Genomic DNA, 144,179 nt, shown 5'->3' with positions numbered 1-144,179 from the left:
TGGCACTGTGCATTATGGCCAAACATTTCCACTTTAAAAATAAATTGTTCTTATGCACAACACTTTAGTTTGATGGTCGCTTTTGAACTTTGTTGAAAATGAGTAATGTATGAGTAATGTTGCACCTTGATGTCTGTCATTAGAATAGATCTGCTAACTCTTTTTTAAGATGGTCTCCAAAAAGACACCCTAGTAACTTTGCATGTACTTGTCAACTTATTCTAACCCTAACTCTAGTCTACTTCTACTCTAACAACACTCTGTTGAGAGCTAGTAGATGTGTTGGTGCAACATTACTTATAGTCAATCGAATGCATTAAAGGGACCATCAAAATAAAGTGCAACTGTCTAATTCTGCAAACCTAAGCTATCCCATCATGTTCTTTTCGGAGAGAAGAGGCTTTCTTCTGGCAACCCTTCCAAACATACTTGGCTGGTCCTTTTCTTGTTGTTCTGTCCTGGACTTTATCATTTAACATGTTAACTGAGGCCTGGAGAGTCTGCCATTTCTCTGAGCATTGCACGGTCTGATCATGGGGTGAATTTAATGGGACGTCCTCTCCTGGGAAGACTGAAGGTGTCTGTTTTGAATGTCTTCCACTTGTGAATAAACTTCCTCACAGTAGAATGACTCACTCTTGTCTTTCACAGCGAAACTTCTGCTTTTATAGAGGTGCTCACTCAAGCTATCATGCCACAACAAGACGTCAGTCACCTTCGGTTCGACTCCTTATTTTTCTTATAGCACAAGAGCATTTTGAGTTCGCTAAAGCATTTATGTGGGGCTTATTCAGGCCACTATAAAAAAGCATCCACGCACACACTTACTGAAATAGTGCTGCTAAAGTGAATGCTAATTTGGCGGCATAAAGACACAGCTGGTACTGCGAGACGTGAACATTGTGTCACATTTCAGCAGCGAGCGCGCACAGAAAGAGCTCTCAGCCTGAGCCCTGTTTAAATATGAGTAAGCGCTATTGAAAAGGCTATTGATCTGCCAATGATTAGCAGTCCATTCATGGCCTTTGCTGTGGCTGTTGGCCCTCGCTTCCTTATTGACTCACTGTGATGGACTGACTCCGGCCCATTCAAGAGAAGCCTGTTCACAATTGCAGACTGAGATAAGATTGAAACTTCACTGCTGTTTGAGGGCTTTCGGTTAGTTTGGAGGTTTCTATTGAAAGCAAGAGTCAATCATCAATCGAAAGCAAAACTTGGACACAGTAGATTGAGGATATACTTTAAGACAAAGCACTGAGCATTTTGTGTTGAGTTCAGAGCATGCATCAGGTCTTGTGCACTAAATGAATGCACTGATTCATTTCTACATGTATTATATCTAGATGGCTCAGTTCTGTGCAATTAGGGAACATGATTATTAAAATTAATATGTTTCAGCTTTAGTTAATGCACTTTTGCAACATTTTTACATTATTTATTAAACTAGGCTAAAGGGAATTTAAAAATGCATTATTAAATGTTAATTCATGTTTGTTCATAATAAATTATCTGATGTTATTTTAGTGCATTAAGTGAGATTTGTTTGAACAAACTTTTACTTCATTGAAATTGCTAGACCAATTTAGATACAACAGTGTTTTCTTGTTTCTTTTCAGTTGTCAACTGATTTTTTAAGAAATATTTGTTCATTGTTATTTGATGTTAGCTGCTGAATTAATTAATGTTAACATGTAGAATCTTACTGTAAACCATTATCATAATAACTGTTTAGACTTAGATATTTTAAGCTAAATATAATGCAGCATTGAATGCATCTTTAACAGTGAATGCAAACATAGAATGCATTAAATGATTATATATTTCAATATTATATATTTCAATTAATTAAAATAGACTATATTACTTCATATTTCTGTGTACAGTTTTTAGTGTTGCATCATTATCTTCATAACTACATATCAAATTATCATAAGTCTATTGGAATCAATTGTGCATCCAGTTTCCCGTTTGCTTCATTTGAGACACTATTTGTGTGACACACATTGCGCTCCAAATCTGTCACTTATGAGCCTTCATTTCAGGCAGGACGCATGTAGATGGTAGACAGCAATTCAGTGCACTAGAAAAACTGTAGCATTACTCTTCTCATTCACAGAGAATAATCACATGAGGATACTCAGCTTTTGTCAGTGAATTTACAAAAAAATAAAAAAAAATAAAAAGGAAGGAAGGAATAAGAAATGTGGATTAGACAATGTGAAAAAAGTTTGTAGACTGCACATGCACTTCCAAAATGCCATAATTAAAACATTATTACAAAAAATGGGGCATAAGCCGAAGAATTAAGCAACAATCCTCATATGCAGTGCAGTATAAAATGCTCTGAGAAATGCATCAAAAGCCAAGATGTCTAGGTCTACTGTGAGTTGCTAAAACAGTGCATGTTCACGTGTGCCCAGAGACGAATCGAGCATTTGCCAAGCCATCAGCCTGTTATAGAGAGCATCACAGATGACACTCACTGCGCTAGATAAAAACTCAACAAATGAGAGCCAACACAAAAATCTGAGCAAATCTGTTGTATTTTTAAAGATGTTTAAAAGGACAGACATTTGTTACGCAAAACATATAGTCAAAAGTTAACTTTCAAGTCATGCATAGACAAGAAAACCGTTTGCAGAAAGTTTTAAAAATAAAAGCTGAGGGTAAGTTAGAGGGGCTTTCAACAGAGCGGACAGATACCAGAGACAAGAACGACGGAGCTGGATGCACAAACAAAACCAGAGCTGAGCTGAATTCTAAAATCCATTCTATTCAGCCTTTATCTTAGAGGAGCCTGTATGACAAGACAAAAAATGCATGAGCTTATGAAACTAAATCTCCAGCTGCAAAGAGTTTTTCAAACAGCTCAATCCACATATAATGATACCATACATCAGATCGCACAGAACAGCCAGACAACTAAAGAGGCAAATTCAGTTTTCACAAAAAAGCAGATATTTGCAAGAAGTGAATTCGGCTGCATGCTGAAACAGCCCAAATGCTTATATTGACCTCATGATATGGTCAAACAGCATATCTGACAGTATCAAGGAAACATTATTCCAGTGTGTAAAACTGCATATATTTCTGCATGTTTTTGTCAATGCAAACATTTTATTTTGCCCTTTCCTGAAACTATTCTTAACCTCCTTTGGGAAATGTTTTATGTAGAGGTCAGGAGAGCATGCATCTGAACCCACCCTTCAGCTTTAAACCATATCAATAACCATGATGCTCCAGCAGATTCATAACAGGAATTAATGTGGCTAGCAGTTCTATTAGTCATTTAATTAAGTTCAAGTCAACTGCTCACTAGCAAGTCATTCAACACTAGCTATCACTGTTTAAATGCATATACGAGATAAGACTGACAGACAGTCTTTAGGAACATTTACCCTTCATCAAGTGCTTCATCAAGCCCAAATGCATCCACTACACGACTACTAGCCTCATAGCTGTGTCTCAAACAATAATGAAGCATACTGTATAGTATTTGCATACCAATTTTTGTACACAAGCGTTTTGACTCAAAACGAGCCTATGATGCCCGCAAAAATGCACTCTATATAGTCAGCTCACTAGGTTGAGACACAGCCCAAGCCCTCACACTGTGACAGAAACACACGCATCTCGACCCAAACAGCACAAATAGCGTGAGACAAGAAGATTCAGCTGATCGAGGAGTTTTACCTCAGATGTTCGGATGACTGTTTCCGTCGCTCTTGAGGAACATTAAACTTCCCAGTGTCGCTCCTCGTCTCAATGTGAGCTCAGGTCTGGCGGTGTGTGAGATCAGCAGCACTGGAAACACGCCGCATTTCTCCTTAAAATCACTTTATCTCCGGCGAGCGCGAAAACGAGCCACTCCGAGCTCCATCGCTGCGAGATTCAGCCGCGAGGAGAGCGACACAAACACCGAGAGAGAGAGAGAGAGAGAGAGAGAGAGAGAGAGAGATCCGTGTGTCTGTTTAAGAGAGAGAGAGAGAGAGAGAGAGAGAGAGAGAGAAAGAGAGAGATCCGTGTGTCTGTTTAAGAGAGAGAGAGAGAGAGAGAGAGAGAGAGAGAGAGAGAGAGAGAGAGAGACAGAGAGAGATCAGCACCACGGACAGCGACCCTCATTCATTCGGTTTAGACGTTGAGCAAGTAAATAAATAAAACTTTAATCTTTTATTTGTATTATTTTCTTTATTCTTATTTTCTTTATTTTGTCTTCATTCTTTTTTAATCTTCAAAAGTTTGCTAACAATATACTTAAAAAAAAAAATTGAATCAAAAATTTAAATGTGCATTAAAATCCATGTTTTTATTCTTCAGTGTAAAGCAAAAGATGTTTTGAAAAATGTTCACACTGATTTTTCCCCCTTTAAAACTAATTTGAATAGTAATTTATGCCACCAAAAGGCTTATACATTATATATATATATATATATAACCCTCAAAAAAAATCTACATTATAACAGGAGTTTTGACCTTAGTTTATAAAAAGACTTCCTCGTTGCCTTTTTCTCTATCACATTTTAGAAATCATCAGAGCTTATATATGGACTGAAAACTTAAAATCTCAAAATTCATCCTTTAAAACCCATTTTAAAATCAGACATTTCATTACCATGTAAATGGTACATCAATATCATGTTACAAAATATTTTCAGTCATGAATTATAAAAATGTAGGTTTGTATCATGCACATTCAAGTCTATCTTCAAAAACGTGAGTGACAGTTTAGGGGTTTAATAATAGTAGTATCATCTGCTGTTGTTGTTCAGGTTTAGTACTGTGATATAATCTATTTCACATTAACTAAATGACAAGTAAATACAAAAACTATAGTTAAAGTTAAAAAGTCAAATAGTATATTTCTTTAAAATGTAAAAAAAAAAAAAAAAAAAAAAAGGCTCTGACTATCACATACCTGTGACAGAAAGAACAGGACAGAAACTGGAGCATTTCAATGTTTGTACATGTCAAGCCTGAATTAAACTGATAACTAGAGAAGCCTGGAACCTGAAAACACTCAGTTTTGTCTTTATTTACCTGCAGAAGCATGTGACACATGTGCTGAAGTCTTCTGGGAGGAGATGTTGGGAATAATATGTCAGCCGTGATCTGAGGAGGTGACTGAAGCCTTTTGACTCGTGTGAAGTGATTTGACGAACTGGTGCTTGATGCATGGATGCAGTTATTATATACAGAGTGAACTGGGTCAAGGCGTCTAAATTAAGTGCAGAAACAAATCTGAACAACTCTACGAGTTTATTTTCAGAGATCCTGGAATAATGCCACTTACATGATCTTTCCATCATTAAGTTTCCATCGTGTCAGCTTCCTATAGTGCAACACCTTTACTCTGTAATTAAAATAAAAAGTGTAAGTTAATGTTGTCATTTTATGAAAACATACTGCAGCAATACTCATGCTCTGGTCAACCTCAGTGATTTTAGCTTATTATTACTTTCATTAATTAGAAGAAAATGAAGACATTCATAAAAGGCTAAAATAATTTTTTGTATTTTTAAGCATCTTTTGAAATATCATCTTATAACATGTTTGTCTAATTGAACAAGAAACAAAAACAAACCACAAAATATCCCAGTCTTTATTAAATCCATTGATAATACTTCTTGTCTACACAGTTTGTCCTCTAAAATGATGCCACTTCCTCTTAGATAATGTCTTTATGGTATAAAAGTTGCGACAGAAAGTGATAAAGGACACTGACTAACAAACTATTAAAATCATTGTGATATAGAAAAAATGTCCATCATCAGAAAAGTACATTTAGTAATACTTTCTAAAAATGTACTGCTTTCAAATGATCCAATTAGGAACATTTGCTGTTTGCCGAGAGGTTAAAGATTTGTGAGACTGAACACGCATGCTGTCTGCTCCTCTTCTATCATCATTAAAGCCTCCGGAGAAGCGTTTAGCCCCGAGCTGCCAATAGGAAACTGTCTTTGGATTAAAAGTCTGACAAGCAGTACATTTTTGCATACTTATCCTTCAGACTCCCTTCTCTGCAGGAGCTAATGGGAGAAAGTGAGATTCAATCCAAACCTTTGAACTGTTTGCTCCCACCTCAAACACATTCAATCCAAACGCCAGCTCTGTCATGAACCACACTCTTACCCAAACGGTCTTTGAATTCCACCCTATAGTCTGGATTATCCTGAAGTGACCTGAAACTTCTCATATGTGAACGTATTTACGTAATAGCATAAACTATGCATCTCTTCTTTGGAGACTGGTGATGAAGGAGATTATTAGAGTGATGGACTTTGAGTTTTTGGACTGTTCAGATTATATAAACTAGCGTTAATGATAAAGAGATACAGTGCAAACAATGCTTTCATTCAGTGAGGATGCATTAAACAGAACAAAAGTGACAGTCAATTAATTTTTTTTTTTACTGTTTTATTCCCTAAAGGATCTTAAAAAATGGGTCGACAAAAATATTGTGCACCACAACTGTTTTCAACAATGATAATAATCAGAAATGTTTCTTGAGTAAGAATGATTTCTGAAGATCATGTGACACTGAAGACTGGAGGAATGATGCTGAAAATACAGATTTGATCACAGTAATACATTGCATTTTAAAATATATACAGCGGTTTTATATTCTCAATTTTACTGTATGAACTGTATTTTCATCAAATAAATGCAGCATTGGTGAGCAGAAGAGCTCAAACTATGAAAATAATAGCATGAGCTGAGTAAACAGTAATAAAGTTCATACTGACTGAACTATTCCTTTAAAGTTTAATGCCAATACCTTTTGTCTTGCATCCAATAATCTTTCTTTTGCTTGCACTTCAACACACACACACACCAAACATGTTGAACTCAATATTGAGTGTTTTCCTGGGTAATCACTGCAGTCAGTCAGAGTAAACTGTGCTGTAGCCGCAGGCAGAGAGTTGAGCTGCATCTCTCTCTGTGTGAGGAAAAGAGTTAGTAATCAATACAAACACTACCAGCCAATCAATGCATTCAGAGAAGACGAATAAACAAAAACAAATCATTCAGTCCCACATCACTAGCTCTGAAACAAATACTGGCATATCAAACCACATTTATTTTGTGTGCTTTGGTTTCTGTTTATTATGCAGACTCCTGTTTGTTAAAAAAACAATAGTCATCTCTTATGACAGATTGCGTATGATGTTCTTTATAAGGCGCTTTGGATAAAAGCATCTGGTAAATAAATAAATGCAAATGTCACTTAAAGGGATAGTTCATACAAAAATAAATTTTCTCACCCTCATGCCATCCCAGATGACTTCAGATTAATACAAATGAAGATTTTTAGAAAGAAAAAGAAGAACAATTAGAAAATAATCAATCCAGATAATGGAAGTGAAATGAAGCGAGTTTCTTCTTTAACTGTGGTAAAATCTTGTGTATACACAGCGTATTGATTTAATAAAATACAGCAACCAAAAAGGATAAAAGACACCAGTCTTCAATAAAACAAATGCATTATTATTATTATTTGAATAAACATTTCTGCATAATACTTCATTAGCCAAACTGAAGACTCTGAACAACTTTTGAGACTTTAACGGGTGACTCAGGTCATGGCAGAGCAGCTGGAGCCTTACAACCTCTTCAGACACTCTTCTCCTAACCCCTAGTTTCCTCTTCTGGATCAGGGGGAAAAGGCGTGGTCTGGGCCAACATTGGAGCAAACTCTTGGGCCAGGGTCGACTTTTGGATCAAGCTCTGAAGGAGCGGTCACTGGAGGGAGCTTTGGGGCTGGCAAGCTTGCCGCATTTACACTGGACAAAATTATAAACGCAACACTCCCATTGTTTTTGCTCCCATTTTTCACGAGCTGAACTCAAAGATCTAAGACTTTTTCTATGTACACAAAAAGGCTATTTCTCTCAAATATTGTTCACAAATCTGTCTAAAACTGTGTTAGTGAGCACTTCTACTTTGCTGAGATAAGCCATCCACCTCACAGGTGTGGTCTATCAAGATGTTGATTAGACAGTGTGATTAGTGCACAGATGTGCCTTAGGCTGGTCACAATAAAAGTGTTGATTGTGGCCTGTGGGATGTTGGTCCACTACTCTTCAATGGTTGTGTGTAGTTGCTGGATAATGGCAGGAACTGGAACACACCGTCGTATAAACTGATCCAGAGCATCCCAAACATGCTCAATGGGTGACATGTCCAGTGAGTAGGCTGGCCATGCAAGAACTGGGATGTTTTCAGCTTCCAGGAATTGTGTACAGATCCTTGCAACATGGGGCCGTGCATTATCATGCTGCAACATGAGGTGGATGAATGACACAACAATGGGCCTCAGGATCTCGTCACGGTCTCTCTGTGCATTCAAAATGCCATCTATTAAATGCACCTGTGTTTGTTGCCCATAACATACACCTGCCCATACCATAACCCCACCACCACCATTGCCCACTCAATCCACAACGTTGACATCAGGAAACTGCTCACCCACACGATGTGATACACGCTGTCTGCCATCTGCCCTGTACAGTGAAAACTGGGATTCATCTGGGAAGAGAACACCTCTCCAAAGAGCCAGACGCCATCGAATGTGAGCATTTTGCCCACTTAAGTGGTTACGACAACAAACTGCAGTCAGTTCGAGACCCTGATGAGGACAACGAGCATGCAGATGAGCTCCCCTAAGATTGTTACATTGTAGCTGTCCGGGTGGCTGGTCTCAGACGATCTTGGAGGTAATGGATCTGGCTGGTGTGGTTACACGTGGTCTGCGGTTGTGAGGCCTGAGCCATGCGATAAACATCACTTATTCATCCATAGGGGCACGATGCGAAAAGGAAAACAAAAGACTTTAAACAATGGAGATAAAAAGAGAGGAAAGGCCCAACTTACTGTTGCTGTCACATTACCTGTGGAAGAGGAGCAAGGGGACACTGGAGATTTCTTCAACATTGAATTTTAATTCAAAGACATGGAAAACACAGGAACTCACAGAAGACGTATAACTGCAGAGAGAGAACTAGAAACTGAGAAAACTTTAAATAGACAGACAATGATGGGACACACCTGGAACCAAACTAACGGGGAACACCTGGAGCTGATAGAACTGAAGACAGGAACAGGAAAACCAAATAAGGGCATGGAAATAAACATGGAGCACGTGGGGGGGAAGAAAACACAGACAGACACGGAACAGAACACATTTGTCTTCAGTTCTAAGCATGGATCATCTAATTAAGTACTGCAATTAGTGAATTTCTCAAAACTATGGATGTATATTCACATTCGAATGTGCTTTGAAGGATATCTCCTTCATATCCAACACACTGCCGAAAGTATTTTTAGCTCATCAAATAAAGAGAGATAAACAGAGATGTCAAAACCACATGAAGAGCTTACGTGACGTGGCATCTGATCGGCAGATGGTTGTGAGACACATGAGAACATCCATAGATGGGAACAGCTGCAGTCCACCAAATCTGTTTAGCAAAAACAGCTAAAATTATCTCCAACAAACTACTTTAGATGAATGTTTTGAGTATAAAGAGCAAGATAGCATGGCCAATAACTCCATATAGATTACACTCAGATTGCTCAGAGGAGAGACAGAGAGATCAGGCAATGAACACATGTGCATTTTAAATGTTGTATTAAAACTATATTTGTGGAGCACCACTTTAAAAATGCAACCATAATTGCAGCCATGGGAATATAAACACAAAAGACGACTGAATAAAACGACAGTACAGTTATATTCCAGATCCTAAAGCAAAAAAAGAGAGAAAACATATAATTTATCCTTAAGATTGATGAAAATGTTCATAGTGTATCACTTTTCTTGTACACAAGACAAGAAACAACTCCTTTATACTCCTTTCTAATTATATTTCTCTCTCAGGATATCTTATCCAAACCGGATGAGAAGAATAACAAAACACAAACAGTGTTGTTTCTCCATGGACCGCAGCTGTCAGATCATTCGAGGTAAGCCAGCTCTAAGCATTGTTTAATATTTCACAGATTTGAGTGAAACTGGGAAACATTCAAGTCTAGTGCTGTCAATAAGGTGCATTAGACAAAAACCTCACCCTAGCTGTCTAAATCATGACATGCACCACTTTGAAAATAAAGCACAAACTTCTATTGTCAGCTTCAGCCTAGAACCAGAATCTAATAGGATTTTACAATATTTTAATACATCTTAGGCACATTCTGGAAAAAAAGAAATGTGACAAGTCCACCCCCCGACACCATTTCTGAACTGTCACCATTGAAATAAGTGCTTCTATAGTCAATATATTTTTCTAATAGAGCTACAGCTATTTATGTAAAAATAATATTATGATGCTGCCATCTTTCTAAAGTCACTTTACCCCCGTTATTAGGCTCCAAATCACAGGTGAAAATTGTCATCTTGACCCCTCTCTACAAAATAGTGGATCACTCAGTAAATATCCATCCACAACCTTTAATATACTCTGTTCAGAAAAAATAAATAACAATAAAAAAATTCTGAAATGTTAATGATTTGACACAAGAAATGCCCTAGTGCTAAGAACACAGAAAAGCAATGACATCAAATTAATATCTTCACATTTTTATGAGTCCAACCAAACGATCTTTGATGTGTAAACTGTTCCCCGGCTGTTTTCAGGAGATTCACATCTGGTTGAACAATATTAGTGCTTTATTATATTGCTGATGCAGCTGTTTTATGAAAGCAGTTAGTCATGTGAAGGCTTGGTTTTACTGCGGTTACATTCTCTCACAGATTATTGTTTTTTCTAAGGTATATTTTTGCATTCTTTTACTTTTAAGGATGTAATAAAAGCTAGGTTTTGGCAGATTTAACACCTGTTCTCACACAAATAAAAGAACACTACACAGCTTCACTGTTCAATATTGCTCAGTGACATCACAATCATTTCTTTACATTGCTTATTATTTCTTGCCAGCTGCGACCAAATCCTTCATCTCGTCTCGTTTCACAGTCTGACTGTAGACTGCACTCTCCACACCTCTTCAGGAGCTCTCAGAGGTCTGTGCTGTCCTCATTAATTATCACCTCCAAGCATGCACTTTTACAACTTCAAAACATCGATTCTAAAAGCCGCGATTCACACACTTGCCAGCCAAAGAAAGACTCGCAAACGAAACTCAGCAAAAAGGTTTTTAGAATGAGCTTCTAGTCATTACAAGATGATTTCAGGAACATAAGATGTGGTTTTAGTTTTCTTGAGTGATTGCTGAATTACATTCTGTCTTTAGATTAATAGAGTCACAGAGACATTAAACTACTGAACATCTGTCAGCAGATGCACGTGACCTCAAGGTGAGACGATAATTAAACATGAGTGAAATGGCTTGTTACTTACAGTTTATGGGAAGCGTGGATTTGATTTGGTGAGAAAGGTAGGTGTGTGTGTGTGTGTGTGTGTGTGTGTGTGTGTGTGTGCTGACTCTAATTACAGCGATACAGTTGGAAGTAAAGACGAAGGAAACTGTCTTAACTCTATTCATTCGTTTCAACAAACAGATCAGGGAAATGTGAGCCACTTCAGTTCTTTCTTTTCAAGCTCTTGATGTGTATGTATGTATCTGCATTATGTAACCTTTGGCCCGCTACATTATTGTAGCATATTTTAGTTTAGATAAAGAAGTTATTCAAGTTTCTGAATCACTTCTGAGGCACTGAATGGAACTGCAAAAACGATGAGTTCTTCTGCTCACCAAGGCTGCATTTATTTAATTATAAATACAGTAAAAACAGTTATATTGTGAAATATTATTACAATTTAAAATAACCTTTTTGTATGTGAATATATTTAAAAATATGATTGTTCTTTGCATCCACATTGGCTGAATGCATCATTCCTCCAGTCTTCAGGGTCACATGATCTTCAGAAATCATGAAAATATGATGATTTGCTGCTCAAGAAGCATTTCTGATTATTATCAATGTTGAAAACAGTTGTGCTGCACAATATTTTTTGTTTAAACTGTGATACATTTTAATTTCAAGATTCTTTGATGAATAGACATTTCAAAAGAACATATATATATATATATAAATTATTGGCACTTTTGATAAATTTAATCCATCCTTGTTGAATAAAAAAAAGGGTTGCACTTTATTTTACAGTGCGTGTACTAACATGTACTTATAGTGTACTTACAGTGTATTTATCTAAGAAAGTTCTGGTAATACAAGGTAACTACATGGGGTAGGGTTAGGTTTAGGGGTAGGTTCAGGGTTAGTACCTAGTTATTACATAGTTATTGTAATTACTATAATAAGTACATAGTATGTACATGAGGAACAGGACTGTAAAATAAAGTGCTACCAAAAAAAGTACTGTTCCATAACATTTTAACAGTAGTGTATCAATTAAATGTATTGCAAATATATAATTTACAACATACTTTGTAGTAGTACCCATCATTTTTAGGACTTACAGAGTCTTTAAACATTAGATGTAGATGGAAGAAATGTACAACTCAGGTACAACGTTCTTTTGAATCAATATAATGACTAGATCATAGACTTTGTCAGGTGCTCGGTGCAGTTTATGTTTCTGTGCTGGATTCTGTGATGTTGGTGTGAACCTCCAGAACTGCTATTTAAAACCCACATCAGCTACACAGAGAGAGAGTTTGCTCAGCCCAAGGCAAACACACACACTCGACACACGCTTTACACACACATACGCCTTCACACACACAGAAATCACACTTTGGCATTCATCCTAAAAGGCCACATGTCATTTTTCCATTCCACTCATCTAACTTTAGTCGCTCTCAGTCTGTCCGTCTCTCTAACAAACACACATGAGGTACGGCAACACAAGCGCTGGAGCCTCCTGTCTGGTTACAGTAAATCCTGTAAATGGCACGACCGTCTGTTTCCTCTCTGACTCTACACATTTAATTGAATCAGAGGGTCAGCCGGCGCTGTTGTCCACCGCCAAACCGCTGTGGGATTAACTGGGGTATTTTAAAAAGCAGATTATGGGAGGATTTTAGAGCAGATGAGACCTGTTCGAGTCTCTTCATGTTCCATTAACTAATTGTTACGTCTTGCCTCGCATGCTCCTCTGATCACACCGACACGTGGTGCATGCTGGGAAACAGGAGGGACAGAGAGAGAGAGAGAGAGAGAGCACTGCATCAAACAAAAAAAAAAACAGCACAAGAAAGTATAAAGATGTGCATTTTCAGAAGAAAATAATATTTAGTGCTTTGAAGCAGAAGAAAGTAAGAGCGTTATAGTCTTAGGTTGAAATGCTGCATTACAGAAACCTCACATGTAGTCGTAACGCTAACATGCATCATAAAGGTCAAAACAGAAGACGCCTGTGTAAATGTTAAAAAGAACCTGTGACGAATTGTGATTCATTGTGCAAATGTTACAGCTCAGTCAGTGAAAGAAATAATAGAGGAAGCTCATAAAGAAAAAGAATAAATTCTTTACAAAAAAAGACTATTTTGGTGTTATGCTTTGCATGACATGTCATAGAAAAGTAAATGAGATTTGAGAGCAACAGCAGAGGGAAAACAGTTAAAATGTTGCTGCTCCTCACAGAAAGCATCACAGATGCTTCAGAAGACTGGGAATATAAAGCACAAACTGAAAGGACTATGATCATTAGGAAGATTTTCTGAGGCTTCCAGGATATCCTTTTTGGTGTCTAGAGTGTTGCTAGGATGGACAGACAGACAGACAGACAGACAGAGAGATATACAGACAGACAGACAGAGAGACAGACAGAGAGATAGATGGATAAATCGGCAGACAGACAGAGAGACAGACAGAATGACAGACGAAAATACTAGTGTCCTGAGGCTATAGGGCATCCCAGCTTATTTTTAACTCTGCACTACTACTAAAACCTTCAACCATGAAAACCAGGCCATTAAATCAGAAGAGAAGAGCTCAGACCAGCATGAACCAGCTCTCAATCACAGTGCGGTTCTGCTCACACCTTTTATTACGGTGTCCTTCATGCACACATTACAACTAATCAGTGAAACTAGAACCACAACAACATGCAATTGCGAGCAGCTTTACAATAATTAAGAGCATGTAGTTCATTAGTTTCAATCAGTATTTAATGAAAATACTAAATAACATGAACACTAAAGGCAAATTTGTCAGCAGTTTTATAACAGGATAATTCTTCGTTTGGCTCTGAAAAACATTATCCAAATGGTTCCGTGTTTAACCAGCTATATTTGTATCCACAAGGTGTGAAAACAGTTTACCCTTTTCCAAAAATATTCTCCTGATCTTTTCATCATGGAACGGGAATGCATATTTTGCCAGGGTTTAAACTCTGAAAGAACAGATTTCAGAAAATTGCAACTATGTTACTATGATGTAGAATCTGTATATGAACAAGTACGGCATATGATTACAGGAACTTGAAGGTTAAAGTCATGCAAGTATATTTTCAACCATAGTCGCACCGTCAGAATGAGTTTAACTAACTGAACGATCAGTTACCAGGACAGACTCCTGCTTGCCATCTGGGATATATGTGTCATCTGTTCTGCACCATGTACTCCACATACTGTCTCTTCTGGGGGTGCATGAAGAAGAGTTTCCATTGGTGGCTTTCCATCAATGCAAGTGTGGCCACCCAGAAAGTAATTGAGCTGAGGGAAGGCAGCCAATCACAGCACTTGACATATACATGCATTTTGAACTGATGCACAGCCTGTTACCCAAAGCATGTGGGAAATACTGTATAAGGCACCATGCATACGGTACATGATCTGAAACTCAGCAAACGGTCAATAAAAGAAGGTGCATTTAGAAAATGTGGATTGTCAACCTCAGAAGGTCGAGATAAAATTTTATGAGCTTATTTAGGAGGTTTGCAATCTTGCAACCCTTTCCCAATTTTTGGTTTATAGTTATTTATAAAATTATATTTCTTAGTAATCAAAGAAAAAACAAATACTTGTTTAATAATTTATTTCTTAAAACAACTAATAGGACAGAATGAAGGACACATGATGCAATAAATAAATAAATAAATAAAATACATATATCGATGTATATATGTCTAACAATGCAGGGAAAAAACCTATTATTTTTCCAGTGCAAATCTCTCAAACACTCACTATCTTCAGAGTAATTCCTAACATTATTTCATGTGATTTCCGCACTTCTGAAGAGAGTATTTTCTGCACAGACAGCAGGTCTTTAGAGGACAACACTAGCACGCTTGTGTCCTGATTGTAGTCTAAACATGACCCGTGTAAACACAAGCAAATGTATTCAGATTATTTATGAAGTTCGCTGCAATCTGAGGATAATAATTAAAGCCTGTCTGCACAGTTTACACTAAAATCAAATTAGTTCAAATATCCCTTCATTCCTTATTCTTACCAGGTTCAGCTGAAGACATCAAGTTATATAAATATTTAAATTAGGCCAATTATCACATGCACAGGATTTGCATAAGCCAAATAAGTTCACTATTCACACAGAGCAAAAAATCCATCCAGTGAACAAGAGAGAAACCACAGGGAACACTGAAGTGTACAGTAGGTAAACGAAACACTGCTGCAGTGAGCTGATTACTGAATAAAACAATCATTTTTTTAAAAACAATCAGTAAATATATATATATGCATATATGCATGTATGTGTAAATATATGATTTTGTAAATATTTTATCATTTTATAGCATGAGCAATACCAAAAGTGATGCTTGTGTTAGCAAACAAGTAAAAACAACAAAATAAATAATCTGCCTTTCTTCTCCAAAAATCCAAGGTGTCATAGCAACAGCGTAGCAGAAGATTTGCAGTGTTTGAAAGATTTGAACATCTCTAAAAGCACACAACACTACATCCGTTACAGGACGACCGTCTTTACAGCAAGAGCAAGCCGAAGACAGCAGAGGAGGAAACTTCAACCTCAGCTGTTTTTTTTTTTTTTTTACAAGACAACAAAAGATCAGAGAGTTCCCAATACAGCAGTGAGCAGCGCTGGTACACACACAAATGATGACCTACTTAGAGTTTGGGTTTAGAGTAATTCCTCATGCTCGACCTGAACTGAAAATATATGCTGGAAAACATGATAATGCAAACAGTCCAAGAACTCTTGACTGTGTGTTAAACATTAGCAGTACTCACTAGGATAATAACAGGTTAGTTACATCGAACAAACTACAGCCCTGAATATTTAAACATTGTGAGAACACATAAGAAGGCATAAAACATCAGATGAATGCATCAGAATGTATTTTATTTCAACCGCGGAAAGATATCAATACACACAATTTTTCAAAGGATTTTTAAAGTCCGCAGAAGTTAATATACTCTGCTGTCTTGATTTGTGTGACGGGCAAGGTGGCAGATTTGCCGTTATAATTGGTCAGATCACCTGTCAATCAAGCTCTAAGTGAAGTTCAATTATAAAACCCTCAGAACACCTAAAGTGAACAGCAATGCCTTGTCAGCTACCCTCAACCCTCTAAAAAACCCACAAAAATCCCTCAGAACACAATAACAATCACAACACCCTGCAAACAGCTCGCAGTACACCACTAACTGCAAACTGATGTGCTATGCAGTTAAAGGTACTGTATGTACGTTTCTGAGCATAAAAATACCATAATATGTTTGCAGATATTTAAGAAACATGCTAAGTTAACACGCATGTTTATCTGAAAAACAATGCTACAGTCAGTGATTCTCCTTTGAAAATGTGCATCCTGGGCTGGAATGGCGATTTTTGTTTTGGTTTGTAAATTGGTTTACCTGAGTGCATTTCATTTCATTCATGGTCAAGTGTGCTTGTTCCTGTTGGCGTAGTCAATCCGGCAGCTTGCGTGTGTCAAGTCTGAGGAGGAGGGACCAGGTGAAAAAACCCTCGCCAATATTTTGAATCTGTACTGAAATACCTAGTTCAACCTCTCTGTGTCAACCCTACACACAGCATCTTTAAATATGTAGCAGTTCATTCTGGACCCGACTGGTGTAAATGTCTGCTTGATAATATGATGAATACTGCATCGCAAAATCGTCAATCATTTCCATTATCAGGCTCGCTGACTTAAGAATGACCCGTCTGGTTCTCTGATGACTGTATCTTTCATCATGACAAGCATCACTATGCACGCTGAAGGATGCAAACAGGTCACCTCTCTTTCTGTCTATCTGCAGTACGGCTTGTGTGTGTATGTGTGTGTGTTTGAGCTCTCCGACGGATCTCTGACCCAAATTCAGCTCCTCTCCACCCAGCAGACAGGTGGAGATTGGCTACGCTAGGACTGTGCCGCAGTGTTCTGCATGCCGTCTTAAAGCAGCTATATTTATTCTATGGAGGACATGTGCTGCTTTTCCTCCCGGATCTTATGATAAGTTGACGCCGGGCTAAACGGGCCACAGAAACCATCAGGGAGTCTGAATTAGGCTGAGTCACACACACAACACGCTCGCCTGAAAACACTGACAAAAACACAATGTTCTAATTTCCTACTCTTTCCATCCCCACACCCCACTCAATATATGATCACATGTTTTCTTCAAAGCTCTTCTGCTACAGAACAAGGTTTCACACACGTTATTCTGTATTCACACACTGCACATTCATTCCACACACTTCTGTCTGACTGAAGCTTTACTTATATAAATGAATAGGAGTTTTGGGTCATGCTACATGATAATGAGAGCTGGTGACTGTACTGTACTGTAGTGTAATAGGCTATATGGCTCCATCCAGTGTACAACACTGGAACTACAATTGCAGATAGATGGATAATAAAAAATAAAATTAAATAAAGAGACAAAAAAAGTACACTTCTCTACTGGCTGCTTTAAAGGCATAAAAGGGACAAATTGTGACACTTATTAGATGTTCTTGATCAATTATTATCTAACATCAGATTAACATGGCATAAAAACTACAGCTAATTTTAAACATGTAACAAAATCTTAAATTGGTAATTTTGGCAAACAGCATCCTACAATTAGAATCATACGACATTATAATTTTGACAATAATTTGAAATGATTTTCTGTTATGGAAGCCTGTTTCTAAAAAAAAAAAAAAAAAAAAAAAAAAAAAAAAAATCAATCAATCAATGTAATTTATTGAAAAAGAATTGTGAGTGGAAATTAACTTTTTAAAAAAATAAAAAAAATCTGAACTGTGAGATGTAAATAACAACAACAACAAAAGTCAGAACTGCAAGAAAAAACTGTGAGAAAAATGTCAGATTTGTGAGATGAAAGTTGCAATTACATTTTCAAATTTTCAGTTCCTTGTCATGTTACTGCAGGATTTTTCACATTCCTAAACTTCTAAAAACTAACACATTCCATAATATGATTTTAGAATAGTAATAATAATTGGTACTACAGTCGTTGGGTAGAAACATTGCTATTGAATTGCTATAGTAGTTATGTGTAACATGAACCACTCTTTCCTTTTCTTTTTCCTAAAGTAACCCTTTGAACTCTCTCTCTCTCTCTCTCTCTCTCTCTCTCTCACACACACACACACACACACCTGTTGGCTGTAGCAGCACCTGCCGTTGTTCTGTCACCTGTCTGTCACGTTCACACACATGGACACACACACGTTCAACACTACAGTTCACAGTGCATGTGGAGCTACAGAGAACAACAGTGGAGTCCAGAAAACTACTCAGGGTGAGTGAGAGCGCTTTTATCTTTTACTTTCTCTATCAGTGAAAACTTACATCAGAACTGAAGCGTGCTTATATAAGAACAGCAGGAATCTGTGGTATCTGCATTCAAATGAAAGCGTGTGTGTTTCTGAGTTTTGTCTGGTGAGAAGGGTCAGAGCTGAAGAGTGATGATTAAGAATCTGAGTCTGATCTTTAAATCACTCAAATGTGTCCATAATATTTACCAACCTGCAAATACATTCAATTCTAAACCAGTAATAAAATAAACAACCGTGTGTGCTTCAAACCTACTTATAAGGTGTAAGTGCTGGCCTTATACTGATGTCAGTTTTGGTCAGGTTTGCTTTGACACTGAATTATAAGAAAACATCTTATTGTGTTTATACAGAATATTTCTTAAATTAATGTAACGCACAGCAGGGGGCGCTGCACAGAATCTAATAAATCTTTCTATTAAATGTAATTTATTTGTACAGTTTACTGGTGTGTAGATGTATTTAATACATTTGTAATGAGTGGCACACATTAGATGTTTAGTGTCTGTCAGCCCCAAAAAAGCACAAAACAAATACAAAAGGATCACTTTTAGAGTGATTTTTACTCGTTTTGACACTTGACAGACCCTGCTCACCATCTGCTGCTGTTAATCTTAACACGCAAATATACCTGAAGATACAGTTTTTGGTTCAGTAAAACAGGATATCAGCATCATTGCTTCTAAAAAGGTAAACAAATATAATTTTTGCATTCTTTTGCTAAGAGAAAAGTCAAGTTATTTCTTGCCGAGAGCATAATGAGAGCTCAATAGTCTTTTGAAAGGGAAAGCGCAGGTTTATGTTACGCAGCTGCAGCTTCACAATAAACCATGTGATATCGATTCATTTCATGGGGAGACTGTTGATTTTGGATCTGGTCCATTCAGTTCATGTCAGTGATTTTGTTCCAGATCAGTAGCTTGATTGAGGTCTTTTCTTCCTTGACATTAAGAGAAGACACATAATACACAACCGGGTGGAACAGAGAGACAAATAACCTTTAGAGAAAGAGCTATTCAAATGATTCATATGGATGGGTGTATTTATTGTGCCAGAGAATATTACATCAGTTATGAACAGAGCAGACACCAGTTACAAAATTTAACCAATCCCAGAATGCAGTGCGACAAAATAATGGATGTGAGAGAAATGAGCTGCATTTGTTGAGTATTTTTATGGAAACGTCATATGTTTTATTTTATTTTGATGAATAGGAAGAACAGCATCTATTTGAAATAGAAATCTGTTGTAACATTAAATGTCACTTTTGGTCAATTTAATGCGTTTTTGATGAATAAAAGTATAATTTCTTTCTTAATGAAAACCTTTTTCAGCAGAAGTGTAATAACTGCATTATTTACTAATGTTTACTAATGTATTGCATAGAAATCAGAAGTTGCATATGTTAACATTCGTTATAGTCTGTGAACAATGATTATTGCTTAACTTACATTATTATTAATTAATAACAGAATAACACATGTTGTAAAATAATAATACATTGACAAATGCTAACAAGTGAGGCTTTACTGTAAAGTGTTACAGAAAAAAAATGAATGCTACTGAAAAGTAGTATTAAAGAACAGTACAGACCAAAGTGTTGAGTGCTATTTATAGCAGTTGCTGCCTATGTAGAGCACTAGAAACTGCTCACTCACTGAGTTTCTATTTCAGTCGGGATGCGCCCTTAGAAGGCAGCTGCCTGTATAAAGCAGCTCACTAGGTTTTGGAACAGATCCTTAGTGTTGGAAACCACCAGCATGTGTAACACACTGTATATCCCTGCTGAGCAGACTATGACCTGCTGTCTGTGATTGCTAGAATGACCCAAGCCATGCGGCAGTAACACAATGAATATGGGTGAAATTTCAGCTCGTTTCAGGAAGGCGAGGTCAAGTCTAATCTCTCTTGTCTGCTGATAAACGTCTCTTTCGGTCAGAGAGCCAGACGTGAAGTCACTGTTATCAGCGTGTGTTTGTACAGGATGTTTTGTCTGACTGGATGAAGTCTTCAGACAACAGAGCAATAATGAGTGTGATCCTGCCTCTGTGGCTGTTACGATGAATCCTAGACAACATACAGACATTTTCAGTGTAGAATTCATGTCTAGAGGGAGAAGAAGCTCCTGGAGTGCAGTGTGATGTTGCTCTGAATCCTTCAGGAGTCATTTGTCAAAGGGCTGCAGTTCAGGACCCAGACTTAACACCAGCACACTGAAGAATATCAATGTCAAATGCTTCTCAAAACCCACTTCACTTCCACATTCTGACATATTTCATAGAGAAACACAATAATCAATGAGGATAACTTGATTTTGTCAATTAGGAATGGTGGAATGTTTGACTGGGAATTGAAAATTAGTATGAATTAATGAGGTTAAATGAAAAGGAATTGTTAGAATACAACATGTACTGATTAATTATACCCATTTCATTCAAGTAAATATGCAGCTACATTGTCAGAACGTTCTGACAAGGTTTTCTCAAAGTTATAAATAAAGCTAAGAGTCGTGAACATTCCAATAGCGTTGATAGAATGTTCATTTAATAATGTTCTCAGAATATTAGCACAAACTCGTTTATAAATCATTCGTGGAACTTTTGTTTTAGTAGAACATTCAAAAGTATCGTTGGCATAATTTTGCAAGATGGAATGTTCCCTTAATATTCAGATAACCAAGTAAAATACTTTTTTTATTACTCTTTTTATTATTATTTATTTTATTAATAAAATAAAAATAGGTTAATGATTCACATCTATATATATATATATATATATATATATATATATATTTTTTTTTTTTTTTTTTTACTTGAAAAATAAATAACTTGCACTTATGGCTCAAGTTAAGAAATATTGCTGTGAATCGTTACCCTAATTCTTTTTAATTGGATGAATGAGACATTTTTTTTACAGTGTACAGAAGAGATGAGAATTTGTTTAGAATTTATTTTTTTGGATAATACATTTTTCCTCTATTGAATCACTTTTAATCTCTTTACACGGAGGTCCAAACGATATAAGAGAGATTGATGACATCAGATTAATAGGAAAGTTGTTTTGGAAGCAGAGCAGGTCATTATATTTTGATTAGAGATGAATAATATTACAATTCTGGCTGATGCAATGATTGCCTTAATTTTATGGCTGCTATTAAAATCATTTCCTATTTTATTTAAATACAGTTCAAATAAAACACTAAGGACTACAATACATCATTTTAAAATTGGGCATAACAACATTCAAATTATGAAAGAGAAATATTCATAAGACAGTTTTATTAAATTATTCGAGTTTTTAAAGTTTAACTTTGAGCATGTTGATGGAAAAGATAATCAGGAGCAATTAAAAATCAGCCAATATATCCAATATCAACCAATTTAAGAAAACTCTCTAATACGAGCTGATAACCAGTATAGTACCAATACTGAATCATGCACAGTTGATAAACATAAACAGCCTGTTTTAATCTCACGTGCAATGCTGTAAACACTGATAAAGAAGCTTAATATCAGCTGTTTTCTAAACCTCTCAACAACTGTTTGTCAGATGAGCTTGACAAGCTGATAATGTGTATATGAAAGGTTTATTCTGCACTCAGGTTTTCCATGTGATGGCTCAGCATTAGAACAAATGGATTTAAACAGAGGTGTGTGTGTGTGTGTGTGTGTGGCTCTCAGACTAATGATAACACACTCCGTGTAAACACAGCTAATCTCCTCACACATATGGAGACTCAGCAGAATAAGTGTGTTTGCCTGAAATGTCCAGACATACACACACTCGAACACAAACACGTATCTGCTGCGCTTAAAGCAAACACTCAGAAAAGATATTACAAGAGTGACTGACCTCCTGAGTCTCACAAACACATCCACCACACACACACACTCCTGTTCCTTTCATGGTCAGTAAAGCGGTAGTTGGAGTTCACTCAAAAAAAGAAAAAGCATGAGAGTGAAATGTTCATCTTTGGGAGAATTATTATCGTGGAAACAATCAGCCAGTAGAGGGTGCTGTTTCACACGATCCTTCTGTAAAATCACAGCACTCATTCAGGCATGCATGCATTTTCATATTTCAATATAAAATACATTGTTGTTGATAACACTGTGAAAGTGCATGTAAGCTCTCTCATCATGTGTCTGCATGTGGACCAGATGTTCTTCCTTTATGTCTCACGACTATAAGCTCCTCGTCTCTGATCCAGTTTCTCGAATCTTAGTACAGTCATAATGAGTTTCAGCCGCTCTGCTCTGCATCTGAGAAGGAAAAACATAAATGATATTCTGTACAAAGAAAATGAAGCCTATTAGATGACCATTAATGCATTAATTGTTCTATTTTTTATAAATAATTACAATGTTATAATAATAATTTTATAAGTTGATAAACACAATTAAAAAGAAAGTATGTTTTTTATTACTGTAAAAATATTTTGGAGTCCAATTTTTGCATTAACAGTAATGAGAAAAAAAAATCTTTAAAATATTCCCAAAATGCAAAGAAATTTAAATCAATAAATATTTTTTTCTTTCTTTTTGATTTTGGTGAGAAACATGACCCAGATGCTTCATAAACTTACTGTAGGTATATCAAATTATAACCTAAAATAAGGATGTTGAAAAACAGACCATGTGCATTTGTCATCTATGTCATCTTTCATATTAACAGTCAACACTCTTCTTTAGAGCCAGCCATGCTAGGCTTCCTCATAAATATACATGCAATGATTGTGATAGCTACATTTGATCATATACAGAGGCTGAATGTTCACTAAGAAAAACCCATCAGTAAAATGCATTAAAGTTAATTATGAATGAAATGTGGTTCTTTCAGCAAACAGTAAAGCATTTATATTCAAGATTTCAAACATTCAAAGGGTAAAAAGCTAGTGTAGAGTGTCTAAAGTAAGTTCATTGGAGCCTCAGTACATCTGTGCTTTATAAGCGTTCCTTTCGGCTGATAGTGTATGACTGTCCAGTTTCTATACAAGCATTCCCACACACACACACACACACACACACCCCATCTGAACAGTCTGAGCCACATCTGCAACGATTTAAAATGTCAAATTGAATTAGAGCTGCTCTCCATGCTGTGTGTGTGTGTGTGTGTGTGTGTGTGTGTGTGTGTGTGTGTGTGTGTGTGTGTGTGTGTGTGTGTGTGTGTGTGGACTGTCCAGCCTTTTATATTTGTCCTGAATAGTGAATGCATGCATACCTTCACCATTACTCAAGGGAATTCTGTTTCTCCTAAATTCACTAAAGAAAAGAGAAACATAAAAGCTATTTTAATAGTCCATTTTATTTCTGCCCACATTACCGTCAGCAGCGCTGCAGAAATACTCAGTGCGTTTAGGTGTGTTTGCCATGATTAGGCCGTCTGGCTCATACTATATTTAAATGGGGTGTGTCTCCCACACACACACACACACACACACACACACAGACATTATTCAGGAGCTCTGTTTGACTTCTCCACCCATGTCCAGTGCACACAAACCCCTGCAAACACCAGCTAAGAGAGACAGACCAATCTAGAGTGAGTATCATGTGTCTGAATTTTAGCAGATTAGCAAACAAACAAACAAAAAAGCAGAGAAACATAAAAAAAAAAAAAAAAAAAAATTCACTATAACTACCAATTTTGGACATTATGATATAACACCATTGCATTCTCTAAAGAATACAGCACTATGTGATAAAAAAAAAGTTTTGAAAGTTTTAAATACACTTCTGAATATGTTTACAATTAAAATAAATAATAATTGCAGTAAATAGTGTTCACCGTCTGGCTGACTACGTCTTGTAATTTTTTTTATGCACATAAACTGACAGTCACCACTGATAAAGTGACTACTAGATATTGCAGAAACTTAATTTTTAATCTTTTTCAAAGTGATGTTCAGTGCATGTACAGTAAATACTACAGTATGTAAATATAAACATGGCCATGGTATACACATTGCCATATTGGCATAACTTCTGAAAGGGATTCAGGATTGCAGCTATAGGACAGATAAAAAGAAATGCAAACTTACAGCAATCAAAATGAAATATAATTCAGACTTAAATGACTTTCATTCCCAGTTTTTAGTACAGTGTTTTTGCAAACGCACACAGAATACATCCTTCTAATGGATTTGACAGATGAAGTGAATCATTGTCTTGCTACTGAAAGAGATCCGATGAAAAAACTCGTTTCACACATTCATTCATGCACTTCTATTGTCTCATTATTGAAATTGAGAAGAGATCTCCATTCACCTACAGCCGACCCCACCCTAACACACACACACACACACACACACACACACATCATGATGGGGACTTTCCATCGACTACTGTCTCTTTTACCTAAAACGAACCCTCACACAAACCTTTTCACTAAAACATAATCTGTTTTAACAGACATTTGGCTTATAAACTATGAGCGACTGAGCAAAATAAGTGTTAGGTGTAAAAGAGCATGCAGTTATTGTGTTGGGGCCCCATCCCTAAACAACCAACCCTGAAACAACATACAGAACCACCAAATTTAGCCAACTTAACTAGACTGTGTTTCCGCTAGATCGGTTTTCATTCCGGAAGACGTGACCATTAATGTGTCCTTCAGAGTAATTAAATGTACATCAGAACTAAAGAAGAGGGATGGTTGGAAACCATGGTGTACATGTGAAACAGTGCTCATTCATTCTTACTGACAAATGCTGATGGATCTCCAGACAAATGAAGCAGTTCCTGTTGTTGCAGCGTTTGGTTAATTTTCATGCAAGTTCATTCCCCTAATGGCAATGACACGATTGGTCAATAGAAAGGTCATTGTTTCCTTGGAAAGTATTTTAATGAGCCCTGAAGTCATTTGATCTCCATTCACAGCCACTTGTGCCAAAGACAGCAACACCGACAGCCCTGTTTTTCAGTCTTGCAGCCCATTTAGTTGTAGTTGCACAAACTGCACATCCGTCTACAAGCTTTAAAAGAATAGGCGATGATTCCTGTACAATCAAACGGAAACATTCTCTTTCCATTTCATCTTTCATAAGAAAGTGAATTCTGATCCATAGGCTGTGATTGTGATGCTCTTTGCACATCACAGGTGAAAAACATAATTCCTAGAGTCACTCTGATAACGTATCCGCATGAAATACTGCAGGATAAAGCAGAAACAAAGTGTTCAACTCTGCAGTTTAAAAGAAAATTAAAAAAAAGTGAATCTATGCATTTATCCAAAGCGACTTACAGTGCATTCGGGCTAACATAACAGTTTTTACCTAACATGTGTTTCCTGGGAATTGATCCCACAACCTTGCGCACAAAGCTCTACCACTTGAGCCAAATGTGTTTGAGACAATGAACTCAATACAGAAAATTGGCGTGTAAACCAGCTAACACTCATTAACATTTCAGGTTGATCTAACACACACACACACACACACACACACACACACACACACACACACACACACACACACACACACATGCACTAAAATAATCAACATCTGATTCTACTCCAGATGTGTTCTTCAGGCTAAAAGTGATATCTAACACTCTTTTTCTTACATTTTTCCATCTGTAAAAAATCTATTTCACATTCCTCTAAATAAGGTCTGATGAGCACTAAAGGAGATATCTGGCTTCATGCACAAGCTGTTCTTCTCCACACAGTGGAAGTGAAGGGTGTCCAGGGGTTGTCAAGCATCAAAACTGACAAACAAATTCCACAAAGTGTCATATGGGATATTATGACATGAATTTAGCATTTTCCAAGTTATCTAAAGACATTTGAGAGTGAGAACAGACTGGAATTTAAACTATGAACATTTTCTACACTAGCATAGCTTTCAAATCTCACTTACAGTATGTTCACAAACACACACACACACACACTGAAAACTCACTCAGAAATTGCTAGTGAATTAATGAGCACAAAGAAGCAGCAGATAACACACTGATTTACATGTGAAGAAGAAAGATGAATAAGATTATTATTAACACTTTAGTTTAGGTCCCAATCTCACCATGAAATAGTTTCTTATTAACATGCATGTTACTAGCATACTGGCTGTTTATTAATACTTATAACATATGATATTCATAAATATAATTTTTTTATTTTGCATGATCATATTTTCAATCCCATTGATTCAATACTTCCCCATACATAAACTTTACAACTACCTTATTAATAAGCAGAAATTAGGAGGTTGAGGAAAATGCATACTGTACTTAACAGTTAGTTGATAGTAAGTATTGATTCCCAAACTAAAGAGTGACTGTATCTTCTTGTAAGTGTACTCTAATAACCTTTTATTTACAACCTAGAAAAATACAGCTAAACAAATGTGAGGTAACTCGGACAAATCTGCATGACTTCAGAAGACTTGCAAGTCATCACACTCTCATTCAATTCCAAATTATTTCTAAAGCACTTTAAAAACTATATAGGCCTAGTACACCATAGCTCTGTATAATTAAAAGAGAAAAGAAAAAAGGGAGCATGAGTAAATGATGAGTAGCACATACATTCAAAATAGCACCTATCATCTTTGGATTAGAGCTGATCTCCCAGGGATTCACTCAGATTATACTGAGACTGTAACACACAATTAACTATGTGCATGCATGCTTTGGATGGTGAAGAGCAGACATGAGACAAGATGCTTTGGAGAGTGAATGTGTGTGCGTGTGTGTGTGTGTGTGGGTGGGGGGTAATGAATGACTCTTTAATGGAGGGTCAGACCCTCGGGGTGTTTGCTGGATTGAGGGACTTGTGTTCAGTGCAACAGTCCAGATGAATATGCAGCCCACAGAAACCACAGGTGTCTCTCGCTCGCTCAGATTTAACAAGAACAATAAATCCATACTCTCCGAGTTCTTCCTGTTTCCTTCAGCATCATTATGCTCTGCCTGATGGCCTGGGAACAATGTGGAAGACAATCAGGCCAGTGCTGCGTTGGTTTAACGAAAGTCTTGCCAATTTAAACATTCAAGCAATTTTAGACTGTTTGTGCCCGTATAGGAAATAATGGATTGAGTTTTCTTTTGCCTGAAGGGACACATAGACAAAAAAATTGTCAAGATGCCCAAGAATCCTCGTAAACACAGATGTTACGTCTTAAACGAACTTAAACAGTTGAAAAAGAAATTGCATGTTTATTATTATATTGGTTTTCATGCATTAGGTCTTAAAGTGACAGCAGCCTAATAATATACCATCAGCTTTCTTCCATTAAATGTTAATCATACAACATTAGACAAACAGAAAACCACTCCTTTTTTTAATTTTAATGATGTTTAATCTGTGTTTTGTTCACACAGTTAAGAATAAGTGATTTGATTATTCAGTTTTTGTACCTGACCTACTGAGTTATACCTACCTTTAAAAAAGTATTCATTTGAATAATTGTTTCTTGTCATTTGTTTATTTATTCTTATTTTAATACGGTTTACTTATCTTTGAAAGATGATCTTACTGTGTTATTCTACCTGGAATGGAGAAATGTAAAATTTCATTAATATTTTGGTGTCATAAAATCCATATTTATTGGGATACAAGGTTACATGGTTCAAAAACAATGAAAACAATACCTACTTTATTTATTTTTAACTAAAAATCCTTAGCATTGAGCTGAGTTATGCTGTTTTTCTCTCTTCTAAACATGATTTTTCAATAATAACTCTTTTGAGGTGTTTGCGTAGTCATGCATTACGACTACTGCTCACACACACATGGTTAGTGATTTAAACAAACCTCCCAGTACTAACTTATTCTGTATCTGCATATTTTCTGCAGAATTTTCTGTGTAAAAAAGTGTCTCTTTCTATCGCCAGACATCTCTGCTTTAGTGTTTTAGACAGGCTTTAATTAGATCCTTTCATTTGAGCATCAGATAAATGTTAAAACAAGACAGATCTTTCTATCCGCCTTTTTCCCACCAAATCTCCCTCTCTTTCTTCTTGACTCATCGCTCCATTATCTTTTTTCAGTTATCGCTGAGAGACACAAGGAGTCTTTTATCCACATTCATATTCCCTGTGTCCTTGATTTATCATTGTAACGCTCCGGACTAACTGGTAAAACCATACTTCTTTCATCATTGTGTTTAATGTCTGGCCAGATTCATCTCTCATGTTCAGTTAGGTGACGACTTGTTAAAGTCAACATGAAATCAGACTGTTAAACACTCTTAATACATGTTCTTATTATGCATGATTTAAAGACCTGTTTTTATAGTACTTTATCAAAATGTTTCATCACAAACTTGTTCTGCCTCCGAAACAGTCACTCTTAGTTTTTAACCACTTGACACACTTTTCCACCGAACATCATTCAATCAAATTTCCATGAAAAAGAGGTCCTGCACTACATTGTCTTATTAATATAAATTCATTTAGGCACTGTTATTGTACCAAAACAATTAAAAATAGTTTTGCTAATTGAAATATAGCTGAATATTTTCTTTTTATGAAAACCTAAAAGGAAACTTGAAATGTTGCATTGACAACTAACTGAAATAGGTACGAGAAAAACTAAAATTAAGCATTAAAATTATAAGTACTATTTTAGATAGATAGATAGATAGATAGATAGATAGATAGAACAAAATCTAAATAAAGACTTATAAAAATGACAAACGCACATTATGATTTGAACATAAAATATAAAACTGAATATATAAAAATAAAAGCTACTTCAAAATATTAATAGATAACATAAAAGTATAAAATAATACTAAAATAAAACTTTTTTTACTGAAGTAAAATTACTGGAATTGAAAAAAAAACGAACTTTATTTTCGGAGGAAAAATAAGAAGGAAAGAAAGAAAGTCGTAAAGAGACAAAGAAACCCACTTTAACAGCACATAAAAACAAACTGTGGTTGGTCACTGTACCTGTCAATCAGATCTCTCTTCCTGTCTAAGTGGGCGGGTCTTGGCCAGAATAAGCTGCAAAGTTGACCAAACTTTCAAGCCGATGGTTAAAAGTCTAGCTTTGTGAGACTGTGTGTGTATGTGTGTGTGTGTGTGTTTAAGTAATGGACATTCCTTCTAAGAAACCATCAGTGTTTTTCATCCTTCAGTCTCCTCCTGAGAGTATCTGTGAGTAATATTCAGGTGTTTGTGTAACTACACATTCCAAGAGTCTCTCGCTCTCTCTGAAGTGTTTAAACAAGAAGAAACTGAACTGTACAAAGGAAATGAAAGAATTTAGGGAGGCTTTAGGGGTCTCTTTGTTTGACCGAGTGTGTGTGTGTGTGTGTGTGTGTGAGAAGGGAGGTCCTGATTTGCCACTGAGAAAAGTATGAAAAGCCTTCAGGGCGATTTCCTCTGAAAGAAAGATCTCCTCCTCCTCTCCGACCCTTTACTTGCTCTCTCTCTCTCTCTCTCTCTCAAGCACTTTACAGTCGAGACAAAACGGTGCAGTGAGCCGACGACAGACCGCTTGACACTTTACATTTCTCAGCAGACGTCGTACTCTTGCACAAACTTGCAGTAACTTGCTAAACAATGGATCTGATCTGCTATAGTCCAGATCTACCAGCCGTCTCAAACCGGACAGCATGGAAGCAGCTCTGGATGTGAGACTATCATGGGAAGTCTGCCATTACCAGTGAAGAGCTAAACTGGGAATATTTCTCTGCTGGAGGCACAGATTTTAGGATGACAACTCAGTAGCTGTGATTCAGTCGTCAATATGGTAAAACGTTTATTTCACACACTTGTTTTTACACACACGGTCGGTGTTGTTGTGCCACTGACCTACTGAACCAATGACGGGGACCAGGTGTTGTAGGTGACCATGATTCAGTCCTAAACATACATTAATGTTCTCTTAACATGGCTATAGTTAAAAAAAGGTTTTTGCAAAAGTTTGTTAAGTTTGCATCAGCTTCTTGAAGTCTATCTAAGCTTATGTTACTTGTAAAAGTGAACATTCACAAGTTTCAACAATCAGTGTTTAGGGTTAAAACACTTTATTATAGACTTGCATGTAGTGAGGAAAACGACTTAAGATCAGCTTTAGTTATTTGACTCTGTGTCGCGATCTTGTAGTGTGAACAAAAAGGATTAATCTTTCACAGTTGTTTTGAAATGAAAAACCTCCTAGATATTCAGTCTGGACCCTCAGCCTCACTTTCCAGCACACACTGAGCTTTGTCTCTACGGTATATTGATGGTTTGTTATGCCTCTCTGAATGACTGATGGTGTTTGGTTGAGAGCTGAAGCTTTATGTTGGGTTTTATTTGAGTTAGGCAGGTGTGTTTCGTCTCTGATAACACACTGACAGGTACAGGAGAGCAGATCGAGGTGTGTTTAATGCATGTTTCAGACCTTTGGAGTTCATGGCGACTGCAATGTGAACCTGCAGAGCAGAAACCAGTCTACACTCCCTTTAGATGATGAGATCGCTTATACTGTCATTTCACCAATATGTTCTGACATTTTGAATTTCTGGTTTTGAACCAACAGCTGGAGCTGCCAGCGATCTGTGCATTCAAACACAAAGCATCAGATCCCATTTATTGTCTTCATTCTAGATAACATAAAACGCTTTACAATAGACTTACAACGAGCTCTGAGATTAAGTGATGACATGCTTCCAAATCGAAGGTTTGGGGCCACTTTTATTTACTTTTATTCAGCAATGATGCATTAAATTGTTGAAAAATGACAGTAACGACATTTCTAAACTTACAAAAGATTTCCATTTCAAAAATAAATGCTGTTCATTTGAACTTTTTACGCAAAGTATAAAATGTCTCACGGTTTCCACAAAAGTATGAAGCAGCACAACTGTGTTCAACATTGATAATAATCAGAAATGTTTCTTGAGCAGCTGATTTCTGATTTCTGAAGGATCGTTTGACACTTGCTAGTTTCCATCCACCTATGTTTATGTGCATTTTTGGATATCGCATAAAACAATGCTTGATGGAAAAGCCAAGATGCGCATAAATTCTAAAAATGTGCATAAAAAATGGATAGTAAGAAAATATAAGCATAAACTACGATGGAAACACTTTTACAGAATACATTCCTTAATGCACATGTGATTTTGCGATGGGTCAGTATAAAACTGGACCAACCAATGGACCGATCTCATTGGACAGCATCTGAAATTCTAGTTTTGTCATTTCTAATATGCTTGAGCAAAGAGCTTTGTTATAATTCACTCGAAGAACTGCGTTCCCTAACAGCAGACTCAGAAAATAAGAGTCTCTGATGCTCGTAATTTATTGTATACACACATTATTATATACAGCGCCTTCTCCTACTTCAGCAAATGTATTTTTTCTTTGTGATATATAGCACAAGTAAATTAGGAAGTGATCATTTTGTTCACCTGGATGGAAATGGTGCTTTATTCGCACATTTTTCGTGCAATATTAATTCAAAATATTTAAATGTTGCGCATAAATTTAATTTGCAACTTTGGATTGAAACATTCAGCTTTGATCACAGAAATGAATTAATATGACAATATATTCTGATAGAAAATAGTTATTTTTATTTGTAATATTTCACAATATTACTTTTTTCTTGTATTTTTGATCAAATAATTGCAGCCTTGGTGAGCAGAAGAGACTTTTTCATAAACATGAAATAATATTTTCAGTGCTCCCCAAACTTTTAAAACACTAATTAAATAAATCTTGTACCTTTTTGCTGATATTTTGTTGATTTTGTAGCTGTAATTTAAGTGTGAAAGTGCTAAAATAAAACATCCTTAAATGTAATTTCTCATCTACATACCTTTCTGTGTGTGACAGATTGCTAAATCGACCGTATTTTGAAACGTTACAGTAACACATGGGTTTGAATACAAACATAGATTTGATCATGGGACGTTGGACTTGAACAGAAGTGTTGGGACGTCGTGCAGAAGGGCCGCTCACCTGCACACTTGTTTTCTTGTGCAGTGACCGTTCTACAGCTGTGCTCACTGGAGAAACACACCATTAGAGTGAACTCTCTCATTCATACACAGAAACAACAGTCACACTGTGTTCGGGCCTGTTTGCAGCTCTCACAAACCCTGACAACACCAAACACACACTCTCCCACAGAAACACACTCTACCTGTCACAGCATTAGTGTTCAACACAGACAGCGATGTTTGTCTCTGACACAGAGTCGGTAAAAAAAAGCTAAATTAGTCAACTGCCTTGCTCTCTACAGAGGCAGCTGCCCTCTAGCTGCCCTCGAAAGACTGAAAAAGTGCTTCCATTATGTCTCAATGCACAACTGATATTAATAGGGTTTAGACTACGGCTAAGCGATTGATAAATATAGATATTTATCAAAACTAATAAACTTGAGTATTTTGAAATATTTATCCTACATATTGACGATCAGGTTAGTGTCACTAAAGTCTGCTTGATCTGCTTGTGTGAATGACTGGTGCAGTTTCATCTACTACAAATATTCAGGTTAATAAACTGCCAAAAAGAAATAAATACATAAAATTTATTTAAAATAAATAAAACTTAAAGAAATATGCCTTAGATATATATATATTTTTAAAATCAATAAAAAATGACTGGTGTGCATCTTGAGACAAAACAATGCATCTCTCATATTTTAAGATCAGTCAGTGCAAGTTTCTTTAAACTTAAAGACAGCCCAGGCATGCATTTTAGTCTGGGACCGGGCTTAAGCCTCGTCTATGAAACCGGAGGTAAATAAGTTAGTTGGTTACAGCTGTTGAAACAGTAACGGCATGATGCCTTAAGGATAGGAAATAAAACAAATAGGAAATGGAGAATGATTTTCTAGTAAGTCCACAAAGTTAACACAGCATTTTACTGAGAGTAACCACCCCGTGTCTGACATGTTGTAAAATATATTGGGGCTTTTTATAATCATCAGCAAACTGGACTATAATGCTTTGTGCATTTTCCCCTTAAAAAAATGTGATCTTTTGACCTTTTGCAGAGTTCCTGTCAAGCGCACAAAGAGAAATCTGATGATTTACATCTGTTTTCTATTAGCGTGTTGTTCATCATCCAGATGTTCCCAGTCACATGGTGTCCCAGTGCCCTACAAAACATCCTGGAAATAAAGGGATTTTCTAAAGAACCCATGCACTGCATTGCCAGACCCTAGACTAGTGATTTTAAATCCAGATTTTTTTGGGTGCATCTGCCAAAACTGTGGTAATGTTCTCAGTTCTTCCTTTCACTTTTCCACCTGACGCAATGCTTCACTCATTCTGAAGTTCAGGGAACCGTAAGCAATCCCAGAATGCATGCTTATAGAGCCGTGATACCTTCATGGTTTTTCGTGTGTTTTGGGTTGCCAATATTTATTTTGGAAACAAGTCCCAGGACCCTCAATCAAAATCCAATGAAACATGATATCCGGGATCATTTGGAGTCAGTCGTGCGGTCTTGGATCTCAGCGAGAAACCACAGAGCATTGCTTCATCAGCAGGGCATACTGGGGAGAAAGTCAATAAAATATACGAGCTGTAAAAATAAGTTGGCAGCGTGCAGAGACAGACGTGTTCGCGAGACCTGCAGATGTCAGAGGTGATATATGGCTGTTTAGGGTTTAATATGTTCTGGAAATAAATGCTCAAGTGCTGCTAGAGGATCTGTGAGAGATTCGTTCATGGATAAATGGATATAGAAGAGATATTGGAATGGGGAGGAAAACAGAGAAGACAAAAGAACCAAAGACAAAGCACATAGACAGAGAATCTAAACACCGAATTTGAATGCTGTGTCACATCTTACCAAAACTAAACCACTCGTATTATAATAAGTGAAGCTACCTACACTGGAACGTCCACTGCATCCTTATGCATTTGTATTAATTTCATTATTATTACTACATAATTTTAGACTGATCTCTGCATTCATGCAGTGCATGGATTGCAAAAGATGTAAAGAAGGCAAGAAATGTACGAAATAAATATGCAAAATGTGCAAATATGAGCTATGATAAAATGTGCACCTTGAATGCAATGCAAGTTGCTTTGGATAAAAGCATCCACCAAAATTTGTAAATGCAAATGTATTTACATTTTGTCTCTGGCCCTGTCATTTTCATTTAAATCTTTAGTTTCTCATTATATGCATGAACAGATGTAGCAATTCTAATGTCCAGTATTATTTCTATGTTTAAAAAAATGCATGCAAAGTACTTTTTTTATTGTTGTTTTACAGTGGACTTCATTTTAAAATAGAGTATTATTTTCTGTTATCATGCAGCTTTGATGCTTTCAGTGTAGACTGACTTGTTTAAATTTTTTGCTTGAAGACATTGTTAGTGTCTTTTAAACTTGATTACTGATTCCTTCGTGTCTCTTTTTATTAAGTACTTCCATTGGTGAAAGAGGTTTTTAATTGTAGCTAGATAAATGATACAGGAGAAGAAACACAGTTTCTCTGTGTTTTTGAAGTGTTTGTCCCTTCAAATGCACCCTTACATGGAGACAACAGGACTTTTGTTTGTCTGTAGCACATGGTTTGCAAAAGACGCAAAAAATGCAAGAAATGCATGAAAGAAATGTATTCTGATCCAATGAGAAATGCATTATGGTCTAAGAAATGCACTAAATAACCAAGTAGGACCAAGAAAACACATACACTAAGTATACATTGAAACAAAAGTGTTACTGTGAAAAATGGTACAAAAAAAAAAATATGAGAACCTCATTAAGTTCCATAAAAATCATGCTAAGCATGCAGAGGAAAATGACAGACTTCAGCTATATAAAGATTAGTTTTTATTTTTTAATAAAAAGAGCTAAAGCAAAGAACCACCTTTACGCATTCAGACAAGTGAGTTAATGGAGGAGTAGCTTGTCAGATGTTGTAGATGTCTGTCTGATGAGAGTGGCCAGTGGTGTGAGAAAGCTCCATTGTGCCAAATCTGTAAGGAGCTAAAGCACAGTGGCACAAAGACAACACTGTCCTGAAGAGGGAGGAGAGGCTGAAGACAGAGAAGAGCTGCTGGTAGAGACCGATCACCATTACTGGAATCTGACAGCTGAAATTAGAGACTTTCCAAAGCTTACAGATGACGAAGAATCACTTTCAGGTTAGATTAGAGTTCATCTCAAGAGTGCACATGGACTTTATAACTTCAAGCACTTGTACTTTACAAAAAAAAAATTGTGTTCTTTGTGCAATCCAGAACTGAATACAGAGCCAGAGGGTTTAAAAGGCTCTGAGTGCCTCTTTTGTCCCATGCCAAATGCACAAGTCAAGACTTAATCTTTGAGCACATGCAGGACTAATGTTTTCAAACGCATTACTGGTAATATTCTGCAACTGCATTTTGTTTAGGCATGCCTTTATTTAACTGTGCCGATTTTGGCCCACACAGCTTCCTTAAGACACCGTTTTAACACTCTTTCTAGATTAATTTGGCAACTTATAGTAATTTTTCTGCAAAATTTCACCAAAGGCCCTATTTCCACACCTGTGTTAGATACGCCCATGCACAAACAGAAATACAACTGTCGTGAAAGCATTAAATCAAAATACAATTTCTCTGCCATTGCAACTGGGCGTCTTTGTATGGAGGAAGCCAACATAAATACCACTTCTAATTTCTAAATAAAGTTTAAACTCGTCTGTGCATTTGCAGTAGCATTACATGTCTAAATTTGACATCTTCGTCGATCAATATGATTAATGGCCAATTGCGATCAAAATCAGCCTTTGGATTTTGCCTACCCAAACCATGTATGCCTGAAACCTATTTGACATGTACGGTACTGGTATAAAAATGGGAAACAAGTGATTTTTTTAGGAATAAAATTGTTAAAATAGTCTTGCCTGAAATAAATTTCATAGCTTGCATTTCTGTATCCTAAAAATCTTTACTGACACTGTTGTGACTTTAGTAAGTGGGTAACCTATTAGTAATGCTCGCTTTAGCAAACCCCGCAAAATACAAGGCTGTTCAAAAACTGGTTGTTTACTGTGCATTTATGAAATCATCTGCAAAAAGCTTCTGAATTAATGATAGTTGAGTTTTGGTGTGTTTCAAACATTAGACCGAAGCGTACAATTACCTGTTGAGATCATGTAATTATAGAGAGACTTGTGCACTGCCAAAGGAAAAGATGTTTTTGCAACAGATATTTGTGTAGATTTAATTGAGAGTTGTAACACCAAACCTGTACTGCTAAAATTAAGGCTCTTGCAGGTTAGAAGACAGACAGACATTATTTCTTTAAGTGCTTTAAAGTATGAAAAAACACCCTCATCTCCAGATTTTCAAATTAACTTTCCAAAGTTCAGCCAAGGGCGTCGTCTAAGTGTGAAATTTACAAAAACCACCGAGAAATGAAATTGACAGTCTACTGAATGCAAATACCAGACTACAGGAACAACGCTAGGCTCCAGATATCCTTCATTTGGGATCCTGAGGATTTGTTAAATTAAGTTTGACTTGGAACGTGTTTGGAAAACCGAGGTGTGGACGTGTAACAGGAGACATAAAGGGGGGGTTAAACAGAATGATGGGCTCAGAACCATAGCGAGATGTTTTCACTGAAGAAGAAGAAGAAAGGGAGAGGATGGGAAAGTCAGCCAGAGGACGAGGAGAAGAGGTTACACATGCACCCGGGATGGACCACCCGGAATGAGACACAAGCAAGGGCCAGACAAACTACCTTGGTTAACGATTAGACAAAAAGGCTATTGTGTCTGTCCACAATCGTTCAAAATTATTAAACATTAAACCTATTGTGGATGGTCCAGTTCTAATTCGGTTCAGGATCATAAAACATACAGACTGAGGATTATCTTACAATTCAAAATGCTTCACTTGGAATATCAAGCAGGAAACAGCGAGAACGTGAGAAAGTCTAGCGCAGATTAACATCAATTTGCGCATACTTCATGAGCACATGACACAGCAGACATCTGATGTCTGTATCATTCAATGACTCAAACTGGGGATTCTCCGGTGATCCAGTAAACTGCAGACTTGAAGGAATCATTCATGTCTGTAGCACAAATTATAAATAAGATACAACTTAGGTTATAAGATATAATTTCTTATAGGTATATATATATATATATATATTTTTTTTATCAAAACACTAAGGTTAAGTTTGTGCAATAGTAACAGTTATGTTGTCTTAGCAAACACTACATACTGTCAGGCCACGTCATCGTAATCATTGTAAATGAAAACAATAATAAACCAAATGAAAACTTTTTAATTTAAACTAACATTAAAAACCAAACTGATATAATTTTGCACGATTCTAAACCTAAAAACAGGACTATCCTACTGAAAATACAAACAATTGTAAATGATACTAGTATGTGCATTAACTATGGAAAAAATAAAAAAAAGTGACTGAAAATCATAATTTAAAATAATAAAAAACTAAAAACTAACAATGAGAATAAAAACAACTGAAACTAGACAAAACTAAACTGAAAATAAATAATAATAATAATAATAATAATAAAACTTAAATTAGAACTATACGAATCCTGGTCAGTGTACTCTGTTATATATAATGGTCTTATCGTGAAGACTTTTTTTTTTTCTAAAAAGAAAAGCTGTTGTTTGTTTTTTCATTCTAAGCAGACATAAACTTCCTGTACGAGATCACACTCAGGTCCTGTAATCATGTTCACCAGGAAGCCACTTAGGCTGTTTAAATAAGAGATTAATAGACTAAACACACAGCTATCTTAACACAGCTAAAGCATGCATTTCTTTCTATGGTTAATCATTGCACTAGGCTTCATAAAAATAGTTTTAAACATGCGGTTTAAGAGTTTCAACCTGTAAGTAGATGGTTATCCATTCTATAACAGGTTTTGTCTGTTTAAGGTTTAAACCAAGGTCATCCAGACTGGAAGAGAACAGATTTAATTAGTTTTCCAGACAGCATTCCCCGTGCTCTTCCCACATCTGCTTTGAACATAATTCCAAGTCGGACACATGAAATGTGAACCCAACATCCTTATTACAGAATACTGGCTGAGAAACATGTATGATAAATATTTGGGAGAGCAAATATGAGACACCCTGTAATCCTTCAGATGTGCATGAATGTGGATGTTTCTATAACACACACACACACGTTTGGTACATAAACACTCTCAGCAATGTTTAAAGCATGCGTTTTCTTTGTTCTGCCTTGTTTTACTTGTATGCTAGTGACACAAATCTCCTCGGCATGAGGTAAACCATCTCAAATGAGGTGTATCTTGGACAAACTCACTTTTTCAAGTCCCAGAGACATTCAAAGCAGAAGGAGATGGTCACTAAAGGTAAAATGAATAGGAGACATTGTAACTCTCAATACGGCTTCTGTAAAGACGCCTTTCTATTGAAATCACCTTTGTTCAACACACAATAACAAGGTAAACAAATATGCCTTTTTAGCTGCGAGGTACTGTAATTTCTTCCATGAATATTTGATAGCATTGCCCGTCTCTTACACTTAAAATGGCTTATAGGCAAGAAAGAGACACACTGTTTTCACATGGTGGACAACAGAATGGAAAATGTGCATTTATTTGGGCCAAAATGGTGAAACCTTGACATGACAAGCTTCATTGTCTCTTTGCTTGGCCCTGTTACAAGTGAGATTTAGGAGGGGTTGAGATTCTGAAAAGGTTTTGCCACAGCCATTTGACAACAACCTCATTTTACATCTGTAAACAAAGCATTTAGGGATAATGCACAATAACTGCAGTATCATATATCATGTTATGCAACCCTGGATATTTTCAGACAAAAAGTACAGTTATTTAAACCTCTCAAATAAACCTCTCTATTTCTCCACCTCAGAACCCTTCCTCTCTGGACTGGTCCATTCAGAGCGCCCTGTCGTCTCTTTTCCCTCCGTTTGAGGCTACCGCTCCTACTGTTCTCAGCCAACTCTTTCGCACCATTGAGGAACGTTACCATGGAGATGCACTGCAGTGCCTGCTGAACTTCCTTATCCCAGCCAAACATATCCTAGAGAGTGTGCAACAAGCAGCCTGTGTGAGTACAACAAAAAGAGACCATCGGATTTCCAATTTGACATTGCCGCAGTAAAAGTCAACCATCTAAAACGGCCAATAGCCTAACTTCCAAGTGACTTGTTTTCATTTAATAACTGGAAAAAACGTTTTTTTTTTTTTTTTTTCACTCACCCTCATGTCATCCTTAAACCCGTATGACAGAAGGTTGTCCATAGTCCAAAGGCTTGCATGCTATTCCAAGTCTTCTGAAGCTATACAAAGAGATTTGAAAACTGAAGCTAGGGTGACAGTGTTTTAATGAATAATGCCTTTAAAATGAAGTAGGGAATTTAACAATTGCAAAACTACCATTTCATCTTATATAGTTTGAGCAAACAGCTATTCAAGCTAAAAATAAGCATATTCCACTCTTCAACTTTAGCATAAAGGTTCATTAGATTTAGAAAATGGTAGACTTGGTTTGCAAGGACTTATTTTATGATGCATGACAGGCCATGTTCAGTGTATGGAAAGGGACAGTGAGAATGACATAATAGGGAGTCAATTATGTATTTTTATGTTTGGGTAAACTAAGCCTTAACGGGTAAAGTATGTTAGCATACAGGGCAAAATGAAAGCAGTTTCCTGTGCATATATTGTTTCCATGTGGATTTTTATGGCACAGATCCCACAAGCTACTTATCCTTGTCCACTCAGCACAAGATTGTTTTGTTTTATCTTCAGAAAGAACAAAGGGCTTCCAAGGCAGCTTCTTTTGAAGGAGATTCAAGAATGTTTGCGTGCAAGCCAATAAACTGCATCAAGACCCACGCCATTAGGAATCTTGTGGTCATAAAATCTGTCAATCCAAAATTATCTGCAAGTCAACAAACTAGCTTTGCCCTTTCTTTCTCCCACTAGGCTGCATACTGCGATGTGCTGTTCCAGTGTGAGGGTTGGCCATTGTGCCTGAGAGATCGTGTGGTGATCCAACTCGCCCCAATCAACCCTTTACTTCTTCGACCTGGAGATTTCTACTTGCAGGTGGAACCTTTTGGTGAACAGTCAGCCCGAATCGTCATCAAAAGTCTTCTTGTGCAGGAAGACCTACTGGGGCAAGAGAATCTGGTGTTGCAAGCTGGTTCCAGGTTGCTGGAGGGTACTGCAATTGAGGGGACTCCCATTCCTGAGACATCTTATCCATGCATATTCACAGAGTCTTGGCTAAGGGAAATAAATGAGGGACGTCATGGAAATCCTCTATGTCAGTGTGTGCTATCCTCTGATCAGGGGGTTGTGAAAGTACCCTGGACTGAAGTTGCCAACCCAGAATTCCTTGACAGGCCCAAATCTAACATCTGGCCTGAAACAACGCCATGCTCAACTCCAACTCTCCGTGTGAAAGATCTTGAATCTGAGATTTCGAACGAGTCACAGGTACCTATAGGCCTTTTACCACTTGAGATGGAAACTAGGATCCTTCCAACTAATGATGGGATGGTGGTTTCCGTTCAACTAGTGGATGGTGGCAACAGATTGGTGAAGGTTGACCAAGGACATCCAATTAGCAGTTTTGCTGGAAAACCTGTAGGCTGGGTATCTCCTAATACCTGGGACAGCAGAAACAACCGAGAGCTGGAAGGAGAATATGTGGATCTTTTAGAGTTCAACAAGGAGAAAGATACTTTGGTCCTCAACAATATAGCAATGCCCACAAAACCACTGAGTTTCAAGTTAGTCAGGACAACTCAACCTGCCCCAAAAAGTATTGTTAACTTGTGTGGAGAGGACTGCAATCCCTGTATGCAAAACAAACCACATGAGAGCATGCAAAACGATCCAGAATCCAAATGCAGGTATCGGCAGTCTTATATGGCAGCTCTCCGAAACCCTGTGAATTTTGAGAGAGCAAGTATGCTGCCTTCCTTGGATGAAACAAGGACAGATGTAAAGGAGGTTGAGCCAAGCTGTGAGGGATACGGAGTTGGCCTTAGACTTAAACCTTCGAGTTGTACATTTGGCCAGACACCAAACCAAGCAGACAGAAACCCAATGCAATCCTTTGATAACTCAATCCAACAAAAGCAAACCCCAAAGAACTCAAGTCAGAGCATACCTCATGACTGTAGTTCAAGAGAGAATGCGGAGTCTTCTGACCAACATATGACCGAACAGATCCTTAGCATGGTCCAAGCAAGACAACAACACAAGACATTCCTCACAGAGCAAAAGAATCTCCATCAGACTTCACTAGGAACTAAGGCACTACCCGACAAAAGGCAGCACTCTTTTAGACAAGATTCGTTTCAAATGAGGATTAGCGGCCAGAAACACGGCAAAACCCAACACTTACCCAAAATGGGACTTAGGGCTTTCCCCGACCACAGTGGTCACAGACAAGATGCTAATCTATCTTTGCAGGGTTTCAATCCAATTCAGCTAACACAGGCGTCCAAACAAACACCTCCTCTATTTCAGCCCCAGTTCAGTCAGATCCTGTTCCAAAATGAGAACAGACCTTTGGATTACAAAGTCTTCTGTGATGACAAACACAGTGGAAGAGGCCCAGGTTCACCTGCACAGGTGATCAAAGGTAAAAGCAGGTCTAAATCCCGATCATCCTCTTCAGTCTCCGAAACAACTAAAGAGTGTCTGCAATCGCACAAGCCAACCAACAGAAGCCGCAGTGATGTCTATCCAGAGATCATTCCCATGTTGCCTTCTATCCAGGGAATAAAACACACAGCTAATTTGGTGTCCCCAAAATTAAACAGACGACAAGAAGCAAGAAAGGGTAAGTTGAGTTTGACCTCTGCATGTAAAAGAGACTTGTGCTTTTGATTTGATACAGACATTTAGAAGAAGCTTGCTGTGTGTGTCGACTAATTGCATACAGATTTTACCCCGCATCTCACTTTGAACATCTGAAGCAACATGTCATCTGGCCAACATTGTGTTTTTTAGATCTTTATCCTTAAATGAAAAGCATGTTCAAACATGACTGATATGAACAGTTGCTTGTACAAGAATGAAACTACTATGAGGCCAAGCCTAGTTGCCGCCCGCAGTTACATATCAACTGATTTACAGACAACCTTGACCCTGGTCAACTGCGGATGAGAAAATATACCCTTCTGAAAGGTCATTTTAAAAGAGTTCAATATGACACTGGCCAATGGTCAGGACCTTGCACAACGATCCACAGGGGAATTTCTGCAGTCCTTCATCTGATTTATTTAGCAGAACAGAATGAAAGCATTCATGAAGACCAAAAAGAGCAAAAAGCAGGGAACAGAAATAACTACATCCCCCTGTTTTATGGAGAAGCTGTTAGATGTCTGTATATTGGAAGAGAATGATGATGGATTCAGTTTACAATTCATTTTTTCCAAGAACAAAAAAATTTAAAGGAGAGATCAACAGCTCTATCTAGCTGTGGCACATATATTTTCAGTCAAGCAATAAGTTCAGAAAAAGTAGAATTCATTTTTAATCACCAACTTTTGTGTTGACATATTTACCAATGTTGAAAATAAATGTAATTTCTCATTTTTGAAGAAGTCTACTCATCTGTAAAGGCTGCAACTCCATCTGTTAATGGAGTAGAGCTCCACAAATCAGACACTGATCAGCTCTTGACTGGCCGGCCTGAGAATGGAGTTCAGACAACTTTATTTTCCCAGGACCCCACAATCAAGAGTCTTCTCCAGCTAGGCATCATCTGTCTACCGGGTATGCTTCATAACCAATTTGTATGAATATTCAAGTATGAATATATGTGTTGTTATGTGTTTAATGTTCATCCATGCAAAGCCTTAAAAACACAACTGTTTCCTTGAGCAAGACTTGTTCACTCAAAAAAAATCTAATTGTCACATTTACCCTGTTTCATCATCAAAAATAATTCTGATGACACAAGATACAGTACATTTGTTTGAAAAACAGAAACAAGAAAACCAACGTAGTAGAACCATTGGTTAATTCAATACAAGGAGAATCATCAGGGACCAATAACTGAATTTACTGTAGCTGTTACTGTTACTGTCAGCTCCCATATAAGAAAAATATTTTATGACTTGTAATATACAGTAACATACAATTGTAAATTTAATTTAAACTTTGACCAGGGAAATGGTGAGTACATTTCAGTTTCTTATTTTATTAACTTTTTTTTTTTTCATAAAACATAAAAATAAAATGAGAAAAGCAACTAATGTTATGTTAATGTGTCAAGATAATCATGATCACAAATAAAGACAAAAATAATAACATTTCATTATGATTAGAGTAACACCCAGATTGCTCCTGGGGGTGTGAACCTATATCCAAATTACTTTAGCCAAAATTACCTTCTAAATGACTACTTGCTTCTAACTTTGCACATGCACATTCCACTAACCAGCCTCTATAATGTAGCGGTTAGCATGCAGCCACGTGCAATCCAAATATGGAAGATAAACAACTTCAGACAATGGTGATTTATTTGCTTTTGCTCCCAAATGTTGTCATGTTTGTCGCTAAAATGACAAAGGTATTGCACACTCGAACACAGAAAATATGCTCATTCTGTTAAATCGTGTTGTTTTAAGCTTAATACTGTATGTTCTCTTACCAATACCAGGCAGTCGTGACAGAGCTGGCCGGGCTGTGGTTGAGGTCTACGGGGGCAGAAAAGGCTGGGCGTCCACTCAACTTTCTCCTCATGAGTTCTGCAGACTGTTGCTCTATCTGCACTCCATTCCCAGGTACTGTACCAAACCGAGACCAATCTGCTCACTTACCACTAGAGGGCAGTAAAAGACATGGCTTAGCAATCCAAAAACAAAGCGATTTGAAACGGCCTCATTTAGCCTATCATTTGTGCCTAAAATCTATTTCTTAATAAAAAATCGGAGTAGAATTAATCGGAATTTATATATACATACATATATGTGTGTGTGTGTGTGTGTGTGTGTGTGTGTGTGTGTGTGTGTGTGTGTATATATATATATATATATATATATATATATATATATATATATATATATATATATATATATATATATATATATATATATATATATATATATATGTATATATATATATGTGTGTAAGTAATGTTTAAGTAGTTTCGCGGACGTCCATAACAACGTTGTATATTAGTCCGCTTATCCAGGTAAAAGAAGGCACTACTTTCTCTCGCGCTCTCGTTTCACACAAACGCAACAAGTGCAAGATAATTATTTTTTACAGTGGTGATGCCAGTTTATTTCTATAATGTATGAGAAACAAAAGTGCTGCACACTTTGAATTTACTTTCTGTCAATAATTAGAATTTCTGGTTTGATGGCAGTTTGATTTTGACAATACTGATTTTTTTATTTTTTTATTCTCCTGGAAGCTGCACAAATTTAATATGCTATACCAAATATGGCTTTACTTACTGATGTAAAAGAAGATGCATGTTTTTACAGGATGGAGGTCAGAGAGCTGGGGCTGACTGTAGTGATTGACAGCAGGAAGTGCCCTCTGCCCTCTGTCTTCTACAAATCCCTGCTCATGGTTCAGGTGAGGATCTGCCTAGAAAACAATCAATCTGAACTAATCCTTTATGCACACAATCTAGAAATGAAGTTGTCCAGTAGGAGGCAGTCAAGAGTGCAGCTGCAGTTACTCTTTCTGCATGTTTCACACACCAGCCTGTGTGTCTGATGAATGTGTGTGTTGTACAGGAGCAGGCCCTTCATGCAGTGCACACTATCTTGATGCTTGTTGATAAAGAAACAAATCCTCGACTGGAAAAACATCCTGGTCTACAGGTAATTAACACCCCTAAACACACTCGTTGTGCCCTGCAATTACGCCTTCATGGAAACCTGCAACCTTTTAATTAAGACCTACAGTAGAATATATACATGCCTTCAGCTCTGGGTGTTGATCTGGGCTTTGTAGGCTGATACACAGTACCTGTTACTATTACACAGATGTTGAACTCCTTTGGCATCATTTATTTTTATTTTAAAGCAATTTTATTTGTATTTTTTAATTCAGCGAGGATGCATTAAATTGATCAAAATTAACCATAAAAACATTTAAAATGTAACAAACCGTTTCTGTTTCAAATAAATGCTGTTCTTTTGTTCTTTCTATTCATTAAAGAATCCTAAAACATATAAAATGTATCATATGTCAAAAATATTAATTAGCATGATAGAATGATTTCTGAAGATTCATGTGACATTGACGACTGCAGTAATGATGCTGAAAATACAGCAGAGAATACATTAGATATTAAAGTATATTAAGAAATAGAATTCTAATATTTTAAATTCTAATATTATTTCACAATATTTCAGTGTTTTTTTTTTTCATATTAATGCAGCCTTGGTGAGCAAGAGGAGACTTTTCTCAAAAACATGAAAACGGTTTTACTCATGCCTGAGTGCAGTATGTTAAAGTACATGATCTTTTCTTTCAGATAGATGTTGTGACGTCACTAAAAGCTCTCCATAAGACAGTGGATGGACAGCAGTTGACCTCTGACCTTGGTGGATCCTTCCCTTACAGTCATGAAGACTGGCTACAATTTTACCAGGTTAGGACGAGCAATCACAAAAACACCCAGTAATGCTGCCGTCTGACTGATGTCTTTACCTTTTCAGTGAATATCGACAGTCTCAATGTTACATTTTTATAAAATATCAAATGCAGAATTTCGGCCATCAGAATTTGCAATTCTTGCAACTTCGAGGTGCTCCGGTGGATCACAACATTTCGATCATGCAAATTGTAAAATGTATAATATATGAGGCCTAAGAGCCCAACGGCTCTTTAACTTACATATGTACTGTAACAACTTTTCCTAATCTTATGTGAGTTGATTATAAACACAATTTCATCTTGATGACTAGCAGTTACCTTCAGCTGTCTGTCTGCTGGTCACATGCTTTAAGTTTGTGCTTGTAAATGTTTTGTTGAGCAAATAGTTGAAGAATCAACAGACGCCCTTCTTTCACAGTATGTGAATGATTATCTAACGTGTGTTTCGCATATGTGTCTTTCAGAAACTTTCTCTCTTTCAACTGGACCTACAAGCAGCATCTTCATTACTGCAGACAGCAATCAGGAGACTTGATGTTAAAAAGACGGACACTGCAAAAGTAACTTTAGATTCTGCATGATCATTTCTGAAAATAGAGATGCACTGATATTGAAATTTGAACCGATACAATAAGCCAGTAATTATTTGCATATTATGTCAGAAAACGGAGAAATTCCGTGCAATTTTGTCTAAATCAAACACCGCAATCCCTCATTCTGATCTCTACAAATGAATATAAGAATCAAATGTAATAATGCATTCATTTTAAGATTATGTTTAACATGTAAAGTTATTAGTGAGTTTTTAGTTTTTTTTTTTTTTTTTTTTATAAATTACCTTTGAGTGGTGACTGTAAATGTGGAAAATAGGTGAAATTAACATGTAAAATGAAATATCAATAAATGAAATATTAATAAATATCAATACCAATATCAGTAAAATAAAAATTTTATAGTACAGTTATATTTTATGCCTATTGAAAGGCACATTGATGTTGTTTTTGTAATGTGAAGCCACCAGATATGTTCAATAAATGATTACTAGATTACATAACATAAGATGCATGAACATAAATGCAGGAAGATTTCTCACATTTTCACTAAATTTCTGCTAATAATAATAATAAAAAAAAAATATTTATTTATTCAGAAATTGCACAAATTGAAAACTTAATTTTAAACAAATGCAAATAAATAAAGTAAAAATTATTTAATTTGACCTGCTGAGGAATTCTGCTCCCGAACGAACTAAATCAATGGTCAATTGTTCAGGATGTCCAGACCTGCATCCAGCAGCAGAGGAGCTCCATGAAGATGGTGCTTGAAGACACACGATTGGTCGCCCTCCAAAGAGAAGGCGGGTCTATTCTGGCCAGGATCAGGAAGGAGGAGTCTCGATTTGCTCAGTCTGAAGACTTCAGGTATTTCTCTCAGCAGGCTGGGTTTAGTCACATTTGATCATGATTAGAGCTCAGCTGCGCCCATGATGTTTGGACAGCTGTTTTCCCAACACCAAGAGCCTTTAGACACACAGTGAGCTCCACTGGAGAACACATATTTAATAAGAAACACAAACTGGAAAAGTATGGCCAGTATGTAGAGGGCACACAACACTTCTCTGTGTCTTTTCTGTCTCCTGCAGGGACTCTCTGGAGTCTGTGACGTGTCTGTATAACCAGGTGGAAGAGGCCGTTCACACGCTAGTGATGAAATCCAACCAGTCACTGCAACACCTGGAACATGTTCTTGTTCTGAGAGAAGCAGAAGACTCGCTCGGCACAGTATGCATTATATCCCATCATGACATCCCACAGAACGTGCTTCAGAGCTGAAAATAACACAAGATAAACATTGTGCCTCGGGGAATAATCATCCAGCGTTAGAAGGGCAGACGGTCTCAACCTTCATAGTGAAACATAACATCACTGTGCTAAATAAAGTGATCAGCATTTCTCAGCTGTCGGAGGAGAATGTTTTGAGAAGAGTTGGACTAACACTAAAGATTCAGGCTGGTAGATAGACATGCTGTTGTAAGGAGATTATGAAGAAATGTTGTGGTGCAAACGCATTTGTAGCACCAATTACCACACAGTGGCTCTAAGTTACAAAACATAGTCGTAAGCCACATATAATGAAAAAAGGTACTAAATGTTAAAATGCACCATTTAAACATATATCAGTAGAACTGAAAATGACGTTGCATATCCAACCTTGACTATGCAAAGATGGGAAATATGGAAACTGTGACGTGATCGACTATGCTTAACTAGAAGAGTGCATTAACTAGATCCAAAAATAACAAATTTGTGCTTTGCTTTTAAAAATTGCATAATCACATTCAGTAATCATGCATTTGTCATTTATGTGTGATATTTTATAATAGGGTCTCATTTGTTAGCATTAGTTCATACATTAAAGGAATATTTGACCCAAAAATTTAAATTGGCAAAAAAAAAAACAAAAAAAAAAAAGTGCACCCCTCAGGCCATTTAAGATGTAGATGGGTTTGTTTCTACATCAGAACTGGACAAGTTATATCACTTGCTCACCAATGGATGCTCTGCAGTGAATGGGTGCCGTCAAAATGAGAGTCTAAACAACTGATAAAAAGTCCATCAGTTAATGTCTTGAGAAGCCAAATCCATTTGAACTCCAAACCATTGCTTCTGTCTAAAAAAATAGTCCATAATTCATAATAATTGCTTGGATATTGCCTTATTCAGTGGAAAGGTCATCTGGTCTGAATCAGGAGAGAAATAAGCACAGTTCAAGCACATTTTACAAGCCACAACACTGGAGGAATCGCTGCATTATTGAACCGTGAACTGTCGATAATGTTAACAGATGGAGCTTTACTGTAAAGTGTTATAATTTTATGTAAACTAAGGGATGAGTGAAAATGGATTTCAGTGTTTATCATCACTGTAGCACAGCTGTCTTTATTAAAGAGGTCTGGTGGAGTCAGCACTAGATTCTTCTGGGAACATAAATACTGTACACCATAAATTGAGCTCTTTTAATGCTTGTGTATTATTAACTGTTGTTTATGTTGTTCACAGATCCAGAAATGGTGTGATGCAGAAGAGCAGTCATGGCAGAAAGACAAAGATGACACGGAGAAAACTCTGCTGAAGATAGAGCAGAGACTTCAAGACGTTCAGTCTGTTCTTATACAAGCGAAGGTAACATTTCCTCTGAATGGGCCATAATATCAATGCCTGAATCTTATCAGACTAGTTAGATTGTGGATTATAGATTTATGTGAACAGCCGAGTTTTATTTAATTAAAAATTAATCATAAACCAGAGATGATGAAAATGGTATGAGAATGTGCCGTCTTAAATAATGATGAGTAATGAAGATTCATGACATTTCGGACATCTTTGAGGTATTGCATAATGTGTGCATGTCATTTTTCTTTCTAGGAGAAAAAAGAAAAAGCGATGTTGTTGATAAAAGAAGTGGAGAGGAGAACCAAAGGAACGCACTTTCCTGAAACTGAGGCTTTTGCTAGTAACGTCACCACTTTCAAAACCAACATGACCGGGTTTCTCTTAAAAGCTGAGGAGCGTAAATCTGAGCTGGAGACTTCTGTCCATCTCTATCGTTTCTGTGAAGAGGTTCGTCAACAAACAGACAATTAACTGCCCTGATCAAGTCAACATGAAACAGTTGCAAGCCGTTTAACTTTTTTGGTTTTTTACAAGCCATTTTATCCAAAAATGTCTTATTTATTATATATTTACCAAGTTTAAATCAAATAATCATTACCACATAATTATTGAAATGAACTATTGCAAAAAGTTTGGAATACTAACAATACATTTCTTACACATTCTTTCTATTTTACAACAACTACTTCCTGTGATGCAAAACGGAATTAATGGCTGCTGAAAATTCAGCTTTGATCACAGGAATAAATTTAATTTTATCAAATATGCAAATAGAACATTTTTATTTTAAATTGTAATAATCTTTCACAATTTTACTGATTTTATCGTATTTTTAATCAAATGAATGCAGCTGTAATGAACAAAATATTACAAATCATTAGAAACTAATGAAATAATATTATTTTCAATGTACTGTACAACACACAAACATTATTTAATAGCCTGAAATGACTTTCATCTTCTCTGTTTTCCAGGCCTCATCTCTTGTCAAAGAGTGCATGGAGTATCTAGAACACACCCAGAGCACAAACTCTTCCGAGTGTGTCTCCTTGAGCACACTGAAGGCTTTTGAGGAGCGTTTCAAAGACTTCTCGCCCCAGCACTTTCAGGACAAGAGCTCGGCGCTGCTGGAGAGGCACCCGGATGGGATATTCATGTGGAATGCGGTCTGGGCTCAATGCCGAGACATCAGACAGCGGCTCACCGAGATACTGCAAGCCTCATATAGAAATCAAACGCCTCTGGGATCGCCACAAAAGGACAGCGCGGCCCGCTTGAAAGGACCGACCCTGAGCGCAATCACAACAAGCCTTAGAGAAAATGAAGGCGACCCCCAAATAAACCCTACTGGCGGTCGTACAGAGACTCGAAATAGTCTTGTTAAAGAGACAGTGACGCATTTCCACCTCCTCTGTGAGCCTGTGATGGGAGAAACATCACCGTCTTCAAACTCTGACCCAATAATGACCCAAAGCACGCACAGAGAACTGCATCTTCACCAGTCTTTCAAACCGAAAGAGGAAGGAAGAGGCCAACATTTCCACCAAAGCAGAAGCAAAGTTTCCACATCACACAATGAACCGACGATGCAATTAAAGAAGCGTCTTCGCATATACTCTCACAGCGACAGTGATCTGAGAAAGTCAGGCCGGGTCACAGAGGTCAACCACTCGATGCATTATACAGCCCTGGTCCGCTCTCGAAGCGAAGACTCTTGTCTGCCAGTCACCAGCTATCATGTTTCTGTTCGTAAGACTGCAGTCAAGCACAAAGACCAGAGATGTGCAGCTTCCGGTCAAGAGAGTGACTCAAGCAGAGCATCATGGGATGGACAGAGCTCTAAACTGTCTCACCAGGACAGCTTCTGTTCTAGCGCTTCTGGACTGAGCCAGAGCGACGTCAGTGAGACGAAATCTGACGAGCTGAGCTTGATTTCACCAGATCTTCCAGTCTTCAGGCCTGACCTCATGCTGGATCACAGCAGCTCTGTACTGTGAGTCAAAGTGATGAAGAATCGTGAAGATACAGAGCTGGACACATCTGTTTGCACACATCACATTCCAAATGAAAGGAAATCAGATGAAGCACCTTTCATTTTTATCCAAAATGTCGTTTCCATTTCAAAATATACCAATAATAGCATAACATAAATATTTTATGTAGCATTACTATTCATATTCTTAAAATAAAACGATTTATTATTATTATATTGTTTAATAAAATAGTTTTTGTAAATTGAAAATAAGATAATCATTACCACAGGATTATTTAATGTAGTTTAAAATGTGTTAAAATAAAATAGTTTCAATATTATGATAAAACAATATTTAATTAAATATTTTGTATTAAACATTATCCCAATTTTTTTATATATGTATTTTAATCTTAATTTAATTTGTATACAAAATGTAGTTTTAATTTCAAAATCTAGCAATAATAGCAAAAAAGTATTAATGTTTTATATATATATATATATATATATATATATATATATATATATATATATGTGTGTGTGTGTGTGTGTGTGTGTGTGTGTGTGTGTGTTTTATATTATATTATAATTTGTTATAATAAAATATTATTATAATTTGTTATAATAAAATATTATTTAATAAATCATTTTAAATATCCAATATTTCTGTTTAAATAAAATAATCATTACTTCATGATTATTTAATTAAGTTTAAAATTTGTAACAATAAAATTGTTTTAATGTTACAATACAACAATAGCTTTCATATTCTATTATCCAGTGACATAATTCCATTGCAAATTCAAAATAAAATTAACCCATGATATTTAATAAAATGAAATAATTGTATTGTTCCATTATAATTGTAATAATACGATAAATATATATTTAATACAATTTTAATATGATATTTTCCAAAATATAGTTTCAATTATCAATTCAGTTTAAATATTACAATAAAAAATATTAAAATAATTTTATTATAATATTATCTCCATCACAAAACTATATATGTGATGTACCATTACCATAATGACATACATCATTGCATCACAACATGTACACACTTTATTACATAAGTTCTGTTTTTCACTAGAAACCATATTTTAGATATGCTTCTGGGTAATTGTGATGATTCCTTCATGTTAATTCATATTTCAGGGCAGGAACGTAACATGTCTTAAACTGAATTATACAGATGTGCCCTGCCTGTAAAATATTTTCAGATAATTGAAATAGTAGGTTTGAGTAATTGTTTATAATGTCAGTTGTGTAGAGGAGCACATGGATCCTGTCAGAAGGCAGCAATGTTTCTGTCGCTCTCTTGACAGTAAGCTCCAGCGCATCATGAAGGAGCTGCTCCAGACGGAGAGAGAGTATGTGAGAGCGCTGGGGTATGTGGTGGAGAACTACATGCCGGAGCTGGAGCGTCCCGACGTGCCTCAGGACCTGCGCGGACAGAGAGGAAGCATCTTTGGGAACCTGGAGAAGCTGCGAGACTTTCACCAGCATCACTTCCTTCAGGAGCTGGAGCTGTGTCTGAAGGAGCCCTTCTCCGTCGGACGCTGCTTCCTGAAACACGTGAGCGCTCCGAGCAGGACACAGTTTTACAGCCTGATACCAGAGAAGCTCTTCTTAAAGCACCACAAAGAACCCATTAATGTAGCGTTACAGGGCTTAGAAAATAAATACACTTATAATGAAAGAGCCATGCAACTCAAAAGCAAAAGCAGGTCACATTTCACCCCACAATTATAAGACATGGATAACATGATTATATTTTGCATAAAGAAAATTAAGCCTAGATATTTGTCATTTTTAGGAGATCATAATTTTAGGAACATTACTATTTGCATTGCATTAGTTCCATGACATTTAAGAACATTTTTTTCTAAATTGATGCCAAAAATCTAATTTTCATAACTGTAAAAAAAAAAAAAAAGACAGTAAATGATGTTATGCAAAAAATATATATTAATTATTGTATATATTTAAATTGCAAGGTACTTATATGAGATTGTAGTGTGCTTTTTATACTTAAGCTGCTATAAATAAAAAAAACAACAGTATCTAATATAATGTGTATTAGAGAAAAATAAAATATTTAAATTGCTATGTTTACACATAATTATAGATGTTTTTTTTATATTTGTAATACTTAAAAAAACTGGATCCAGTATTTGGAATAATGAATATTGCTTACAAACAAACAAAGAAACATATAAATGTAAAGATATGAGGAGAATATATATATATATATATATATATATATATATATATATATATATATAAACTGTTTTGATGACTGTGTCACACTCATAAAGAAACAAATGCACATGCAAATAAAAAATTAAATAGCCCACTTGTTTGCACCATGATTCTAACATTGTGTCTCTTAAATTCAGAAAGAAAACTTTGGTCTGTACGCATTATACAGCAAGAACAAGCCTCGCTCTGAAAGACTGCTCATCGATCACGGGAGAGACTTCTTTAAGGTCAGATTTTCATCCAAATGTCATATTTTAAGCTAATTTCATCAGTATTCAGTAGAATTTGAATGTGGGTCCGAGACAAAAGGGGTTTACCATAAAAAAAACAATAAGTGTAATACTGCTTTAAATTGTTTTTGTTTTTCCCCAAAAAATGTAAAAAGTTTTCTGTTTAATGTAATTGCAATTTTGTTTTTGTTTTTCAGAGCAAAATATAAATATGATACATTTTTCCTTGATTTACAAAAGACACCACTAAAATATCATTCAGTGTAACAATCTTGTCAGGCATATTTACAACAGACTAAAAGACTAATTACTTTCATACCAAATACTAATTAGCTGTAATTAGACTTGAGTATTAAATTTGACACTATCCTTGGTTTTGCACATTTGTCAGTAAGAGATTTTTTACTCATTTAAAACACAATAAAATGTAACATGCTTCTTTATTCTTTTATATATTTCCATATGTACAAGTCAGAGTAAGCATGTTTGAATTATTACATAAATATTATGTTACACTGAATGACAATGTAACATTATTTCAACCAAATATTGACATTTTATTCTCCATAAACGTGTTTGCACCTTAAAAGTAGACACTTTACTTGCATTTAATGTGCTTTCAATGGACGTAAAATCACATTTATAAATGTATTTTGATGCAGACACCTTAACATCTTTGACCCATGTATAAACAGATGTGGCACAACTTTAGATAAATAAAAACAACATACAAATAATATATACAACATATACAAATACAAATATGATCAACTTAAACAAATATGAATGTTACCTAAAAGGACTAAAATTACTAAAGCTTAAATTAATTTAGCTTTATAAATTAAAGCCAAACTGAAATAGTGAAGTACTAAAACACATAAAAAATGACAAAAGTTCTGTAGCAACTTTCATTTAATAGTAAATCAAACTTAGCCAGAAAAAGCCATTTTTAATGACAAATGAAATCCCATTCATAGCATCTCATTTATTACATATACAGCGAAATCAATCTATGAATTCGATGTTATTTGATGCTCAACAAAAGTATGTGTAAATTTCTATGCAAAGTATTACACACATAAATGATGCCTATCCAGCTCTTTTCTGTTGAAGCTTGTGAAATAACAGGGAAAAATTTCTTCAGAAAATAAGATTATGAAATAGTTTATCTGGTGATGCGATATATCAGACAAAAAGGAAAGTACTGTGCAAACATTGGGAAACGTTGAGGTCATTCTGTTGGAAATCCGTGGCCTCGGGATAAAGCTTTCATTCGGCAGAAGTTTGACTCTTCTTGAAATGAGTGGCGTGATGATTTCCATCTAAATACCTGTCAGAATAAACCAGCTCGTGGGGGACACACATAACACAAATATTCAGTGTTGACCTTGCAGAAAAGTCATAACGGCATTGATTTCTACAAAATTCTCGTTGACCTCATGCTATTAATAAACAAACAAGATGAGACGTAAAATGTCCTGTTTAGACAATCATTGATGAGTTTAATCTCAAACATTCTCAGTTCTGTCGCCGTGCTTGTGTATTAATTGTAGTGATCTGATGTGAATTGCAGCGGAAGCAGCAGCTGCTGGGTGATAAGATGGATCTGTCCTCGTATCTGCTGAAGCCCGTGCAGCGCATCAGTAAATACAGTCTGCTGCTGCAGGACATGCTGTGTGAGTGTGAGAGCGGCGCACACGCAGGACACGAGCGGCTCCAGATACAGACCGCGCTGAACATCATCCAGCTCCAGCTGCGATACGGAAACGACCTGCTCGCCATGGACGACATCCAGGACTGTGACGTGAGTCAGCGCTAAATCACACTGTTACAGGTTTGGGTGCTTTAAACTAGAGCTGAAATTAAGTCAAATATTAATATTAGATCTTAAACATTTTTTTTTAAAGAAATGTTTCTTTGGCAACTAAGCAATACAAGTTTAGAAGTTCTAAAATTGCTCATTTTAAAATTCTAAACTAAATCAAAAATCATTTTAACGAATTAATGTTTTTTAATTTTTAATTTTTATTCATGCATTTAAGAAACCAACAAGATGGCACATAAAATAATACCCCTTTGGACTATTATTCATGGGACTTTTATTCTTTATATTCCTGAGTGTGATACTTCTGATGCTTTTCCTCTGAATTAGTTATAGTAATAATTCTAGTTCTATAATCTAAATGAGTATTTTTAGTACGTATATCCAAACTATTGTTTATGGTAATTCTAGTAATATAAACTATGAACTACGTAATTGTCTAAATAATAAAAATGAAATAAATTAAAATATAAATATTAGATAACTAAAGTGCTAAAATAAAAAAATAAAAATTTACTCATTTTAAGTTACTTGTTTTAAAATATGAATTAACTAATTTATTAATAAAATAAATTGAGCTTTATAAATGATAGTTGAATGAAGATTATTAAAAATAAAAGGATAAAATTACTAAAACAAACAAAAATTGAAATAAAATATATTGAAATGTATAAAAAATTTACAATATGAATAAATAGTATAATAGTATATTCATAATATTAAATTGAAACTGGAGTGCCAGAAAGATGAGATTACAACATCTCAGAATACCTCAGTTCCTTTTTTCTTTTTTTTTCTTTTTAACAGAACTAGGCAAATTTCTTCTGAAACCCTGTCATTTAGAAAAGCATGTCATTGCAAGTGTCATTATTGCACACACGGAGGGGCAGAGATTTGAGAGGATGCATTAATCTTATGTGTGTAAAATACTTACATTGAATGAACCTGAGTCATATCTAGAGAACGGAAAGTTACACAGACTTAAAGACAAAAAAAACAACAACCTAGCACTAACACTAAAATCCACTAAGAACCCTTAGAAATACCATAGCAGCACCCATCAACTTGCACAGGTTCAAAGTCTGTACTGTTTATCTGCTTACTCATAAATCTATGATATGTGTTGTTTTGCATAATGAGGCAAAACATATTTGTCTGCAAACTGAATGCAGACTGAAATAGAGATATTTTCATAGAGCAGGATGGTCGGGCGTGAGATGTAGGTGAGTTTTGCCCACTTCACACAGTGTCTATAATTAAAAAAGATAAATACCATCATATTTCATGCGTTTATTTTCAGACAGCAAGCTTTTATAAGAACAGTGAACTAACTGGTTCACTCCCTCCACCTGTGTGCTGAGACAGTTGTGTATATATAGTAAAAGCAGTTTTGTTGTAAAATATCATTACAATAATTAAAAACAACTGGTTTTTTATGTTAAAATTTATTCATTCCTCCAGTCTTCAGTGTCACATGATATTCAGAAATCAGAATAATATGCAGCTTAAGAAACATTTCTGATTATTATCAATGTTTTGCTGCACAATATTTTTTGTAGAAACTGAGATACGTTTCATTTTTCAGGATTCTTTGATGAATAGAACGTTTTGAAATAAAATAAAATCTTCATTATAAATGTCTTTACTATCACTTTTTATCAATTTAATGTGTCAGTCATTAATATTATATTATTAAATTAATATAAAAAAAAAATTCGACAACACACCTGTGTTCAACAATGATAATAATCAGAAATGTTTCTTGAGCAGTAAATCAGTATATTAAAATGATTTCTGAAGATCATGTGACACTGAAGACTGGAGGAATGATGCTGAAAATACAGATTTCCATCACAGTTATAAATTACATGTTAGTATTTATTCACATAGAAAATAGTTATTTTAAACTGTTCACAATATTACTGTTTTTATTATACGTTTGATCAAATATATGCAGGCTTTTCCTTTATAAACTTTTAAAAAGTAATTATTCCAAACTGACCAGTAGTATAAATACATAAGGTTCTGAAGGAGAATGCAAGTCAACTTTTTTGATGTTTTAATTGTTTTTAAAAAACAATCTGAATGCAAAAGCAGTTAATATGTAATATGAAAGCATCTGCCAAATGCGTTCATGTTATTGTGTTGATGTGTGTGCAGGTGAATCTGAAGGAACAGGGTCAGCTGATCCGTCAGGACGAGTTCATGTTGACCTTCAGGAAGAAGAAATGCTACCGTCACATCTTTCTCTTCCAAGATCTCATCCTCTTCAGTAAGACACGCAGAACCGACGTCGGGAATGACACGTACATCTACAAACAATCCTTCAAGGTAAACCTCTACATCACTGGACAGCTCCAAACAGAGACGGCTTTCCCTTTAGCTTTCTGTGCTCTCGCAGACGTCAGACATCGGTATGACCCATAACTCTGGTGACAGCGGGCTGTGTTTTGAGATCTGGTTTCGAAGGAGGAAGTCTCAGGACACGTACATCCTTCAGGCACCGAGTCGAGAAGTGAAGGAGAACTGGACCAGAGACCTGGAGAGGATCCTGTGGGAACAAGCCGTCCTCAACAGAAGTAATCAGTTCGCTTTGGTCTCGATAAACATGAATTATGATTATTTATTATGAGCTAATCTAGTTTCTTGCTCTAGGTTTTATTTCGATTCAGGTTATTGTATTGCTTAAAGAAAATGAAAGTCTGTCATCATTTACTCTCCCTCAATTTCTTCCAAAACCTCTGGGAACACTTTAGAATATGGAAACACTATTAACTATTAACTACTTGCTTATTAGCATGCATATTAATAATTATAAATCACATATTAATGCTTTATTCTGCATAACCATAATCTAGATCCCTGACCTCTACCCTGTGCCTACAACTACTTAACAACAACTATTTTTATTATTATTATATTGTTTTTAACATCTTCCTTAGTGTCAGTAAGCAGTAATTTGGAGTTTATTGAGGGAAAACTCTTAGATAATAGTGGAAGTGTTGTTTTGTTTGTTGAAACCCAAAAGAAGATATTTTGAGGAATGTTGGTAACCAAACCATTTCTGGTCTCCATTGACTTCCATGTTATTATTATTATTATATTATGGAAGCCACTGTTTGGTTGCCAATATACTTCAAAATATGTAAAAAAAAAACACATTTTTGAAAACAAATTAGAGATTTGCAATAACCTGTGATTAGATTTGATCTCTTATTCTCTGGCAATCCATTGGGGAATTCAATCCTCTTCAGGTGCAAATTCAAATGAAAAATCGTAAAAAAAGGTTTGAAGTTAATCTACTGTAGGTTTACTGTAAAGCCGTGATTTAATGCAGTTATTGCTGCAATCCACTCTTTATCTTTAGTTCTTTGTTTGATTATAAAATGAAAACCTTGCAACCTCAGCACCTCATGAGAATCAGAAATGTGAAAGTTAATAAAGACGTTATCTTGTGTGTTGAGGAATGTGATAAGGATTGAAAGATGAACGACAGAAGCTCACCTCCCATATGCAGCTGCATGCATTTATTCATCACTTTCACTTTCATCACATTTTCCCGAAAATAGTCCACCCATTCGATGCGTCCCATAGATGTTTAACAGCCGTGCTTTTCATCAGAATTGGTTGCACTGTTGAAGATGTGAGCATCAAGCATTGCTGGTGTCCATTCGCTTTTAACTCACATGCACTATGCACTTTTTGCACGATGCAATTTATAAAAGAAAAAAAATATTTAAGTAGATTTTCTTAGTCATTATTGGATTCAGTGTGCGGCTAGCCGCCTTCTTGTTCATTTTTAAGACCCTGGAGCAAAAAAAGCCGTCATAAGTAGCACAGGTATATTTGTAACAGTAGCTAACAATACATTGTATGGGACAAAATAATTTTCTTTTATGGCAAAAATGATTAGGATATTAAGTAAAGATCATGTTCCAATGAAGATATTTTGTAAATCTCCTACCGTAAATGTATAAAAATGTAATTTTTGATTACTAATATGCATTGCTAAGAACTTAATTCAGACATCTTTAAAGGCGATTTTCTCATTATTTATATATACATATATACATATATATATATATATATATATATATATATATTATATAATATATATATAATATATATATATATATATATATATATATATATATATATATATATATATATATATATATATATATATATAATTTTTTTTTTTTTTTTTTTTTTTTTTTTTTTTTTTTTGCACCCTCAGATTCCAGATTTTTAAATAGTTGTATCTTAGCCAAATGTTTTTCTATTTTTACTAACTTATTCATTCAGCTTTCACGATGCATAAATCTCAGTTTCAAAAATATTTTTTGTGCTCCAGGGTCACAGATGTTATTAATAGACCCGGCTTGTTTGTTTGCTGGTCTCCTCGCAGAGATCCGTATGCAGGAGAGGGTGTTCATGGGAATCGGTCATAAACCCTTCATGGATATCCAGCCCAGTGAGATGGCCATCAATGACCGAGCCATCAACTGCTCTCCCACAGGACGAGGTGAAGCCCTGTCACAGTTAAACGTTGGGTAGCCTGAGAGATTGATCTTATTTAACTCTATATGATATTATATCGTAGGTGGGATTCCTGTCCTCCGGTTGAACTCCGTTGGCTCGGCCAGCTGTACGTCATCCTCTGGAAGCCAATCATCCTCGTCCTCTGGATGGGGCTCCACATCTCCTGTGGGTCATGTGAGTGGAGGAGATGTTGTCCGGTACGTCCATGGGACATCAGGGATTCTGGAGGAAGATGATTTAGACCAGGAGAGCGGAAACCAGAGTACACTGGGTACGTCCTTCTTAACAATGACATCCATGCAATGTTTCATCTGGTCATGCTTTTTCTAAATCAAATAAATAGTTCTGATAAAAAAAAAATATATATTTTGTTATTTAGATACATTCACTGCAGTTCAACACCCAGGTGCATATATTGAGGTATATATACACAATATATGCAATATGCTGTCTGTTGCTAATAGGATGTGTTGTGTTTCAGTGGAGAGTTCGGTGTCCTCAGGAGAAAGTGTTAGCTGCTTCAGCAGTTCTGGTCACAGCTGCTCGTCTGTGATTGGTGGAGACTGTGACCACGCCCAGTCTGAGACACCTGTCGTTGGGGTGAAAAAAGCGTGTGCCCACAACCACGAATGCAGCGTGAAACCCACTAACACAGCAGGCCAACCCAGGGACCATTCGTGCACTACAGTATGGCATACAGATTTAACTGTTTTCATAGTACTTAGGAAATTTCTACATTGTGCATTAACATTTTCGAGACTTTTAAGCTGTTTAATTTTAAGCTAACTGGTTTAAGCTATTTTTATAGTTAATTTTCAGGTGTGTTGAGATTTGGAATAGTCTGTATATTTATATTTTCATTTACTCTCTTTTTTCTTTACAGGTTCAAGGGACGAGCGTCATAGGAAAGTCAACTGAAGTATAGCCCATCGTGTATGTTTATACTGTAATAGCGTCGTGCTTTTATGTTGTCAGGCCCATTCTTTTCACCTTTTCACCTTTTATACCTATCAATCCTGTGAAACTCTAAAATAAAGTTTATTTTATTTATTTATTTCTGTGTGAGTGTGTGTGGACTAACCTTTAAATGTTAAAAACTTACATTTTTTTATTTTTTATTTCTGTTTCTGTTAGCCTTTATTGCACAGATGATTAAAACACAAACAGTGGTGTAATCGTTTAATAAAACTGCTTTGATAAAAAAAAAAAGTCATGAAGTCATTTAATTCTCATTGGAATTATTTTAAATGAATTGATTTATAAAAATAATTAACTTATTTTGTAAACTTTGAATGAATGTGGAAATGATATTTATATTTACTCACACACACTCTCTCTCTCTCACACACACACACTCACACATTAAGCCCCTGTATAGTTCTATAAATGTTCTCTAACTCTTTCTTAGTCTCTTAGTTTAGTTGAGGAAAGGATTTTAAAATGTATTTAAAATACAGTGTATTTCCTAAAGATAACGTGGTTCTCAACCTTTTTGCCCCCAAGGCAAAAAGGAAATATATAAGGAAATATTCCAGGGCTCCCACACAAGACTTTTTGACATATATGAGATATGAGAGTGGAAGAACATAATAAAAATCTAAGGAGGAGAATGAGCTTCCTCTTATGGTTCTACATGGCACCTTTTTAAAAGGATATAGGTGCCATAGCACTTTAAGTGTTTTTCTCTTTGAGTATGAGCAAATGAACCACCTTTAGTGCTATTTAGCATCATTTTTAGAGTGTAGATCAAAATGTATGTCATTTTTGGAAAATGAATGCGAGTTAAGTTGGGGCTACACATTGCAAAACAGAGTAACTCCATTGCAAAACATCCTGTAAAAACCTCAACAGAAATACTTTAGGACTGACCTGCAGTAGTTCACGTCTGTCTACAGCGGATTCATCACAAGATTTCATAATTCTTAATATTTACTGATGTCTGTGGTGGTGTTTGATTTACCAGAATGATGTAACTTCCTGCAGAATTATTTCATTGCAGGACTGGATTTTGTTAGTTAAAGGGGTTTTAATTAGCTAAAAACAACACATGACAAGATGGAAAGTGAGGACATATGATATAAAGGCCTATAACAATAATTACCAATGAATATCATTCTGTAGAAAACATTCCGATTACCGACAGGAATAACAGAAGAAACACCCTCTGGTCACTTGGTTATTTATTTATGTATTTATTTATTGTAGCAGCACCCAGAGACCAAAACACATCCACTCAAATTAGCTTAAATAAAGTTCACGGGATTGTGATTTTGTGATTAAATATGCAAAATAACATTATAAAAAACGTGAGGTCATCTTCAGTGTAATAAGACAATATTATACTATCAAGCACAGGCAAAGGTGGAGTGAGTAATATGTACTGTATGTCTGAGAGCTCTTCACGCGCTCGTGGGCGTGACGCTCTGACGCGCCGCTCCGGACAATAAAGGCGCGCGTGCGTGTGAGAGATCGCGCACACTTTGGCTGACACTGACTGGACACACACGACACACCACAGCAGTAACATGGGTATGTGCATTTCACTCTGTGTTTGACATTGTTTTCAACTTGAAGATGCTATGAGTTATGATTGTTATAATATTTATCCACTTGCATCTGTTTTGCATCACGGTATAAGTTTAATGGTGTAGTAGTTTCTCTCTCTCTCTCTCTCGCTCGCTCTCTCTCTCTCTCTCTCTCTCTGTTTGTTCTGACGTTTTAAAAACTTTTGAATGTGTAACATAACGTAATGCATGATAAATCCATCAAATTAATGATACATTTGAATAAAGACAGGTGCCCATTTGATTTTACTACATTAAGCATATTTTAGGTTACCTGATTTTTACACTGTTTACACCTAGATTATTGATAGATTTAAATGCATTTATTATGCTTGACTTTTTTCATTCATTTATTGTGTGTGCATTGGTTTTGTCCATGATGGGTCAAAGTCAAACACATCATTTAGGATGAAATGCACTTTCTTTTAATTTGTTTAATTATTACAGCCTTTATTAGGCACACTTGTTAAATTCAGCAGTTTTATTGACTGCAGGTCTTCATCTCCACTTCTAATGAATGTGAGACACTCTCTGTTGGATTGTTGGTCAGTTATACAGTACGGTGTTATTGTATGGCATGTAATGTGTGCCGGGTGTGTGTCAGCTTTATGTAGTGTGTCATTATGTACTGTACTTTCCACGGCTGCTTGTGAATGTTTTTTGAAGAGTGAGTGAGTTCATGGCATGCAAACATTATGTCTATAGAGCTACAGAGAGCTGTTTACCATGAAAATATTTGCTAACGGTCATAATGATTAAAATAGTATGCCGAAAATAGTGACTGGACCATAAATGGAAAAATACAGCAAAGAATTTCATGAGGGAGGAGAATCAAAGAATCCTTATTTCTCTCACCTCCTGGCTCCTTATAAAAGCTGCTTTCACTTGTTTGTTACTGTTTTATTAATGCAGTCGCTTCACACACTTGTTTGTGGCACTGTATGGCTGTGGAATACCTGAGCTGATTTATCCTGTCTGCTCTACATGAACACATTCACATCAACAGCATCAGTCTGTCTGAAAGCTAAACAGAGGTGTGTAAGCCAGCGATGAGACACACACACACACACACACACACTTGGCTTCTCTTAAGACCAGGACTAAAGCTGGTAAAGATTACGACAGCGGGTTTACTGATAGAAAACAGAGAAACCCCCACTGGGCACATTCCTCATTAAACACACACACACACACACTTTCTCTCTTTCTGTCTGGTCTGAAACTAATTTTGTGACCGCAGGGTTGTTAGTTTACGACACACTACAGAGAGAAACTCAATCTGCATTCCCATGAGTCTCTAGTAATTTGAAAGTCCATCCATTTCTCTACCTTTCCACTGTTCAAGATAAATGAATACACACAGACTCCCCGAACTCTCCATTAATATCACATAGCCCAGATGTTTGACAAAGACCGTCACATTATTGTATGAAATGATGTCATTTCAGAATTCTTGCCAATATATTCCATCTCATTACAACATTTAGAAATCTAAATTGTTAAGTTTATTTAATCAAGACCCACATTTGGGGGGGGGGGTATTATCAAGAGATTATTGAAATCTAGAGAAGGGAAGACAATGAGATGCTCTGAGTTTTTTATGTGAGTCTCACACAATAATAAAATATTATTACATTTTTATTTTTTACAGTGTTAATAATTTCATAAATATATATTTTATTAGGAATAAAGTACAATACCATTTAAAACAACTGAGAAAGCATATGGAAAGGGTTAAAGAAGAGAAACTCTATATGTTGAGAGGATTAAGATGATTTAGTGTCAGCGGTCAATCAGTGACAGACATGTCTCAGTGAAGTGTCCTTGAAGAAGGCATCTGTTAAACATAAACCACACGCTTCACATGTGCAATGCATTCTTTACATTGCATCTCCTTTCCAGACTCTCCTAGAAACATTCAAGCGTCTCAATATCACCTGACCTGAAACACACTTTATGTCATAGTTATACAATAGTGTGCTCCTTGATTGGTGTTTTGTAGACTTATGAATGCTTTAAGATCACAGGTTTCTTAGCTTTCCAAGTTTGCTGAATCATGACTATTTGTTTTTTTTTTGTTTTTTTTTATTGTGTACTTATAAACCCACTGTAACCAAACACTTTATTTAAAACACAGCAGGGAATACAAGTGAAATTCCTTTCTTTTAGGGCGATGTCCACTTAAAGCATTAAGCGTGAACGCACTCAAACCTCACCTCAAGAAAATATCCTGAAAGTCAACAGAGCACATGGGGAATGCTCTTATGCTATGAAAGGCATGCTCATAAATGACGGTCAACAGGAGGTCACACTTTGTCCACATTTTAGAAAATTTTTGAACTGAAGTGCCATGCATAATTGCAGTGCTATATGCATGTAGGACGAGTCTTCCTTTAATTTATTGATTGGATGGTGATGTGTGTCATTATGTAGTCACAAAACCTAAACATTTGGTTGAAAAAAAACAAACACCCCGAAACATTAGCATACTAACAAAATTGCATTAAATGAACTAATTTCTAATGTCATAACCTGAATGAATCAGTGTTTAAATGAATAATTCAATGACTCTCTTATTAAGACAGTCACTTGTCGCCAACCAAAGTATCTTGCAGAAAGAATCACTTTAAAATCCTCACCACACACAGTTTGTAAGACAAGTGGAAAGATCCAAACAGCAGTTTGACCAATCAGACCTATTAGAATAATTAGCCCCATAGTCACGGTTTTTGTTAATGTTGCAGTGATGTTAATGCAGGCAGAGCAGTAAAGATCATTTATCCCGTGCTCACTCAGCTCTGGACATCAGCACCTGGGATCTGGCGTGTCAGTTCAATAACACGGATCACCACACGGAGCTGAACGGCACTGACCGGCTGATCGTACGGAGAGGACAGGCCTTCACCATCAACCTGTACCTGAACTCCGGCTCGTACCAGCCCGGATACAGCCAGCTGCACATCACTGCAGAGACAGGTAATGCACACAGATATGAACCTAATATTTTAATACCTCAGCTAACTGTCAGACTCTGGTCTGTGTTTTCTGCCTTCCTTGCCCTTATTTGGTCCTTCCTGTTCCTGTCCATATGTTCATTTAGTCCAGGTGTTCCCCATTTAGCTCGGTTTGTTCCCAGGTGTGTCCCATTTGTTCTGTGTTTTTAAAGTATGTTCTGCCTCATGTTTTCTGTCTGCTGTTAAATGTCGTTTTATTAGCCTGATGTCTCCCGTGTTCTGTGTTATCCCCAGCATGCCTTTATTGACAACCTTTTTGATTACTTTATTCCTCGTTCGTACCTGTGCTCCCAGCGCGCGTGTGTGTGTGTGTGTGTGGTGACACTATCAGGGAATATTTAGAAATTGTTGAATAATGTTCTAACAGGTTTCTTTCAAAATTATGATCAGATGTTCTTCCAGTAACATTAATAGAACCTTCATTCAAAGTTATGATGAAATGTTCTATCCTGGAATGTTTTAGTTGGGCGTTCACCTGGTAATGTGTGTGGGTTTTTTTACTATTTGTTTCAGATTGTTTAGAGAACATTCAAATGCAGCAGTCCCATAATGTGTGCAAAAAAAAAAAAAAAAAAAAAAAAAAATGTTCCATGAACACTCATATATCCAAGGAAATTGTTTTAGAAATAAAGATTTTTTTTTTTCTTACCAGGGATTAAATGAAATGACCTGGGACCACTAAACCAGTCATAAGGGTCCATTTTTAAACTGAAATATATATACATCTCATGGGCTTTCCATTGATGTATGGTTTGTTAGAATCTGACAATATTTGGCTGAGATACAACTATATGAATATCTGGAATATGAAGGTGCAAAAAAAATCAAAATATTGAGAAAATCGTCTTTAAAATTGTAAGAATTAAGTTCTTAGCAATGCATATTACAAATAAAAATAAAATATGTTTTGATATGTTTACGGTAGGAAAATTATAAAATATATTTCTTCTATTAAATATCTTTAATGTCCTAAAAGTCCTTTTGTGCTCCAGGGCCACAAATGTGATTATTGTACTATTTTTTGGAATTGTTATGTACATAATAAGAGTTGACTGACATTCCTTCTGAATGAAAACGTTTCAAAAATGTTTACAAGTCCTCTGACATTAAATTAATTAAACGTGTAAACATTTTTAAAACTCAATTATTCAGAAGAAAACTCTTAAGTCTTAAGTCTCTTAAGTCTAAAAATATAAAATATTAAAATGTTTGTTAATAATCAGAAAAATCAGCTCTCTATTGTTCATGTTTTCCAAAAGGGGATCAAGTTCATTCTTTATCAGAAATGTAAAGAAATGAAACCTAATACTCAACACGCTCAGTTGAGGATGAAAGTTAACACCACAGAGGGAATGTCAGGGCTCGTGTTGGGCTGTCTGTGTTACAGATTCTGTCATGTTCTGGAGCTGGAGCAAGAGATAACACGAAGACATCAGTGAGAACAAAGGAAGGCAGCAGTGTGTAAACGCTGGCGTTCAGACAGGAAAGACTGCTCAGACTCAGATAACCCTAATGTCAAGAAAACAAGACCATCTGGCGTGTTTAACGGAATCTGTGAAGAGATGTGACACATGTTAACTCCTCAGAAGTTATCAAAGAGTCATGTACAAAACTATTGGTTTTGGTGGACGTTTAAAAAATACTTCAGTGTCTATCTTTGTCTTTCTTAGTGGCATGAGCCAAGCACCACACAACTTTAGAAGGAGAATAATAGACAGCTAGAAATAAGATCTCTAGGAAATACTAAGTTTAACTTTAATAATAAGCAGACAGTCAGACCTCCAAACCATGAACGTCAGTGACAAGCAATTTATCTCACTGAAATAGAAACTGATGCACTTTTTTCCATTCACATTTTTGGATATTGCATAAAAAGAAACGTTAGATGCAAACATTAAAAGTGCCATCTGTAATGTTTGGCAAAAAAAAATCAAGTCATACTCCACATTCCATACCAGATGGGGGCAGTATGCCTCAATAAAGTGAATTGGTCTACTCTAGAGTAACAAACAAGAAACAGCATAGTCTCTATGCTCCGCCCCTACCTTCACAACAACCCTACAGCCATAGCCGAAGCCTAACTGTGCGTTCACACCGCCGGCGTCTAGAGCGTCAAAAATCGCTCTTGCCGCTCTGCTCACGACGCTGCAGAAAGATTTGTGAGCGCTCAGACGCTCTGACGTAGATCGAATGCTTATTTTGTATTTTAAGCGGTCGCAAAGCAAACAAGCTTGTTGATCTCGTGCAGACTAACCACAAGGAGTTATAACCTCATTAAATATTGTTGTGGACGAAATATTAGGATCCTTTACTTAAAATGAACAATCTCAGACACCTTGGTCCACGTATCACTTTTAATTTATTTTTTATGTCCCTGTACGCAAACAGGGACACATCATAGATTAATTCAAACGCTATAATCAACCTGTCCTTTATTCTGCTTGGGAAATAATGTGCCAACTCTCAAGCATTCACCGTGAGACACACGCAATTGACTCTTTTCACACGCTTTCATGCCACACATCAATTTTTTCACGCACAGAAAAACCACGAAGCAAAGAGGACACGGAGACCAACAGACTAGACAGAGCAGGCTAGTTATGATATAGTAAAATGGGTAACGTTAAGTTATAGCTAGCTAATTATCAAACGCAGCTACGGTTATCCATCGCTAACATTAGCACGTTTATGGAACAGCCTTCGATACATTTCTATGTTATAACTTCCCGAAAACAAATACACAAACATATAAAACAAACTTCTAGCGAAATACTAACAGCATCTAACTTACCAATCCAAAAGAAATGTTTCAAGTTCGGAGTCGAACCTCATTTCTTTCAGGTCCATCAGTTGTCTCCAGCGATTAAAAGCAGTTTACTCTGGTTCGGCTCCTTTTCTTATAGGATTTGATTTGTGATTCCGAGCACGGTTGTTTCCCTGTAGCTGAAATGAAGTAGTGGGCTGTACTTTCCACATGATTGACATCAGGTTCAGGCACGCCCACAAGCCGTGCGAGTTATTCGTGTATTGCAGGTTGGCTGGTGGTTATCTTGCCCGCATACCGCCTCCCATGGCCGAAACTGGTATTACGACACCTGTCGGGCCGGGGCTAGTAATGCTAATGCTAATTAAGGTTGATATCTCTGCAGCACTATAACTTGACATTTTTTAATGACATCATCGCCCTTATTTCTTCTCATTCTTTTGATGCGTGTAGGTCATGTTATGGATATTTTTACCTCAATTTTTGCATATGGCACCTTTAAAATGAGCATAAAATGTAAAAATGCACATAAAAACTTCATCAATCAAAATATTTTTGATGTTTAAGTGGATCAGCAAAAAATGAAAAAACTTGTTTACTCACTTCATGCTGTTCCAAAACTGTACGAGTTTGTGTTTTCTGCTGAACACAGAAGAAGATATACTGTATGTATTAGTTTTGGTTCTCGTTGTCCTCCATTGAATAGACAAGAAAAAGAAATGGAAGTCAGTGACATCTATGGTTCTTCAAACATATAGCAGAATATGGTAGAAGGAAGATTTGGAAAGACACAATTATGAGTAAATGATGACAGAGTTGTATTTGTTTTTTTGGGTGGACTGTGCTTTTTATTTATAATGGGTGATTTTTTATTGGGCGTAGCTACTCATCATGTCACTTCAGAAACAAGTGTCATGGTTAGGGGAAAAAAAATCTAAACCTCTCCCGTGAACCAGAAGTTTTGTTGATTTGAACAGTATTGGTGTCACACTCGAGTGCTCTGGAGCGAGTTCACAGGAGTGCTGTTCTGGAGAACGTCCAAGTCTGAGCACATGGAACAGCAGCATGTGTGTTTGTCTGGTGGCCTTTAAACCCGGGGTCAGTGAGAGCTCAGATTTCCAGAGACGCAGCTGCCGACACATTCCTGACTGCTGTTTAGGATTGAAGGAGAGGGGGAATATGGAAAAAGATTCTCATTCAAACTGCTGATCGTATCTGTGTCTTTAAATCCAGAACAATGTGAACTTTGTGACACCCTGATGAGCCTAATTACATGAGCTCAGACGAAACAATCTGAAGATCTGTCCTGCAACAAAGCAGCATTTTTATTTGATGTAGCTGCATTTCAGAAGTTGATTGATTGATTTATTTTTATTCACTTGAGCTTGTTGTCAGTGCATTCTGAGGCTGCAGTATTCATGAAGATTACATGCAATGCTGACTAAATTAATATGTGTGAAAAACATTTCTTTTAGAGCAAATGTAGTTATTACTGATGTTCTTTGTGAATCAAAAAAGAGAGCTTCTTATTTATTTGATCAAAAATATATTTTTACAATTTAAAATAAGGGTATTCTATGTAAACATATACAGTAGTAACGTGTAATATATTCCTGTGATGCAAAGCAAAATGTTCGTAATAATTCCTCCAGTCTTCAGTGTCACAGTGTTATTTTCCTAGATTCTATGTTAAATATAAATTTCAAATATGTATATCTTTCCTGATTGCTTTCTATGTGATCCATACACAACATTGAATCATATTTTGGTTAATTTCCATAAAATTGAAACTGTCCAAACACACATCTTCCATAAACTAACATTTGTAAAGGGCATGGACTGCTCTTGCTCTGTAACGAAGCCCAGTTTGGTTTTGACTGTTTTTGCTGATGTGGTTCTGATGGTTTGACAGGTCCTCAGCCGGAGGAGCAGTACGGCACCAGAGCTGTGTTTGGTCTCAGTAATGAGATCGATGAGACGTGCTGGAGCGCAGCGGTCAGCAGTCCGTCCGGAGACACCGTTGGTCTTTCTGTGTGCGCCGCTCCTGACGCTCCCATCGGCCGGTACGTCCTGACTCTGGATGGGCACATCCAGTTCGACTTCATACTGCTCTTCAATCCCTGGTGCCCAAGTGAGTGAGAACAGATGTGTTTGGGTGTTCCTCTCGCACACGCCTTAAGCTTATAGACCTTAGGATATCCTGTTGTTTATAAGACGGATGAGTAAGATCTCGGTCTGATTTACAGGAGATGTTGTCTACTTGGACAGCGAGGAGAAACTGGCCGAGTACGTCCTGGCCCAGGATGGGATCATCTTCAGGGGCGATGCCGAATACCCAGTCCCTTTGGCTTGGTATTTTGGACAGGTACCAACAAACACGATTACACATGTTCACGATCTACGCTGCTGAGCTCATCTCCTATAAAACATAAACGAGTAAGACAGCAGAGACACGAATGAAGGTAAATAAGTTGGGCAGGAACATTTCACACTGTGTGAATCCCTCAAAAAACTAATGAGAACACCTCTTTATTTTAGTATTATTACTCTACTATCATAGTATTTAATAATATTTAGCATCTGTTTTTATTTTTATATTTTCTGTTTAGCTTCTAATTTGTTGTTTTTTTCCTTTTCTTTTAAAGTGTCTGTTTAGATTGCATTACTATTAATTTAAGTAATTACATTAGTAACTGAAATAAGTTTAGAAAATAAAGAAATGTATAAAACTATTAATTTTTAATGTTTTATTTTTTCATTTAAATTTGAGATTAAGTTTTAAAAATTCTGTTTTACACACACACACACATATATATATATATATTTTTTTTCTATATTTTATTTTGTTTCTCTTGATATTTATTTAATTTCACTGAACATAAATGCATTTTTTTGTTTTGATTGTACATTTTTAGTAAACAGTGACCACACTGAATCAAATCACCCCCAAAATGAATACCTTGAAGAAAGTCTGTTTTTGTGTCATTAAGACATTGTTGAGATCTCTTCTGAAACTTTAGTGAAGAAACGTGAGATTACTGAACATAATTGCTTGCTGGATCTCAGATCTTCCGTTCCTAAATGCATTTTTGAAAATGGTTTTACAGATTGTAAATGTGCATTATTGGCATGTCGACTGTATCTCTGTCGTGTTTGTAGTTCGAGGAGGGCATACTGGACGTTTGCTTGAGAATCCTGGACATGAATCCTAAACACAGAAGGAACCCTGCGAAGGACTGTTCTGGACGCAGAAACGTCATTTATGTCACAAGAGTGCTGAGTGCTATGGTTTGTAATCTAATACACACACAAAAATGAAAAATAGTCCATTCTGAAAGAAATGAGTAACCGCTTGATTAACAACAACGACTTCATTAACAGATCAACAGCAATGACCGGGACTACGGCGTGGTGGAGGGCTGCTGGAAGGACACGTTTGACGGCGGCGTGAGCCCCATGTCCTGGAGAGGAAGTGTTCAGATCCTGAGGACGTGGAGCAGCACTTCCTGTCTGCCGGTGCGCTACGGACAGTGCTGGGTCTTTGCAGCCGTCGCATGCTCAGGTACTCAAAAAACACACAACATGCTTTAAAAGAAGCTAAAACCATGAAAAATTGTATGAACTGCAAACTATAAGTCATGAGAATTTCTGTAATAAGCATGATTTTTTTCTATTTATGTCAAGCTCTAAAATATTTAATCGAAGAAATTAAAATTAAAAATATTACTTTTTTTTTTTAAAGAAGTCTCTTCTGTTCAGCAAGGCTACATTTAATTGATAAAAACCAGTTATATTATGAAATACTATTACAATTCAAAGTTACTGTTTTCTATTGTAAAATGTGGCCCTGGAGCACAAAACCTTAAGTGTAAACTTTTCGAAAACTGAGATCTATGCATCATATGAAAGTTGAATAAATATGTTTTCCATTCATGTATGGTTTATTAGGATCGGACAATATTTGTCTGACACACAATATCTGGAATCTGAGTGTGCAAAAAAATCTCAACATTGAGAAAAGCATCTTTAAAGTTGTTCAAATGAAGTTCTTAGCAATGCATTTTACTAATCAAAAATACAATTTTGTTATTTTTACAGTTGAAATTTTACAAAATATCTTCATGGAACATGATCTTTACTTAATATCCTGAATGATTTTTGGCATAAAAGAAAAATCGATCATTTTGACCCATATATTGTTTATTTGGCTATTGCTACAAACATACCCAGAGACTCAAGACTGCTTTTGTGCTCCAGGGACACAAATGTAATGAATTCCTGAGATCAAAGCTGAGTGTTCAGCATCATTACTCCAGTCTTCAGTCTCACAGTGTTGGTTCTGTTTCGTGTCTAGATGAAGCAGTTTCTTGTGTTTGTCCTCAGTGTCTCGCGCTCTGGGAATCCCATGCAGGGTGATAACAAACTACTATTCTGCCCATGACACCAACAGCAACCTTGTTATCGAGCGCTATCTCAACGAGAAAGGAGAAGTAGACAGGAGCACCAGAGATATGATATGGTATAAAGAACTTCTATAAAACATCATACAATAAATAGAAATAAAACTACAGGGAAAAAAGCACATATTTGTACACGTACAGTATGGAGATGTCGTTATACTGGACGTTCAACAGTTTCTCTGCTGTAGGAACTACCACTGCTGGGTGGAGAGCTGGATGACGCGACCCGATCTCCCTCCAGGGTTTGACGGCTGGCAGGCGAGTGACCCGACGCCGCAGGAGAAAAGTGAAGGTGTGCAGACAGCTCTTTTCTTTCTGTCATAGCTACAGCAAATCAAACATCCTGAGCTTAAAGGGATAGTTCACCTAAAAATGAAAATTCTGCAGTGCAAAAAGAGATTTTCTTACCACTGATATTATAGTATATATTTTAACTTTTAGAAGTTGTGTTGTTTTTTTTTTAGTATTTTTTTATTTTATTTTAAATGTCTATATGGTTTTATAAATTGTTATTTTATTTTTAGGTTTAGTTGTTGTTTTAATTAAAATGTTAAATAATGCTTTGGCAGCTAGCTGATTTTGTTACCTTTTATTTTATTTCAAGTCACAAAAATGTTTTTTTTTTTTTTAGTTTCAGTTTTAATTCACTTTTTTATTACTATTTTTGTATAAATATCATTTTTTTAATCATTACTTGAAACTCACTTACTGAAACTATCAAAATTAAGTGAGTTTATGCTTAAGACAAGAAAAAAAAATTGCCAATACACTAACTTCAAAAGGAAAACAAATTTCTCTCTTAAACTATTGCCAGTTTTTTTTCCAGATATCTTGTTCTAAGCAAAAACTAAGCAAGAAAGAAAGAAAAAGGAAAGTTAATTGCTGTAATTTTGCTTGTCAAGTTAATGTATCTTGATCTAAGAATGTTTAGATATTTTCCTGGAAAATGAGACAAAAAAACTAACTCACAATATTTTTTAGAAGTGTGTCTCATTTAATCATCTTCATGACCACCACAAAAAAATTGGTGAATCTTTTTTTAACGAATCCTTGAAGGTTTCTGTCCCTCCATTGAAAGTACAGGTTACCAAGACTTACAAGATCTAAAATCATCAGAAATGAAGCCAAATAATTTGAATAACTTATCGACAATCAATAACTTACCAAATGAAGGTACAATTTCTTTATATGAACAGATATTCTCTTGGCTGAGGTGTGTGTTTCTGTCTCTCAGGTGTGTTCTGCTGCGGGCCGGTTCCTGTGCGGGCGATAAAAGAGGGCGAGCTCACCTTTAAATACGACGCTCCCTTTGTGTTCGCGGAGGTGAACGCAGACTTAGTGTACATGCTGAAATATAACGATGGGAGCACAAGGAAGATTGTCAATGACCAAAAAGTAGGGCAGAAGATCAGCACCAAGAGCGTAGGCCGAGATGATAGAGAAGACATCACACACCTGTACAAATATCCCGAAGGTAGGAACACTCAAACAAGTGCACTTCCTTCCTACATCCACGCACTTGAAGACGAGGTTGATTTTGCGATGACCTCTTGCAGGTTCTGCGGAGGAGAGGCAGGTTTTCGAGAAAGCAAACCACCAGAACAAGCTGCTTCAGGAGAAAGGCAACCCTGGGCTGCAAATCACCATCAAGCTGTCGACGGGCATCAGGAAGGGCTGTGACTTTGACGTCTTTGCAATAGTGAGCAATAACACAGAGGAGAATAAGAAGTGTCGTCTGGTGTTTGCATCTCGTGCCGTGTCGTATAACGGCGTGATCGGACGCGAGTGCGGCTTTAAAGACCTGCTCAATGTGGAGCTGGCGCCTGGAGGAGGTGAGCGGTCAGAACTACATTTTGTGCACAGATATTTGAAAAAAGTATTTCGGCATCCTTAAGTACAGTGCTTTGGTTGCTTCAACCTGAGTATGTAAAACAAGACGGCACACTAGCAATGCATTGGCCAAGCATGCACAAACATATTTGCACATGCATGGAGTATGTTTTTAGCTAAAGTAAATTCATTGTGCCTAGAGTGGCAATGCCTATTTTTAATAAAGGTTATTTTAAAAGGAAAATAATCAAATTAGATTTATTAATAGCAGTAGTAATAATATATTTCTAATAATGATGTTAGTTAAATCTGAGATTTTTTTAAGTGCTCATTTGTACTGTTTATTTATATTTATACTGAAAAAAATATATATAGCTTAAATTAACTGTAAGTCACTTTAAATAAAAGTGTCGGCTACATGCATAAATGTAAATATAATGTAATACATTTACAAGAAAAGATCTCAGATGGACTGGAGGTTTTTGCATCTGAAGTCTTCATATATAAATTGTTTACGTGCTTTAATTAATATTATTTTTTTGCAATAACTTATACATTTTTCTTACATTTATTCTTCTTGTTATTATTTAAGAGCCAAACTTATATATATCACACACAAGGCATTTAATATTATTTATTAATAATTGGTAGTATTAATAATACTGTTATTCCTAATTCTCATTTATTTAATTATTATTATTAATTAACCTGTATATTTATACATTTAATAATAAGACAGAACATAATCGATACTCAATTGACATTTAATATTATTTAATATACTATAAATTGTGTAGATGCCTTGTGTTCTGCAGATGCTGTAGTGTGTATCTTCACTGTGTTGTGTGTTTGTTTCAGAGAGGAAGGTTCCTCTGAGGCTGAACTACAGTAAATACTGTAATAATCTAACGGAGGACAATCTCATCCGTCTGGGCGCTCTGCTGATCGACCACAGCACAAAGGAAGCCGTCATGGCCATGCGTGACGTAGTGCTGGACGAACCCGAGATCAAAATCAGGGTACGACCATATTAACCACTATCACAGTGATCAGAAGTGGACATCACAACCCTCTCATGTACTCACTGTCAGAGGCATGCTGATGAATGTGTGTCGTTCCAGATTCTGGGAGAACCCAAAGAGAAGCGTAAGCTGGCGGCGGAGCTCACTCTACAGAACCCGCTGCCAGAACCCTTACAAGGGTGCTGCTTCACCATCGAGGGCGCAAACCTCACCGGCGGCAGCAGCATCACCGAGAAGTAAGAACAGACAGTGCAAACATGCTTTGAATGCACTTTGTGAGATATCACATAAAAAAACTGCATTATCGAAACACAAAATGCACTGTAACTGGTTGCACTTGATTCTTTAGTGCACTTACAGTGTACTAACCCAAGGAAATACTGAGTAATATGTGACCCTGGAGCACAAAATAAGTCACTGGGGTCTATTAGTAGCAATACATTGTATGGGTCAACATTATTGATTAGTCTTTTATGCCAAAAATCATTAGGATATTAAGTTAAGATCATGTTCCATGAAGATATTTAGCAAATTTGTATCAAAATGTATCAAAAAGGTATTATCATTAGTAATATGCATTGCTAAGAACTTCATTTGAACAACTTTAAAGATGCTTTTCTCAATGTTGAGATTTTTTTGCACACTCAGATTCCAGATTTTCAAATAATTGTACATGTATCTCAACCAAATTTTGTCTTATGCTAACAAACCTTACATCAATGGAAAGCTAATTTATCCAGCTTTCAGATTTTCCTTTTATTGTGGCCAGCCAGAGGCACACCTGTGTAATAATCATGCTGTCTAATCAGATCCTGATATACCACACCTGTGACGTGGATGGATTATCTCAGCAGAGTAGAAGTGCTCACGAACATAGATTTAGACAGATCTATGAACAATATTATAGAGAAATAGGCTTTTTATGTACATAGAAAAAGTCTTAGATATTTTGGGTTCAGCTCATGAAAAATGGGGGCAAGAACAAAAGTGTTGTGTTAACAATTTTGTTCAGTGTACTTATGTGAACTAATTTTAAAAAGCTGATACAGACTGATATTGATAACAGTAATAAATATTAACTACATATAAGATTAAGGTTAGGTTAATATTACTAATTATCTAGTTATTGCAATAATAGTCATATGAACACTAAAAAAGGTTTAGAAACCAAGTAACACATTGAATTAAATGTGAATTTACTTTTTGTAAAATACCAATTTTTTTCGAAAAATATTATTGTACAGCGTATGTACGTGTAGACCAGCAATGTAAAATGAAGCATTTATTTAACTATATTACTCTATTATCATCACACTGTTTCTGTTTAACATTATTCCCAGATTATTGTGTGTGGGGTCTCTAATACTGACTGCACATTAAACAGTGAGGATACTGTTCTTTTCTAGTGTCTCTTAGTTTATATTCGAATGAACACGATTCAGACAAGGAATATGAAAAGAATGAAATCTGTGTGGTGTCTAATGTGTAAATATTTATCCGTCTCAGACTGGATTCACCCATCGAACCCGGGCAGGAGGCCAAAGTCAAAATCTACTTCACTCCCACTCAGTCCGGCCTGCGCAAACTCGTGGTGGATTTTGACAGCGACAAGCTGGGCCACGTTAGAGGATACAAGAACGTTATCATCGGGAAATGAGCGAACGGAATGTGAATCGTCTGTTTTTCCATATACTACAGAGTAATACGTTATCTTTTATAAACTAAGAATGTGAAAGTCAAGCTTCTGCAGCTGTACGTATGTGTTTAAGCACAACACAGTATGCAATATTAAATCTTTTCAATTTTAAGTGTCCTTGATGTGTTTGGAGCCACATTGCACTGTGGGAAATATCATGCTGTAAAAACACAAGAATGACAAGGATGCATGGAAGAGACGGCGATTTAACTAGATTTTTTGAAGAGAGAGTAAACATTTATATGCAATTTTTATGTTTTTGCTTTATATATCTTTATATTCAGCTGTGACTTTTTCATTAAAAATCATTTATGCTATAATCTTGAATGGAGTGTTTTTAGCCCATTTCATTTTAAAGGGCTCACATCATGAGTAATCGAATTTGAATTAGTTATATTTGAAGTGAAAATTGCCAAAAGCAACATCAATTTGTTCACATTAATCAAGAAAATTTAATGATATTATTAAGTGGGTGCCCTATTACTTTTTTTTTTAGGATCAAGACCCCATGAGTAACCTCCACACTATTTTTTGTCCTATCATTTAATTCCCTGCACTTATTTGATTTACTTCGAATGGCGTCCAGAATGCTGTTTTCAACACAAACCTTTTCAGATCAAGCACATTGACTATTCATTTGCCAGTACAGGAAGTGCAGAGGCAGTGTACAGGAAACTGAACACATGCTCCTTTCCCAAACATGGTTGCTATAGGACATAAACATTTACAGTATTAAAGTCAAATCAGACATTTGGCGTCATTACGTTTATTGTTGTTTCACAGCGGGTAATAAATGAACTCCTTTCTGTATTTTCTAATGTAAATACAACAGAAGTACTGCAGATAGAGGAGTCATATGTGTATTTATTTTACAATTAAATATGAAAGCGAATGAACTTCAGGGTTTTGGACAGGTGAAAACACAGACGGTGATGTCTCGCCTCAGGCCTGTGTTTCTCAACAGAATTCCTCTCTAGATGTTCAACACCTGTGATTGTCTTTCCTTCTGGCTGCTCTCTCATCTCCTCAATCACAGATGAAATGACATTGTTCCTCTCAGAAGCATCCTTCAACATTTCCATCCCACAAAATGCTTCTTATAAGGGAAAAAGTTTCTTTAGAATCCTATTGGAATTATTTTATTTCTAAAATTCACCAAGCAATGGTAAAGTTACCAAACCTCGAGGAAAAAGTTATTTTGTGTAATTTTATGTACGCTGGTTTGTATTTCAATGCATAAACATTCCAAAGAGGTTCTTTCATTCTACAAGATGTCAGTTAATTAGCATTTATCTTATACCTAAATGCATTAAAAAGCTTTCAACATAAATCAGTCTTTAGTAAACAAATCCATTGTAATTGATGTAGGCTTGTGTATCTGGGCTTAAAACACGTGATTGAGAGAAATTACTAACAGAATTTCAGTGTTATAGTGAACGATCCTACAAATAAACTTTATTTGGCGTGAACAGTGAACACTGACCTCTGTCGGTCAAAGGAAGAAGTTATCTTAATCCAAAATGAGAAATTACAGAATATTAAATCACCTGCTCAACCCCTGCTCCTGAGCATGTTAGTCTTAGTGCTGTCATACGATTAATCACATCCAAAATAAAGTTTTGTTTACATAATAATATATGTTTGTGTATATCAGTAGCAAACTTTAAGTACACAACTAGTTTACCTAGTTATACTAAAAGTGAATTTATAGGTATACTGATGATATTTACGAATTAAACGAATTAAATACGTTGTACACTTTGAAGTATAGTGTCAGTAAACAGTTTAGTAGTTTTATACTGCAAGTGTACTCATATTTTTCTTTAAGTGAACTTTTCATCATACTTTAAGTATGACCCCATTATGTTTCATTTGTATATATTTTGTTACATGAATATTTGAACATACAAAACATCCAAAGAAAGAACAGGGTATCTGCTTGTAAACAGAAACCTTTCATTCTAGCTTCATGCATTCTTTTTTTAAACACTTTACACTGGGCAAGTTTAAAGAAAATTAAAGTGATAACATTTTGAACAAAAAGCTGAAAAAAAAAAGACTATGAGAATGATAATCAAAACGTAGATGGAGTCGATTAACACCCCAAAGCTTGACTAATTATAACATCTTCATTTTATTCCACAACGTTACAGTTTTGATGCTGCTTCATGTCAGATGATTATGTTACATTTGTTAGTTTCTGTTGTTGTTTTTTTTTTGTCCTTCACTTGTGTTTATTTTTTGTCAATTCTGTGCAGAAGATGTGTACTAGCGCCCTCTACCGTATACTAATGAAAACACAGATTCTAGGAGTATAGCTCAAATATATTTAGACTTTTTTTGTAAGTATAAGTCAAGTATACTTAAATGTAATGTAAAACTTAAAGCATACTTTACTATTTTAGTTTAAAAGAAGTATACTAATAGCACACTTGAATAAACTTCTTTTCTGTAATGGTCCATTAATTCCCTCAAACACAACAATAATATTCATGGCACAACCAAATTAATTCCACAGCCATACAACACAGAAAAAACCTAGTTGCACTAAAACAAAGCCATGCAATAAGGCGTTAATTCAAAAAGTGATAAATATTAATGTTTTTTTTTTTCTTGGTCAGTCTGCAAAATTACCGCACCAGTTTGAACATGTTACAAACTGGGACATTGATATTGCTCATTAACTATCTCTATTTGAAATGAACGATGATTTGTAGGAAAGGGATCATCTAAATATGAATCTGAAGATTATAGATCTATCCTGAGGGTGGCGGTGTTGCATCATGCACATGTTCAAAGAAGCCTGATGTGACAGACTTGACATAAAACACACGAGATGCATGCATCAAAAGCAGACATGCATCATATTTTTTAACACAGATTAACACAGTCAATCAAGATTTGAGAACCTTGATCATTCCACACATATAGAAAGTTTGCAATTATTTTTAATAGGTTTATATAACTTTTTTATTTGAAACATGGACAATATCTTCAGAAATTCAATAAAGTTACATAAATGAAACATCTGCGTCCATACAGAACATTAAAGCAGAATAAAGCACATATACAGAAGATGCATCATTAAAATCACTTTAACATCAGAAAACTGCACAACATCTGTTCAACAATGGAAACGCCCATTTAGAAATGTAGCTCTATTGCAAAGTCTTATAAAACACACTCTCTCACTCTCTCTCTCGCAGACACACACACACACCAGCCATTTAACATCTTATGCACAACATATTTTTGTCATGATACAAGCTAAACAAATTAAAATCACACAAATAAAATGTGTAGGAGTATAGATCAGTAAAGGTAAACATCACCATCATAAATAATAACCTATATTACATTCAGTCCTCGACTGTCCTTTCTTTCCAATGAATAAATTAACATTCACTCTCTGCCCACAGCTAAATTCCCCCTCTTCGTTTCTTCTCAGTCATTAATAATCACCTCTCCTTTCTCTCGTTTTATGCATTCAATACTTCTCCTCTGCTTACGATGACCACATGACCAGAAAAACCAAAAGAGGTGTAGCCGGAGTAAAACACAAATCAGAACAATTTGAGTTTGCTATAAAAGTAATGTTGAGACTAATTATGTGGACAACTTCTGTCAGGATACGGTTCGTAACATTAGGACTGTTTATAGTTTTATCGAGACGCCTCTCTTCTCGTGTGTAGTTTTTAACAGGACAGTCACTCTGTCTTTAAATCTCTGCTCTCTGATTAGTGTTTCTTTCCCGGTTTTGTCTTGTTCCCCTCATGGAGCTGATCGCTGCGGTCTCTGCTCTTCTTCTCTCTTATGGTGGCTCTTCTGATGATCTTCAGGAGCTGCGTTCAGTTCTGATGTCTTCTTCTCCTCTTCGTTCTTCTGGTCTCTGTTGTGGAGGTCTGGCTGTACCTGCAGATACGCCTGAACTCGGTGCCGCTGGACTCGGCTTTCACTGAAGTCAGTGACTCGACACTCGTACGTTCCCTCGTCTGATGGTCTGACGCTAGACAGACGAAGCTTATGGGAGATGTTGCTGCCAACCACTTTTACCACCTTGAAACAAACACAAAATATGGTTACTGAACAAGAACATTCGACCAACAAAGCAAGTCCTTGGAAGCTAATTACAATCATGTTTATATGCACCAATTAAAATGAGTACATGTACTGAAGAAGCATGTTTAGAGCGACATTCTCTTACAATTAAGTAAAATTAATGAATATAATGAAAATACAGAAACATGAAATACCCTTACGGTCTATATTTTGTAATTAGTTGCACTTTTGTTTGTTGTTGTCATAAACATGAATAAGAATTAATGAGATGATTAAATTGCTGCAGGGTTAGTAAAAAATGAATATTAAAAGAATAAGCTAAAGTGACTAATGTGAACATGAAAATAGCACAAACAAGTCTTTGTTAGATCAGAACATGCTGATGTGAATTATTAAGCACTTACATTTAGTCAAATTAAGAGACATTTAAAAATGCAAAACTCACACTTATTTTAGTCGCTCCCTTTGGTGTGTTTTCCTGTGAAACCACCTGTAGAAACACATCATAAATTATTAGTTTTTTTCTTTAACTGTATATATTTATGCATAAACAGACAGTTATCTCCATATATATTTGTATACTAACACATTTTCATTATTTTTGAATTCATAAATTCTATATGTCACCAGAATAGAATAAAAATTAAACAAACAAGGTTAAATTGAAGTGCAGACTTTAAGCTTTAAAGAGCAGTAATTCCTTAACCTTTCCTCCAAATGTTCCTCAAATTGAAGTTCAGAGTGTGCACTTTAAGCCCATATTCATTATATAACACTAACTTTAATATGTTTTTGTCAACAGCTAAAATAATACAATTTGTGACTGTGTCCAAATATATCAAACTGTTCGTGTATATATAAAATAAGGTCAAAGAAAAAATTTCAGAACAAATAAAAAGAGGCTTCCCTGATTGGTTGACCATGCTGGTTGCTCCGCCCCCTCTCTGCTGTGTCTGGTGTACCACCACTGGATCTCCAAAGAGACGGAGGAGGAACTAGTGCCTCTGAAGGAGCAGGCCATCTCCACATCATCTCCAGCCTGAGAGACCACGTCCTGAGGAACCTCGGTGAAAAGAGCTGAAGAGAAACACAGATTTTAAAAACTACACTTGACACGCATTTTACTGACCATTAGTCATCCTGCTCTTAACAGCAGCTACTTCCATTAAAGGGATACTCCACCCCAAAATTGTATTTTTGTCATTAATCACATACCCCCATGTCGTTCCAAACCTGTAAAAGCTTTGTTCATCTTCCAAAAACCATTTAAGATAGTTTGGATGAAAACCAGGAGGTTTGTTACTGTCCAATAGATTGCCAAGTAAAATACACTGTCACTGTCCAGAAAAGTAAGAAAACCATCGTTAGAGCAGTCCATCTGCCAACAGTGGTTCAATCATAATTTTATGAAGTGAGAGAATACTTTTTGTACACATAGAAAACAAAAATAATGACTTTATTCAACAATTCCTTTGTCAACAGTATGCTTTTCTGTGTCAGCCATGCCACATGGATGCGCTTCTCTGTATATTTCTGCTTCGATTTGAAAGAAAACAGCGCACCCTTGTGGCTCGGCTGATACAGAAGAGCATAAGCAGCATACGGCGATAAGGAGAGACACAGAGACTACTGACAAAGGAATTGTTGAATAAAGTCATTATTTTTGTTTTATTAGTGTACAAAAAGTATTCTCCTCCTTTCATAACATTATGGTTGAATCACTGATGGCAGGTGGACTTTTCCGATGATGCTTTTCTGGACCTTGACAGTGTAAGTTACTTAGCAGTCTATGAGACAGTCACAAGCCTCCCGGTTTTTATCCAAAATATCTTAAATTGTGTTTCAAAGACGAACAAAGCTTTTACAGGTTTGGAACGACATGGAGGAATGTGATTCAATCCCTTCACACAGATACTTTCAGTATTGTGTGCATGTGTATTTAAAATGTCTGACAGTGCAATGCTCAGGAAAACAAATTAATCATAAAAGGACTGGAGATAATTAAGCACACACATCTGAGGACAAACAATATAATTATTTCACTGCTATAAAATACACACAGAGTCTGTGTGTCTGCCGATTGCCTGAAGGGACTAAAATTTTCTCCTAAGAAACTGCTTCTACAAACTAACGCTCTCCATGTCTTCATTCATTTCTGATATTTATTTATCACTGAACTTTTGAGCTAGAAACCACATGAAAACAAGTCGTTATAAATTGACAATGTACTCTTGTAATCGTACTTCAGGTGAAGAGGAATATAAGTTGTTGGTGTTTTACTAGTTTGCGTGTTAAGTTTTTGGAGTTTTACACACACACACACACACACACACACACAAACAAAACATCTAGGTAGATACAAAAAATTATATTAAAATAATAATAAAGGAATAACTGACAACATATGATTCTATTTTTAAAAACTTAAAAATAGCCTACTCTGTAAAAATTTTACGTTTCAGTGGGCTTTCGCAGTGATGCCATAGAAGAACCATTTTTGGTTCCTCAAAGAAACTTTCAGGGACGAGGTTTAAAGGTGCAGTATGTAATATTGACAGCTAGCGGTTGAAATAAAAAAAAAACGTGGTTTCTTCCACCTTCCTAAGACTTAACGCTCACGTTGGTTGACAGATTGAAGACGCACAACAGGAATGAGCACAACTGAAAGGTGACAAGCCTTTTTTTGTTGAGTTGATTTATTTTTTCATTCCTCTAGTCACAGAACTTTTTAGATGGATGCTGAGGCTGTTTAGGTTGTGTAGAATCTGTGATCTCTGACACAGTTTGTTTGCGGCTTCCATGACTGCAATATGTTGTGTTTCCACAATCTGGCAACCCGGGTTGTTTAAGTACTATTGGGTAATTATTTATTTATTTTTTTACATGTAAACAGCATGTAATATCTGCAAACACAGTGTTTTTTATGCTTTAGTACAGTTAACTTTAAAAATCTAAAGAAACTCTTTTTTTTTCTTTTTTGGGGGATGAACCATCAATGCAAGTTAAGAACAATTCAGCTCAAACTTTTAAATTCAATTCAAACTTAATTTTTGATTTATTTCAATACATTTTTCACACATTCAATTCTTGTGAGTAGAATCACTCTGAAATTATGGTTTGGGCTTCTAGTTTGAAAATGCTGTGCTATAAATATTACAAATATCTAATGGGAAAAAATGAAACTAGGTCTATTACATTTGCTTAGGCATCAAAGAACTTTGAAGAGCTTTGAAGATGTTCTGATAATTTATCGAAAGGATATAAAACTGCATTGCAGTCAACAAACCTTAAAATAGCACATCTATGATTCAAGCATGGGCAGTATTTTGAAGCCATGCAGCACTAGTACACAAACAAACACAAATCACAACCAGTAAACAAAAGTCATACTTAATCTGCATAAGCACAACAACTGCTCTCATCCACCACCTCATCTTCTCCAGCTTTTCTCATTCATCATCATATCAAGTCAAATATATCTTTATGAAAGCAAAAACATTTGCTTTCATATCTATTTAATCTGTCAGTAATGTGTCAGTTTATGTACTGCAGTACAAACTGTATATTGCATTGTATTTAGTATTGCATTGTACATTATATGTGCATCGAAGTAGACAGAATCATACATTATAAAACTGATCTGAATCTAAATTTTGACTACACTAAGCTATGAATAAAATATAGCCCGGTGAACAAAATGCATTGAATAAAATTAATAATTGTGCAATATATGCAGAAATGTTGATTATATGGCATTATATTAAAATAAAATGCTTTATTTTTCAAAATTAATTAATTAGTTTTTATATTATCAACAATAATGATTACAGGAAATATTTTGATTAAATGATCAATCAAATGACTCACATTTTATGAAAATGTACATAATGGTGGTGAATTTAGTAAAGTGTCAAAAGAAACAGCAGTTAACATCAAATTAAAGGTACAGTTTTTTAATAAGAAAGACTAAAATTATAATTTTTGCCATTTATACTCTTATAATCATCGTTTTGTAGTGCAACTGAGCCATTTTGGTCTGTACTCTGTACAGTATGTTTCATATTAACATTATATCCAATCATCTCCACACACACAGACACACACCGTATAGACATCTTTTCCCTTTGCATCCTGGTAATTACTCCCTGATTTCTGCTCTTTGTTTCTGTAATGAGAATGTACACCATGACCATCTGTTTTCTTTGTTGGAGAGAGAAAGTCTGTGCATCCTTCAGTTCCTCTGGTCATTAATATGCACAGTCTCCATTCAGTTGGTATAAAGGTAATTATCCAGAGTTTTAGATGTTGCAGTGTTGTTGTCTGCCCAGCAGCAACACAGACTCCATCATCTCGCTCTTGTTGGGTTGCTGTCTGTTGGTAGATGAGTTTTCTTCCAGGACTGCAGAGTGTTTTTCTTTCTTTTCATTCTTTGTACTCTGCTCCCAGTTTTTCTGTTTTTATGAGGTTTCCAGCAGAGCAGCATAACCGCAGCAAGAAACGACCGCCACATGCTACAGTAGCTGGAGGTGTTGCCAATGCTGTTCAAATCATCCTGTACACTTCCCCTGACGGATTTCCCAGGAAACTTGTTCTTGGAATGTTTGTTCTTCATGAAGATGTGTTTCCATGGAAATGCACTAAAATAATTACATCTGCATAACCGCATGCTGGTGAAGTCAAATTAAGTTAATTGTGAATTCGATAACTGTACTGTTTTTGATTAATTCAGTGAAATTAATTACCTTTTAACCTTTAATTAAAGGCTACACTATTCTACACATAATTGCTATTTGCAACCCAAAGGGTAAATGCATGCAATGCTTCATTTCTTACTATTCTTAACATATTAAGCAAAATTGTGAGCATAATCACGGTAAAACACTGCAGCTGAGTGCCTGTCTGTACAGTGGATGGCTAGTATAATTTGTATTTTATAATTACTTGAATATTGTATTGACTAATCGGTCCTGCTGCTTGCTGTCTAAATGAGCATGCAATGCAAAATTGGCTATCAACTGCTTTACAAAATGATTCACTGCTTGATGCATTAATCACCTTTTACAAACCAGCAATGTTTTATTGAAAGTGCAATCTAACAAATGCAATTAACCAATCATCTGTTACCATGCACTGTTTTGATATGCATGTACACATTTACTTTTTTTTGTACAGGGAGACACATTTTTTGTTGTACACCTATGACAATAAAGACATTCAAATTCGAATGTAAATATAATGCATCTGTATATTATGCATTTTATGATTTTGTAGGTCATTTTGTTTGTTTTATTGTAATAACCACAAATCTTCATTTTTTATTATATAAATGCTTTAATAAGATGTCTATAAATGTGAAAGTAAAAACCATATAAACACTAGTTCATGCACAGATCTCTCTAGCTGCAGAGATGCAAGCATGACCTACTACAGCGATTCTCGACATGTTTACCCCTGAATGTGTGTAAGAAATAATGAAGGAGAAATAAGGAAGTTGTTGACACCAGCATGATATTTGTTCTTTCTCACCTCAACAAAGGGTTGATTGGTTTAATCTCAGCTGGAGGAAAACCTCCATATACAGACCAAAACAGACAGCAGAGGTCAAACCCAGCTGGACCCCCATCTGAACAAAACCCCTGTAGATATTATTAACCCAGCTCACGCTGACCTGAGACAGAGGAGCGAGGAGATGACAAATCATGTACAGAAAATCTCCCATCACACGTTTCAATCTACTGGATATACTAAACACACAATCACATTCACTTACTTTTATATCCCAATTAATAAAGGCTAAATAATTTTCTAACTTTAGTTTGAACAGATTTTTGTCTTCAACTTTTTTCCCTCATAATTCTGAGAAAAGAAGTGAGAATGTCATAATTGCATGATATTCACTCAGAATTGTGGGTTTATATCTCATTATTCTGACTGTATAACACAATTGTCTGCTATACAGCTTCTACACTTCCTTATGCAGAACATGAATCTCTTCAGTCCGCCTGTACACTTCACAAAACACAAGATGTCAGGATTAATTTTTAATTGACTCCCAGTGGAGATGACGCTGGTACTAATCTGAGAGTTTGAAGGTAACCAATCAATACTCAGCTCGTTCACAGTGCACTCGTTTGTCTTGATCAATGACAGAAGAGCATCTCAATAATCCACAGAGCATTAAAGGCAGGGTAAGCGATCTTTCAAAAACGCTTCGGAAAACTCAATCAGGCCGAGTAGCAAAACAAACTTGTAACCAATCAGCAGAAAGGGGCGTGTCTACTCATGATGCGGAGGATAGAGCGTTCCGGCCGCTCACGTCTGGTGTAGACATAATGTAACATCGGTTTTGCTTTGTTTCACAGAACTAATCTTTGCCTGGTTTGTGTATGTGTAAGGCAGAGCTATCAAAATAGAGGCCTTTGGTGATTTCAAATATCATTCGATGGGTGATCACACGATGCAGAAGAACAAAGCAGAGGAAAAGTTCATGGTTGCACAAAAATATATACAGCCAAACAGGTAAACCTGAGAGCAGCCGCTCTGCTCAAGAAAATAACTTGAAAATGACTGTGAAAGGATATTGAGGAAACAAATGACACCTCGAGAAGTTTTTCAGGAAAAGGTTCAAGAAGTGCTCTTATGCAATTACTCCACAAATAAATTCCATGTTTTTACACAAGTCAAAAATGACAACAAAATTAACAATTTCATTAACTAGCTTAAATCCTTAGGTTTTGTTTATCCAGTCCCTGGGGATTCCTTTACTTTCATTTAGCAATAGATGTAATCTGATCTGTTTGTTTGAAGAAAGGAATCCATATGCAATATATCTGCACTGGTTCCCATGACTGAAGCATCAGCATAATGTCAAGAAACTATATGAGCAGCGCAAAATTCACTGTTTTCTTTTTTCTACACTGACAGCTATGATTTTAGATTAAAAAACTGAATTCACAAAGATGATTTTAAGCTACTTAAAGCTGTTTTAATTTGGTGTTAAGTAGGCCACATGCATATGTAAATGGCATTTTAACTCAATACACTCTGATAACTTATGTGATGTATAATGTGACAACTTTCCCCCAGTCTGTCTTGTATTCGGTTGTAGGCTATTTACAACAGTAGCTATTTGTTACTGTGGCTTGTCTTTAAAATGCTATTTCTGTTATTAGCATTTTAATCATACAAATCTGAACCTTTTCTCCCCTAAAAAACTTAATTAATTTCCAAGAAGCCCACTTTAAAAAACATTACTTAAGCTAATGGTTTCAAACTCAAATGTTTATTAATGTTAAATTAAACACTTCATTAAAAATAAAGAAAAGAAAAGAAAAGAAAAGAGAGGGGGAGATCGAAACTTAGTTTTCTACCCAGACAGGATTGTGCTCGTTCTGAATCAGTTCATGCTGCTTCATGATTTCAGAAATGTTCGCTCGAGACACATCCCACCACACTCAACTTATGCCATTCGGTTTGTTTCCGTTCCTCACACACCTACCGTTTCCAGATACGTGATTATCCACTGCCAAATTCCCGCTGATTTGGGCATAAAGTCCCACCGAGTGTATAATCCACAGCATCTCTCCAAAAGAGCGCATTTGTGCTCTATCGCTCATCAGAACCTGGCGGTAAAGCGGCACCTGACTGAGCGTCGGTTGGTGTCGGTGTTCGTCACGCTCCGGAGCGCACTAATTGCCGCGCGGCTGCGGCGGAGGAACACACACGGAGGAGGGGCGCGTGTGACGCGGGCTGCTGAACGATCCTCCAACGATCATTTAGGCGGAGCGATATGGAATTAAATTTGTTTCAATAATAATGAACGAAACTTTATAAAACTGAACATAACTTTTTCAGAAACTATCAAAAATATGCCATTACAAAAGAAGAAAAAACAATGAAAACGAAAAAAAATGAACTCAGTCGCACAAATTTAACAGGCTCTTCAAATATACTTCATTCTTTGTTAATGTTTTTCAAATATTCGTTTTTGCTAATTGTGGATTCTGAATTCATTGCCACAGATTTCGCTTACATTGCAGTTTTCGTTCGGTGTTTTGACACAAACCTCTTGTGGGGGCAGGCTTAACAGTGATCTACTCTGATTGGATAGTGAGTTTTTGATATATGCACAAAATATTTGAAGAGCCTGTTAAATTTGTGCAACTGAGTTCAGATAGAGTTTTTCTTCTTTTGTAATGGCATATTTTTGATAGTTTCTGAAAAAGTTACGGTCAGTTTTATAAACTTTCGTTCATTATTATTGAAACAAATGTAATTCCATAGAGCGATATATAAAAGGTAATCCATGAACCGTTCCTGCCTTCTATCCAGTGAAACTTAATATTATTATTGACAGGAAATTTGTTTAAATTATTATTATTATTAATACTGTACCATGATTCGTGTAAAACACTGTAATGCAAACCTCTAGTGTTCCTTCGAGCAGCATCTGCATTGCTTTACTGGTCTTTGCTTCTATTTCAGTGAGCCAGACTGCGGTATTTTATCATTTTACAGACAGTCCAAGCATATCTTGCAGATTCATAAATATTAAACATAGCTGTAAGGCTGAAAGAAATGGAATAACTTGTGCTAAAATAGTTGAACCGGCCTCACAAATGTGAATGTGTCCAGTTCTCAAACCACTCACAGACTGAGCCCAAGGGAGTCTCGTCAATAAGTGAATGTGTATGCTTTGTCTTTTCTCACATAGAGATGATGTTTAACATGTAAATGAAGTGTAAGATCACTGCTTGCTGGTGTATTTTACCTGTTTGTATGGTCCCTCGGGGAGATACTGCATTAAAAAGATGGCTGCAATCATGTATAGTTTCAGTCTCGAAATAAAATAAAACAAAAACAGAAGAAATTAAAGGAAAAATTCATTTACATTGAATGCATTCCTGTTCGCTCATTACTGTCCTATCATACGGAGCCCCACACATGACATGCAGGAAATAATAGTGGGCTAAACTGTGCACACGATTTACTAATTCAATAGTAATCATGCGCACGTTTTAGTACAATGAGGGAACAAATTAGTAAATCGTGCGCAAAATTTATTAATTTTTTCTTGCATGCTCCATACTATCCAATGAAAGGCATTATATATATAGTGCACTCTCAATACTAAAATGAAATCATTCACACAGTAGTTTTCTGTGTGGCTAAAAGGTTTCCACAAGTTCCTATTTGGCTTAAAGGTCACTAGAAAATTGCATGCTGTTTCTCTGAACTTTTCAATCAGTGCTGTTTGCTTCTAAAAGCAGCGTTTTATTGCAGTTATAGTCTGGCGGATTTAAATGTCTCTCTTGCGGTGAAGGGCAAGGCCAACACTTTAGCAGCTGCTAACCTTGAAGGTGCCACTGAATGCCTTTAAACTGACTTTCACACAGTATAATCTGAACATGACTCAAAGCTCAAGTAGAGAATATAGATTTTCTTAAAGCTTGCCTTTAGGCTGGATCCTGAATGGTCCTGGATTTCAGGCTTCAACTGCGGCTCGCAGCATTGGCTTTGGTTTCGAGATTTTATTTTGGCTTGATCAATAGGATAACTGAATGGCATTTTAATGAGTAATGAAAAGGTCCAGGCACACACTCTTGGTCGATATGTAAATGAGATATTGCGTCTGTGTTCTTTAATTTGCACGTTGTTGATAAATAATACGCTAGAAATTTCCACGCCCATCGCACTCTTTTGTAATTGCGTTCTCTTGCTAATTTGCCCTGTTTAGTAAAAGCTGGCCCTATGTAAGAAAATATTTTTTTGCAGCATGTAATGAATGTGTTATGCATATGAAAATTGAAAAGATGTTATACGTACATTCAAAATGATAAATACAGTGCACACCAAGCAACTTTGGAGTTTGTGTGTCCAGATGAGGTCAGTCTCTCAAGCCCAAAACTTTGCTTTTGCTTATTGTCTCAGAGGTTGATCTTGCTGGTGTTAAAGTGCACAAACACACACTAAACACGTGTATTATCTCTGGCTTTGTTTGAACGCTGCAGCAGATGGGATTTCATTACACTGTTTCATGTTGAGGGATGGTTTCCTCTTGTCTCCGCTCCTGAAAGCGGTGAGTGTCTGTGCCAGCTGTGAGATGCCAAGACCCAGAACACTCACCGCTCACAAACGGGCATTAACAACAGATGCACATATGACAGACAGAAAGAGAGAGTGAGGAGAAACCATGCTTGTAATGAACAACCCTGAGACGCTTGCTCCTGTTCTGCACTTACAGCTGGACTCAGTGAATATGATTCGATGCAAGTTAAATAAGTATGTTATACATTTATGCATTTTGCAGGCGCTTTTATCTTGACTTAGAAAAGAGAAGCTCAAATGCGTTTTTTATTATTATATATTTATTCATATAAAAAGTGTCAGGGTTAGGCAAGGGAGGAACTCAAGTGCAGACAGGAAGTACAAAACAAAGAGTTTATTAAATACAAAAAAGGGAAAACAAAAACCCACGAGGGGGAAAACAAGGGCTAGGGTAGACACTAAATAATTCTACAAAACTCAATAAACAAGGCAAACAAAGACTCAAGACAGGAGAACACTAACTACAAAGAACACTCACGGTTATACAGGGACTTCAGAGGTACAATCACAAGTGTAGAACACATAAGTAGTACACAAGTAACACAATGAACCGACGCAAGACAGAGCACACTAGGAGATCTAAATAGGGGGAACAATTAAGACACGACAGGTGACACAGATAGGGCAATCACGACACGACTAGGATAACAAGGGGGGGCGGGGCAAGGGAACGAGACAACACAAGCACATGGCCCAAAGACAAGGCCATGCGCTTGTACACAAAACAAGGGTCTGTCATGATCCTGCCTCAAGACTAGGAAAAATCAAGGACACTAGGGCAGGATCATGACAGAACCCCTCCCTTAAGGAGCGGCTTCCAGACGCTCCTCAAGGGAACATCAAACACGGGACATGACAGACTGGGACACAGACACAAACCAACAAGACATGACTAATAATAACAAAGGCAAACATGAAAACACAATGGCAGGGTTAGGGTGACATAACAAAAAAAACAAACAGGGAAGGGGAGGGGGCGGGACCACAAAGTTCATGGGGGACAGACCAGGACGGGGGGGTGGGGTAGGAATCTTAGGAGGACAGGACGAAGGCTGACGACGGGGGGTACGGGCAGGTCTGGGTGGTGAGGGGCGGGGAGGGGTCTCAGGACAACTGACAGGGGACATGACAGGAGCAGACAAGGGACGCGGGGCAAGACTTACGGGACGCGGGGCAAGACTTACAGGACGCGGGGAGACGACAGCTGGACACGGGGGGACAACATCTACTGGACACGGGGGGACAACATCTACTGGACACGGGGGGACAACATCTACTGGACACGGGGGGACAACATCTACTGGACACGGGGGGACAACATCTACTGGACACGGGGCCACATCAACAGGACACGGGGCCACATCAACAGGACACGGGGAGACAACGGCTGGACATTTGGGACTTCTGGGGACAAGACAGGACTGACGGGGATTTCTAAAATTTGGACAAGACGGGACAAATAATCAGAAAATGCTTTAGCAGCTAGGACAATTGGCATCTCCTTATGAGATGAAACCGACTGTACAAGAGTCTTTGCTGCAGAGTCGGCCGCGGCTCTCTCCTCCGCTCTCACGACTGCCGACTTGCATACAGCTTTCTTTCCCGGCTCGGGCACGCTAGCGCTCACCGCTGCTGACTCGGACACGCTCACTGCTGCTGGCTCGGGCACGCTCACTGCTGCTGGCTCGGGCACGCTCACTGCTGCTGGCTCGGGCACGCCAGCGCTCTCCGCTGCTGGCTCGGGCAAGCTCACCGCTGCTGGGTCGGGCACGCCAGCGCTCACCGCTGCTGGCACGGGCACGCCAGCGCTCTCCGCTGATGGCACGGGCACGCCCACCGCTGCTGGTACGGGCACGCCAGTGCTCTCCGCTGCTGGCACGGGCACGCCAGCGCTCTCCGCTGCTGGCACGGGAGGAAACGGGGTCACAGGACCGGCAGGCCCCCTCTTCCTCCTCTTCCTCCTTGGGCGCGGTGCAGAGACCACAGCTGGGTCAGAGGCGGGTTGGGGGAGTTCGGTCTCTGGCAGGGCTGACTCCGACGATTCCGAGGCAGACTCCCACGATAACCGTCTCCCTCGCTTCCCGGGGAGACCGACGGGTGTGGGAGGCACCTCAGGACTCGGTGAGGGATGTGCCTGATCCCCCAGAGTGGCCACGGCCAGGATACGACCCTCTGAAACCGTTGGCAGCTGGGTAGGTGGGGACCTCTGGGGCTCCTCCTCTCGCCCGCTCGCTCCGGAACGACCTCCCCTGGTCCCCCGGAACACCACAAGGCGAGAGCCCTCAAAACAATCTCGCTGGCTGGCTGATGCCATCCAGCATTGCCTCCTGTCTGCTGAGTTCCTTGGTGGTCGGTTCATTCTGTCAGGATCTTGGTAAGGGAGGAACTCAGGTGCAGACAGGGATTCTCAAACAAAGGGTTTATTACAAAAAAAAAAAGGGAAAACAAAAACCCACGAGGGGGAAAACAAGGGCTAGGGTAGACACTAAATAATTCTACAAAACTCAATAAACAAGGCAAACAAAGACTCAAGACAGGAGAACACTAACTACAAAGAACACTCACGGTTATACAGGGACTTCAGAGGTACAATCACAAGTGTAGAACACATAAGTAGTACACAAGTAACACAATGAACCGACGCAAGACAGAGCACACTAGGAGATCTAAATAGGGGGAACAATTAAGACACGACAGGTGACACAGATAGGGCAATCACGACACGACTAGGATAACAAGGGGGGGCGGGGCAAGGGAACGAGACAACACAAGCACATGGCCCAAAGACAAGGCCATGCGCTTGTACACAAAACAAGGGTCTGTCATGATCCTGCCTCAAGACTAGGAAAAATCAAGGACACTAGGGCAGGATCATGACAAAAAGGGACAATGTGCATCAATCAGGATTCAAATAAATGTAAATATACCTGAGTTAGCAAAAAGGCTAAATAAAATGCTCTTTTGTTTGCTGTCAAACGAATCACTGCCATGTTTGTATCCTGTCCTCCACAATGGTAATAGTGTGATTAAGGTGTGTACATGTCTATACTGCACTTTGATAATACGACTAAAATAGTAATACTCTAAATTAATCGATTTGTGTTTACTTTGAGTATGACTTTAGCCAGATTAAGTTAATCAAAAATCTCTGTTCACGTGGTAGATTCTTCATAGGAATACTGTTGTCCATGTAAACATACTGAGTGTCTAAGCAGATATGAAGGAAAGTAGGAAACCAGATTCATGAAGTCACATAAGCACTCTGAAGTCCTGGCATGGATGTTGGGTGATATGCGTGTCTGGTAAGGTCAGTTTTCTATTGGTCTCATAATGGTGCTGCTTTTATGTGTTTCCTGCCGTTATAATAGCAGCGGGACAGCAGGTATTTCACTGGCACAGTAATTGCCCTTGAGAGGCTGGGAATGGCACATACTTTTCTATTCCTCTTTCACATATTACAAAAAAGGAGCATTTTAGTACAGCTATTTGCAGCTCGAGAAAAACTAGACAAATAACTGGAAGGGAAATGCATGCAAGAAGTCTTTGTTTGTTGGCTGTAACATCAATATGATATCCAATAACAAACCATCACAGCACAGAAATAGAATTCAACATTAGAGCGTTGTGAAACCCAATCTGTTCATATGGATGCATCATTTTTGGTTCAATGTGAGATTTCCTCAATATGACCCTCCGTCTTTCATAGGTTCATAGATATTTGATGGAATTAATAAAAGGGAAACACTCACATACCAAACAGATAGTGAATGAAATAATAAAAAAAGCCACCACAACAGTCTGAGGCAATGAAAGCAAACCAGCTTCATTAGCCATGTGTGTTTGGCAGCACTAATGGAGATTAATGACCACATGTGAAAACGGTGCCTGCAGAGGCATATTAACAGGGAAATGCTTCATTCTAATGCACATGGAAACAAGTCCAGTCAATAAACAACTGCTGCTCACATATACAGCATCCCAGACGACTATCATCGAATTATAATGTGTCAGACTAGAGCTTCTGAGAACAGACAGTACAGTATGTCACTAAAATCTGTATTTGTAATGCATGTTTTAAAGAATATGAGAAAGCAATGTAGTGCATCCACACTGACCTGCAACTCTATACTGAAAATAAAGTGATTTCTGTAGGTTATCACAATTAATATTTTCTTTATTATAATCATAAATTCTAAAGTAGGTATCAGATTTTAGCAAATGAAAATAAGTTTGAATAAAAACTATATATAGGCCTTTAAAAATAATAATAATAATAAAAGATAAAAAAAATCTAAGTTACAACAAAATGACTAAAACCATAACTAAAATTAAAATTAAAAAAAAAAATTTTATATATATATATATATATACTTTTATTTTCTATAACAATCAATAAGAAAGGTTTTGATGTCTCACTTGACAAAATGTGGAGAAACTGAACACCTTATATCACAGAGTTTGCTTATTTGCATGCCGATTTCATCCAAAATGAGTCCAAAATGAGTTTTTGTTTAAAATGACACATAGCTCACTGTAAAATAACTTACATTACTTGTTACTTATTTACTGAAGCTGCATTTTAATCTGACGGATTGCTCCAAGTAAAAGCAACAACAACAAATTTTCTATTAACGTTACGGAAAGAACTTTGAGAAAATACCACCAGAATTTTTCGCCAAAGTACAGAAAACATTCCCTGGTATCTAGGTGGTTGCATTCTGAGTAAAATGTCAGCAACATTGTCAAAATGACATGCATTGTGATCTGTGAGCTGCTGCAAATGTCTGATTTAAATAAGACGTTAAATGAGACGGAGAGGGGAAGGTGATCTTGACGCCTAATCACAGAGACAGAAATGTTCGTGGCAGGTTGACTCTGTGAGAGCCACTCTGTAACCCTCCTGTGAATCTCATCTTAATGTGCATTTCAAACCCACTCAATTATTCAAATTCACCATGGCAACAGCATTAATGAATGTCCTTCATAGAATCAAACCGTTACAAAAGATGAATCTTGCATGTAACGTTCAGGTGTCAAAGGCACATTATGAAAGGTTCATGCCGTGTCAAAAGTTTCCCTAAATCATATTTCACACCAGATCACAGCAGTTTTTCTCAGCTAGTTTAATGCATTTCTCCTCCCTTTTAGAAGTCGATAAGCCTGTTTATGTTTTTAATCATATCTGATCATGATTATATGCTTAGCTGCATTTGTATTTGCATTCTCAATTCCAGTTGAGAACCGTTGATATATTGAACATTTTTTTTAAGTCATTCTAAAACATCTGCATATGCTGTATTTTACTGCTTAGCACCAACAAAATAGAAAATAAAAATAAAGCTGCCTTGAAAAATGTGATGAACCTGTACCAAAACATGCAAATCTCTGAAAAGAGCCATTAATCTAAACAGTCGCATTCTACCAAGTGTTAGAGAAAGCCTTTAAAACTGTTTCAGTTGTAAGCTCACTGATATAACAGTAAGTACATCTGTTGAGGCCGCAAAACATCGTGGCTGTTTACCGTCACACCAGAGATGATGATGATGTGTAGAAATGCTAATTTTATTCAGTTTTTAGGCCACTTCTCTCTGTCTCTCGTCTTTCTAACACTCATGGAGCACTGTTATGCCTCGAATGCCTCTGAATAGACATCAGCTTTCAAATCATCCGGAGAGAACACAATGTTCTCAGTGAGCTCACATACAAGCAAGAATTGTATACAGCTGGGAAATAAGACAGAGTGCAGTGTGGCATTATGCTTTACACAGGGAGTGAATGAGAGTTCCCTATCAGATGAATAAGCTTCGGACAATGTCATTGAATACGTGTGAGCAGAATTATTGTTACTTTCTGATAACAGAAAGAGGATATTTCAGTGACTCTTAATGCAGGTTACATTGTTACGCCAGTAGAACAAGTGAGTTATATTTTAATCTGGTGACAATATACTACAATTTTATTTTTTTAATTTCACATAAACTGTAGATCTCCAATAATCACTGATATGCATGAATCTCATTACAAAAGCACCAAGAAAACAATTGTGCCTTAATCCAATGTTGTTTATTGTTCTATGCAAATTTTATTATACAATGCTTCATTTGCATATGTAAACAACATTTCTGAAAAAAAGAATGTAATACAAAAAAAAACAATGGCCTGTGATTAATTAATTAGGGATGAATGGTGCTATATATTTATTTTGTATTACTCTATTCACTGTATGTCTTACGTTAAATAAAATGAAGATATTGTAGATATTGTATATGCCACTTGTGCTGAAGAAAAGAAGAAGAAGAAGAAAAATCTAATAAATCAAAGTAAATATAGAAAAGAAAGAAAAAAGGATTGCGCAAAGGAAACCAATTAGTCTGTGCACTTCAGCCACCCCAGAACCAACTCAATTACACCCAGCGTTTTGTCCCAAGGCTGCCAGAATCTTTCATCATTTGATTCGATAGCAGTAGAAATGCCACCCCGACAAACCCATCTCTCAACTGAAATGAAAACCTTCATCTTTCTCCTTCCTCCAGACTTCTTCCAGTCTTTGTTGTTCACTCATCTTGCTGCCATCACTGCAGACTTAAAAGGTCAGAATATGCTCTAGAATTAAAATGAGTCAACATCATACACTAAAATTCATGTTCTGATATTGTAGCTATGAATATTTAGCAGTGTCTTTTCTCTGCAAGACAGGTACTGTGTGATGAAAACAAGCATCTAAAGCAACCAAATTGATCTCGAAACTGACAAACAGATTTATTATTACTTAAGAGGAGTCCTTCTGATCCATATGACCAGACGTGATTTATAGGTCTGAGATTAAATGAATTAATGAACAAGTCTCAGTTAATTTTTTACATCAACTTTAATTTTAGCTGATTGGTTTGTTTACTATCTTTAAGTGCCATTGAAATGTAATTTCTTAATGCACTTGAGCATTTCCATAAAAAGTTATAGGAGTTTGTTTGTCTTTATGTGTGTGTGTGTGTGTGTGTATGTGTGTTCTAGTTTCTCAATTAATGAGGCTTATGTTTAGAAAAAGTTTAGATGAAGCGTACCACATTTCAAAAAGTTTTAGCTATTTTAACAATTTTTTTATTATTATTATAACACTGAAATAATAACCAATAGATTCCCCAATTAGAAAATGATTCTGAGCTACTATGCAAGATTCAAATAAATTACTGAAATAAAGAATGTTTTAAATAGAACGTCTCTAGGTTATGTATGTAACCCTAGTTCCTCGAGGGAACGAGACGCTGCGTCGAACAACGCTTTGGGGAACGCGCTTAGCATGAGCGACTCTGAATATCGTGTGTAATCAGTCCAATGGAAGAGCATGACGTCACAGGTGGGGTGACGTAAGTGACCAGGAAGCTATAAAAGCACGTGCCGTGCAGCTGGCGTCAGCTTCGAGTACCAGCAAGCGCCGGCAGGGGTGGCGGGGGTATGGCTCCAAGACGCAGCATCTAGTTCCCTCGAGGAACTAGGGTTACATAAGTAACCTAGAGACGTTCCTCTTCAGGAACTCGAGCTGCGTCGAACAACGCTTTGGGGAACGAGTACCAACGTCGCCAGACTACCAAAACCCTGCTTAGTGTGTATCCGAAGAGTACAGCTTAGGACGAGAGTACAGAAGCGCCTGCAGTGACTGGCATGTCTAGGCAATAGAATTTAACAAACATAGAAGGCATGGACCACCCCGCAGCATTGCAGATGTCCAGCATGGATACACCTGCTAGGAAGGCCTTGGAGGCCGCCATACCCCAAATAAAGTGAGCCTTGGCTCCCGACAGCAGGGGCCAAACAGAGGACTCATAGGTGGTGTTGATAGCCTCGACTATCCAACGACTAATAGTCTGCTTAGAAGCAGGAGAACCCCTCTTGGGGGGACCGTAGCATACAAGCTATTGGTCAGTTTTTCTCCACAGGACAGCTCTCTGGATGTATGTGTCCAGCGCTCGAACTGGACACATACAATTTAGCTTCGCTTGGTCGGGCTCCTGAAAGGGAGGAGGACAGAAGGCCTGCAGCACTACAGGTCGTGGTGTAACAGAGGGAACCTTGGAACATATCCCACTCGAGGGTATATGAACGCTTTGGTCATACCAGGTGCAAACTCAAGATAAGTGGAGCCACAGAGAGAGCCTGAAGATCTCCTACTCTCTGCAGAGAGGTGATAGCCAACAGAAAGGAGGTTTTAAGTGTAAGATGTCTGTTTGAACTATCCCTTGGTCTTGAGCCACCACTGTAGGGGTCTCATGTACAGCAGGCCAAGAGGTATCATGTTGGACGCAGCTGCCATCAGACCCAACAATCTCTGAAATTGTTTGACAGTAAGTGACTGGCCTTCTCGACTGAGATGAGGATCGACTCGATACGAGCAGGGGACAATCGTGCCTGCATCGCAGACGAATCCCATACTAAGCCTAGATAGGTGTTTCTCTGAACTGGAGAAAGTACACTCTTCTTGGCGTTCAGTCTCAAACCCAGCTCCCCCATATGTGCGAGGACAACATCTCGATGCCGAGATGCAACCTGCTCTGACTGAGCTAAAATCAACCTATTGTCGATATAGTTGAGAATGCAGATGCCCTGCTTGCGCAGGGGGTCCAGAGCCACGTCTACACATTTTGTGAATGTGCGGGGTGAGAGTGCAAGGCCGAAGGGAAGTACTCGATATTGGTAAGCTTCGCCCCCGAAAGCGATCCTCAGAAACTTCCTGTGTTGTGGAAGGATGGATATGTGGAAGTATGCATCTTCGAGATCTATTGTGACAAACCAGTCCTCGGACCTGATCTGAGCTACAACATGCTTGATTGTGAGCATTTAGAACTTCAATCTCATAACTGAACGATTTAAGACCCTCAAGTCTATAATCGGACGCAACCCCCCATCCTTCTTTGGAACCATGAAATACCGGCTGTAAAATCCAGACTCCCTGTCTTGAGGATGGACCACCTTGATGGCCTCCTTCTCTAATAGGGTTTTCAATTCCTGTTCCATAACCAGACCTTGCCTGGGGCTGACTATCGTCGGGATGACCCCGTTGAATATTGGCGGCGCAGAGCCGAACTGAATACGGTAGCCTTTTTCTACTGTGTGCAGGACCCATTGAGATACATTTGGCAGTAGTTTCCACGCTGCTAAATAATCTACTAAGGGAATCAGTCTCTCGAGACAGACTTCTGGTGTAAGAGGCCCCCGCAGGGGCGTCAAGTGTCTCAGCCCCACTACGCGCACAGGCGGAAGATACTGAGACTGATGCTTGCTGGGGACCACTGCACCCTGGAACACTGGCAGGGTTGGCAGATCAGCCCCCAGAAGGCGCTGAGGCAAGACGGGTACCGTGTACTGTGGTGTGTATCGCTCTACCCCAGCAGAGGCTGCCCTCTGAAACCCTGGGCTTTTGGCGTCAGGGTTTCTTGTCCGAGGACTTCTTAGCTTCTATGACTGCCCTAAGATCTTGTTTAGGCTTAGAAGACCTCGGCCGAGAGCGTTGGGACTCTCGTTCCCGACGTGGAGGAGCACGAGAGGCGACGCTCTGTTTCTGGGCCTCGTGATAAGAGGAGCTAGGGTGCGGCTGGGGCATCTCCCGCCCAGATGCCCCGAGAGAGTGACGAGGGAGGAACTTATGGAACGCCGCAGCTTGTTTGCGGGCCTCCTGAAACCTGTCGACGACAGAATTGACTGCGTCGCTGAACAGGCCAGTCGGCTTAATTGGGGCGTCCATGAGGCGGAGGGAGAGATCATCAGTCCTTCTTAGTTCTGATATATCATGGGACTTGATCTCCTCTCCATCATCTAGCTCTTTAAGCAGGTCGGCTTGGTATGCCTGTAACACCGCCATGGTGTGCAGACATGCACCTGTTCCACCCGGGGCATCGCTCTATAACCGCGCTCTCCCATCCCCACTACATTGCCATAGTAGTCAGACGAGGGGATGTAGAGGCGTCTAAAAATGGGGGTCTGATCATGCAGGTCGGGAAAGAATGGTAGGCCCTGGCTGGGAAGTGGCTTACTCGCGCGCAGGAAGTGTTCATCGAGATTGCTTCGCTGTGGTTCGGTCGTTTTTTCGGCAGGCCACTCAATGCTTAATTTGGCCACCGCGCGAGTAACCACCTCCAAGAGCTCCTCGTATTGCGGCGAATGGGGTGGCGAATCCCTGTCAACCGACTCTATATCAACCTCCTCGGAGGAAGAGAGGCAGAGCATCGATCCCTCTCCCTGGGTGGACGGAACTGCTGAGCGTGATTCCGACTCCAGGGATTGGGCGCTGGATCTGGCGGAAGTGGAAGGAGAAAGGGACTGGCCCGTCCCCATTCCCTCCACCAAATCCACTTGCAAACCCCATGAATGTAGCCCCCTTTCTGCCTCTGCAGAAGCGGGACCAGCACCGCGGAGAATGCTGGCGTAGGCCCCCTCCTCGAAGAGGGCCCTCCGGGAACCAAGCAGCCGCACCGACATACACTCACAGTGCCCTCTCGAGAGCCGACTCAGCGTGCTTCGCTCCCAGGCAAACCACGCAAAAGCTGTGTGTATCCCCACCCGTTATATATCGCGGGCAGGGAGGAACACACAACCTATAATATGATTTGGAATCGCCATCAGTATGCTTGGATTTCGCCTTGCTCTTTGGCATGACTTGGAGCTCTAACTGGACAGACAACAGTAAATAAGACTCACAAGACAAACAAGTGACATTCACACACAGAGCACTTGCTGAAAGACGTGAAGCTGACGCCAGCTGCGCGGCACATGCTTTTATAGCTTCCTGGTCGCTTACGTCACCTCGTCTGATTTTATTTTAATTTTTAGTGCAATGCATTTCTGTTCATTTAAACTGTTCATTTCACATTAATCACAATTAAAATCAATAAAAGTGTCAATAAAAGCATATTTGATGTCAATTTGCTTTTGTTTCTGATGCATAAATATGTAACGAAAAAGAAGTAAATAATAAGCAGAAATTTAGAAAAGTAGCCATTCTGTAAAACCTTGATTGTATTGTAGTGTAGATTTCAGAGATCACTAATTACAATGCTTTTGGGAAGCACAGTTCTGCTCAACTGAGCTGGAGTAAAACTCATGCATTTTAACCAGTTCTCCTTCTTTTCCTCCTTTATGCCAGATGTACATGCCTTGTCTCGAGCAGGACACACACACACACACACACACACACACGTCTGGTTTCATCAGTGCTGATAGAGGAGAACTGGATCTCTCATGGGAATGACCATTACCAGGCAAAGGTGGGTTCATTTTGACCTGTGTGAAACTGCCAGAGAGAATTTCAATCAAGCAACACAGAGGACCAACTAAAGAAGAAAAAAACTCCAGGACTTCAGGCTGTGATTACATGGCCAACACCTCATAATAATGGGAAAAATGGGATGATTTTACTCTTTTACGCTTGAAAAATGGTGTGTACTGAGAACTTTGACAGTTGAAACAAGAAGCCTTTTGATGTTCATTCATGTTTATTACATGCTATAGATTTGTGTTGCATTGTTTGATTTTAGTACATAAGAGTAATAAAATGAGCAAATTAGCAGGAAAAAGAAAATCTGTGTGTTTTAAAGGCAATGTAATGCAGTCCAGGTGCTCTTTAAATTGCCGAACTGTGCTCCACTTCCAGCAATTCATGGTGTTTAAAATTAGCCATGACATTCATCACTGGCACCTGGAGAGGAGCAGGGCACCGGCCGTCCTTCAGTCGGCACACATCTGCATCCTCAGTGCACTGCAGAAGAGCAGTCACAGGGGGAGCCAGAGTCTGCATGCATGCTTGTTTCTCTCAAAGGTATTTGCTCGGCTGGTGCATGTGAGCTGGATCTTTACATAATGAACAGCAGATAATCAACAGGAGAATTTCTATGCATGTTTTAAAATAGTTGAGCTATCACCTGCTGTGTCCTACATTTAGCTACAGGAGCTGTTGCAATTTGTGCCATTAATTACCATGAGGTATGGAAAAGAAAAAAGAAACATAATGCATTTTAATATGAATGCATGTGATGTCAGATAGAACAAAAGTAACTGTTAGCGCCTGTGGTTAATTGAATGCTTACATTAAATTATGGCTCAAGTCGTTCTGTCTTTCCTCTGGATGGAAACAGTTTCAAGAGGAGTTTCGCGGACCGCTGCCTACAAAGACAGCATACTATAAAGCAAAACGTCATAAGAGAACTTGATGCACCACACAAACACTCTTGCAAAGTGCACTGGAGATTACAGAAGCTTATTTCTTCCACATAAGAAAAAACAAAACATGATATGGCAAATCACAATTATGAGATAAATTTCATATTCATGAGATAAAAGGCTGAAATTGTTATAAAAGGTTAACAGTATGACAAAAAGTCATAATTATGAGACAAAATTATATTAAAATTAAAAAATGATTACATAAAGTTTAAAGCCATTATTATGACTCATAATTAACATAGCAGTATTGTGACAGTCATGCTTTATAAATTATGAGATACTAAGTCATAACAAAATATTTACATTGTGACATTGAAGTCAATTGCATTTTAAAAATCATAAATATGACAGTCTAAATAATGACATAAATACATAAATAAAGACATAAATAAATAACATAAATCTGAATTATGAGATAATAAGTTATGTCAACTTTATTACTAAAAGTTAACAGGTTAAGACGACTGACTGAATTTAGACATATGAACGAGTGATTAATATCATAGCAGTTTTGCCTAAAACAACCACCAAATAGTATTTTATTACTTCTTATTATAGTTTGAATTGGCTCATCATTAATAACTGTCAGTTAAACTGTTATCTGGTATTTAGAACATGAAAAATGGTACTGAATATATGTCTCTCTGTGTTTTAGCAAACATTCAACAACAGCATATCTTCTTCTCTTCTTGTGCACATGACCACACTGCTCAAAAATCATCACGCTTTGTATTTCTATAATTCATGTTCAGGTTTATCACACTTGTTGTTCCAGATAAACTGTGAGTTTGCTGCTGACGGATCAATAAACGCTACATCTGCTGTCAGAGGACAACACAACAACACCAAGAACACAGAGAAGACTACAGTCCTGGAGCAGCTTACAAAGAGTGTTTAATTACTTAGGATATTTTCACAGGCTTTTCAGTAACAATATCTATACATTCTTAAATACTTACTTATTTACTTGGTAATAACATAAGACAATCTCTTTTTTTTTCTGAGAAAAAGGTATCAAACCTTGGTTCGTTTTTGCCTTTGCAACAAGGTAAAAATAAATAAATAGTGGCGATACTACTACTACTACTACTAATAATAATAATTTAAAGGGGAAATAGGAAAATATTTTTTTCTTGCCCCTTTAGCAGATTATTATTTTTTTCACATATTGAGGAAGTTTTTACAGAGCCCCGCACATGAAATGCAAGAAAAATAAAAAAAAAATTGTGCGCACTATTTACTAGTTTGTTCCCTCAATTTACTAAAACGTGCACACGATAACTATTGCGTTCCCTCGATTTACTATTGCGTTCGCTTGATTTATAAATTGTGCGCACGATTTAGCAAATCGAGGGAACGAATTAGTAAATGTGTGCACAATTTATAAATCGAGTGAACGCAATAGTAATCATGCGTATGTACGTTTTAGTACATTGAGGAAACAATTTGCGTGTCATGTGCAGGGCTCGGTGTTTTTTTTTTTTTTTTTTTGCAGTGTTTTTGTCTTAGTTTGTGGTATTACCATCATTACTATTTCTCATATAGATTTAAGAATGTGAGAGTATTTCGGATTTACTTTAAAATTAGATCCATTTATTTATTTATTTAATTGTGTGTATTTATTTTATTTTATTTTATTTTTAGTTGTGGTTCAGTGTGGTGCATATTTTAACAACAACAATGGGGCATTGTAGAAGGATTCCATGACAGTTTTAATTTGAATGTCAATTAACTAACTAACTAAATAAATAAATAAAAGAAAAAGACCACTGGGACAAAAAAAGAAAAGTGCCTAAAGTTGCAGAAGCACTAATGTGGTGTTTTTTCTTTCTTTATTTTTTCTCTCTTTTTCTCTCTCTCTCTCTCACTCTCTCTCTCTCTTTATTTTATTATTATTATTTTTTTCTAAACTAGCCTCTGAAACACCTTTATTGCTTTTAGTTTTTTTTTACGCTGTAAACATAACTGTAAAAAAAAAGTAAAAAAAAAATTTTTTTTTTTTTGATTTGATTCACTCTGATCAGTATTCAAGATTATTTAGCCAAAAAAATACATATGTCCATGTGTTATACTTGTTTGCGATCTCCTCACATGCATTTTCCAGCAGAGGACAGATTAGTTCACAACAGAGAAAACATTTCTAATACTGACTTGTTGAAAAGTGTTGGACACATTATACGTATTTTAGAAGAATTCACATAATGTATTAGAGGAGCATTAAAAGTAAGAGGGTTCACAATTCTTTCTAAAGTTGTTTGACTCTAAGATTCTTGAACATTGATAGTCTTGAATCCGTGCAGGATGGTGGGAGGATTCATCAACACTAAACTAGCGTAAAGCATCCTGGCACCCGCCATCCTGGGAGTGAAATTAATGGGGATCCTCATGGTTTCTCGAGGCTGGATCATAAGCCTGAAATATAAGGAACAGGACATTTAGGGAGAAACAACAGGAGAGCATCACTCTTACTGTTACAAGCGCCACTATTAATGCTGCTCATGTTTAGCGTAAGTGGTTTATTACACAGAGGTTAATTTGTAGGTCTGTATATTGGGGCAAATCTACAGTTTAAACTTACACCAGAGATTCTGCGATACACATACACACAGAAACTGAAATAACCTGTGATTCAGAAATGCTGCTGGACAAGTGCATGACTTTTAATAAGACACAGCTGTACACTGTGTACTCCCTCCCAATGAACACATACTGTACGTCTGAATGAACTCAACTGTTTGACGCCCATCAGCGACTTTTTCACACAGACTCACTCTTCAGGTATGTACACAAAAATACATCACAGTAACCATAGTTTTACTGCACTGTAGTGGAAACTGTACTGTAGTCACTGTTTATACATTTGGAAAGGAGTTGTCAGATTTCAACGTGAGATAGTGGGAAATGGGTGTGGATAGAAATGGATGAATATGGATGTGTAATTTTTGTATATATTAAAATACTCAAGCTAATAATGCGGAGACATTTATAGGCTGATTCTTCTGAAAAGTATATATCTGACAGTTTATAAACATTCTGTTTGTTTGGCCATTGACTGATGGGGCGTGTTTGGGAAACCTGTTCATAACAGTCATTTAGTTGCATGATGATGTTTGTATTCATTTGGTGATTGTATTCATTTCGCTCAGAAATAAAAGACTTCATGTACCTTGTTTGAACCTTCTCCTGAAGTCCTGAACATGCCACAGTCAGTTCACCGCTCACTGCAGTGCTGAATGGGTTGGTGAAGGTCACTGTGGCCTCTTGCTGCATGTTGATGACCACATACTCATTCTGAACCTGGAATAATAAAATAAATCTTAGGCTTCATGTTTAATGCATTATAAAGTATGTTTGTATATTTGTATGTTATAATGATACATTTCCATAAATAATTGTAACCAAAATTAACATGCATTTTAATATTTTTATAATTATTAATTTACAATTATTGTTAGAAGAATTGTAAGATAACAAATAAAACATTTATCTTGTGGTGAAAATGGGCTTCCATAGAAATTAGTTGTTTGTTATGTATTCTATTACATTAGGCCTGTTTTACAAGGCGTAACAATGAATAAAAAAAAATTATAATTTAATATTACTGTGGTTACAGTTATTTATAAGATCATGCAATGCATTAAAATATGTTTATAATGCATTATATATAAAAGTCTCAAGTTAAGTGTTTTCACAATCTTTCCCACATAGGATCTATGATTTTGGATTGATGCATGTCTTTATTAAGTAGGTCTTAAAAATAATCTGAAAATGGTTTAATTTGTAACTAAACAAATGACTTGTCTTTTCAACTTACTAACTGCATTCTCAACCAGGAGGGGACTCTATTTTGTCCTAAGTGATTGATCGAGTCATGCTGACTTTTTTAAACAACAACATTAAATGGCAACATGGATTGGGCCAGCATATACCTGTACATTGAGGGAAGGGGTGCGGATGTTGAACTCTTCTGAAGCCAGCACTCTCTCTTGAGACTTCACATCCTCAATAACCACAGCCAGGTTAACCAGAGAATCCTCCTCAGTCTCCTTCCGCATGTACTCCTTGAAGGAGATCTCGTGTTTGATAGTCACAGCTGGTGGAGTACAAGAAACAGGGATCGTGGATTTGACTGAGCAATTCCTACTGAGTCAGTTCGCTACCATTTGGCATTCAAAATCATATGATCCAATAATATCCCCATATGGGTGTTTTTACACTCTGAGACTTGGAAGTATATGTGTTATGCATACTGACTGTGTTCAGAATGTAATATTAGCTTACTGCACAATGTGCACAGCCCACTATTTAAAAAAAAAAGTAAATGAACAGTATGCAGTGTGCATTCCATGATGAACGTTTCAGACAGTAGTAGGCTATAATTTGATCATGTTATCTCAATAAATACATGTGAGTGACATCCAGCTTCTCTTCAGAATGCCTTTATATTTAATTTTTTAATCAAACTATATATATATTATTTTATTTTATATATTTTTTCGCTATATTTATTTATTTATTTATTTTTCACCATAGTTTGCAGGACTCTTACTTTCTTTCGGGCCGATCTTCATGTCATCATGCGCCTCCCAGAAGGCTCCAGTGGGATTGCAGTGGTACTCCTTATTCTGAGCGTTCAAATGTTTTCTCAGAAGTTTCGGAACAGCGACTTTGTTTGTGATTATGACGTTGAAAGAAATGTTTTCGCCAACTACAGGGGCTTTCAGAAGCTGGAGAGAGACTTCAAGGCCCTGAGGTGCTGCATGCAAGGACATGGTAAATGAGATGTTTGATCGCTGCATTCAGTCATATAGTACTCAAACAAACAAAGAAATGGAAAATCAAATGCTAGAACTTACCCACTATTCCTGCAGTACCTTCACCTCTGCGAGCTGGAATAGAGTTTTTTTTTAAGCAGATAAAAAAAAATATATATTTAATATATCATATATGTAGGTGCAAAGTTTTTTTTTTTTTTATTATTATTACTTGTCACTCTTCCTTCTCAGTTTGTTGTATATATGTGTGTGCACATACACACACACATGTATTTTCATTTATTTATTATTATTGTTATTACTGTTTTTCAGATTCTGATTCTAGTCAGATGGATTACATATGTCAGTTTACAAAAATGATAAATTAAGTGACTTACCATCAGCGCTCAGTTCATGACCTCTGCTGTCATCTAAGTGTGGAAGAAGGAAATCTTTGGATTAAACTAGCAGAAATTTAATGGTATGTATTATGTATTTTTTTGTCTCTTACCCATCTCATTTTTGTATTCAGACGTGATGTCCTGCATGCGCATGGATCCTGGATGTTTGGTGCAGATCAGAGCTCCAACTCTGCGTTTATCAATGCTGGTTGATAATACTTTCCCATTTCTGATTATTACTGTGTGCACATTCCCATTCACTGCAGCATAAACGAATGGCACATCATACTGCGCATTCACCTGCCTTTGATAAATGGCTGTAACAGCAGCAGGGCCACAGCGGAACATATCTGTGAAAGAATATTGATGTTTAAGCATCATTATTATCCAGTCACTCAAAAAATAGCATGATTTGGATAAAAACAATGGCATGCTATGTAGGCAGCTCACTAGGTTTTGGAACAAAGCCCACAACTAAACTGGCCCCCCAGATCAGAACTAAACAGCTTAAACCAGCCTATGAGAAACTTTTCTTTTCAGCAGGAATAAAAAAAACACACGAGAATTCCATATGCATAAGCCTTGTATAATTTGCTTTATTGACAGACCTGCGCTTGTCTCTTGTGGCGTGGGGTCGAGAACCTGCCATCCGTCATAACCTCGACCCAGATCAGGTCTCTTCATCCAACTCTCCACCCACACATGGAAGTTCCTGAAAAAGACCAAACACATTAAACTTATAAAAATCCTGAAAAAATTAATTGTTCCTTTTTAATGCATCCAGATCATGATTGTTATGTACACTTTAGCCTAATAATGATGCAGACGTGTTTACTGAAGCAAAGGTAAAGATTAAAAAAATTCAGAAGAAAGAATGTATTATATATATTTTTTTTCTTCTTCAGCTTCTGCATTAAATTGATCAAAAGGCATTTAAAGTGTTACAAAATATTTATATTTCCAAAAAAAAAATGCTTTTCTTCTGAACTTTCTATTCATCAAAGAATCATGAAAAATAAATATATCACAGTTTCCACAAAAATATGAAGCAGCACAATTTTTTTGCATATTGATAAAAATCAGAAATGTTTCTTGAGCAGTAAATCAGCATATAATCCTACTACTTGTCTGCTTGATCCTATTCCATCTCATCTCCTTCAGACCATTTCTCCTGCAGTTGTACCTGCACTCACTCACATCATTAACACATCTCTTCACACTGGTGTTTTTACAGGCTCGTATTTAAGAAACCCACCCTCAACCCATCTCTTTTAGAGAACTACAGAACGGTTTCCCTTCTGCCTTTCATTGCAAAAACACTTGAACGAGCTGTGTCCAACCAAGTCTCTGCATTTCTCACACAGAACAACCTCCTCGACAGCAACCAACTTGACAGGGACCAGTCTGGTTTCAGAAGTGGACATTAAACTGAGACTGCCTTGCTCTCAGTTATTGAAGCCCTAAGACTGGCAAGAGCAGAATCCAAATCTTCAATACTTATCTTGCTTTTTCTGTCCACTGCTTTTGACATGGTTAACCACCAGATCCTCCTATCAACCCTGCTGACAAAGGGCATCTCAGGAACCGTATTCCAGTGGTTTAAGTCTTACAGTACCTATCAGATAGGTCCTTCAAGGTTTCTTTGAGAGGTGAGGTGTCCAACATCTAACTAGTGGTGTGCCTCAGGGCTCAGTTCTTGGACCACTTCTCTTCTCTGTCTACATGGCATCATTAGGTTCTGTCATTCAGAAACATTGCTTTTCATACCACTGCTATGCTGATCACACTCAACTCTACCTCTCATTCCATCAAGATGATCTGATACCTGCTCGCATCTCAGCTTGTCTAACAGACATTTCTTCCTGGATGAAGGCCATCACCTTCAACTCAACCTTCCCAAGACAGAACTGCTTGTGGTTTCATCAAACCTATCGTTTGATCTTCCCATGCATATCATTGCTCTTTTGTTGATTTTGATTGCTTCCATTGTCCTCATTTGTAAGTCACTTTGGATAAAAGCATCTGCTAGATGACTAAATGTAAATGTAATATAAGAATGGAATAAATTAAATTTTAACATATATTCACCTAGAAAACAGCTATTTTAAATTGTAATAATATTACTACTTTCACAGTATTTTGGAAATATGGATTTTAGCATAACTTACCAGATGCTATCTCTGTTGATAGGCAATTTTTCCCCCATCTCATTGTAATATTCTTCAATCACCATATTTCTGTTTGTGTCGTGAGCGGAGTTGAAGTTGGTGACGACTCGAGTCGGAATGCCAAGAGCTCTCATTACTATTACACAAACAAATGCATTTAATATTGTTAATCAACAGCACAAATTAAATTACCACATAATGTCATTGTTTGTGATTATTTTTGTTCAGTCCATGAAACACAAACTGTCTGGTCAGATATCCTTGTGGGGACTCTCCATAGGCGTAATGGTTTTTATACTGTACAGACTGTATTTTCTATCGCCCTTCACCAACCCTACCACTAAACCTAACCCTCACAGGAAACTTTCTGCATTTTTAGATTTTCAAGAAACTTCATTCTGTGTAATTTATTAGCTTGTTTACCCGTGGGGACCTCAATTTAGGTCCCCACCGTGACACGAGTCCCCATGAGTCTGTGTGTATTCAGGTTTAAGTCCCCACCAGAATAGAAAAACAAGTACACATATACACACACACGCACACACACACACACACACACACACACACAACACACACACTCACTAACATTTAAAAGACTGGGATCAGTAAGGTTTTTTTTAAATAAGTCTCTTACAGGATTTATTTGATTAAAAACACAGTTAACAGTAATATTGTGAAATATTATTACGATTTAAAATAAAATTGTTCCACTTGAATATGTTGTAAATTATAATTTATTTCTGTGATCAAAGCTGATTTTCAGCATCATTACTTCCATCTTAAGTCTCATATGATCCTTCAGAAACCATTCTAATACACTGAACCGTCCTACGGAATATTTTTGTAGAAACTGTGATACATTTTATTTTTCAGGATCCTTTGATGAACAGAAAGTTCAAAAGAACAGATTTTATTTGAAACAGAAATCTTTTGTAACATCATAAATGGAATTACTGTCACTTTTGAACAATTTAAAACATTCTTAAAAAAAAAAAAAGTTATATTTGTCCCACCTGTACACATGACAGCAGCAAACACCCAGCACTGTCCGTATTTCACAGGCCTGAATTGTGTTTCTGCCCACATCCTGAGAATATCTGCACTGCCGGTCCACTGTGAAGGGTTGACACCATCTTTGTAGTCACCTGACCACTTTCCCATTAATACCCCTTTATCATCATTAGAGTTCACCTGTTTAGAAAGACAGAGAGACTATATTAATACATGGAGAGATCGAGAGAGCAGAGAGGAGAGAATGAGAGCAGATCCTCACCATCGCTGAGATCACGCGGCCGATGTAAACCGGATTACTGCGGTTGAGTAGATCTTTACCCATATCTGCTTGATGTTGAGGGCTCAACTGCAGCAATTTCATACAGATGTCCAGTATCCCTTTTTCATACTGAAAACACATTTATGCATGACAGGAGTTAAAGCGAAGCCGTTGTTCAGTGCTGAGCTGTCAGTCAATGGTCAAACATCTCACCTGATCAAATGACCAGGGTCTGGAGACGATGTTCCCGGGGCAGCCTTTAAACAGCAGGCCAATATCACTCATGACATATTCAGTCCTCAAATCCTCAGACTGCAGGAACACTGAATCAGCTGCAGAAAAGCACAACCGTTTGTTTGTTTTATTGTGATTTTTGCAGCTGATAAAATAAGAGCAAAAGCTATGTTAAATTACACTATTACAATACATTTTTCCAGCAAGGATGCATAAATAGATTTCAAATAAATGCTGCTGTTTTGAACTTTCTATTCATCAAAGAATCCTGAAAAATAAGATGTGTCACAAAATATGAAGCAAACAGTAAAGCAAATCAGCATATTAGAATGATTGCAGCAAAAAACATTTTTCAGCCTGCCATGTAACAGCATACTATCAAGGCATTAGGTTTTGTATGGACACACAAACAGGACTCACCTTGGCTCCAGGGGTTGCAGAGGAGTGTGAACTGGCCGAGCAGGTGTGTTTTCACAGTCACACGGGTCTCGACTCTCAGCTGGAGTGTGTAGACTCCGACAGAAGCAGACGCAGGGGTGGACAGTGATACTAAAAGAGCACGGGGTCCAGTCGGGTTCGGGAAGCTCCTCTCCAGAACAGCGCTCCATTGATTCAGAGAGGGCTGTCCGAGTCTGGTGACCGGGACCTCCACAGACAGTGGACCTGTGGTGAGGAGAGAGGAGTGGGTACTTATACATCGCTGTAAAATTAAACAAAAAATTATGCCAGGACATTTGGTCCTCATAAAATGTAGGCAAAACCAAACCACCTCACACACAAATGCACAAACATACCTAGAACAATTCGGAAGATCAGATTTTCCTTCATCGGATCGAATGGCCGCCCTTCGTAGCTCATTAGCATTGTGAACGCTTGTCCTCTCCGCAGAACCAGAGTGCTGGAACTCAGACCGTCGGTCTTGTGTCGGATCTGGTTTTGCACCTGTTGCAGGTCTACACTTCGAAGTTTGAACTCTGTGTCAAAAATGAACAAATTATATCTGAGGCAGCTGCAAATGTTTTTATGGAAAAATATAAGTCATTTAAAATGTATTTTTGATAATACTTTTTAAATAATTACATTTTCGAATAAACATTGTTCTAAATTATCTTCAAAAAAGCTGATTTTAAGCAAACAGAAATAGAGCTTAATTATGTTTAAGTGTTTGAAGAAAATAGCAATTAATTAATCATTTATTTAAGTAAAATAGTATGATTGTTTTAAGAAAAGATTAAATGCAATAGGCTAATAAATGTAACTCAGTAACTTATTGTAAGAGGTTTAGCAAAACGAATAAAAAATATATTATAATAATAATTCATAAAACCCAGAAATCATTAAAACATTTAAAAGCTCACCATCCATGATGCAGGGCTGTGGTTTGCTGTTTGATTCAAATTCTTTGTTTATAGTGCTTTTTATATGCAATCCTTCTGCCCCTCCCTGTTCACCAAAGTTGCCAGACCACATTCACGTAAAGACACGCAATGTTACAATCAAAAGAACCTACACCTCAAACAATTACGCAATCGTACATACGTGAGAACTGTTTCAGCAGGTGGATACAGAATGTGCAAGCCCAGACATCTGTGTCATCTACAAATGCCCTATCCCAACAATGCAGGATATTTTCCATGTCCTCATCATACTAACATATGCTGTTTCTTCTATATATTTATTTACTTAATTCTTTCTGTATGCACTGTATGTTCGTTCATTCATTCAGCCAGTCATTCATTCATTCAAGAGTTCTTTCTGGTCCTCAAATCTGATTGGATGAGCCTTTTCAGCATTTGTATTTGCTTTACAGCGAGTGTCATCGCAGATACCCAAACCCACAATCATTTAAGAAAGAGTATAATAATAAAATAATATCTGATATTATGCCACAGAACGTAGTTTTAACTAATGGTTATTGTGGATTATGAGAGTGCACACATAAACAATGTGTGTGTTTTATGTGTGTGTAAATATAGTATGTGATTTAAATTAAAACACGCAGCAAAATACACTAAATTATTTTTATTTAAAGAAGAATAAATAAAGGCAGTATAAAAGGTTATATTAGTGTAAAATTACAAATGAAATAATACTTTTTGCATTACAGTGTGAGAATAGATGTAAAAATGGAAAATACAAATACAGTTTTTTTATCTATTTATTTCTTTAATAAATACTTTTGGAAAGATGATTTCTTTAATGCAATGCAATCTTCTCTTTTTTTTTTGTTCTAGGTTGAAATGGGTTTTGTTCGATTCAGCCCTCAGAGAATAGCCTACTACTAGTGAATCCTGAAGTGATATTTATTTATTTATTGGTTGGTATTTTAATTGATGCTTGAGAGCTTTATTACTCTGCATTGTATAGACTGTGAAAAGTCTGCATTTATAAAGCACGTCATTGGGTCTACAGTCACAGAAAGGGCCTTAAATCACTGAGGTTACACACCCTTACTCACATCAGTGAGACTGAATATATAACAACTTACGACACATATATAAAACAGATAAGCGGTGGAGGGGGTGTGGTGCTTGGTTTCACTCCAAGATCACTCATTCACTCTGCCCATTTTCCGAGGTACTCTGATTATGACACTCTCATGAAGTAGGAGGCAATGTTAAAGGAGGTCATGAAATACTGTATAAAACATGACATGAAACTACCTCTGAATGTATGAGAAATAACTGTGGTATTTACATTACAGATATGATCACAGAAGTGATTTTATGATCACGTCTATGTCAAATGCTGCAATTGAATCAAATGAGGTGATTGCTGTTACAAATATTTATTGAGACTGACACCAGAGGATTAAAAGCATTAAAGGTTTGAGTAGATGGACACACATCATTAAAAGGGAAGTAGAAGAATTAAAAAATTTAGTAAAACATGGTGAATGATAGGATTTGGGCACTATTTAAGTGCATGATAGCAAAGAGTCAAAAAAACACCAAACAATGATCAGAGAGAGCAGTGTCACAAAATTTTTAGATTAGTCACAGAAAAAACGAGTTAAAACACCAAATCCAAAGTTTAACTTTTCTGGTATCTGGGTCCAGAAAGACCTTGTTTCAACAAAAACAAATCAAATACAATACAATCTCAGAAAATGAAAAATACAAAAGCTGTCACTGGGGCAGTACTCTTTCAAAAGGTACTAATGCACACTGGAGGTATTAATAAATACATTTAATGTTCACCTTTTAGAGGTATAGAAGTATAGGTGCACTTTTTGAAAAAGTGACAAATTTATATATATAAAATGTACACATTGGCTATTTCCCCATCATGTTTGTCAATAAAATCCACCCTTCGGGGAACTGACCTTGATCCTTGTGTCGTGTTCTTCTTCACCCCATCATACTGGTGGAGAATGCGGGCATTGCATTGAAGATGTTACGGACCAGGACGTTTTTCTTTTTTGGATTGTTTTGCTCACACCCCCTTCTGTTTCCCCAGGTGGCGCTCCTCCCCCAACGATGGAAGATCTGCTGAAGCACTTCACCGAGGTGAGCATCCGCCAGCAACAGATCATGGAGCACATGTCCTCCCGACAAGGTGAAACGGAACGAGAGCTCGCTGCGCTCCGCATGGCCGCCGCCCCTACCTGACACCCGAGCCCAGGCTACCCAGCTCATCCCCAAAATGACAGTGCATGATGACATCGAGACATTCGAGGTGATCGCCACCCGGGAGGCGTGGCCCAGGGACGAGTGGGCGCGGATCGTGGCACCATTGCTGATAGGAGAAGTGCAACAGGCATACTTTATGCTTACCCCCGAGCGGAGCGGTTCATATGAAGAGCTGAAGAAGGGGATCCTGGGGCGGGTTGGACTGTCGCCCATTAGCGCCACCCAACTGTTCCATGACTGGTCCTATAACCCACGGCGGCCCGCCCGTGCACAAGTGACTGACCTCTCACACTTCGCCCAACACTGGCTTCTGGCCGGGGGTCCCACCGCACACCAGGTAGCTGAGTGGGTAGTAGTGGACTGCCTCCTACTGGCCCTTCCCCGCCCTCTCCGGCAGGTGGCCGGTATGCGGAACCCCACCAACGTCAACGAGCTTGTGGAGGCCACCCAACACCGGGAGGCTGGGGAGCGAGCACTGCCCTTTCCCCGAAGCGTTGTCCAGGAGCGTCTGGCGCCGGAGTTCACCCAGCAACCAGTCGGTAGGCCGACTTTTCCCGGGCCATAGGATGAGCCCACACCTACCGATGCTCCCCACTCCCCTGGACCCACTTGGCTGGCAGGCTATGCCATACACGTGGAGACTCCAAAGCAGGCCCCACGGGTGGAAGTGAAGATAAATGACCGATCGGTCCTCGCCCTCCTCGATACTGGTAGTGCAGTCAACCTTGTCCGGCCGACTGTCCTTCCTCCATGGCCTGAACCTGCATCCATGGCGATACCAGGGAAGTACCGGGACAGCGCGTCACTATCATTGCACCCCCTGGCACCTGGCCCAGTCCTCCTCGGCAGGGATTGGCCAGGGTTTGACCGCCTGTTTGCCTCCGCTAGCCAGCCTGTCAGCCCTGCCGGGAACCACCCCCAGTGTAGGACGACCACGAAGCCCCGACAGCACCACACGAGAGGGTGAGTCTACCCATTATAACCCTAACCTCTACTATGATCTTCCAGCAGGTGACTGGGGCTGGGGCCTTCGCCCGGGAGCAGCACAAGGATGACCACCAAGTGAGGGTCGCCGATGGGAAGGACCTCCAACTGTCACCCGACCCAACACCACACTTCATGGTCAAAAATGGCCTGCTGTACTGTGTCGCACAGTGAATGGGGGAGGAGAAAACCTTGCTGGTAGTCCCACGGTCCAAGACAGGAGCGGTGATGGGGCTGGCGCATGCCCATCCCATGGCCGGCCACCTGGGGGCCCAGAACACCATCCAACGTATACGCAACCATTTCCACTGGCCCGGCCAGGAGGCCGAGGTAAAACGCTTCTGTCAGGCCTGTCCCACCTGTCAACGGACATTTCCACGCACCCCTTCCCCCATCCTGCTGATTCCGCTGCCCATCATTGAGGTGCCCTTCGAGCAGGTTTAAGAATGGACTACGCCACCAGCTACCCTGAGGTCATCCCCCTCTGCAAAGCCACCACGAAAGCCATCGTCCTGCTAAGCAGTCGGGTCGGCCTACCATCCCAGATACTGCCTGACCAAGGCACCCCCTTCATGTCCCGGGTGATGGCTGACCTCTGCAAGCTTCTCCAGATAAAACAGCTCCGCACCACCGTATACCACCCTCAAACGGACGGCCTGGTCGAGCGCTTCAATCAGACGCTTAAGCAGATGCTGGGGCGGGTGGCTGCTGAGGACAAGAAACTTACAAACAAGCAGAAAAAGAAAATAAAGAATTGTAAAAGTGCAGTATGCCTTGCTAAAGCTAGACCGAAAATACCAGAAATTTTACACGCATATAAGACCTCTTATGCTGCGTTCACACCAAATGCGAATAGAGCATCTGGTTAGGATTCTGAGTTATGAAAAGGACCATTGCAAACTGACAGCGACCAGCTTTTGTGGTGGAAAATTGCCAGTAATACCCCCACCTCGCGCACCTGTCCCTGGGACATCAGTGCGGTCGGAGCGCGTCTTCTCAACAGCTGGACATATAATGAATAAAAAACACTCTGCTCTGGACCCCGAAAATGTTGATCGACTTGTTTTCCTGTCCAATAAATTTGTAATGGCCCTAGCCTTTTTGCGCATTTCATTATGCCTGCCTAGTGCAGCCTGTCGGTTACGTTCAATAAAAAAACACACATGGCCTGTTCTCAAATCCATTTAAAGTTTCATTTTTGAACAGTTGTTTGAAATGGATTTAATCATTATTTAAAATAATCTTGGAGATTTTTGAATCGCCTAAATCATAAATGCAGCCTGTTCGAAGCCTGCAGTGATGTTTTTCTTTTGTTATGGCAGCCGTCCCCTCTGCATATTTTTTTTTTTTTTGAGAATGTTGCACTCCTGTTGCTGTTTGTTATTCTGCATGAAACTTCATGCCAATATATATATATATATATATATATATATATATATATATATATATGTGGTTACGATTCCTCAGCAAGGAATGCAACACAACCGCTTAATTTGCAAAAAGACAATTTATTAAACTATAGAAAATAAACATGAAATGCTTAGTAATCCTAAGTAATCAAAGTATCCTAAAAAAGTATCACGTTCTGAAAAAATATTAAGCAGCAGAACTGTTTCTAGCTTTGATAATGAATCATCAGATTAGAATGATTTCTAAAGGATCGTGTGATAATGATCCTAAAAATTCAGCTTTGCATCACAGAAATAAATTATAATTTAAAGTATAATAAATTTAAAAACAATTATTTTAAATTGTAATAATATGTCACAATATTACATTTATTCTCTGTATTTTTGATCAAATAAATGCAGGCTTGATGAGGAGAAGAAACTTCTTTCAAAAACATTAAAAATAGTAATGTTTCCAAACTTTTGGTCTGTACTTCATATGGCTACTTGTGCTTTTGAATTGGTCTCGCGTTACTTTGATGTCAAACACCGATCGGTCTGTGCAGCACCACTTCAAATCCAACGCGACTATGGCCAGTGGTTAAATGTGCCAAATGGTTCACCAAAAATTGGTTCAAAACGTGGATTAAGAAATAAAACGCTGCTGTGGGTTGCTCAGGGACGAAAAGTTTTGATTTTGTCTTTATATTTTGGCTGGCAAAATTGAGCAACACAGACAACATTATTAACTTCTTAAAGAACTGTTGTATAAGATGAGTATCACATGATATGCAGTCAAGTGATATTGAACTATGTGATGTAAATATGAGGCAAAATTTCAAACAGGTGCATTTTACCCCATATCTTCAATTTTAGGGATATTCTTAGGCTCCATCACGCAGTAAGATGTTTCTCTGCCTCATATTAGTCAACAATCAACTGTATGAAATGGCAGATGATCCACATAGATCTGGGGTGTATCAAATGCGTTAATAATTTGAACATGTTATTTTTCTCCATAAATAATTAATCTAATTAACTCGTTAAATTACCAGCCCTTCCAGCGTTGTGTTGAGAGCAGACGGTGTTGAGTAAAATAACAACTCAATTGAAGTAGTTTTTTGACATTGAACTTTTGTCAAGACTTTTCAGCACATTACACGTTATACAAAATCAGGCGACCCAGCGACAACACATGCATTGTTTGTTCATGTTTGTGGGTGTGTGCATGTATATTTGCATATAACTTTCCATGGAAGATCTGTCATGAAGAAATCCTGCCAGCATTGGCAATAGATCACACACACACAGCCGCGGGAGTTTGGAGTGTGTGAAGAAGATGATGAAATTATCAGTTTATGATGAAGGGCTGGCCTGAACATCCTGGTGATTAATGCCACATGAGTTCTACACAAAGGCCATGCAACCTAAAAACAAAAACTTGAATTCAAATGGAAAATAAGTGATTTATCTTGCCTCTGGTGGATATTATTTTCTCTTTACTGCAAGACTCGCTTAATTTTGATAATTTTCCATAAAACAAGGCTTAGTATCTTATGTTATTTCAAATCTTAAGTGTATCTTGAATTAATAATGGTTAGATATATAGCAAATCTCAGTTACCAATTCCCACAACTATTAATAATGTGAGAGAATATGAAGCTGATAGTCTTTGCTGTGAATGACTGAACTAATCTGCCCTCTGCTGGAGATTGCATGTGAACAGATAGCAAACATGGATAAGGCATGGATATGCTTTATTTTCAGGCTCGTGCCTAAATAATCTTGAAAACAAGTCAGTGAATCAAGTCAGATTTCACAGTGACATAAATAAAAAAGGATTAGAAAGCAATTAATTCTAAATGTGTTTCAACCACTAGTGCAGCACTCCATGAGGGTTCACAATCATTTCTAAAGGTGCGTGACTCTTAAGATGCTTGAACATTGATGGTCTTGAATCCGTGCAGGATGGTGGGAGGATTCTCCAACACTAAATTAGCAGAAAGCATCTTGGCCCCCGCCATCCTGGGAGTGAAACTGACTGGCTTCTTTGTGGTTTCTCGGGGTTGGATTGTAATCCTGAAAAATAAAACATAGGACATTTAGAACAAAAACAGGTAAACATCACTTTTACGATTCCATGCATCACCATAACTGCTGCTCATGTTTAGGTTTGGTGATTTACAATAGAGTTTAAAGTGTATATCATGATGTAAATCTGCAGGTTTAACATACCAATTAACTCACATGAGTTGCTGTGATATGCCTATGATTACAGAAGTGCTTCAGAAATGCTGACTAACAAGTGTGCACTGACACTTCTAATGGACACTGTGGCAGTGAAACTGATGTCAAAGATAATCGTGTCAAAAATCTCAGAAACAACCCCTCCCACTGACTGAAAACAGTATGAACTCGACTGTTCGAGGCCCGTCAGAATCACTCATCAGCCATGTGAACTAAAACGATCATGACACGCATAGCTTCTTTCATAATAACCACTGTTACTACTATATAATCAAAATACATTAACAAAAGGGATCTATTTTAAACAGTGTAAGATTCTTCCCAGGTGAAAAAAAGTTCACTTCCATAATATACTTAATGTGCAATGTTTTCAAACACTAATTTTGATAATAGAGCATTTTAAGTACTTTTTTCACCTGGGTTTCTTTTATTTTGTTATAATTTTTAATGACACTAATGTATGATAATGTGGCTTTATTATAGTAAAAAACATACTTTCTCTCATACAGTCGTGGTAATCATGCAGATTCAAAGAATGATTTTTTTGTGTGACACTTTCTAAACATTGTGCTGTTTATTTGAGCATTCCAATCAGCCTGACACATTGTATCAACCAATGGTGTGTGTTTGGGGGCGGGGCTATGAGTTTGCTGACTAATGGCAAACCAATGTTTGGGAAAACCTGTTTGAAAACAGCCATTTGTGTGATTGATTTGTTGATGCTCAGAAAAGACGTTGCACTTTATGCACCTCATTTGAGCCTTCTCCTCCAAGAGTCCTGAACCAGATACGGTCAGTTCTCCTCTCACTGCAAAGCTGAACGGGTTTGTGAAGATCACCGTGGCCACTTGTGGTGTGTTAATGATGACCGAGACCTCATTCTGAATCTGGAAGAAAACACAAATTGCTTTAGTTTTTTTTTTTCTTGTGAATTTAGTTATGCAAAAACATAACCATTTATGTATAATGAATTATACAGTGTTGTAATGCGTTGTATGTTTTCTTAAATAATTATAACCAAAATTAAAATGAATTATAATATTTGAAGATTCCTTCTTACATCTGACATTAGTCTTTTTGTTTTAATGCATTATATTTACTGAAGGTGTAACAATGACTTAAGTATTATAATATTTTATAACTGTGGTTGCAATTTATGAAATCATGCAATGCATTATAAGGTGCACTCCAAAGCATAATTAATCAATTAAAATACTTTTATAATGCATTATAGATAAAGGCTTCAAGTGAATTATCCAACATAATATCTATGATCTTTGAGTGATGCATGTATTTACTGGGTAGATAATAAATAATAATAAAAAAACATCTGAAAATGGTTTAACAACAATTCTTGTTTCTTATATGAAGGGCGTCAAGGGTAGAGGAGTTCATGTTTCGTTAGAAGCTAGTATAAATGTCCGTGTAGGGCCAGCATATACCTGAATATTGAGGGAAGGGGTGCGGATGTTGAACTCTTCTGAAGCCAGCACTCTCTCTTGAGTCTTCACATCCTCAATAACCACAGCCAGGTTAACCAGAGAATCCTCCTCAGTCTCCTTCAGCATGTACTCCTTGAAGAAGATCTCATGTTTCATAGTCACAGCTGGTGGAGTACAAGAAACAGGATTCAGTCATGTGACCTCACAATTCCTAATCAATCATTTCCCCATGTTTTGTGGTATTCGAAACCATGTGGTCCAGATTGAGGTTTTTACAAGACTTGTAAGTAAATTAATTTTGTTTTGTATACCGGTTGTGTTCAATGTAATACTGTACTTCCTTATACTAAATAAACAGTGTGCAGTATGCATTCCATGACAAACATTTCAGACAGTAGTGTGCTACATTATGGTCACATGATGCTTTCATGATGCGAGTGGCTTCCAGTCATTGTATACATTTGTAAAATGTTTTTTTTTTTTTTTTTTTTTCTGTAAAAAAAATTGGCAATCTGATGACATAACAAATAAAATATTGTGATTAATTTGGATGCACTGCATTCTGGGGTTTCGGCCTGTTTTGCCAGAGGATAAAGACATTTTATATATAAAAGAAATTAATTTAAATTGAAAGACATTTTAATCATGTATATCTACTGAAAGCAACATTTGTCAGCATTCAATAGTAAATACATGTTAGCATCAGTTTAGATTTTATTGGTTTAAATCCATTCATTTGCACACAAAATCATCAGTCTGTCGCTTTTTTAAATTATGTTTTGCTAACTTTAAAGAATCATTACCAGATGAATTGTAATGCTGCCTGAAAAAGCAACTGTAATATTTCTGCCACTTCATTTACCACTAGAGCCGAATAAACGTGTAAAACACTTACAGGTTGTGATATATATATATATATATATATATATATATATATATATATATATATATATATATATATATATATATATATATATTTTTTTTTTTTTTTTTTTTTTTTTTTTTTTTTTTTAAGCTACTTTTGCAGGACTCTTACTTTCTTTCGGGCCAATCTTCACGTCATCATGAGACTCCCAGAAGCTTCCAGTGGGATTGCGGTTATACTCCTTGTTCTGAGCGTTCACATGTTTTTTCAGCAGTTTCTGAGCAGCCTCAGTGTTAGTGATTATGACATTAAAAGAAATGTTTTCTCCCACTACAGGGGCTTTCAGAAGCTGGAGAGAAACTTCAACACCCTTAGAATCTACAAGAAATTACATGTTAGATCATTGTATTTAGTCAAATTACTTAAACAAACAAAAGAGCAGTTGTTATGAGAAAAGGAAAAATAAATGCTAGAACTTACCCATGAATATAGCACTTTGACGTTGAGAATGGCAAATAACGCTTCTTCCTGCAACTTGAGGAATGAATTACAAAAAAGTATTTAGAAGAGAATCATAAATATTTACATAAAAATATTCTCAAAATGAATTTACTTGACACTGAGTTAATTTAACAGTTTTTGTTAAATGTTTCCTCAAAGTGTTCAAGAAACCTTCACTACAATATATATATATTTTTTTGTTGTAAGCAAACAATGACCACTGAAGTGTGTTTTGCGAGAAAGTACTATTTTAATCTTACAACTTCTAAATTTTAATTGCCATGTCCTTGTAATCATGTGAGAAATTTACAGAAGGAAAACAGTGTCAGTGTGATCCTACACCAAAAACTTTTCCTTGTCTTTAACAACAACTATTCAATTTATTTAATTTTTTTCTCAGCGATGCTGAAACTAGCCAAATGAATTGCACAATTTTCAGCTTTAAACATTAGAAAGCTAGAATGACTTACCATCAGCCAATGATCCACGACATGTGTCTCCATCTAAATGTGAAAGAATGAGATTTTTGTATGAAACATATTTTAACAGCACCAATAATAGTAATAATACAACTTTATTTATATAGCACCTTTCAAACATAAAATGTGACTCAAAGTGCTTTAAATAATTAATAATACGCAGTTAAATAAGCAACAATATTACATCCAATAAAACAAATAAATCAAGAATAAAAATAAAAAAGACCTACAGTAGGCAACATATGTTGTATTTTTATAGTAAGGCTTTTAATAATAGAGGGGATGACAGGGCCATAAATCAATTTGATTAGCCTTCTCTAAAAACCACACAAGACATGGCCATCAGCACATCAGCACATATTTTCATTGTAATTCATTGTAAATGCTACAATAATAGCAATCTCATGATGTTCTGTAATTGGCATACAAAGTTATATCTTTTTTATTTTTCTTACTCACATTATTTTTGTATTTTTACAGTGCTCAAATAAATCACTTATATGATGTCTAAGTCTTCTGTCTAGCGTTTTATAATTTAAAAAACTATGCAGTGGTATATTTAATGACTAAAATAGTTTGTAGAACCTTTCAATACAGTTGGTACATATTTTTTATATTTGGGAAAGACTAGACATAGTCTCAGAAAAATGGTTCCAAGAATCAAATTTTTCATGTTATCTTCTTCAGATTTGAAATAGAAACTCATGAGACATGTTACTTTCAACATATTACTTTTCTAGATTGCTCCAGGATTGAGTTAATGTATACAATAATATTATTGTATATACATTCACATATAATGTATATTAATATATAAAATAAAATAAAAATCAGTGTGTTAAAAAGATTTCAAGGCACTTCAGTGTCTATAACTTTTGATATTTTTGAGCATTATCAACTCTGGTTGATAAAAGGTACAGGAAAAAGGTACTTTTTTGGGAAAATCAAAACAATTCCTTTAAGTAGTATTCATTAAAGGTACAGGTTGTAGGACCTGCCACTAGAGGGTGCACTATCAAAACAATAACAATCGCGTGGTTTGATGACGCTGAGAAGGAGCGTGGGATGATGGGATTGGTTGTCTTCTTCCCAAGCGCTGACGGCTATCAAATCAGACAGAAACATAAATCATGGATTTTATGGCGAGTTCAACGATTTGCACAAGTAGATTACATACAAAGTCAATGTAAAGACGCGAACAGACGTGTTCTCGTGCTGGTCTAGAGACGCGATCCCCCAGGTTTGGCGTGTATGTCTGATAATACTAATCTTGTTGATTGTTATAATAGCATATGTTTGCTGTAAAGATACAAATCAAAACAACTCACCTGTCGAGTAAAATATGAGCGAAATCGGCATCCTTTCTAGTTGAAGTTTGTCGCAAAGCTACTTCTGCATTTGTCCAGGACACTGTTGTCATGTGGTTTCTATGTCAGTAAAGGCGGTACCAAAGGGTAACTAACGTCATTAGATTCATATCCATGCTAATCAGCTGGACAAAATATATAAAACTAGCCTAGTGGTTTTTGGATATTTTACTGCAAATATCTTACAAATTGTACCTTTAACGTGCTCTGATGAAAACAATATTTTTGTTAAAATTTTACTTAAAAACTTGTGTGCTATTGGCATCTATTTAATTTGGATGGCTAATTTTAAGGAGCAAGTGTGATTAATTGTAACTCAATTCTTAATAGTTGCTGAATTTAATTAATATTATTGATTGTAATCTTTTGCCACAATTTTATTGAGTAGATGTAGTGTATAATTTTTTTTACAGGCTTTGTACGTAATAAGCAGGACTTTATAATCTATTCTTAACTTTATAGGAAACCAATTTTCCACTGCCATAAGCCAGGATGTGATGGAGTTGATAGCCACAGTGTAATTTGGCTGAGCAGAAATCTATAGCTCTGTATCATCAGCATAACTATGAAAACATGCATTGTTTTCTCTGATGATGTCTCCAAGTGGCCGCATATATAATGAAAATAATAAAGAGCCAAGACAGCTTCCTTGTGGGACTCCATAATGTGAATTATGTTTCTCAGACACATAATATCCAAGTTGAACAGAGAAATTTCTCTTCTTAATATAAGTTTTAAACCAATTTAATACATTATCAGAAAGACCTAGGTATTTTTCCAAACGATTTTAGGCACTTAAATCTTAACAAGACTTTAAACTTAAACTTAAACTTTTTACTGGAATTAACTGTAAGATCATTTGTTATTTTTATAAAAGCAGTTTCAGTACTGTGGTAATTCATAAAGTCAGACTGAATAAGGTTTTTTTTTTCTTTTTTATCACTCTTTCTCTTACCGTCCTCAGTTTTGTATTCAGACGTGATGTTCTGCATACTCATGGATCCTGGACGTTTGGTGGAGATCAGAGCTCCAACTCTGCGTTTATCAATGCTGGTTGATAATACCATCCCGTTTCTGATGATCATTGTACACACATCTGCATTCACTTCTGCGTAAACGAATGGCACGTCGTATTGAGCATCCACCCTCTGCTCATAAATGGCTTTAACAGCAGCAGGACCACAGCGAAACATTCCTGTGATAGAGTATTGATGTTTAAACATCATTATCATCAAATCCCGGCTCAAAAATAGCATCCTTTGAGGGAACTGAATAGGATGCTATCTAGGCAACTCACTATTTTCATTTTTATATATATATACGATAAACTTGTAAAAGTCACTATAATGACAGACCTGCGCTCCTCTCTTGTGGCGTGGGGTCGAGAACCTGCCATCCGTCATAACCTCGACCCAAATCAGGCCTCTTCATCCAACTCTCCACCCACACATGGAAGTTCCTGAAAAAGAGCAAACACTTTCAGCTCACATTTTGACAGATTAAAAATCATGAAACAATGAATTATTCTTTTACACCTCAATCAGTAGCTTAATGATGGCGCAGACACCTTTACTGAAGTATAAGGAAAAAACATTAAAGGGGGGGTGAAATGCTATTTCATGCATACTGAGTTTTTTACACTGTTAAAGAGTTGGATTCCCATGCTAAACATGGACAAAGTTTCAAAAATTAAGTTGTACGTTTGAAGGAGTATTTCTGTTCCAAAAATACTCCTTCCGGTTTGTCACAAGTTTCGGAAAATTTTTTCGAGTATGGCTCTGTGTGACGTTAGATGGAGCGGAATTTCCTTATATGGGTCCTGAGGCACTTCTCCCGGAAGAGCGCGCGCTCCTGTATAGCACAACAGACTTCACTGATCAGAGCAAGAGCGTCGTGAAATGTCACAAAAGAAGTGTGTTTTTGGTTGCCAGGGCAAGTTGTGCAAGTGTTTGTGTTTGTTCCCTGCATTTGGAAGATGCTCGTTTTACAAACAAAGCCCAGTTTGACGACGGATTTGCGTATCCGTTATTTCTTAAGGATGATGCAATCCCAACGAAAAAGGGTCACGGTCATGTGTTGGAACCGCAGGCGGTGAGTAAAACTGCTTAAAATATCTCTGCCTCCTTGTTAGTGCGTCCCCTCCCATGCCGGAGACCCGGGTTCGAGCCCCGCTTGGAGCGAGTCGTTGCTGCTGCTGCTCTCGTTCAGTTTCAGCCTTGGGATCTGATTCTGGATCATAAATAAACGCTGAATCTGACTGTTAGCCATGGTTTGTTTTGGTTATTTTTTTCCTCACGGTGCCACAGCTTCCAAACGCTCTCAACGCAAAAGCTTACTCGCGCTCGTGATTCTTTAGCTCCGCCCACACGTCACGCCTCCAGACGCTCGTGTTTTTCCGGGAAAAATCGGTACAGACTATCTTTCTCTTATGAATATAATAAAACTAAAGACTTTTTGTAGTTATGAAGGATGCAGCACTACTCTATAGGTACTCAAGATTAACAGGATATTGAGTGAAAACGAGCATTTCACCCCCCCCCCCCTTAAAGGAATATACATTAAAAACATTTTCAAAAGGTTATATTTATTTAAATTTTTTATTTATTCAGCAAGGATGTATTAAAACAATCCAAAGTGAGAGTAAAAAATGTGAAATGTCACAAAAAAGTTCTAATTCAAATAAATGCTGTTCTTTTGATCTTTCTGTTCCTAAAATAATCCACACACACACACAAAATGCATCACAGTTTCCACAGAAATAACAACATTAAAAATAATCAGAAATGTTTCTGAAGCAGCAACTCAGCATATTTAGAGTGATTTCTGAAGAATCATGTGACACTGAAAACTGGAGTAATGATAACTACACTTTAGACTTCTAGGTAATTTAGTGTAACTCACCAGATGCTATCCCTGCTCATGGACAGTTTTTCCCCCTTCTCATTGTAATATTCCTCGATCACCATATTTCCATCTGTGTCGTGAGCGGAGTTGAAGTTGGTGACGACTCGAGTCGGAATGCCAAGGGCTCTCATTACTATCACATAAACAAACTCTTTTGATATTAATCATCAGTAGTACTTATTAAATTACCAACACCCAATGAAATTAATACTTCAACTAAAAATGAACATTTTTACACACTCCCATGCTGTTTCAACCACATTATTTTCATTAAATCCACAAAACACAAAAGGAAAACACACACACACACACACTACCATTTAAGAGTTTTGGGTAAAAAAAAAAAAGTTTTTGAAAGAAATCTGTTATGCTCACCATTTATTTGAAAACAAAAATTGTTACAAAACAATAATATTGTGAAATATTATTAAGATTTAGAAAGTCTTCTATATAAATGTAAGGTAAAATATAATTTATTTCTGTGATCAAAGATCCATTTTCAGCATCGTTACTCCAGTCTTCAGTGTCAGATGATCTTTCAGAAATCTAAAATTTAATTTGATGCTCAAGAAATATTTTTGATTACATAGAAACTTTGAACTTTTAGAAAGTTCAAAAGAACATGATTTATGTGAAATCTAAATCTTTTTTTTTTTTTTGTATTAGAAATGTTGTTACTTCGGCTTTTGATCAGTTTACTGCATCTGAATCAAAGTTAATTTCTTTTTTTTTTAAATTGCTCTGACACCAAACTTTTGAATGTAATGACTGCTATTGTCCCACCTGTACACATGACAGCAGCAAACACCCAGCACTGTCCATATTTCACAGGACTAAATTGTGTTTCTGCCCACATCCTGAGAATATCTGCACTGCCGGTCCACTGTGAAGGGTTGACACCATCTTTGTAGTCACCTGACCACTTTCCCATTAATACCCCTTTATCATCATTAGAGTTCACCTGTTTAGAAAGACAGAGAGACTATATTAATACATGGAGAGATCAAGAGAGCAGAGAGGAGAGAATGAGAGCAGATCCTCACCATCGCTGAGATCACACGGCTGATGTACACTGGACTGCTGCGGTTCAGTAGATCTTTACCCATATCTGCTTGATGTTGAGGACTCTCCTGCAGCAATTTCATACAGATGTCCAGTATCCCTTTTTCATACTGAAAACACATTTATGCATGACAGGAGTTAAAGCGAAGCCGTTGTTCAGTGCTGAGCTGTCAGTCAATGGTCAAACATCTCACCTGATCAAATGACCAGGGTCTGGAGACGATGTTCCCGGGGCTGCCTTTAAACAGCAGGCCAATATCACTCATGACATATTCAGTCCTCAAATCCTCAGACTGCAGGAACACTGAATCAGCTGCAGAAAAAAATGACAATTTGTTTTGTAATCTGTGTGTAATTGCAATAAATGAAGGCAGTAAATTATAAGAGACATTACTGTGATTTTAAAGGTGTATAAAATGGTGTATAAGAGTAAAAACATTTATAATGTTACAAAAGATTTTCATTTCAAATAAATGCAGGGTTTTTTTTCTATTCATCAAATAATCCTGAAAAATAAAATGTATGATAAAACATATTACCAACCCCAAACTTTAAAAAAAAATGAAGCTGATAACTGGTAGCAGATCATCAACCACAACTCCAAGGTTTCTGGCTGTTTTTGAAGGAGTTGTGGTTGATGTGGCTAGCTGTATGGTGAAATTGTGATGATATTATCGGTTTCTTGAAACCACAAGCAGTTCTGTCTTGGAAATGTGAAGGTGGTGGTCCTAAATCCAGAAATGTCTGTTAGACAAGCTCAGATGCAAGCAGCTATCATCGGATCATCACAATGGAATGAGAGGTAGAGTTGAGTGTCACCAGCATAAAAGTGATACGAAAAGCCATGTTTCTGAATTAAAGAATCTAGTGATGCCATGTAGACAGAGAAGAGAAGTGGTCCAAGAACGGAGCCCTGAGGCACCCCAGTAGTTAGATTATGAGACTTGGACACTTCACTCCTCCAAGATACCTTAAAGGACCTATCTGAGTCCTACAAACATGAATGATTTTTCAAATAATGTCTCCAGAGAAGAAGAAATGCTTCTTCATTTACATTTCTAAGCAATGAGACTTTATGTAGAGAGATATGGACTAGCAAGTAACTAGCAACCACAAAGCAACATGCTAAAAACTCGTACCTACTAAGGCATTCAGTTTTAGACAAACCGACAGCACTCACCTGGGCACCAGGGGTTGCAGAGGAGCGTGACCTGGCCAAGAAAGTATGTTGTCACACTCAAGCGGGTTTGCCCTCTCAGCTGAAGTGTGTAGGCACCAATAGGAGCAGACGCAGGACTGGACAGTGATACTGACAATGCACGGTGTCCAGTTGGGTTCAGTATGCACTTCTCCAGAACCGCTGTCCACTGGGTCAGAGAGGGTTGTCTGGACACAGAGACCGGAGCCTCCACAAACAATGGGCCTGCGATGAGGAGAAAGGTGTGGATGTCAGGACAGAGCATGAAAATATGGTTCGGGAATGAATTTTTTCCACAGAGTAACTGATTGTAAGTTTTTATGTATTTTACCAATTACCAAATAAAATTATCTAAAGTTAAATAAAACTAGAATCATTAAAAAAATATAATTATTTTAAATACAATACAAAAATACTTATAGACATTTTATTTCAGCTAGTTGCTTAGGCAAAATGTCTTATTTAGTCTAATTTGACGTAATAAAATATCTAAAATTAAATGTAACTATGTTAGTATTTATGATATTTATCTTGCATATTCAATCACTATTAATGTACTGTTTTAAGTCTTTTTTTAAACTTGTTTTAGCCTGTTAATGTTTTCATCTAAATTTGTATTATTTTTTTCCCTCTTTGCTATTTTGGTATTTTTGTACAGCCTTGTCCATGCTGTAACGTCTAAATTTCACCTCAAGGATAAAATAAAGTCTTATCTTCATAAACTAAAATTAATGAATGTAATAAATGTAAAAATTATGAACTATGAATGGTATCATAATGTAATTATGTGCACGTGCGCGCACACACACACACAGAGAGAGATTAGGTTAAAGGGTTAATTCATCCAAAAATGAAAATTATGTCATTAATAACTCACCCTTATGCTGTTCCAAACATGTAAGGCCTCCTTTTATCTTCGGAACACAGTTTAAGATATTTTAGATTTAGTCCGAGAGCTCTCAGTCCCTCCATTGAAGCTGTGTGTACGGTATACTGTCCATGTCCAGAAAGGTAAGAAAAACATCATCAAAGTAGTCCATGTGACATCAGAGGGTCCGTTGGAATTTTTTGAAGCATCGAAAATACATTTTGGTCCAAAAATGGCAAAAACGACGACTTTATTCAGCAGTGTCTTCTCTTCCGTGTCTGTTGTGAGAGAGAGTTCAAAACAAAGCAGTCTGTGATATCTGGTTCGCAAACGAATCATTCAGTTCACCAAATCGAACTGAATCGTTTTAAACGATTCGCATCTCTAATACGCATTAATCCACAAATGACTTAAGCTGTTCACTTTTTTAATGTGGCTGACACTCCCTCTGAGTTCAAACAAACCAATATCCAGGAGTAATGCATGCACTTAAACAGTACACTGACTGAACTGCTGTGAAGAGAAGACTGAAGATGAACACCGAGCCGAGCCAGATAACGATCTGTTATCTGTCATCTATTTGGTGAACTGAATGATTCGTTTGCGAACCGGATATCCAGACTGCTTTGATTTGAACTCTATCTCACAACAGACACGGAATAGAAGACACTGCTGAATAAAGTCGTCGTTTTTGCCATTTTTGGACCAAAATGTATTTTCGATGCTTCAAAATATTCTAACTGACCCTCTGATGTCACATGGACTACTTTGATGATGTTTTTCTTACCTTTCTGGACATGGACAGGATACCGTACACACAGCTTCAATGTAGGGACTGAGAGCTCTCGGACTAAATCTAAAATATCTTAAACTTTGTTCCGAAGATAAAAGAAGGTCTTACATGTTTAGAACAGCATAAGGGTGAGTTATTAATGACATTATTTTTGGATGAACTAACCCTTTAATGCTATCAGCTAACCCAACCTCTGCCCCTAAATTGACAAATCACAGAAGCATGTGCAGAGAATTATATTTAAATCAAAACATATTTTGGCTTATCTACAAGCCTTTTTAACTAGTGAGGACCAGTCAAAATGTCCTAGTGGGTTTCCAATTTCCTCAAAGTATGGTCCTTAAAATTATAGTTAAACAACTACACAGATGTACACGCAAACTCACCTGAAACAATTCGGAAGATCAGTTGTTCCTTCAGTGGATCGAATGGTCGTCCATCATAGTTGACGGTCATTGTAAAGGCCTGTCCTCTCCGAAGAACCAGAGTGCTGGAACTCAGACCCTCAGTTCTGTGGCGAGTCTGGTTTTGCACCCGTTGCAGGTCGATAGTTCGAACCTTTAACTCTGTGTAAAAATGAGCAAATATGATATTATTTCTAATTATTTTGATAGATGTTGTAACACCAATGAGCGGATGATATTCAACCATCTGTTCCATGTTAATGAACCCTGACCCCTTTTGACACATTCTACACTCAAAGACCAGAACGTGAGTTAAAGAAAAAACAAGGACTTTCGTTTTACAACCCTCTTACAACATAACTCACCACCCTGGGCGCCGCCATGACGGCAATGTCCTGGCGGGGATGAGAGTTATAACACCTTGGAGACTATCCAGAGATGCGATATCGAACTTCAAAAGGGAAGACAAACAACCCCCCTTCTTGATCGCACATTCCAGTGAAACAGACGCACATACACTCAAAAACAGGCACAAGCATTTTTGCTGGCCCATGGACCTTATTTTACTTAAACTACCTCTAAATGTATTTTAATGTCTCCCTTTTTGTGCTCAAATGTATGTATGCGGCATAATGGAATATATGAATGTTACTGTGTGTTTAATGCAAACTTTAGATGCATTTAGTTAATAGTAAGTCTGTATCGTTGGATACGGGACTGGTAAAATCATAGTTCTTAGTGTCTGGATAATCGTAAAAACACGACTTTAACGAATCTTGATAGCAAATTACAAAAAGATGCATTGTGTCAGAGGAACGATCTTGCTTAAGAAAAGTGTTTAACTTTGACATCGCCATAAATTAGACCAGTGGGCGGAGATCAGCAAACAAAGAAGATTTTTCCCGCCTTAGTTTGTTTACACTTCATTGGCTCATACTAAAAAAATAGGTGTAAACCTAGATTTACTTAAAAGCTCAGGGAAACCTGTATTCTGGGCATTCCGCCAGAGAGAAAAGAGGATTCCCAGCTTTGCAACCGGACTTCAAGAAGTTCTCCGTTATTCTTCTTTACTTTTCGTTTCATTCTAGTTTTTCTTTATTGTCTGCTGATATTTGACTTCGTTCAATTGCCTTCACGAGCCAAACGAACTTAAGTCTAGTCATCTTTTGGCAAAGTTTACCTTCGCGTTAACCATCGAGCTCGCGTATCATCTGCTCTGGAAAGAACCACGCTGAGGCCGCACAGACCGGACAATTTGAGCGCAGCTACGCACAAGAGCCAGATCAAAGCAAGTACTTTCTTATATCGCAACTAAAATTGCTGTTTAAGGTTGTCTAGGCTATTCCATGTTTGTGAAATCATTCAATGACTTGGGGTCTCTTGCAAAGTTAACTGTTTGAAATTGCCACGCTGAGATTGCTTTCACTTTCACTTTCCCTCTCTCTCTCTCTCTCTCTCGCTCTTTATCTCCCTCTCTCATTTATCTCATTATTATTCTTGTTCATTTACCTTGTTTAAATTGTATTTTCGTTTTGCTATATACTCATATTTACTCCGTGTGAATTGTAGTTATGTACTCTTTAGTCTGTTTTTATTAAATCCTATAATTTGCTTGAATTGAATTGTTTTATTGCTCATTGAGATCGAAGTCCCTGAATCGTGTGATCTAGCTACGAGCTTTGTTTTATATGAATTAATTTTCAGTAATCTTAGTAGTACAGACACAGAAAATATTGTTTTTTCCTGATCAGAAGATTAATATTTCTTGGAGTTTGTAAGAAGGGTATTTTTATTGAATTTTGATAAGGAAGTCTAGCTTCCAGTTCGCTGGACGAACAGATTGTCTAGAGTAACTTAAATTAATTCTAGTAAAGGTTACCTTTAAATGATTAAATATTCCCTCTTTGGGTAATTTAATATTTGTAAGCAATAAGCACGTTATATTCATAGACTCATGAATATTCACTTCATTTGAGTTAATTATTCCCCAGAAAGTGATTGTTGCTACATTAAATGGTGGAGATGCTGGGGAGCGTTCAAACTTTGTTTTTGTGAGCAATATTCATTTTCATTTTCATGAGCATTTTTGGATGTTAATATTATGTATGCGCATTTTTGAATTGTGAGTTAAGTCGCGCTTCGAGCGAACTCATTTGGCACAAAGGCAACTGTTCAGCACAGCAGCCTAACAGTTTCTAAAAATACCTATAGTCACTGTTATTTTAATAAAAATAAACTGCAGTAAATGTTAAAGGTCTCCTGTCAAGAGAAGACCAACATTTTCATATGAATAATTAAAAGATGAAGAAATCTTTTAATAATTGTAATATGTAAATCTGAACCTGAGCGATGTTCCTCTGATTCAGTTAAAAAGGCCTTGCATATTAAGTATCGTTATTGAATTTCGTGGTGAGCCACAGTGATATTCAAAATTTAAACGATAAAAACTCCTGGTCTAAATTGGCTTAGCTACCCGATTTTAAACCTAAAACATTTAAATCATAAGTGCTGTTTTGTTAAATGTTTATGGGAGATAAAACAGATGGACAAAATCTGTTATTAACAGTCTTGTGTTGGTTAGAGAAAAGCTCCGGCCTCACGCGCTGTTTAATTTAGCACCTCAAGGGTCATAAAACCTTTGTCTGTTTGTGAGTTGCGATTTTGATGCAGAGAATCAGCGCTGATGAGCGCACAGAGATTAGATCATAGTGTAACTGACTGTCATTCCGCTATCTAAACACCAGAGTGAATTTTAGACGTTTCAAGTTGCCCTGTCTTCTGATTCCAGCTTGCATGAGTGCCATCTCTGGCCGTTTCAGATAAGGCTCTCGAATTACTAACCTCTATTTCTCTCTGTGATTTATTGAATTAGCTGTCTAAATTATCAATAATTATTTGCATTAACAGCTTTGCTCGTGCGAATATTATTTCAGCATTAGACAATTTTTGCCTGTTTTTGTTCACATTTACTTTGAATTTGGTTCAAACATGATTTGAATTAGAATTTAATTGTTTAATAGTGCAAATTAAGTGTCTCAGCCCAACCACTGATTAACCCATTTAGAAGGAAGTAAGCCATCTAGTGGCAGTAACCTGTTAAGTCAATTCACAGCTTGCATCTCTCTGATCTCTTTCTGTTCGGTTCTGTTTTGAATTGCTTCATCTACTTTTACCCTTTCTGATTAATTTCATAATTATTAATGATACATTACTGTTATCGTTGGGTATTATAGGGCATTTATTCCGATTTTTCCAATTAATTCTTCTCACTTGCTTATTTTAAATTTAGATTTAAACCAGTTTTGAATTTTTTTAATTTGAATTAAGTTTTCTGCCCACCAGGTTAAGCCACAGAGAGTGAATACGCCCCTTTGTGGTGAAAACCAGCTTCTTCTTCTCCCGTGCTCATTCCTGTCTTTTGTTATTTATTTCATTATTATTATTATTATTTTTTTTTTTATTATTATTATTACTTATTTTTTATTTTTTTTTTCTCCTCTTTAATTTTTTTTTTATTATTAATTTTTATTATTATTATTATTATTTTTTTTTATAGTTTTATTCAACTTTTTATTTTATTTTATTCTATATAGCCCTTTTTGTTGTTTATCTTTCCTCTCTCTTTTTGCTTAGATTATTTTGATAATTACCATCATTATCATAAGCTTTTGTTTTTGTTTTATCATCATTAGGTAAAGCTGTTTACCTCTCATTTCTACATATATATTTACTCAGTTGATGATTAAACAAACCAAACCTTAATTCACTTTAAGTTTCCTTTGTTCATCCTTTGTGTATTTGATTGTAGAACTCCTTTGGTGATAGGACAGTCATCTCAGGTTTCCAGTGAGCAAGGGGGCCAACCGGCGTTGCCAACACTGGCCGTGAGTGAAACTCGGTCCCTCTTATCTCTGTTCGTTTGCGCCACGCAGTGGAAGACATCAGCAATTTGGCACTCCAACGGTGATCAATCAGTCCAGCTGACACACGACGCAATCTCTGGGACCAGTACCTAAACCGGGGGCTAAATCGGGGCCCACTTTCTTTTCTAAAGAGAGGGTTCTGGGGAACAGCCCAATTTTGTAGTGCTGTCTGGCGGTTGACATCTTGGTGTTGCCGGTTGTGTTAAAAGTCACAAGCTGTTTGAGAGGGCGCAACGTCAGAGTAACGGAGGGCCAGGGACACTGCGGTTGAGTGTTTGGGAGCGCCAGGGAGGCTGACCGTGCCGCTGGATTCCACCAGGTGAACCAAAAGTGATAAAACCTATCCACTTATTATAAGGCGCAGAATATTAGATATTCCCCCTGATATTTATGTTAAGTGTTTGGTCCATTTTCCTCTGTAAGCCACACCCTTTTCCTAGGTCTCTTACTCCCCTAGCCGCACGTGCTGTAGGCCCCTAGCAGAAACTCTTGTGAAAAGCAGCAGGCTTAGTTTTTTTTTTCTCTACCTAACACTTCTAGCGTTCTTATTCATTCCATTTCATTGCAGACCAATTTATTTGGTGTTTTGTTTTCACGGTGCTCTTTCCTATCTTCACCTTTTTGCATGCTGTTGTGATTCTGTTTCTTGCAGTTCACCGAGAGACCCCAAGGAGAGCTAAGTAGTAGAGCGACAACCGAGCAGCCGGTGTCACCAGGTGACCCACGAGGCTATCCCCTGTCAAGTCTCTATTTTGGGCCGACCCTAATTGGACCCGCCTCCCTGTCTAACTGTCTGCATCAGTTAGCCAAAATTCTTAGAGACGGCATAGCCGTACGATAGCTCGTTAACCAGAGAACGAACTTGCATTGGCCTCTTTGTGTGTGTGTTGTGCTTCTCTTGTCCGCAGTGAGCCAAGATGTCGCGTGCATCCAGTCCCGCAGTCCCTTGGGATCAGCTAGCGACATGGCTGGAGACGATGACGACCTCCTTCCTGCCAAAGGACACCAGTGACCTGCAGCACTTGAGCCAGGGACAACTGGATACTGAGATGGACCAGCTGATGGCGAACGATCCAACGCAGAGTTACACCCACAAAGAACTTGCCAGGATCACAGGGACCCTAGCTCACCTCCTCATCGCCCAGGCAAGGATCAGCGAAAGGAGCAACCACGACTTGGAGCAGGAAGCCGCGGCTCTGAGACTTCGAGTGGAGGAAGCCCTACAGCATCAGGCCCACACCCAGAGTCGTCTAGATAAGCTACTTCTCGAGACTCAAGACCAGCACGAGAAAGAGAACGCTACAGATCCAGAACTACAGAAAGAAGTGGAAAGACTTCAAAATGCCCTGGAGAATCTTCGTCTGGACACAGACCAAAGAGAACATTTGGAGAGAGAAACCCGAGAGAGACTCGAGGCAAAGCTCCGACAAGGTGACGCTCTCCTTGAAAGGGCTGAAATCGAACTGAAAGAAAGAGATGCTAAAGTGAAGGCCTATGAAAATCACCTGGAAATGGCCCGAGCTGAAATCCACGACCTTACACAGCGTAAAGACTCTCTAATAGATGAACTTGACATGGTTCACAGAGAACTGAAACATTCTTATAGCCTGCAACGTGAACAGAAAGAGGAAACACACTCCACAGAGTTTCCCCTGGCCAGTGAACCCCAGCGTGTCAGCCAAGAACTTCGAGCTGGAAAAGGGGGTGAAAGCCTGCTTTTCAAAATGTCACCAGCCAGCCTCCACGAACCCCTGTCAGCAGTGGGGGAAGGAAAACCCTTCCAGAAAGTCCGGGTCACCAGCCACGGACCGATAACTCCAAAAGAACTGGACAAGCTGGCTAGAAACATCCCTACGTTCAACCCAGATCCTGCAGGAGGCCACGACATTCACGCTTATTTACAAGATATAGACTTTCACTTGCAAACTGTCACCAACGTAACCACTTGGGACAAATTGTACCTGCTCAGAATTACGTCCAGTCGTGAGGTACGCAGTTTCTTAGACCGTCAACCAGAGACTGTCAAAATGGACTACCAGCAACTGCGAAAAGCTTTGGTGCGTGAATTCTCTGATCCAGAATCAGACCAAGGGCTAGTAACCGCAATGGACCTCAAGCAAGGTCGACTTGAAACCCCACCAAATTTCTACAACCGACTGCGACGTGCCTACTTCGGAGCAAGGAATGAACCAGGCATGGAGGAAGACGTCAACTTCCGAACTTTGTTTCTGCGAAACCTCCATCCTACTGTCAGCCACCATTTGGGAGTGTTAGCGTGCCCGCGTAGCATGTCAACGCAACAATTACGTGATTTAGCACATAAGGCCTACACCAAACAAAAGACTGTGTCAGAAAAGACTGTAAAGCACCCAACTATTTGCTCTGTCTCTGAGTCCCATTCAGAGTTGACCCTAGAGGGCGCCCAACAGCACCCCAGTTATACACCCATCAACCGAGAGTCAAGACCGTTCCAAGCCAGCAGAGGGCAGCGCGGTCGCGGTGGTGGTGCCCGTCCGAAGCACCAGAACGACCGCTCTGGAATATCCTGGGACCGGCCTCGCCCCTCCCATAACCAAAAGGGGGGGGCCACCTGGGAAGCCGGCCGGCGACCCAGAACTAGCCAACCTCCAGCCTCCAGAACACCAAGCCCAGGGAGGCGGGAGGGGGAACACTCTCGACGTGATACTTGGAAACTCAAGGCTGAGCCCACATCTAAAAAGGAAAGTGCAGCCACATCCGAAGCTGCAGAACTTCTGAGAATACTGAGAGAGTTCCTTCAACAGAAACCTCACAAGGAGGACAAGAAGGATAAACCAGACACCGCATGACTAAACCTTGTGCCTGAAACCAGCACCACTCCCAACGTCTCCACAACTGAACCAAGCACACAGAACACTGTTTGTCAACCACAAACTATTGAACTAGCTGTTGCCTCATCAAACAATAGCAACACCCACTCAGTCCAGCTGACGTCTGCACCTCCTGAACAAGAAAGCATCATCCCACACACTGAGGTGCCAGAAAGTGCTGTTTTGGTTATCTGTACCCACAACGAAACACACAAAACATACCCTAACTGCTTATCGATCAACACACAAGCCCCAACACCAAAACTCCTGGGGAACCTGATCGAGAAGGGAGTGGCTCGGAAACTCTACCTAACCATCACTTTAGAAAAGGAAATGAGACTCGAAGCCCTTGTGGACACAGGCTCAGACCTCACGTTGATTTCGGCTCAACTATTTGATAAGCTCAAATTTGAAGCTCAGAGACAGAATCGAACTCTAAATTTTCACACTTGCAAGCTGAATGTGCAGTCATACAGCCAAAATGACATCCAGCTCAGAAATGTAGCTCCCATCCACCTGACGATCGGACCTATGAGCCTAGTACATCCTATTTATGTCTCACCAATGAACAATTATTCATTTCTCATCGGGAAAGACCTGCTTGATCGCTTTGAGCCTTTACTAGATTTCAAACAGCTGAAAGTCTGGGCTCAAGTGCGAGAACCTCTTCCCTCCAACCACACAGGTCGCCGGTGCCAGACGGTCAGGTCACAGAGGTCACGAGAATTCCCACGGTGCCAGACGGTCAGGTCACAGAGGTCACGAGAATTCCCACAGAGCCAGACTGTCGGGTCACAGAGGTCACGGGAACCCCAGCAGCCAGCCATAGGTATCCAGCCTCAACAACAAACCAAGGCTCAAGTTCGATCCTCTGTACCTTCAAGGCCACTAAATACTCTGATACCTACTGCCCCAAGGTCAAAACCGAACTGCAGCTGCATGATATAACAACAACGGACAGTATTCTGGCCATATGGGCAGACAACTCAGCCATTAGTCTGTCACTGTACAATGCAATCACTGAGAAGACACCTGACCTCCCTTATGCCAGCAAGCGCACTCGTTTCCCTTTGAACTCACACCCATCCTCAATGGTTTCTGCTAGAGGAATCTGCGCTTTGCATGTGAAATGGAATTATCGGTGCCTGACTCATTATTTCCTGGTCCTTCCGGACCTGCCACACGATGTTTACATTGGAGCAGACCTCTTGATTCGCCTCAAGGCTCATGTGGACACTTTTAATGAAGTTGTATGGGCCCCATTGACTTTGCAGCCACACGTTTCCATCAACCATGACAACCTCATATCAGGGCAGACCATCCCAGAAGTCTGCACTTTAGTCAACGAACAGGAAACGGTGGTACCAGCTTACACCAAAGGGGTCGCTATTCGGCTCAACATGCGATGGGGTCAAACCTTAAACCACACCCTGGGTTTCTTCCAACCCTCACCTGAATGTGTGGAACTCGGACTCACACTGGAAGCCACACCCCTCACTGAAGTGTCATCTCGTGTAGTCTACATCCTGTTCAACAACTGCACGGCAACTGACATCAACATTCCCAAGGCCTACCGGCTGGGATGGCTAGTAAGCCATGACTTTCATGATTTTGAACTTGTACTACCTGTCATTGGTCCCATTCCACCCGCACTGATACCCGAAGGGAGTACAGACAGTACATTGTTCACTGCACCCTTCAAACTCATTGCCATCACATCTGTTATGTCGGTGCCTAAAGACCAAGTGTGCAGAACGGAGCTGACCGAGGATGAACACCTCACAATATACACAGTCTCCCACAAGAACGTCGGTGAGGCTCATGAACCTACTACACCTCTCAATGCCAACCCGACTGATGACACACCGATGGAGGAGCCTTACCCAGGTTTTGAATCTCAAGTGCAGCAAATTCTACAAGACGCTAATGCACTTCAAAGCGATACAGATCGTCAAGGACTCAGACAAGTTCTGTATAAGTTCAAAGAATCCTTTGCCAAAGACTCTCTAGACTGTGGTCTCACCAACCTCCACACGGTGCGCATCCCTACGCACCCTGATGCTCCTCCCACTTTTGTCAGACAGTACAAGATTCCCATCGCCTCACACGAACCAGTGCAGGAGATCATCGAATCTATGCTTGAAAAGGGGGTCATCCGTCCATGCAACAGCACCTACTCAGCCCCCATCTGGCCCGTCCTCAAACCTAACGGCAAATGGCGACCCACCATTGACTACAGGAAACTGAATCAACAGGTGCCGCTGTCACGATGGCCCATGACCCAGCTAGAACAAGAACTACCCCGAATCAGAGGAGCCACAATCTTCTCTACACTTGATGTGGCCTCTGGATTCTGGACCATTCCGGTGCACCCGGAAGACCAACACAAGTTGGCATTCACATTTGGCAACAGACAGTTCACCTTCAACAGGTGTCCGTTCGGCTACGCCAACTCACCAGCTGAATTCAACATCTTTCTGAACAAAGCCTGCCCAGACGCTAGAATGAGAGGCAACCTGATCTATGTAGACGATGTTCTCATGAAGAGCACAACGGTGGCCGACCACCTGAAAGAAATAGACTATGTTTTGAACCAACTATCCACCGCCGGAGCCAAGATCGCCCTCCACAAAGGACAGTGGTGCCGAACTAAGGTTAACTACGTGGGCCTGCTCATCGGATCCCAAGGCATTGAACCTCAGTCAAACCGCATTCATGCCATTCAAAACATCAAGCCTCCCACCAACGTCTCTGAGCTGCGGAGTTTTCTAGGGGTATGCAATTACTCTCGACAGTTCATCGAAAACTACTCGGACATTGCCAGACCTCTGACAGCTCTGCTAAAAAAGGACTGCCCTTTCGTCTGGTCAGAGGCTCAAGAACACGCCATGAAAGAACTAAAAAGACATTTATGCACAGCTCCGTGTCTTGCTTACCCCGATCCACAAAAGGAATTCTACCTGGAAGCTGGGTTCTCCAACCAATGTCTCAGTGCTGGCCTGTACCAACGGCATGATCAAGACAAGAAAGTAGTTGCCTATGCCAGCAAGACACTGCTTCCACCAGAGTGTAAGTTCTCAGACTGTGAAAAAGCTCTGCTCTGCACTGTATGGGCCATTCAGCGATTCTCCAATTACATTGGGGCACAGAAAGTTATCATAGAGACTTGCCACCAGCCAGTAATGTTCCTCAACAGCCAGCGAATCCGAGATGGCGTGGTCACCAATTCACGCATAGCCACATGGTTAATGGCTCTCCAAGGACGCAATGTTGAGGCACGGTATGCACAGAATCACAAGTCTGCCCTGGGCAATGGACTGGCCGCATGCCAAAACTGTTCTGATAACATATCTTCAGAAGAAATGGGCGTGCAAGAACCCCAACAGCAACAACCGACCTGTCACAGGTACTTTGAAGAGAATGCGTGTCAGGGCATGCTCACAGCCTACGTCGATGGATGCTCCTACAACCACGATGGCATCCTCAAGGCAGGTGCAGGAGTGCTGTGGGTCAACGACCAGCCATGTTCCCCACAACACTTCAAGTTAGGTCCCCAGTCATCACAATATGCAGAAATAGCAGCCATTCTCATAACTCTGCAGATCGCATCAGCCCATGACATCAGAGAAATCCTCATCTGTACAGACTCTAACTATGCCAGACTCAGTTTTGTGTGCCACCTTACCGGCTGGAAACAGAATGGTTTCAAAACGGCAAACAACAAGCCAGTCAAACACCAACACCTGTTCCAAGAATGTGATAACATCACCGAAATGCACAATATGACTGTGTACTGGAAGAAGGTAAAAGGACACTCTAAGCTACCAGGGCTGGACAAAGACTTAAATGATAAAACCGGACGCCCTCGCCAAAACAGGCGCACTACACGGGGAGGTGTGGTCACCCCCAGAACCCACACCCAGCCCCGATGTTGCAGTATTAACCCGCAGCAAACGACCTTCACCTGTGGCAGTGCCCGCCCTCACAGTCGCTATCCGCTAACTCCGCAGATCTCCAACAACGACATTGCGGATATGCAAGCCTCTGACACTGCCATAAAGACAATTCTTAACCACCTCTCTGACCCCTCCAACCACCCTATCACTGAAGCTGAGCTCAATGATGACTCGTGCCTCCGACACCTGTATAACACCAGACACATGCTACGTGTACAAGACGAAATTCTGTGGTTTGCACCCTGATGACAGCACATCGCCACGGCTTCGTGGTGCCACGATGCCAAAAGGGGGTAATGCTAATGTACGCCCACGACACACCATGTGCTGGACACCACGGTGCCAGAGCCACGTATGACACACTGAGACAGGTGGCATTCTGGCCCGGCATGCAACAAGATGTGGCAGAGTACGTCAGAGAATGTCTTGTGTGCTGCCAGTTCACACCAGCAAACCCAAACCACAGAGCCCCACTGCAACGCAGAGGGGATCACGTTCCCGTGGTCAGACCTCCAAATCGACTGGGTAGGGCCCCTGCCCAGATC

The 144,179-nt window shown here is 37.8% G+C and overlaps 6 protein-coding genes and 1 long non-coding RNA gene across 12 annotated transcripts in view; 2 read left to right on the top strand and 5 right to left on the bottom strand.

Annotated features, from left to right (window-relative positions):
* dlgap4b (discs, large (Drosophila) homolog-associated protein 4b) overlaps window positions 1-3,918 on the bottom strand; it is a 97,210-nt gene extending 93,292 nt beyond the window's left edge. For 2 of the 3 annotated variants that reach the window (XM_026255958.1, XM_026255965.1), the window contains exon 1: window positions 3,694-3,915. The gene's annotated coding sequence lies outside the window, so the exon portion shown is untranslated. Of the gene's footprint in view, window positions 1-3,693 lie in introns of all 3 variants that reach the window. The other variant, XM_026255966.1, reaches the window with a different exon arrangement.
* Window positions 3,919-30,060: 26,142 nt separating this feature from the next.
* On the top strand, window positions 30,061-61,270 carry quob (quattro b). 3 transcript variants are annotated; one of them, XM_026255940.1, is made up of 23 exons: window positions 30,061-30,388; window positions 39,473-39,670; window positions 40,552-42,424; window positions 43,192-43,362; window positions 44,252-44,375; window positions 45,084-45,177; window positions 45,342-45,428; window positions 46,088-46,204; window positions 46,674-46,769; window positions 47,482-47,630; window positions 47,852-47,990; window positions 49,269-49,391; window positions 49,635-49,829; window positions 50,357-51,375; window positions 52,623-52,935; window positions 53,760-53,849; window positions 55,426-55,656; window positions 57,835-58,005; window positions 58,076-58,253; window positions 60,083-60,199; window positions 60,278-60,487; window positions 60,698-60,903; window positions 61,100-61,270. In XM_026255940.1, the coding sequence occupies exons 1-23, from the start codon at window positions 30,386-30,388 to the stop codon at window positions 61,139-61,141; spliced, it is 5,946 nt and encodes a 1,981-aa protein (XP_026111725.1). In that variant the 5' UTR covers window positions 30,061-30,385; the 3' UTR covers window positions 61,142-61,270. The 3 variants fall into 3 exon arrangements, with proteins under 3 accessions (XP_026111725.1, XP_026111724.1, XP_026111733.1); XM_026255939.1 differs by having other exon boundaries at window positions 30,062-30,388; window positions 43,189-43,362; XM_026255948.1 differs by having other exon boundaries at window positions 30,063-30,388; window positions 43,189-43,362; window positions 52,686-52,935.
* Window positions 39,545-44,321, bottom strand: LOC113089218 (uncharacterized). Its single transcript, XR_003286427.1, has 3 exons — window positions 44,243-44,321; window positions 39,823-39,902; window positions 39,545-39,666 (listed from the first exon to the last, which is right to left on the bottom strand). It is a non-coding gene; the product is annotated as an uncharacterized LOC113089218 (long non-coding RNA).
* Window positions 61,271-62,660: 1,390 nt separating the features above from the next.
* Window positions 62,661-77,591, top strand: tgm2b (transglutaminase 2b). The gene is made up of 13 exons (XM_026255938.1): window positions 62,661-62,745; window positions 65,577-65,756; window positions 70,471-70,689; window positions 70,805-70,923; window positions 71,718-71,846; window positions 71,940-72,120; window positions 72,942-73,077; window positions 73,207-73,310; window positions 74,253-74,492; window positions 74,575-74,850; window positions 75,707-75,867; window positions 75,970-76,106; window positions 77,377-77,591. Exons 1-13 carry the CDS (start codon window positions 62,742-62,744, stop codon window positions 77,525-77,527), a joined length of 2,037 nt encoding a protein of 678 aa, XP_026111723.1. The 5' UTR covers window positions 62,661-62,741; the 3' UTR covers window positions 77,528-77,591.
* A 2,946-nt stretch (window positions 77,592-80,537) lies between these two features.
* Window positions 80,538-89,357, bottom strand: LOC113089153 (V-set and transmembrane domain-containing protein 2-like protein). 2 transcript variants are annotated; one of them, XM_026255937.1, is made up of 4 exons: window positions 89,124-89,357; window positions 82,533-82,702; window positions 82,071-82,115; window positions 80,538-81,622 (listed from the first exon to the last, which is right to left on the bottom strand). In XM_026255937.1, exons 1-4 carry the CDS (start codon window positions 89,239-89,241, stop codon window positions 81,338-81,340), a joined length of 618 nt encoding a protein of 205 aa, XP_026111722.1. In that variant the 5' UTR covers window positions 89,242-89,357; the 3' UTR covers window positions 80,538-81,337. The 2 variants fall into 2 exon arrangements, with proteins under 2 accessions (XP_026111722.1, XP_026111721.1); XM_026255936.1 differs by lacking the exon at window positions 89,124-89,357 and adding an exon at window positions 82,859-83,125.
* A 16,063-nt stretch (window positions 89,358-105,420) lies between these two features.
* On the bottom strand, window positions 105,421-114,162 carry LOC113089140 (protein-glutamine gamma-glutamyltransferase 5-like). The gene is made up of 16 exons (XM_026255933.1): window positions 114,131-114,162; window positions 113,567-113,746; window positions 113,193-113,435; window positions 112,752-112,870; window positions 112,539-112,667; window positions 112,279-112,456; window positions 111,266-111,401; window positions 109,706-109,809; window positions 109,208-109,447; window positions 109,095-109,127; window positions 108,799-108,831; window positions 108,492-108,698; window positions 107,872-108,035; window positions 107,109-107,239; window positions 105,952-106,354; window positions 105,421-105,910 (listed from the first exon to the last, which is right to left on the bottom strand). Exons 1-15 carry the CDS (start codon window positions 114,135-114,137, stop codon window positions 106,204-106,206), a joined length of 2,055 nt encoding a protein of 684 aa, XP_026111718.1. The 5' UTR covers window positions 114,138-114,162; the 3' UTR covers window positions 105,421-105,910; window positions 105,952-106,203.
* Window positions 114,163-120,530: 6,368 nt separating this feature from the next.
* On the bottom strand, window positions 120,531-133,289 carry LOC113105139 (protein-glutamine gamma-glutamyltransferase 5-like). Its single transcript, XM_026266294.1, has 15 exons — window positions 133,272-133,289; window positions 132,889-133,066; window positions 130,824-131,066; window positions 129,838-129,956; window positions 129,625-129,753; window positions 129,365-129,542; window positions 128,579-128,714; window positions 127,033-127,136; window positions 126,633-126,872; window positions 124,302-124,334; window positions 123,811-123,864; window positions 123,502-123,708; window positions 122,466-122,629; window positions 121,774-121,910; window positions 120,531-120,855 (listed from the first exon to the last, which is right to left on the bottom strand). The coding sequence occupies exons 1-15, from the start codon at window positions 133,287-133,289 to the stop codon at window positions 120,705-120,707; spliced, it is 2,091 nt and encodes a 696-aa protein (XP_026122079.1). The 3' UTR covers window positions 120,531-120,704.
* Window positions 133,290-144,179: the final 10,890 nt, after the last annotated feature.

The sequence above is a fragment of the Carassius auratus genome, chromosome 6 (genome assembly GCF_003368295.1).
Source record: "Carassius auratus strain Wakin chromosome 6, ASM336829v1, whole genome shotgun sequence".
NCBI classification, from domain to species: domain Eukaryota; kingdom Metazoa; phylum Chordata; class Actinopteri; order Cypriniformes; family Cyprinidae; genus Carassius; species Carassius auratus.
Note: the sequence above shows the minus strand (reverse complement) of the source record. Positions and strands in the feature narration are given on the sequence as shown.

Excerpts from the sequence above, each read along its gene's own strand:
- quob (XM_026255939.1), top strand. Across the intron at positions 44,376-45,083 it reads TATCTGCACTCCATTCCCAG|GATGGAGGTCAGAGAGCTGG; the intron begins GTACTGTACCAA and ends ATGTTTTTACAG. Across the intron at positions 46,770-47,481 it reads AAAAGACGGACACTGCAAAA|GATGTCCAGACCTGCATCCA; the intron begins GTAACTTTAGAT and ends TCAATTGTTCAG.
- LOC113089140 (XM_026255933.1), bottom strand. Across the intron at positions 109,128-109,207 it reads TGAATACAAAAATGAGATGG|ATGACAGCAGAGGTCATGAA; the intron begins GTAAGAGACAAA and ends TTCCACACTTAG. Across the intron at positions 108,036-108,491 it reads GAAGATCGGCCCGAAAGAAA|CTGTGACTATCAAACACGAG; the intron begins GTAAGAGTCCTG and ends GTACTCCACCAG.
- tgm2b (XM_026255938.1), top strand. Across the intron at positions 70,690-70,804 it reads CTTCAATCCCTGGTGCCCAA|GAGATGTTGTCTACTTGGAC; the intron begins GTGAGTGAGAAC and ends TCTGATTTACAG. Across the intron at positions 76,107-77,376 it reads GGCAGCAGCATCACCGAGAA|ACTGGATTCACCCATCGAAC; the intron begins GTAAGAACAGAC and ends TATCCGTCTCAG.
- LOC113105139 (XM_026266294.1), bottom strand. Across the intron at positions 128,715-129,364 it reads TGCTGCTGTCATGTGTACAG|TAATGAGAGCCCTTGGCATT; the intron begins GTGGGACAATAG and ends TTTATGTGATAG. Across the intron at positions 121,911-122,465 it reads CCCCTTCCCTCAATATTCAG|ATTCAGAATGAGGTCTCGGT; the intron begins GTATATGCTGGC and ends GTTTTCTTCCAG.
- LOC113089153 (XM_026255936.1), bottom strand. The coding sequence starts at position 83,003 with ATGGACTGCTCTAACGATGGTTTTCTTACTTTTCTGGACAGTGACAGT. Across the intron at positions 82,116-82,532 it reads CAGCATGGTCAACCAATCAG|GTGGTTTCACAGGAAAACAC; the intron begins GGAAGCCTCTTT and ends GTGTTTCTACAG. Across the intron at positions 81,623-82,070 it reads AGGGAGCGACTAAAATAAGT|GTGGTAAAAGTGGTTGGCAG; the intron begins GTGAGTTTTGCA and ends GTTTGTTTCAAG.